The sequence below is a fragment of the Anabrus simplex genome, chromosome 1 (genome assembly GCF_040414725.1).
Source record: "Anabrus simplex isolate iqAnaSimp1 chromosome 1, ASM4041472v1, whole genome shotgun sequence".
Lineage (NCBI taxonomy): Eukaryota > Metazoa > Arthropoda > Insecta > Orthoptera > Tettigoniidae > Anabrus > Anabrus simplex.
In genome coordinates, this window is record NC_090265.1 from 365261932 (window position 1) to 365402827 (window position 140896).

The 140896-nt window shown below is 39.0% G+C and overlaps 2 protein-coding genes across 2 annotated transcripts; one reads left to right on the forward strand and one right to left on the reverse strand.

Moving 5' to 3' along the window:
• The first annotated feature begins 8392 nt into the window (after positions 1-8392).
• Positions 8393-19058, forward strand: LOC136866166 (guided entry of tail-anchored proteins factor 1). Its single transcript, XM_067142896.2, has 4 exons — positions 8393-8602; positions 12838-13003; positions 18291-18358; positions 18440-19058. Exons 1-4 carry the CDS (start codon positions 8534-8536, stop codon positions 18629-18631), a joined length of 495 nt encoding a protein of 164 aa, XP_066998997.2. The 5' UTR covers positions 8393-8533; the 3' UTR covers positions 18632-19058.
• A 14217-nt stretch (positions 19059-33275) lies between these two features.
• On the reverse strand, positions 33276-116835 carry GatA (glutamyl-tRNA(Gln) amidotransferase subunit A, mitochondrial). Its single transcript, XM_067142908.2, has 9 exons — positions 116678-116835; positions 116421-116580; positions 113873-114068; positions 100485-100706; positions 86962-87137; positions 73985-74190; positions 71937-72154; positions 51618-51823; positions 33276-33477 (listed from the first exon to the last, which is right to left on the reverse strand). The coding sequence occupies exons 1-9, from the start codon at positions 116699-116701 to the stop codon at positions 33320-33322; spliced, it is 1566 nt and encodes a 521-aa protein (XP_066999009.2). The 5' UTR covers positions 116702-116835; the 3' UTR covers positions 33276-33319.
• Positions 116836-140896: the final 24061 nt, after the last annotated feature.

Below are 140896 nucleotides of genomic sequence, written 5' to 3' on the forward strand. Positions count from 1 at the left end.
GTTCGACTCGAAGACCAACTAACAGCGGTCTACACTTCATACGTAGGGCACATGAAACAGCATATCGTAATCCTAGCAGCAACGTGTGAGCACGTACTGTACGGTTAGCACGAAAGCAAACATTATGTATTCACGGGATGATTATGTGAATATGGTACTACTTTATGGAGAAGCAAGGCAAAATGCACGGGAAGCCAGACGCTTGTATCAAGAACGATTTCCTGGACGAAGGCTGCCAACTGCAGATACATTTCGACGTGTTGAAAGACGGTTGCGTGCAACGGGGTCATTTCATACATTACCCTCCGTTCGGGATGCTCCAGTGACGTCTGGAAATAACGACGAAGCTGTTCAAAATGCAATTGCATACAACCCGCACACAAGCTCACGGGCCATAGGAAATGAACTGAACATCAGTCATGTATCTGTACTGCGAATATTGCACCGCCATAAATTCCACCCTTTCCATCAACAGCTGCACCAGGAACTTCACGGAGATGACTTTCCAAAACGGATAGAATTTTCGCAATGGATATTACAAAGAGTTGAAGCTGATGCGAATTTCTTAATGGACATTCTCTTTAGTGATGAATCCAGATTTCACAACAACGGAACTGTTAATCGTCACAACTTCCATTACTGGAGCGTTGAAAATCCTCACTGGATCAGGGGAGCTCGATTTCAGGTACAATGGGGCGTCAACGTGTGGTGCGGGATACTAGGTGACAAGATAATTGGACCATATTTCTTCGAAGGAAACCTCACGGGACGACGCTATCTAGAGTTTCTTCGTGAGTACCTCCCACTCTTATTGGAGGATGTGCCCCTTATGACACGGTTACGGATGTGGTTCCAGCAGGATGGAGCTCCCCCACATTGGTCGTAGGCAGTACGGAACCACTTGCATAGGACATATCCTGGACGATGGATTGGACGAGGGGGTCCGGTCACATGGCCGGCTAGATCACCTGACCTTACTCCACTCGACTTTTTCCTCTGGGGTTATTTAAAGGAAAGAGTCTATGAGCAGGAGCATGAGAGCCCGAATCATTTACGGCGGCTCATCACGGAAGCCTGCAGGCAGATTCCACCACATATGTTGCAGCAAGCAAGAATGTCTCTCCTCCACCGTGCTCAGGTGTGCATTAACGAAGCAGGTGGTCATTTTGAACATTTGCTTCATTAATCGAATGGCCATGCATAAGCCCATCGCACCGCTGTCGATACAATCTCACTTTATTGCAAATAGCTCTTTTATGAGCTCCTTAAAAAACAAACATAGCTGAGTACCTGCAATATGAGAACTGATCATGATTTAGATTTGTCGTCAACAACACGACTCTCACGAACATCAACAACGCAATAAAAATATTCGTCGTATACAGGACTCGAACCGCCTACTGACGAACACCGGTACTCTCCTCTAACTTTTAGCAAGCTCAGCTATCACGGCTTGCTGTTTAGCGCTGTTGTGTTGCTGCTACTTCTAGTCATTCACCAATAATATTCTCTGTACAGGACGTTTCTGCGACACATAATTTGCACGATTCTTTACCATCAATCGGTATTTTATCATTAATGCTGATTTGCTTGACACGAATAAACGAATTATGGAAAGCGTTGTAAGAGCAGACATTGTAGTGAGTAGTCAAGGTCAATATTTTTACGTTCGACTATAATCTGCGGGTTGCATAAAACTGCGTGAATAGGGGCAGCTGTACCACCCGGTATATATATATGTGTGTGTGTGTGTGTGTGTGTGTGTGTGTGTGTGTGTGAGAGAGAGAGAGAGAGAGAGAGAGAGAGACAGAGAGACAGAGAGAGAGAGAGAGAGAGAGAGAGAATTGTGACTTTCAGAGAACTGTGGAAAACCATTAGGTTGTGTATAAAATTTGAGTTACGGTATGTCAGTAATAATAATTATTATTATAATTATAATTATAATTATTATTATTATTATTATTATTATCAACTATGTTAGTTTTGTGCTGTAAAATAATAAGCAAGTAAAGTACTGAATCTGAAAGTTAGATGACGCATAGGAAAGCAGTTCATAGAATGATGACCAGATGGCAGCAACAAGCATTGAATGTTGTTGCTGCTGTCTTATCAGTACATACTACACAGATGCAATAGGATCGATGACTCTAATGAGCCGTGAATCGATTCACTGTATCGATTCAGTAATATGAACGGAATCAAATGAATCGAGTCATTAAAATGAATTGAATATACCATCACTCGTTCGATAAGCTCAAATTTATGCGCACGTGTTCTAATGATGGATTACATGACTTCACAGATTTAAAATAAAATTCTAGTGAGTCAGCAGTCTGCAATCATCTCTCAAGTAATCGATTTATACTGTATATTGAGATATGGATCCCGGGTCTAGTACACAAGAACCTCGTTTATCCGGCCCTCATTAATCCGGATCTCCGGTTTATCCGGATCGAAAAAATATATTTTTATTTACACAGTATTTCTTTTACGGGATCGACTCTTCTTGAATGCCTTTACCGCCAGGGATAGTTAAGGACAGGAACTGAAAGTAATTCGACCACGGTCTATCAAAGGTACCGTCTCGGCATTTGCCTGGAATTCAGAATGAGAAACCGTGGAAAACCATTCCCAGGACGGCCGAGGTGGGATTCGAACCCACGCTCTTCTGAATGCAACGCACTACTAATTCACTGATAGTGAATTCGAAAATGAAACCGGCGCTTCATCAGAAGAAACATGACTCATGGAGAAGCAGCAATGCAGCTGCACAAACTGATGTCCTATTTAGAATCTTAGACTGAAACCACACCGGCAGAACTATTGTTAGTAAAACGTCTTCGTGATCGTGCTGCGCGCAAACGCTATACAAAGGTAAAAAAGAAAAATAACACATTATTTTAGTGCATAAAACAGAGTCGTAAATGTAAGAAAAGTGTTCTTATACGTTTTTGTACAATTGAAGAAAGGGTACCGTATTACTCTACAACTTATGTTAACAGATTATACACCATGTACTGTATTAGTTTTTCCGGATTATCCGGATTTTCTATAATCCGGTTCCACCTAATCCGGATAAACGAGGTTCTTGTGTTCATGTGAAGGAAATCCTACGCGTACATACAGCCCAGGGATAAGTGAACAGATTATTACGGAACATGTAAACGATTGGGATTCTGATCTTTATGAAAGTGATTGTGAAGAAGAAAATGAAAATCTACAAGCCCCTCAGGAGATTCATCACCAGAAGAACCAGTCGCAAAAAGGCGAAGGGAGGTGAGAAGCACGAGAACACAACGGAAACAAGATATTGCTACTGTGAACAGGCCCGTTTTTTCTTCCCCTATCGAAATTTTGTGAACGTTTGGCAGATGATTTGGTGAGTAGTGTTGCTGCTGAAAATACTGAAGAATCACGAGCATCACATGCGGGAAGGCTAGTAGGTAGAGATTATTTTCCACACAATGACTGCAGTGGGCGTGAAGAAGGAAGGACACTCGCAGCATACGTGCAAGGTTTGCTACGATAAGTCCAAACACAACACTGATCGTGCTGTGAAGAAAATTACGACCGCATATTGCCGTAAATATGACGTAGGTCTTTGAATAGGAGGATGTTTTGAGTGTTACCACACCAAAGCTAGGTATTGGGAATAACAATGTGTAATTCTGTTGTTCATTGACTGAAAACTATCGAAATTTCTTGAGTGAATTAGAAATTCAAGTGCGTGAACAATGATTACAGAATGTACCTGATTTTATTTCCAATGCTGAAGGTACGCATTTTTGAATTGATTTCATGTGATAGTCCACTTTTTCTAGTATATGTTGAGCCCTACGTGCTCATTATGTTGTACATAAGCATTAATTGGGGCCAGTTCGCAGAGTCACGAAATCTAACTGTGAGTTTTATGATTAGGTTAGTGGCGAGCCAAGAAGGGAAGAGACAGCTGCGTGAAAAAGGACGGACAGACCAAAAACACGACTATTCCGCTCATAAACCTGTCCCTACCCGTCATAAACCATGGCTAAGAAAGTGTAAAGACGAAAGAGAGTATTGCTTGTCCGGTGAAATAATACATCGCAGGAGACTAAGCCTGGACCTATTGGATATGCTTGATAAAAGGATAAGCAAAAATATAAAATTTGTAAAGAACTCAAGAAGAGTGTCATAAAAAGAAAACAAACCTTGAGAGAAGGCCTAGGGTTCGAACACATCTTTCAAGCCGAAAAGGATGGAAACGAGAACAAAAAGGCAGATTGAGACCAGACCCCGGTCAACTGATGCCAGGGGGGAATCGAACTTGGGGACCAAACCACCCGACACAAAAGTGAAACCAGGACTAATGAGGTATAGCGCCGGAAGAATTGAAATGTGATTGGGAAGGAACCCGGGAGGTGAATCTGAAAATCTAGCGTAGGAGGGAGCAACAGAAGTGATATAATGTGCTAACTCGGAGCGCGGAAGAGGATTACCGTTCGTTTTATCTGCCTATCAATAACATTTTACCGGTTTGTTAGTAGTCGAGTACTACATTCGATCTCCAGAAGAGACTTTAACTATACATAATTGTCATCGCACAGTTGAACTTTGGGAGAGCATTTCTCCAGAATTAGGGCGCGCGTTAACTGTATGCCTCATTTTCACGACCGAGTCGCGCGATCTAATATGTATACGGCAGTGCCACAGTGTTAGAGTGTACTCGGGCACTCAAGCACTCAATAAAAACGTTGACAGGAAGCTGTCTGGATTAGCACCTACTAGATGAAATTTTTCAACACGACTAGTACATGCAGTCACAGGGAATATATAGAATTTAATCTAATTTTTAAAGATCTATTGTTGATAATACCCAAAAATGGGACTCAGAAATTGTATGACACTGGTTGTGCAGTTTTGCTGAAAGGTTCCCTGTGTCGTTTTCTGTTGGCAGTATTTTCACCATTGTTTTATCATACAGATGCATTTTACGATGTGCTGCAAACTAAAAGTATGGATGTCGTGTTCTGCTGTGAAAGAATTGAAGATGTTAAGCGAATGTTCAGAAATAAACCCTTCAATGAGTTTGATAAATTTTGGAATGAAGCTAGGAAAATGCAGATGAAATACCGAAAAAACGTAGGAACTTGTACACTGAAACAGTATACAACGCACTTTTATGTAAATTTATGGACAATCTAACTCTTCAGTTAGAAGACAGATACAAGAAGTTACATTTTACAACTCTGCTAGATTCACGCAAACTTTACCAAAAGAAAAAAACTCTTTCTCATGAATTAGCTTTTGCAACACTGTTAGCTACTGTACATACCTAGGTGTACATTTTGATGCTACCGGTACGAGGTTACAGAATGAACTTACGGTGTTATAGGGCCTACTAATCCTCGGACCAAGAAATGCGCAGCAAACCAGTGCCTCTTTTAGTGAAATACTGTACATGTGCAAGATACACTTAATGTTAGCTATACCAGAAATATACAATCTAGCAGCACTCGTCCTCACCATTCAAGCAGCAACAGCAACACTAGAACGTTCGTTTTCTGTGCTAAAAAAAATAAAACAGGATCAAAACAAGGAGAGGAAAGGCTGAGTTAACTTAATTTCCATTGAAAGGAATTACAGCACTGCTGGAATTAAGAAAAAAACAAATAATATGACTTCATGTTTGTCGAGTGCTCATCACGGAGGCTGGTTTGATCCTCAACAGCTCAGCCATTAGCTGTCATAGATGACCTAGGCTTCACTGAAGAGGCATACTACGGAAGTAACGAGTGAGGTAGTATCCCGTTGTTTTCCTCACCGAGCCAGAGCACGGCCAATTGTGGAGTTAGAAGACTACGTGAGTATATAAGCATTCAAGCAGATCCCATACCCAGGGAATTACTAAAATATTAGTTAAGAAGGGGAGAAGGGAGGGAAATACCGAATTTAGCATACAAACTGATGGAACACTTAAAGGATGATTACTGGCTACCGGGCAAGTTGGCCGTGCGATTAGGGACGCGCAGCTGTGAGTTTGAATCCGGGAGATAGTGGGTTCGAATCCCACTGTCGGCAGGACTGAAGATAGTTTTCCGTGGTTTCCCATTTTCACATCAGGCAAATGCTGGCGCTGTAACACCTTAATTAAGGCCACGACAGCTTCCTTCCTACTCCTAGGCCTTTCCTATCCCATCGTCGCCGTAAGACCTATATGTGTCGGTGCGACGTGAAACAAATTCTACACACAAAAAAACAAAAGAATACTGGCTAACGAAAGTGAAGAGGATGCTCGACAGAATGGGAATGGGAAGCTACTGGGGTAAAGAGATTCAGTATAAAGGAATTCAGTAAGAAAGTAATGGATAGAGTGAAGGATATTGAGAAATAGACGATTATGGCAGAATGTGGAACTAAAAGAACACTGCTGTAATTTTGTAAAATTATATACAATATGTCTTAACAGAGAAGTGAGAGGAATGGTGTAGTGGCGAATGGGAATATATAACAATAAGGGTCAAAGAGAGAGAAATAACGAAAATCAATGTCTATTCTGTGGAGAACAAATGGAAGAAACGTATCTATTAAGAGTTTGTAGGGCAACCGAAGCACTGAAAGTAAAATATCTAGGAAGATAATATAAAATCAAAATAGAAAGAGAGCAAGATATAGCAGATATCTTGGATTCAGGAGGTCAAATGGACTGTATCGCGACTGACCTGTCTAAGGCATTTGATAGGGTGGATCATGGGAAAACTGGCAAAATGAATGCAGTTGGACTATGACTGAATGAGTTGCTATATTTCTAGAAAATAGATCTCAGAGAATTACAGTAGGTGAAGCTTTATCTGACCCTGAATTAATTAAGGGAGAAATTCCTCAAGGCAGTATTATTGGACCTTTATGTTTTCTTATACTGTATAAGTTATATATAAATGATATGAGTAAAGAAGTGGAATCGGAAGTACGGCTTTGAGCGGATGATGTTATTCTGTATAGAGCAGGGCCTCTCAGTGCATGCATTGTGCATGGTGCAAAAGATGGCTTCGCTTCCAGACCCTCAGTCCTCGATTTGGAACAATAGCGCTGTCTCTCTCTTTCCCCACGCCTGTCTCGCTCGCTCCCCTTGTCTCCCTCTTCCTCACTTGCTCCGCAGCGCTCCAAATCCGAGCCGAGTTGAGCCGAGTAGCCCAGAGACGAAGCGTTGGTCCGAGCCAAGCCGAGTGGGACCGATGCACTGTGCACAGAAACTCTGCGCCGCAGTTTGCACGCGTGAGATTTTGGTCGTTTGAGAGGCCCTGGTGTAGAGTAATAAATAAGTTACAAGGTTGTGAGCAACTGCGAAAATGACCTCGATAATGTTGTGAGATGGACAGCAGGCAATGATATGGTTAAAAGTCAGGTTGTGAGTTTCACAAACAGGAACAGTCCTCTCAATTTTAATGACTGCGTTGATGGGGTGAAAGTTGCTAATGGGGATCACTGTAAGTATCTAAGCTTGGTGTTAATATAAGGAAAGATGCTAATCGGGTTAATCGGGATTGTAAATAAAGGGTACAGATCTCTGCGCATGGTTATGAGGGTGTTTAGGGGTTGTAGTAAGGATGTAAAGCAGTAAAGGAGAGGGCATACAAGTCTCTGGGTAAGACCCCAAATAGAGTATGGTTCCAGTGTATGGGACCCTCACCAGGATTACCGGTATTTGATTCAAGAACTGGAAAATATCCAAAGAAAAGCAGCTCAATTTGTTCTGGGTGATTTCCGACAAAAGAGTAGCGTTACAAAAATGTTGCAAAGTTTGGGCTGGGAAGACTGGGAGAAAGAAAGAAGACGAGCTGCTCGACTAGGGTATGTTCCGAGTTGTCAGTGGAGAAATGGCGTGGAATGACATTAGTAGACGAATACGTTTGAGTGCTGTCTTTGAAAGTAGGAAAGATCACAATATGAAGATAAAGTTCGAATTCACGAGGACAAATTGTGGCAAATATTGGCTTATAGGAAAAGAATAACTTACCAAGGGAGATGTACAATAAATTTCCAATTTCTTTGAGATCATTCAAGGAAAACTGAAACTAAATATTCTTGTACCAGAAGTTGACTGTAGTTAGTAGTTTCCGTACAAAATGGGAATATATTTCTTTCGCAGAGACCAATGATCGGTGTGGTCGTGGTCGATGTGATTATGGAAGTAGCTTAGCATGAATTCATTTTGGCTCTTTACGCCATCTGTTGTTCAGCTAGGCAACCAATCGGCACAAGCATGCCCTAGTGGATAAACGCGTAACTTACAAGTGGGAAAATGTTTCACGTGACTGTGACTGCAGCATTCTGGCAGCATCGGATGAACTATGTTTCATGTGTTGGCTAAACTGTTGACGAAACGAAAATTTTAAGTACTCTAGCTCTTCAGTGTTGGCTATAGTGTTCGGGAAACGATAGCGAAAAATTCAAGTTTTTAATCAGAAGTAAATAACAACATAGAATCCCGGAAACAGTGTTTTTCTTTTCCTTTTGGTTAGGCTAGGAAGGCATTACTCTAATTACTCCCGGCACTATGTTTCTTTTAGCAGTAACTATCGTCCTGAGTGTACTAAGTGCATCGATTCCGCTTCTCATTAAATCGGTAAGTAGACTTTGTATTGGTCCAGTGTTGCATCCTAACCTGTTATTTTCTCGTTGCCTATATACGACTAATTTAGCCATAGGATAATATTAAAACATATTCTTAAGTTGGTCAGTTTGACTTCTTATTTGAAGATGAACAGTAAAAGTCCCAGTAAATCATATTTTGTGGCACATGTTAATTGTATATTAAAATCTTACATTTCATTAGAATGTATGAATAAGAATGTGAGCTCGAGGATGTTAATGAAGTTGATAAGTTGCGATTTTAAAGGAGGAAAAGTATATATTAAATTATTCAAGCTCTTTAGGGTTTTTCAGTCATTAAATTGCTAGCGTGTTGCCCCAGTGCGCAGTGGGCTCGTCATTTGATTGTCCATACTGTACCTTTCGAAGACTCTGGCAGGTAGTATGCCAGTAAGGCACCACTGCAAGCCTCCTTTGTAGGACAATGAAATGACACAGCATTAGGGGAGATACGCATTTCCACTTGTAAGCCTATAAAAACTTGGAAATGTCACGATTGAAAAAGCCTTTGAGAACAGTTTTGTTTTAATTTTCTGGGTTGAAGCATGGTTGGTCAGAATGATCTTCCATATTTTGTAAAATCAATTTTTAGAATGTAACTTTCAATCAACTTGAGGTTTTTCAGGCTGTTTGGTTTATCATGTATGAAATCTAATTCATTTAATTGCAGCCATGTGGTAGATGAAAGGATAAAGCACCAGTTCATATTATGTATAAACCTATCATCTAAAAACTTCAGTAAAAGTTAAAAGTCCAGGGATCCTTATAAACTGAGTCATCAGATTAATTGTCAGCTCATGCTAAAATTCAATAAATTTTTGAACAAATAATAAGTAAACCCATAAAAATACATATCATAAGTAATGTATAATACTCCCACATTGAAGCCTCTAAGTTGCTGTTCTCTGCTGCAGAACTTGATGGCTTAAGAGTTGACCCATGATGCTGGTGACCAAATTCTTCCCAGTTGAGAGCATAGTAAGGGCATTCAATCATTACTATGAAGTTGAGTCAATAAATAAGTCTCAAACATGTGTGTGCCTTACACCATTTGAAATTACGCCCGCAAGTTTTGCCAGCAGATGGCAGCATATATATGCTTGTCGTATGACATCTTGCAGGCACTCAGTCAGTCAGAGGCTGTTAGTACATGATGGCACATGTGTCGCATGACGAGAAGAACAGCGTGCGATTGTGCATTTTTTGTGGCCCAAAGGACTGTCCACAGAAGAAGTGCATCGCAAAATGCATCCCATCTATGATGAAAACTGTTTCTCACGGAAAGCTGTGTTCAATTGGATCCAGAAGTTTAACCATTGAAGGAAAAGCATCAGAGATGGGGAGCGTCCTGGTCATCCTGCGGAGGTGTCAACTGCAACCACATTTCGTTGGGAATGCTTGGAACATCCATCGTACAGTCCTGACTTAGCCCCCAGTGATTTTCATCTGTATGGGCCCCTAAAAAATCATTTGGGTGGCTGTCTTCTGAGAAAAGTTTGTTTTTAAAATGGAATTACGCTGTTTTCTATACCTACCATTAAACGTACATATACATTACAACTTCAGCACCATGATTATTTTGAAAATCAGACAAATACTTCTCAAGAAAATGTAATGCATTCAAATATGTATCGTTTGCCTGTGGGGCGGCTGCCCTGCTACATATGAAACATGAGTTAGCTGCTAACATGCAGAATTTCTTCACCTTCTTCTGACAACTAGGTATTTGCCCTACTGTTCCCATAAATGCACAATGATAAATTCATATTGTCATACGTTAACAGGTGAAGGAACAATGAATAATCAACGGCTTCTAAGTGAAAAATGTCATCATCCTGACATGACATTGAACCACACAAGACTGAACGAGGTAGCTGCACGATATGGGCCACGTAGCTGTTACCTTGTATTTGGGAGATGATAGGTTTAAACCCCACCATCGGCAGCCCTGAAGATGGTTTTCCGTGGTTTGCCATTTTCACTCCAAGTAAATGATGGGGTTGTACTTTAATTAAGGCCATGGCCACAGTCTTCCCACTCGTAGTTCTTTCCTATCCCATTGTCACCGAAAAACCAACTGAGTTAGCGTGACCACTCGAAAAAAAAAAAAAGAAAAGAAAACCATACATGAATGGCATCAGGAAGGATATCTGGCTGTAAAACTGGGCCAAATCCATATGCAAGAGACGGGTTGCAGCCGCTTCATCACCGTATGATATAGATATTGATTCCCATAGGGAACCTGAAATATCTGTCTTGAATGAGTAAATTCATAATTCCAATACAAATGGTCCGTTATTGGAAATTGTAGATTTTCCAGCTACCTTATTCTTGGTTGCCAGCATTTTGCTCCAGTGTGGCATCATGTTGTGGAGAAAGTGGCAGAAAGGAGAAACATAAAGGAAGAAGGATAGTAGTTAACATTATATTGAACGTTTGAAAGTAATGGTGGAAGTGGGTATTATTTTAAGAAGTACAGCTAGTACAACTGGGCAACCACCCCATGTTAGCACTAATCAGAAGGGAAAAGGGAAGTGGTTTGATCCTTCAAAGAATGAGCAAACAAAAGAGAACAGCCATGAAGGCCATGAATATGAAAGACTCCCAAGATTTCACAAACCTAATACCGTCGGGATAAAAGAAGAACAAGATTTGACCAAGGGAAGTCAGATAGGAAAGGAAACCCATCGCATATCTGCTTTTCCTTTACCTGTTACTGATGGCGATATTAAAGATTTTAAATCATACAATTTATCATAGTGTATTTAAGAGCATAGTAGAGCAAATACCTTGTTGTCAAAAGAAGGTGAAGGAATTCTGTTTGTCTACAGCTAGCTCATGTTTCATACATACCGCAAATCTAATAGGGCAGGCCCTTGCAGGCAAATGAAGTACGTTTGAATACATGAAATTTTCTCGAGAAGTACTTGCCAATTCTCAAAATAATCACGGTTCTGAATTCATAATATTTGTAAGTTCAAGACCAGTAGTAGAAAATAGTGTAGTTCTATTTTTACAATACAAAGTTAGTATCATTATCTCAGCAGAATTGATACCCTGGAAAAGTATTGAAAATCCAATTCTGAGCCGCTTGGTACCATTACTGAAATTGAAAACAGAACGTCATTATCTTTAACAGTTCCCAAGTTATTTGAGGTGGAAGTCTTAGCTGAATAACTCTGTATATAAACCCATAATTAGTGGTCTTAAGCATTTTTCAGTTCTACTTTTTATCAAAATCACCAATAGTTTACTTTCTTTTATTAAACATGACCGTTCATTGAAAGAAGCACCATTTCCGCAACACTGCAGATAACAAGATTGGTCTCTTTGTTTGGAACAAACCACAACATTCAACAAAATAGCACTGGGAATGAGCACATTCTTATTACTCTTATGAACTGCAGACTCGTAAAGATAGCACTTTTTGAGACAGATTTCTTTAAAGAGCAAAAGAGCAGTAGTGGCAAATATTTCTGTTTTATATGACTGATGATAACGTGATCATAACAAAAAAAAAAATCTTATATCTTATGCTTATTGTTTAAAGGGGCCTTACATCTAGGTCATCGGCCTTTCTTATCAGCACTGATGCAAACAGTAAGAATGTTTCATAAAATAAATTGCATCTTAATAATATTGTCAAGGTAGTGCAATAATAATTTTCTTTTGGATCTCTTAGGTAAAATTTGCATATGTAACTTGCACTGTGGATCAGTAGATGACCGCAAAATTTTTGCCCTCCCATGTTTACCATTGGTTATATCCACTTAAATGAGGTGCATATGGCCCTGAGGTTCACTCAGCCTGCACCAAAAATGAGTACCAGGTTAATTCCTGGGGGCAAAGGCGGCCGGGCGTAGAGCTAACCACTCTACCCCATCACGTGCCGAGGTTAACAATGGTGGAAGCCTTTACCTTCCACTCCTCCAAGGGCCTTCATGGCCTGTACGGAGGTGACTTTACTTTGCTTTGCTATATCCACTTAAATATATCAGATTCATACTAATATTCAGAAAAATAAATAAGTTAACAGTATTCATCATACACAGAAACAAACTTAAGATCTTTGTTTGATAACAGTATGAGCCACATTTCTCTACCCAATACCATTGTAATACTGTATATAGAAATTGTGTATTTATGGTACATTCACATTTTCACCTGTGAGAATGCTTTTCTTTACAATATTTCTTCTTCAATTTACAGATATTGGCGTGCATATGTGTAGTAACATCTCAAGAGAAGTCCCTCCAGAATGATGAAATGAAAATTAGGAATGAAATGGCAAACATCTCAATGGTAGACGAATTTGCTAAGCATGCCCGACTTCAGCGTAAACTGATACGAGTTCAAGAAGACCTAAGAACAGCAGGTACATTAACTTTAGCCTGCTGTTAGAAAATTTCACTTAAGTTTATATGAGTGACTTGATTTTCAATATAAAAACAAATGCTCACATTTACTTTATCTACAGTTTGTCTGGGAATGTCTCTGGCTTTGATTTTCACAAACTGTCTCCCTCTTGTTGTTGCAGTTGATGCATTCACTGCCCGTACTTATAGACATTATATAGGCTTTAAGAAAATAAGGTGAAATTCTTTACGTTTCGCAGAGAAATTCACTCTGGCTCTTCAGAAGAAAATCATTACTGTTCAAGACAAAGGCTTCTCAAACAGTGAGGTTTGAATTTAGACATTATAATAGAAGTGGAAGTGGTACGTTCATTCGTCACCAGATGGCTCACTGGATGCAGTATAGCGCTAGTGTTCGAAGCAGAAGCTGACAGAACCATCATAATCAGTCTCAGGTCACATAACATAACAGGTGTACGCTCATACAGAAGTATGACATTGACACAAGCCTGGATGCAGAGCAAAGTTCTCTGCGAAACGTAAAGAATTTCATGCAGTTTTCTTGACACGACATAAACCCAAAAGACTATATCATGTCTATCTCCCTCTTGTTTAACTGCAGCACTTTCATCATACATTTCATGAATGTAATACACAAATGTGTGCAGCATTTTTCCCTCTTATCATGCTTTCAAAGACTAAATTGATGTCAGTAGGTAAGAAATTCAACAGAATTGAACATCAGATTGATGATACAAAGCTAGAACAAGTCGATAATTTCAAGTAATTAGGTTATGTGTTCTCCCAGGATGGTAATACAGTAAGTGAGGTTGAATCAAGGTGTAGTAAAGCTAATGCAGTGAGCTCACAGTTGCGATCAACAGTATTCTGTAAGAAGGAAGTCAGCTCCCAGACGAAACTATCTTTACATTGGTCTGTTTTCAGACCAACTTTGCTTTACAGGAGCAAAGCTGGGTGGACTCGGGATATCTTACTCATAAGTTAGAAGTGACAGACATGAAAGTAGTGAGAATGATTGCTGGTACAAACAGGTGGGAACAGTGGCAGGAGGGTACTCGGAATGAGGAGATAAAGGCTAGTTTAGAAATAAACTTGATGGATGAAGCTGTATGCATAAACCGGCTTCGGTGGTGGGGTCATGAGGCGAATGGAGGAGGATGGGTTACCTAGGAGAATAATGGACTCTGTTATCGAGGGTAAGAGAAGTAGAGGGAGACCAAGACGACAATGGACCGAGCTTGACAGCTGCAGTCGCTTAAGTGCAGCCAGTATCCAGTAATCAGGAGATAGTGGGTTCGAATCCCACTGTCGGCAGCCCTGAAGATGGTTTTCCATGGTTTCCCATTTTCACACCAGGCAAATGCTGGGGCTATATCTTAATTAATGCCACTACCGTTTCCTTCCCATTCCTAGGCCTTCCCTATCCCATCGTCGCCATAAGACCTATCCGTGTCAGTGCGACGTAAAGCAAATAGCGAAAAAAGAAAAAAGAAAGACGACGATGGTTAGACTCAGTTTCTAACGATGTAAAGGTAAAAGGTATAGCACTAAATGAGGCCACAGCTCTAGTTGCAAATAGAGGATTGTTGCGACATTTGGTAAATTCACAGAGGCTTGCAGACTGAATGCTGAGAGGCATAACAGTCTATAATGATAATGTATGTATGTATGTTCATGCTGAAAATGCTACTTTTACTTGTCCACAATTGAAACTCAGTAAGAATATATCTACTACTGATTATGATTAAATTCTACTTAAAACGCACTTCAATGTCACTTTCAAAGTTTGTAAAACGTAGAATGTGTTTCCAGTTATATTTAGAACCTTCAGACATACACAAATATAGTCGATATCTCTGCACATCCATCTGTTTGTTTCATCATTTCTACATACATACATACATACATACATACATACATACATTCATCGTCATCATTATAAACCATTATGCTTTTCAGCGTTCAGTCGGCAAGCCTCTGTGAATTTAGTAAAACCATCGTCGTCTTGGTCTCCCTCTATTTCTTTTACCCTCCATAACAAAATCCATTATTCTCCTAGGTAACCTATCCTCCTCCATTCGCCTCACGACCCCACCACTGAAGCCGGTTTATGCGTACAGCTTCATCCATAGAGTTCATTCCTATGTTAGCCTTTATCTCCTCATTCCGAGTACCCTCCTGCCATTGTTCCCACCTGTTTGTATCAGCAATCATTCTCACTACTCTCATGTCTGTTACTTCTAACTTATGAATAAGATATCCTGAGTCCACTCAGTTTTCGCTCCCGTAAAGCAAAGTTGGTCTGAAAAGAAACTGATGTAAAGAGAGTTTCCTCCAGGAGTTGATTTCCTTCTTATACAGTAAGTTAGAATACTGTTGATCACAACTGCGAGCTCACTGCATTAGCTTTACTGCACCTTGCTTCAATTTCTCTTACTATGTTACCACCCTGAGAGAACACACATTCTAAATACTTGAAATTATCTACATGTTCCAGCTTTGTATCACCAATCTGACATTCAGTTCACTTGGATTTCTTACCTACTGACATCAATTTAGTCTTCGAAAGGCTAACATTCCTACCATACACAAGTTCCAAGATACTAGACTGCAGGCTTTCGGCATAATCTGCCACTAAAACCAAGTCGTCAGCATAGGCAAGACTGCTTACTACATTTCCACCTAACTGCATCTCTCCCAGCCACTTTATACCTTTCAGCAGATGATCCATGTAAACTACGAACAACAAAGGTGAAAGATTACAGCCTTGTCTAACCCCTATAAGTACCCTGAACCAACAACTCATTAAACCATCAATTCTCACTGCAGCCCAATTGTCAACATAAATGCCTTTGATTGATTTTAACTATCTACCCTTACTCCCATAGTCTCCCTGTATGGTGAACATCTTTTCCCTCGGTACCCTGTCATATGCTTTCTCTAGATCTACGAAAAATAAACATAACTGTGTATTTCTCTCGCAGCATTTTTCAATTACCTGGCGCCTACTGAAAATCTGATCCTGACAGCCCCTCTGTGGTCAGAAACCACACTGGTTTTCATCCAACTTCCTCTCAACCACTGATCACACCCTCGCTTCCAAGATGCCAGTGAATACTTTGCCTGGTATATTGATCAGTGAGATACCTCGATAGTTGTTGCAGTCCTTCCTGTTCCCTTGCTTATAGACAGGTGCAATTACTGCTTTTGTCCAATCTGACGGTATCTTACCAACATTCCGTGCTAATCTTATTACTCTCTATTACTATACTTCACCATTTCAGGTCTAATTTCATCTATTCCTGCTGCTTTATGACAATGGAATTTATTTACCACCTTTTCCACTTCCTCAAGCGTAATTTCACCATCATCATTTTCCTCCTCCCTATGAGCTCCATTGTTTGCGACACCACCAGGAAGATTTCTTTATAGGTTGAGATGATTTTCAGAATATTCCCCCTACCTGTCTAGTGATTCCCAGGGATATATTATGAGTCCACCTGAATTACCCAAAACACTGTTCATTTCTTTTCCCTCCCTTTCTAAGATTCTTTATTACTGTCGAGAAAGGTTTCCCTACTGCTTGACCTAGCCTTTCCAGGTTATTACCAAAATCTCCCCACGATTTCTTTTTTGATTCAACAACTATTTGTTTTGCTCTGTTTCTTTCATCTACGTACAATTCCTGGTCTGCATCTGCCCTTGTTTGGAGCCATTTCTAATAAAACTTCTTTTTACGTTTACAAACTGCTCTCACTTCATCATTCCACCAATATGTTGCTTTTTCCAATCCTTACACACAGTCGTTCCTAGGCATTCCCTTGCTGTTTCTACTGCAGCATCCCTGTATGCAATCCATTCTTTTTCTATATCCTGAACCTGCTTGCTGTCCACTGTTTGGAACTTCTCAGTAATCTTATCCCTGTACTTCTAATTTCCTCATCCTGGAGATTTTCTACCCTTATTTGTTTGCAGGCCTAGAGATGCTTAGTTTACTACACATCAAATAGTGGTCTGTATCATCAAAAAATCCCCGGGAAAACCCGTGCATTCCTAGTATATTTCCTGAATTAGAACAGTAATAAAGAATCTTAGGACTGGAGGGAAAAGAAATGAACAGTGTTTTGGGTAATTCAAGTGAACTCATAATAGATCCCATGGAATTACTGGACAGGAAGAGGGAATATTTTCTATTATTGATCTGGTACCCCTACCCTCTCATGTGTAGTGGTGAATAGCCTTATGCTTGAAGAATGTATTCGTAACTGCTAAACCCATACTAGCACAGAAGTCCAGCAAACGCTTCCCATTTCTATTAGCTTCCATATCTTCCCTATATTTACCAGTCACCTTTTTGTATCCTTCAATTCTATTTCCAACTCTCGCATTGATATCGCCCATTAGCACTATCCTATCCTTGCTGTTGACCCTGACTATGATGTCACTCAAAGCTTCATAAAACTTGTCAACTTCATCCTCATCTGCACCCTCACATGTTGAATACACTGAGACAATTCTCGTCCTAATTCCTCTAACTGCCAAATCTACCCACATAATTCGCTCATTTACATACCTAACCAAAACTTTGTTTCGTACAATAGTATTCCTGATGAACAGCCCTACTCCACACTCTGCCCTTCCCTTTCTAACAACTGTCAAATAGACTTTATAATCTCCTATCTCTTCCTCGTTATCTCCCCTTACCTGAATATAATTTTCTCCTAGCACATCCAGATGCATCATCTTTGCTGACTCAGCCAGTTCTACTTTCCTTCTTCCATAAGCCCCATTAATATTGATAGCCCCCATTGAATTCCATTTCATTGCCAAGTTGTTTCCAAGGAGTCCCCCACCTATTAAATGGGTGTGGGACTCCGTTACTCCCATAGGTCCAAAGCTTGCTTAAGATGTTCTGAGTTCCGTAAATTTGTAAAACAGGATGCTACCCTACTTACACATAGTCCAAGTGAGGATCTCACCTCTGACGGGTTAGGGACTATCGATGGATTGTATAGTCCTAGCCGCCTGAACACAAGGAGGGCTATGACTCAGAATATGTCCGAGATGCCCACTCCCATTCTGTAGCAACTGGTATCTTGACTCTCGGGACCACTTATTAGGCCACTCAGCCATTGCCTATGGTTCACGAACTAGGGCGTGACTACAATAACCCACACCATGAACCATCATCATCTCTACTAGTGATGTAATTTTCAGTATACAATTAGTAAACTTATAGTGTTATTCTTCAATTGCTCTACTTCAATCATAACTTTTTTTTTGCAGCAAATTCACGGATGTCATCCTACAGGAAAACTAGACTTTTTCTCTCCTACTCAGCTCAGCTAGTCATTGTAAGTTCATGAAAATGAGTTATCATAATAACATCCTCTCAAAATTGATTTTAGACCTTAGTTTTTATTTTCTAATTGCAGACTTTAACCTTCATGGCTTTTGTGTGGATGAACTACTACACACTTGTTGCTGTGCTGCCATCTAAATGGTTATGGCCATTTGGCTTCATTCTCAGTTGGCCTACAGGAGTAGAAGGTGGTATCAGCATTATGTGGTGGATTCTTCTGTTAGGAACAGGAGTACGGACTATTATGGCACAAGTTGTGGCTTAAATGAATGTGTTTGACTTGTAGCCATACAACTGTGACTTTGAGGTACCATTTGTAACTAAGAAACTATTGATGAACACATTGTACTTCAGTAATGCTACTAGCTATACATGTGAGGAAAGGAAAATACTTATGTCATTTTGAAATTTGAATTATGACTTTTCTTTCAGTTAAGGACTTCAGTTGTGTGGTCTAAAGTGGCAATAGTCTGGTCATGGGTGATATAAAAGCCAGAAAATTCAGAACATGTGTGTAAATAATCTCTTGCAGAGTTCAAGCTACATATCGTCTCAGTAGTATAGTACTGAACTCATTTCTAATTTGTACTTCTTAAACTGTTTTAATAGACTGGTGATTTTCTGTATTGTGAATACTGTATATACTGATGTAAATTATGTTAAGAAGGACTGGAGTTAATAAAATTATAAACGAAAATGTTATTGGTTTTAAAAATTATTTTTAACATTTTTATACTGTGGCTGCTGTGATCTTGTCCTTACAGCTATCTCCATATTAAAAAAAAAGCATTACCTAATACATACCCTTTAGGGTCACATGCAATCATTTGGGGTTGATAATCTTGCTGTTTGTCCCTTCAGACAACCACCACCAACCAGGTATCTTCAGTAGTACCTTAACCACATTAAAACTCCTTGGTATGTGTAATGTTAATTTTGCCGCTTTATGCCTCTTCAATGATCGATTCTTTTATTCATTACCATTTCTACACTGTTTTAAGCTTCTCCTACATTAATACACTCACAACTATAAACGTTTTTGCAACAATGCAATTTTTGTTGTTACGGAAGCCATATTTTCCAGTGTCAACTTAGTTAACATAACTTAAAAGCTTTTCAGTCTGTTGAAACACTAGCTCAAAACATAATACAATATATAGCTAACATACGTGTAAAAGAAAACACTATATTAAACAAAGAATTACATGTTTCTATGAACTTGCATCGGGAGATATTGGGTTCAAACCATGTTGTCGGTAACCCTGAAGATGGTTTTCTGGTTTCCCATTTTCACACCAAGCAAATGCTGGGCCTGTATTTTAATTACGGCCACGACCGCTTCCTTCCCACTCCTAGACCTCTCCTATCCAATTGTCACCATAATACTTATCAGTGTCCTAAAGCAACATGTAAATAAAAAATAAAGCCCTGTTTTACAAGAACATCCTCAGATTATATCAAATCACTATAAATAATGCGCATATATGTACAATATTGTTCATGTTGCATAAACTAGTCAATTATTATGAATTAGTGATGTTATGTTATGAACAAATAACAAATGTATTAGTCCACTACTGTCACTTTAGTAAATTATGGAAATGTTGCTGTACTTAGCTGCTGTTGTCCATTACCTTCGGCAACTCTGTTTGGACTGGCGCCAGTCTTGGTCTTCATAGCTAAGTAAGCGGGTGAGGAGAAATTTTGTGGACAATAACTCTGTTTCATGGAGTGGGTAGCGGAAATAGGTGGGGCGATGGGAATGAGTGTGCATTGCTTCTGTACAATGGAGAGGGGAGATGTGTACTTCTTCTTCATCTTACAATGTCTTTTTATGTATAGGAGAGTACATGTAAGTTAATGATTTAGAAGAAATAAAAGTAAGGAATTTAATTAAAGTGTATTTTGTAAGACATGGTCATTATTTCTAAGTTAGAAATAGTTCTCTGAAAGGTGGTTCATTTATCCCTGATAAAGATGTTGATTCCCACAGGGAACCTGAAAATTTTGTAATGTCTGGTATATGAACGTTAATTTGGTAGATGGGGTTCCAATGGTCGTTCAGCATACCTTGAGACCTTACCTACTCAGGGTATGTCAAATCAAAGTTATACTCCATCTGTAGGCGTAGCCATGCATTAAACTGTCAGGTGACCCCTCAAAACAAAGTGCGTAGCGGTGCATCCGTGTGTCGTCATGAGGTACACAGACTACTGCGGTCATTTGAGCATGTTGTACGTAAACCAGCACATCCCATGAGACATCTTAACGAGGTTCAAGTCGCAAGGGCCGTCACTTTGATCCAGGAAGGATGGATTTTTCGTCGTGTTGCTGTGGATCTCTATGTCTCTCCGTTAGTTATTCAACGCTTGTGGAGTCGCTACAATGACGCAGGCCAGTTCACAAGGAGGGTTGGACAAGGTCGGGGACGCATGACAATCCCATAGGATGGCCAATATCTGACTATCTGTACGTTGCAGCATCGTTCAGCAACTGCCAGAGAACTGCAACAAAACCTCAGGAGGGTCACTGGAGCCATGGTGTCTGACCAGACAACTAAGGTTAAGTTATAAGGAAATTCCCACCTTCCAATACTTGTCAATTTCTTATAACAGTTTTATTGTTTACATGACATAATCTAGCTTAATCTCTAGGTGTATACTAAATAGATAGAACATGTTTCGTTCCGATTGTGGAACATCTTCAGCTAAAAGAATAAACAAAAATGGCAAGACAATTACAACACATGTAATGATTATGGTGATGAAATAAAATGTTCATTCATGTTGGGTTAAAATTTCCAACAAGTCAATGTCCACATAACGAAGTAAAATCAGCGTAAGGGGTCTTCTTTATGCTAGAGACATGCATACATTAGTATTATAAAAGATTTTCTTAGAATATGGTTGTCGGGGGAAACTCTTGTAAACAACCGTGGTTGAAGTTGAGTTTTGGAGTTACTAGACTGTTAAAATGAGTCTGAAACAAGAAGAAATTAAGTAAGGAGGGAGATATTTTAAATGAGAAAACCTTGTTGGCAATGTATGTTAGGTATAAAAGGATATATGAAATTGTTTTACCTCACAGTCGATCGTATTGTATTTAGCGTCCACCCTTACGCCGTGTCGTCAACTGACTGAGTTCTATGTCTGTGTGAGGAACTTGCGGTAGGCGAGGAGAAGCGGAAGGAGAGATAGGGGAAGTGGGGGAAGCAGGGGGAATGTTACGTCAGACCAGACAGTAAGGAACAGCTTAAGAGAAGTGTCCTTACGACCCAGACGTCCTGTTCAAGTGCCCCGTTTAACGCGGCAACATCACGCAGCTCGTCTTCTGTTTGCCCGTACCCACGTCAACTGGCAACTTCGCCAATGGAAACCTGTGTTGTTCACAGACGAGTCCAGATTTCCCCTGACACAGCGTGATGGGCGTCGACGTGTATGGAGACGCAGTGGTGAGCAGTACATGCCAAATGTTGTACAGGAAGGCAACCAATTCGAACAAGGTTCTGTGATGATGTGAGGTGGCATCAGTATTGATGGCCGTACGGATCTTGTCGTTGTCCATGGTAGTCTTACCGCTGCGGGGTACATCGAGCAGATACTGTTACAGCATGTGTTGGTTTGTGCATACGGTGTTGGCCTTGGATTCTTACTCTTGCATGACAATGCCAGGGCTCATGTAGCGCGCATCACCAGAGCTGTCTTGCGAGAATTGGACATTCAAGAGACGTGATGGCCAGCAGTGAGTCCTGAACTTAATCCCATTGAGCATGTGTGGGATAGGCTTGGCAGAAGGGTTCGTGGGCGTCCTGTTCCACCACACATACCGCAACGTGACCTCCGTTGACTTATACAGAGCATGCCACGTATGTGTCAAGCTGTGATAAATGCTCATGGAGGACATACACCATACTGAGCTCTCGAACTATGATAAAAATTCACCCTGGAGGACTGTTATCACTTTGTTTTCTCCCCCTATTTGAACATTTCCATTTGTGTTCTGAAAATGAACGTGAATCCATCGATTTTCTTCTGTATACTTCAACGTAAAGAATAAAGGTTTAGTTGGTAATATACCTGGGTGTGAGGTATTGTTTTGTGGAGCATGGCGTACATTCAAAAACATCTTCCCCTAATTTTTTTGAACTGTGTAGTATTTTGTTATTGGACACTATAAATTTTCCTGGTTGCCAGCGTTTCGCCCCAGTGTGCTAAGTTGGGCTCATCAGTTGATAAATAGCACACCTACCAAGACGTATGGCAAATGCATACTGTAGAGGCCACTGTGTAGACTACTTGGAGCCACCGGCAGTGCCAATGCACTAGGAGAGACTTTGTCTCATTTTCAAAAATTGATGCCTGGCCATCAGATGATACAGATGTTGATTCCCATAGGGAATCTGAAATATTTGTCTCAAATGAGTAAATTTATAATACCAATATAGTTGGTCCGTTATTGGACATTATAAAGTTTCCAGCTAACTTATTCCTGGTTGGCAGCGTTTTACCCCAGTGTGCTAAGTTGTGATTAGATTAATGTTTTTGTTTTCAAGTGTGTAGTCATTCTGCTCAAAATTTATCAGATTAATTAATCTAGAATAGGATTTTAAAAATATATGGCTTGTGATGTTTGGCATGTTGTAGCATAAGTGAAAGCTCTCTTGAAGGTCACTTTCCAAGTGTTTACATAAAATAATACAAGTATTTTATGGCATATACAAAAAATGTTACTTAACAGTTGAATTTTATGCTTGAAATGTCTGAAGAAGAAATAAAATATGAAATTTCATGCAGTATTGCAATGCTGTTTGGTGAAAATAAGAGTAACATGAAAATCTAAGTAAATTTGAGAAATGAATGCATCAGATGGTCCAAATGCTTTATTTTGCTTTCCACGCATTCTTTTTGAAAATAACATGTCAGAAGCAAAACTGCATTAAGAAACAGCCTTATGAAAACAGAAGCTTGGATTAATGTGCTAATACATAAATGCTCTAGGAAATATGACGATTGCTGTTTAAAGAGGCCTAACATCTAGGTCATCAGCCCTCTAGGAAATATAACAGGAACTCTAGGGATACCTGGATAGAATTATTTAATAAATGCCCAAATCCCCAAATCTTGGAGAAAAAAAAAGGAAAAGGGGACACAATAAACTCTGACTCCTTCAGACATATTGCCCTGGAGAACAACACCTTCAAATTGTTCACATGATTGATTACAGACAGGCTAGTGCAAGAAACTGACCATCTCATACCTGAAGAACGATATGGCTTCAGGAAACAGTGAAGCACACTACAGGCAATAATCGGCAGACAGAGAGTGGGTCTCAGCCCATAAGTGGCCACGGCTCTACGCCTCTGCATTCGGGAGATGGAACAGGCTGGTCCCAAACTTCGGCTGTCCTGAGGACGGTTTTCCATGGTTTTCCATTCTGCTGCACTATGGCGAATGCCAGGACAGTTTCTAGTATAGGCCATGGCCGCCAACCCGCCTCACCTTTTCCGAGCATCTCCTTCACTGTAACAAATCTCCTAACCTGAGAGACGGCTTCACCATATAAGAGGCCTGCGTCCCCCTTCAGGGAATAAAAACATTTTAGTGGTACAGGCAATAAGGAATCATCTGGACAATATAGACCATGCACTACAACATCTAAAACCTCTTTGCCGACTACACTAAATCGTTCAACATCCTGACCTGAGAAACTAACAAGTATGATTGGAGGAAATCATAGATTTATAGTCCTGTTTAACAATATCCTCTCTTACAAAACTGTGACTATAGGTAATGGAATGGCATTTTCAAAAGACATATTCCAGACCAACAGGATAATGCATGGAGATTCCATAAGCTCATTACTTTTCAGCATAGCAATGGCAGACGTAACAAAAGTGGCCGAGTATAGAGAAAATACTTCACAGCATGTGTTTGGGTCATTAGTCCATAGATTGGTTTGATGCAGCTATCCATACCACCCTTTCCTGTGCTAAACATTTCATTTTACGTAACTACTACATCATACATCTACTCTAATCTGTTTATCATATCCATACCTTGGTCTACCCCTGCTATTTTTACCACCTACACTTCCCTCAAAAACTAACTGAATAAGTCCTGGGTGTCTTAAGATCTGTCCTATCATTCTATTTCTTCTGCTCAAATTTTTCCAAATCATTCTCCTTTCACCAACTCTATTCAGTATCTCTTCATTCGTGATTTGATATACCCATCTCATCTTCAGCATTCCTCTGTAGCACCACATTTCAAAAGCTTCCATTCTCTTTCTTTCTGAGCTACTTATCATCCAAGTTTCATTTCCATACAGTGCCACGCTCCAGATGAAAGTCTTCAGAAATGTCCTCCTAATTCCTAATCAGTGTTCAAAGTGAGCTTTTTTCTTTTTTTTTAATTTTTTTTTTTTTTTAAGAAAGACCTTTTTTGCTTATGCTATGCATTTTATGTCCCCCTTACTTCTGCCATCATTAGTTAGTTTACCACCCAAGTAACAGTATTCATCTACTTCCTTTAAGACTTAATTTCCTAATCTAATATTTCCTGTATCACCCGACTTCATCTGACTGCACTCCATTACTTTTGTTATGGACTTATTTATTTTCATTTTGTACTCCTTCTCCAAGACTCTTTCCATACCATTCAGCAATTTCTCCAGATCATCTGCAGACTCAGATAAAATAACATTATCATCGGAAAATCTCAGAGTTTTGATTTCCTCTCCTTGGATTATGATGCCTTTCCAAATTCCTCTTTATTACCTTTACCACCTGTTCAATGTAAACATTGAAAAAGAGCAGGGACAAACTGCAGCCTTGCCTCACTCTTTTCTGGATTGCTGTTTCATTTTCATAGCCTTCGAATCTTATCACTGCAGACTGATTTTTGTACAGATTGTAGATAATTCTTCTCTCTCGGTATCTGATCCCGATCACCTTCAGAATCCAAATACAGTAGCTTGGTCCAATCAACATTATCAAATGCCTTTTCTAGATCTACGAATGCCATGTACATAGGCTGATCAGAGGTAAAGTCAGGATTGCTTCACATGTTCCTACATTTCTTCTGAATCCAAACAGATCTTCTCCCACCCAACTCAGCTTCAACTTATCTTTCTATCCTGCAAATAATACGTGTTAACATTTTGCAAGCACGAGATACCAAACTCAGAGTGTGGTAGTTTTCACACTTGTCAGCACCTGATTTCTTGGGAATACGTATAACAATATTCTGTCTAAAGTTGGATGGCACTTCTCCTGTATCATACATCTTACACACTACATGAACTAACCTCCGCATGCTGATTTCTCCTAAGACAGTCAGCAGTTCTGAGGGTATGTCATAAATTCCACGTGTCTTGTTTCTATTTAGGTCTCTCAATGCTCTGTTGAATTCTGACCTCAAAATTGGGTCTCCCATTTCATCAGCATCAACAGATTCTTCTGGTTCCAGAACCTTATTGTCTACTCTTTACCTTGATACAATTGTTTAATATATTCCTGCTATTGTTCTGCCTTGTCTTCTTTCGCTAAAAGTGGTTTTCCATCTGAGCTCTTAATTTTCATACACACAGTCTTCCTTTCTTCAAAGGGTTCCTTGATTTTCCTCTATGCAGTATCTACCTTTCCCATAACTATACAACCTTCAGCATCTTTCAACCCTTCTTCCTTGGCTGACCTGCACTTTCTATCTGTTTCATTCTTTAATCGCCTGTATTCTTTTCTGTCCTCTTCATTTTTTGCATTCTTATATTTTCGTCATTCATGAATCAGATCTAATATATCCCAAGTTGTCCAGTGATTCTGACTTGATCTTACCTTTCTTCCTAACTTTTTTTCAGCAACCCTACTGATCTCATTCTTCACGCCTATTCAGTCTTCATCTATTGTGATTCCTTCAGCCTTTTTATTTAGTCCTTGTGCGACATGTTCCTTGAAACAATTCCTCACACTCTTTTGTTTCAACTTGTCTAGATCCCATCTTCTTGCATTCCTTCCTTTCATTCTTTAATTTCTTCAACTTCATATGACATTTCATAACTGCCAAGTCATGGTCCAATCCACATCCGATTTTTAAAAAAATGTCTTGCAATCCAACACCTAGTTTCTGAATCTCTGCCTAATCATATTGAAGTCTATTTGAAACCTTCCTGTGTCTCGAGGTTTTGTCCACGTATACAGCCATCGTTTGTGTTTGAACCAAGTATTAGCAAGGACTAAATTATGATCAGTGCAGAATTAAACTAGCCAACTTCCTCTTTCATTATTTCGTCCCATTCCTAAGTCTCCTACGGCATTACCTTCTCTTCCTTGGCCTACTACTTCATTCCAGTTTCCCAACACAATTAGATTCTCATATCCTTTTACATATTGTATGAAATCTTCTATCTCTTCATATATTCTTTTGATTTCTTCATCATCTGCTGAATAGTACGCACATAAACCCGCCATCACAATTAGATTCTCATCTCCTTTTACATATTGTATTAAATTTTCTCTCTCTTCATATATTCTTTCGATTACTTTATCAACTGCTGAACAGCAGGCATATAAACCCGCACTATTGTGGTGGGCATTGGCTGGATGTATCTTGGTGACAATAATTCACACACTATGGTGGTCATAGTAGCTTATCCGCTACCCTATTTTCTTATTTATTATTAAACCAACTCCTGCATTTCCCATGTTTGATTTTGTGTTGATAATTCTACATTTGCCTGACAAAAAACCCTGCCCTTCCTGTCAATGTATTTCACTTATACCAACTAAATTTAATTTTAGTCTATTCATTTCCCTCTTCAGATTCTCTAACCTACCACATGATTCAAACTTCTAACATTCCACGCTCCGACTCGCAGAATGCCGGTATCATCTTCCCGATGACTGCCCTCTCCTGTGTAGTCCCCACCTGGAGTACCAAAAGGGGGGAATATTTTACCTCCGAAATATTTTACCAGGGAGGAAGCCATCATCAGTACATCATTTATTCATACAGATAGTCCTCGGGAGTTAGTTACGGCTGAAAGGCTCAGATGGTTGAGGCACTGGCCATCTGAATCCAACTTGCCAGGTTCGATCCTGGCTCTGTCCGGTGGTATTTGAAGGTGCTCAAATGCATCAGCCTTGTGTCTATAGATTTACTGGCACGTAAAAGAACTCTTGCGGGACTGAATTCCGGTTCCTCAGTCTCCGAAAACCATAAAAATAGTTGGTGGAACGTAAAGCAAGTAACATTATTATGTAATTTCCCATTGCTTTTAGCTGCATAGCAGTATCAACACAGCCAAACCATGTTAAATATTATTACAAGGACATATCAGTCAATCATCCAGACTGCCATCCTTGCAATTTCCGAAAGGCTACTACCCCTCATTCAATGAACCATTTGTTAGTCTAGTCTCTTGACAGATGCCCCTCTGATATAGTTGCACCTAAGGCTCGGCTATCTGCCTCAGTGGGACATGCAAGCCTCCCCACCGTGGCAAGGTCACATGGCTCAGAGGAGTGGATTGCAGCATATATATTCCAATGTCATGATACTTGGAAAACTAACCTGATGTACCTACAGGAAGCAGTGCAAAGCTGGAAATGTGGGCTGAGGAAAACAATACATACATATATACATACATAATCATTATAGACTGTTATGCGTTTCAGCATTCCGTCTGCAATCCTCTGTGAATTTACTAAATGTTGCCACAATCCTCGATTTGCAACTAGTGTTGTGGCCTCATTTAGTTCTAAACCTCTTATCTTTAAATCATTTGAAACCGAGTCTAACCATCGTTGTCTTGGTCTCCCTATACTTCTCTTACCCTCTATAACAGAGTCCCTTATTCTCCTAGGTAACCTATCCTCCATTCGCCCCACGTGACCCCACCACCGAAGCCGGTTTATGCGTACAGCTTCATCCATCGAGTTCATTCCTAATTTAGCCTTTATCTCCTAATTCCAAGTACCCTCCTGTCATTGTTCCCATCTGTTTGTTTATGCGTACAGCTTCATCCATTGAGTACATTCCTAACTTAGCCTTTATCTCCTCATTCCGAGTACCCTCTTGCCATTGTTCCCACCTGTTTGTACCAGCAATCATTCTCAATACTTTCATGTCTGTTACTTCTAACTTATGAATAAGATATCCTGAGTCCACTCAGCTTTTGCTCCTATAAAGCAAAGTTTTGTCTGAAAACAGACCGATGTAAAGAGTTTTGTCCGGGAGCTGACTTCTTTCTTACAGAATACTGTTGATCGCAACTGTGAGCTCACTGCATTAGCTTTACTGCACCTTGATTCAATCTCACTTATTATATTACCATCCTGGGAGAACACACATTCTAAACACTTAAAATTATCTACCTGTTCCAGCTTTGTATCACCAATCTAACATTCAGTTTTCTTGGATTTCTTACCTACTGACATCAATTTAGTGTTCAAAAGGCTAACATTCCTACCATACTCATTGCACCTATTTTCAAGTTCCAAGATACTAGACTGCAGGCTTTCAGCACAATCTGCCACTAAAACCAAGTCGTCAGCATAGGCAAGACTGCTTACTACATTTCCACCTAACTGAATCTCTCCCTGCCATTTTATACCTTTCAGCAGATGATCCATGTAAACTACGAACAACAAAGGTGAAAGATTACAGCCTTGTCTAACCCCTATAAGTACCCTGAACCAACAACTCATTCAACCATCAATTCTCACTGCAGCCCAATTGTCAACATAAATGCCTTTGATTGATTTTAACTATCTACCCTTACTCCCATAGTCCCCATGTATGGTGAACAACTTTTCCCTCGGTACCCTGTCATATGCTTTCTTTAGAACTGCGAAACATAAACACAACTGTCTATTTCTCTCGTAGCATTTTTCAATTACCTGGCGCATACTGAAAATCTGATCCTGACAGCCCCTCTGTGGTCTGAAAACATACTGGTTTTCATCCAACTTCATCTCAACCACTCATCGCACCCTCCCTTCCAAGATGCCAGCGAATACTCTGCCTGGTATACTAATCAATGAGATACCTCGATAGTTGTTGCAATCCTTCTTGTTCCCTTGCTTATAAACAGGTGCAATTACTGCTTTTGTCCAATCTGAAGGTACCTTACCAACACTCCATGCCATTCTTATTATTCTATGAAGCCATTTCATCCCTGCCTTCCCACTATACTGCACCATTTCAGGTCTAATTTCATCTATTCGTGCTGCTTTATGACAATGGAGTTTATTTACCATCCTTTCCACTTCCTTAAGCTTAATTTCACCAACATCATTTTCCTCCTCCCCATGAGCTCTGTTGTTCGCGACACCATCATGAAGATTTCCTTTCATGTTGAGAAGATTTTCAAAATTTCCCTCCACCTGTCCAGTGATTCCCTGGGATCTATTATGAGTTCACCTGAATTACCCAAAACCAGGAAATTACCAGGAAAACAAGATGAAAATAAATAAAGCCAAAACTATAAAGATGATCATCAGGAAAGGGGAAGAGCTGCAAGATGCATCATACATAAATTCAAGCACAAAGATTTTGAAATAGTCCTCTCCTCTCCTACAAATATCTCATAATCACACTACAAATATCAGGCAACTCTTATAGATCTCGCATAAGAGACAGGGCAGCGATTGTCATCAGCACGGTGTGTGGAATAAATGACCTTCATAAAATCTCCTTAGAATCTGCGCTGAATGAAAGAAGAAACATGCGACAATCAGTCCCATTATTACCTATGATACTGAAATTATTTGAGAGAAGTTATCTCTGGCCGACCTAAGATCCATCACAAAAATCAAGGCAATATTTCTAAAAAGAGCCTTATGCTTAGCCATTAACACAATAGTCAATCCTTGTCTACAAACCCTCTCATGAATTGTTCTACATAAAGGATAAAAGACTTCATTTATCACTACAATCTACCCTGCAGTGAACAATTATTAGAAGAAAGAAAAGGAATCAAATACGGCTAGACTTCTATGCCACAGACGCCATGGTAGAACAAAAATGGACTGGAGCAAACCAAGAATTGGCCCATAATCATGAGGTTGGCAGTGTGTGGATTCCACCACAAACTGTGCTTTCATAAGGTGAATGAAAACTGTATGTGCCACCTGTGTGAAGAAAAGTGTAATTGCTACCTTGTCCAGAAGTAAAAGGAAAAAAAGGGACAAAATCAATCTCTGAGTACAATACTCATAAAGATTCAATTCAATCCTATTTATTTAACTATATAGACAGAAATATGGCAAATATTGGTCTAGTAACGGAAGGTAACCTCCATCAGCCATTTTGAAAATTTATTGAAAAGAAAACTGAGCATGCAGTAGAAAGGGAGAGAAATATGTTTTTTAAGGTACTGAAAGCATAGTATATAAATAGATTGCAGATCTTTCACATGTTATTGTCTTTCAAATTCTATGTATAAATATCCTCATCCAGGAAATCGCTTTCCGCTGATATCGGAGGCTGAATCCATGCTAACTGTAATAGGTTCTATGGAAAGAATATCATCATTAAGAAATTCAACTTCATCTAAATTATGATTTTCAATATTCTGGGAATGCTTAACACAGTTTTCGATACTTTAGTTATCAGATAGCAAACCCTCGCTGTACATATCACAGATACTGTGATGCAATGAATGAAAGTTGGATACCTCTTATAATTTGCTTTTTGACCTAAGCTTAAAAAATCAGATCATATCACAATGAAAATTATCACGATCTGTCTTTTCGAAAACACTGATTGCTATGGCATCTTGACACTGAGGTAAAACAGAAGTCACTGTGAGGCTGACACGGTTTCACCCACTTACACTTACGTGTTGGTTCAAGCCTTGGAGGAGTACCAGGAGTAAGTCGCAACAGTGCTGAAGTCACACCTCATGATGCAGTGAACATTTCTTCTTTTAATAAAAATTAATGTAAAATCAATGGAAAAAGTGTACGTTTTCTGTAAATGTTGATTATGAAAACCGTAATTACAGAGCTCATAATGATGTTAAGCACAACTTCATCTGACTTTGCAGTGCTGAGAAACCTGTTGCACATTAAATTTACAACATTATAAGTAATGATGATAAAAATCTGGAAACTCATTCATTTGTAATTTTCTTCCACAGTTTATTTTGATTAGGTAGAGGATTTTACGGAGCTTTAAATTCAGGGTTTGTCTGTAGAAGGCCATAAAATGGGTTCTTTTTTTCTTTTGATTCTTCGTCTTCCACCGCTTTTCCCACATCTTTGGGGTTGCGGGTGTGAACTACGTCGCATATGTGGATTTAGCCCTGTTTTATGGCCGAATACCCTTCCTGACGTGAACCCTATATGGAGGGATGTTTTTCTTCTGATTAAAATAGCTAAAAAAGAAAGAAAAATACACCACCCTTCAACGTAGAAAGAATGCAGCTATAATCTGGTGTGATTCGGTTTCAGACTGGTCCACCCATTCATTCCTTTGTTGTTTAAACTCGAATAGCCACCCTTTGAATCTGACAGCAGTTGTGCCCTGAATGTCATTACTCATCACTCAGCAGTTTCCATTCCATCATAGCCGTAAATGAGATTGAGACTTCCATGAAAACTACACTTTACTCTGGCTTGTGCCAAGAGACAGATTCAAAAATACGGCAACCAACAAGAAAGAGCTGCAGGCTATATGAAGATCTGGGTTAAAGCAAGGTACACGATTTTAATTTCTGAAACATGGCTATGATACACATCTATTCGCAAGTGACATGGACATAGCCCATTATGTATCATCTACTAGTAATCAGCTGCCATTTGACATTGATCAAATATGGAATTTAGTTTCTCAAACTCCTTTGCCCTCATAGCGTTGCCATGAAATGTACAGATAAAGGAAATACTGTTTCATTTCATGAACATAACACCCCTGATTTCATCATAGATTTGTTTCTGCTCTTTTCAGTCTTTTGTTTTTCATCAATTTTGGGACATGTTTTCTATCCATTCTCCATATTCCTGCCACATTGATAGATGATTTGCATAGTTTGTAAGTCTTGAATTCAAACTTCAAGCTTTTGGGGGGATGTACTGCTACAGACCTAAACAACCTTTTCACCGAGTCAAAGATATTTTCTAATGGGTTTTAAACAGACTGGAAAATATTGTCCATTATTTGAAGAAAATTGTGACTTTTTAATCAACTTGGAGGAGCTGTGTAACTGTCAGCTGGTTTACTTTCATCATAATGCAGCAAAATCATGATAGTTTTGAACTCATCTTGCTTCATTGCAAAGAACTGGAGTCCGCATGAATTCATTTCAACAAAACTTATCAAAAGTAGATTTCTGCACTTTTCTCATCAACATATTGAAACAAAGCATCGCCTACGTTTTGTCACAAGCTGTTAGTCCCTAATGTGCAACTTAAATTCAAACCTCTCTTACAGGCATAGTTTAGCATAACTGTTGGTTTTCCTGATATTACTGTTAATAACTTTCCTACTGAAAAACATAAAAAATGAATCTACAATACAACTGAATCCTTCTATAGCCCTGGTTGCTCAGTAAAGGGAATATTATGCCCACCTAACTCAGTATACAACGTGTACCATACTCATTGAAGCTCAATGTCAGCTGATGTTTGATTGTCACATTCCACAATCTCATCTTCAACTGGAGGTGGAAATTCATCTTGTTCATTCAATATCTCTTTCAATTACAGAATCATCTTAACAACGATTCACTTCCATCTAGCCATAAAAGCATATTTCTGTTTCATAACTAATTAGAAAACAGAGAAGACCCAGCCATTTTTAATATAAATGTCTTTCTACCCATGAAAGTATTCTGATCATCGACATTTTCACTGGGAAGAATTCGTATTATTCTATCACAAATAATTAAAGAAGGGGCACAATTAGTACATATACAAGAAAATTTATTTATTCTACAATAAATTTACAAATACAGGTCATAAATTCAGTTCTAGCTGAGGGAATTTCACTGCACTTTCAATCCATTTGGCTACAGTAAATAATATATCTTCTCTGTAATTCTTTGAAATCAGTTGTAAACTTACTGGAAGACCATGCTTGGATTGTGAAACTGGGATGGATATAGCTGGACAACCTGCATATACAGATACAAATACATATTAGTAAATAATAATGTTGAAAATGAGCACTGTACATAGTGAGTAAATATGCACAGTTTCTAAATTCTCAACTATAATATGACAAATTTTTTAAAATGTATTCAGAGTATTGTCCCAATGAGCTATTAGTTCAAAAGAGGGAATGCCCTTTACAATTATGGCTTTACAATTCATGGTAAAAATGTTTAATATTCTTAATATATGTTGATCACATCATTGGCAGTATACTGGAGATTATTAGCAATTATATTTAACTGTGGCATTAATAATTAACACATTTCTATATATTTTCTTTCTTATATGTTTTTCAGGTATATTCTGCTATTAATCTCTTTTATTTTTCAGGTATTTTCTAGTTTTATTGATCTTTGGATTAGTTTTGACAGACTGAAAAACTTTCTTTTGTTAAGAAGGAAGGCGTTCTTTTTCAGTGTCTATTCGGTTAATATAACAGTGTTTTGAGACTAAAACACTATAAGTTATATTGGACTGAAAACTTCAAAGATATATAATAACAATCAATGTTTTCTTACCAACAACCTATTTTCAAATTTCCACATGTATTCCTGGGCAACTCAAATGTAAAAGCACGAAGTCTTTTTCAGTCCTATGCACCTTTACTAAAAGAGACTCGTGACTAGAAGCATCAGAGGAGAATTCCACAATGTAAAAAACAAAAATCTAGACAACCATATTTACTCATGTATTAGACCCCGCCTGGCTTTTCGTGACAAAGAAAATGAAAAAAACTCTTGCATACAAGACACACCCCCCCCCCCTACAATCACAATGTAATTCGTCAGAGAAGAACGATTCTGCTTCGAAATGGGTAGAAGCCTTATTGTAGCTCTGATGACATCACATAAATTTGTGAATAATTTCGTCCATACAACCCACGCCATGAAAACACGCGCCGAAGTCTTGCAATACATCTCTGTTTCGTAGATAAGAAATGTCCGCTTCCATAGCGTACGCCTACTGCAGCTCAGACGACGTCGCACAAATAGGTGAATAGTTTCGTGTCCGACCCGCGCAATGCAAGCACACATCAGTCATTGTATATGTCTGTGTTTCACAGTTAAATTGAAATAATAAATATGGTAGTTCAACCTATTCAATACAAGTAAATAAGAGATGTAGAGATTACATTCTTATTTAATTAAAAGTGGAAATGGTACCGGTTTCGACCCCAGTCTGGGTCATCATCAGCCGATTATAACTCGAAAAACAATGCATCAGTAAGAAAGAAGTTAACGGTCAAGTCCACACAATATCAGTTGAAGAGGTGATATAAAAATGACAGGGGTAGGCACTGTAAAATTCAGACGAAGTGGAATGTAAGTCACTTAAAAGAAGTAATGTGTAATCTTCCGAGCATTAGCACGGCACACGCAATGTTTGGCATTGTCTCACAATGTTCACGAAAAGCAGAGAACAGTTAAATGAGCCAGACTGCATACACCGTCAGGCACAAAGTCACAACACAATCCAAATATGAAGATCTAAAGTCATGAAGAAGCCGAAGACGAGCAGCTCAACCGAAGTAACTTGCAAGCTCCAGAAGATTGGCACGGTGTTAACAACGTCAAGTGCTGTAGTTTCATACGCTGACGGAGATTGAAGGGTAGATTAATGATCAAGTATTTGCTTAGTTCACAAAAATGTACCTATATACATATACTTATAATACGATTCAATATAACTGAATACGTAATTATGATCTTGAAGATTTTTAGAACAGTTGACGTGAAAAAACAATAGTGAATAGAAAAAAATGGTAAAAAGCGCAATACCAGAAACAAATGAAAACGTGTATGCACAGTACGCTATTTCTTGAATATAAAAAATTCAGGTCGTGATTGAAGTAGTCAAAGTTGGCGGACGCAAGGCATGAGTTTAAATTTGAAAGTGGGGGCCCAAAATGAAGGTGGCAATGTAGCTTTTTTTTTATTTTTTTAGGGGTGAAAAGAAAAATAGGATAAGTTAGTAAAGAAAGAATATTAGTGGATAAGAAAAGATTAAAAGGGTTTAAAGTTAAAAGGTGGTGAGAAAGGTTAAGACGGGATGAAGGAGGGGTAGTTTAGGGTGGGTTAGGAGGGTGGGTTACTGGAGGTAGAAAATGTGGGTAGGAACTTTGTAAGGCATGGAAAATTGAATTCAGGTTTTGAAATTTAGAATTTTTGAGAAGAAGAATTAGGAAGTCAAATAGGATGTTGGGTTTTTCAGAAATGTCGTTTAAGTTGAAACTGGGGTTGAAGTATTGGTCAAGGTGAATAAAACAATTTTCAGTAGTGTTTAAGAGGGGGCCTTTTATTGGAAAGGAATGGCATCATAGGACACATAGAATGTGAAGAACTTCATACACTAGGAGACAGAAAAGCTTTTAAGGTCGGTTTCCCATATATCTACCTGGAAGATGCACAGAGCGCGGATTTCTGGCCACAGGGAATAAAAGTCAGAAGATTTTGCTTTCAGAGATATGATAGGAGACCAGAGGAAGAACGAGGGGTGGAACTTCAGTAAACATCTCACCCAATTGCCAAAGAAGAAGGGACCTTGGTCGAGCACGGAAATAAGTATTATTATGGAATATAGAGGGAATAAACACAATACCCCACATATCACAGAAGACAATAGACGACACAGATGTTATGATACTGACAGAGACATTCCTCACGGAACCAATGGACTTGCAGGGTTACTATGGTATACACACACTAGCGACCCCGACGGAAGGAAGACCAGCAGGGGGAGTCACAATCTTCATAAAAGGGAAACTGGGAGATATCAAGCGAATCATCAAGGAGGAAAACATGGTCACAATAATCACATCAGAAATTACGATAATAGGAATTTATATTCAGCCAAATACACCTATAGAAAACATAATGGATAAAATATCTATAGCCATAGAACATGCAAAAGCAGAAAGGAACGTTATAATTGCCGGAGATTTTAACTGCAGGATAGACAAAGAAAATACCAAAACTCGCATCCTTCTTGAGACACTGGAAGAAGAAGGCTTCAAAATAGCGAACAAAAAAGAAACACCAACCTACTTTGCACAGAACGGTCATAGCGCCATCGACCTACTATTTTTTAGAGGAGTACAACTACAATTGTGTAAACAAGAAGGCCTATGGAACTCATCGGCAGCACCAATAAGGAAACACATACCTGTAATGACGAGCCTACGCATGGAAATCCAACAAAAGAGGAAGGAAGCAAAAAGACCAAGTATATATACTAGAAAAATCCAGCGGCAAACAGTAGAAGAAAGCGAGGAAAACATCGGGAAAGCTAGAAACCTAATAGAAGAAGAAAGACTAGAAGAAGCCCTAGCAACAGCCACCAAAGTAATAACGAAAGCCATAATAGTAAAGGAAAGAAGACACGCACAAGCTTGGTTTGACCAAGAGTGTTACAAGGAAAGGAAAGCAACTCTAAAGGCCCTGAATGCAGCAAAATTATACAGACGCCCAGAAGACTTAACAGCATATGCAGAGAAAAGGAAAAAATATAAAGAACTAATAAAAAAAAGAAAAAAGAAGAATATACAGAGAAACAAGGAAGGAAACAAGTCGAGGAAGCAAAATCAGACCCATACATAGCGCTGAAAAAGAAGATATCAATCGCAACAGGAGAAATTCATATGGAGAACTGGGAACATCATTTCTCGAACATACTGAATAAGAAAGGGCTGAAGCAAGCATATGGCATAGAAATAGCAGAACCCGCACATGCTGTGGAGCCAATAACAACGTATGAAATTAGGAAAGCAATACAAGGAGGGAGAAACAAGAAATCCGCAGGACCAGACAAAATTTACATGGAACACTTAAAAGATTCGCTTGGCGAGATGGAAGAACTGTGGAAAGACCTAATGAACAAATGTATACAGACTGGGAAAATACCAGAGGGATGGAACACAGCGACTCTAAAGATCAAATGTATACAGACTGGGAAAATACCAGAGGGAAGGAACACAGCGACTCTAAAGATATTGTTCAAAGGAAAAGGGAGCAGAACATCACTAGACTCATTTAGAGGAGTAGCACTAGAAAATGCATCCTTTAAAGTTTTCACGAAGATACTAAATGAAAGATTACTGGAAGCCTTCAGTGGGTACATTCCAGAAAATCAATTCGGTTTTATGAAAGGCAGGAGCACGGTCCAGACAGTGAAATACCTAATAAATCAGGTAGAAGAAGCCTTAAGACACAAAGGAGGGAAATATCACGCAGTCTTTGTTGATTTCAAGAAGGCATTCGACTCAATCGACAGGCGAAAGCTAATCGAGAAAATGAAATTGACAATCGGCGAGAGAGACCCACTAGTGAGAATAGTTGAAGCATGTCTACAGAGGAACATAATCCGAATAAACAACAACGTAGAAATTTCTGAAGACATAATACAGACGAACGGAGTTATGCAAGGGGATCCCATGAGTCCCACACTTTTCAACATTTATACAGCAGATGTGAACCGCATAGTAGAGGAAGGATCAAAAGCAGAGCTGATCCTATACGCAGATGACATGCTGATCGGAGCGAAAGAAAAGGAGGATGTGCAAAGGGCAGTCCGCAGACTAGAGACCTGGGCGGAGGAAAACAGCCTACAGATAAATGAAGAAAAGACAGTACAAATGACCTTCAGAAAAGGTGGGAAATCAACGCCCAAAGACAACATAACATTACACCAAAAGCCATTACAAAAGGTACGAAATTACAAATATTTGGGAATAACACTACAGACAACGGCAGCGTCCTTTGGTATACATATTCAAGAAAGAATGGCAGCAGCAATCAGAGCCTCATACAGCATCCAAAACATTTCAAACCTATCAATCAGCACGGCGATGAGACTTTTCAAGACGACAGTAGTGCCAGTGATAACATATGGAATTGAGATCGAGTGGGAAAAGCTGAAGATCGGAGACCTGATGAGAATAGAAAGAATAAAAGCAATGTTCATGAAGAGGATTACCCGAGTCGGAAAGACAGCGCCATCCCGGATGGTATACGAAATGATGCGGGAGACGTATTTCATAGAAGACATACGATCACAATTCTACCTACAATCAACGGAAGCAAGCAGGGCACTAGTAAACATGAGGGAAAGGAAGAAAAGTGAAATCGACCTCGACTTCTACGCCTCACCAGCGATGACGGACGATAGATGGACTAGAGAGTGCAACACACAACGCCACGTGATAACACGATTCTCCATACATGGGTTTCACCACAAAATATGCGTAAACCAGAAGTTCCATGAGCCAGACGAAGATTGTAAGTGCATTTTGTGTGGACAGAAGTGTAGTAGATATCACGTCATAACATGCACGAAAAGAACCAGGACAATTACAGACTATAGCAAAGACTGAAATGTGAAATTTATTTAATGCTCAAACTTGAGTGTACATTTCTCTATTAATTAATTTGTTAATGATTTTAAGTATTTTCATGTCTTTTTCAATATTGGTGAAATTGTGCTTGGAGTCATGTATGGCGGAGAATTTGTTGTATTTAATGGCGTTGATATGTTCGGAATATCTGATGTTGAAGTTGCGGCCAGTTTGACCGATGTACGAGGAGCTGCAGTTGTTACATTTGAATCTGTATACTCCAGATTTTGAAACAGCATTAGATTTATTTAGTGATTTAGAGTTGTGTAATATATCAAAATTTCTGTTATTGGTTCTAAAGGAAATTTTCAAGTTATTTTTTTTAAGAACATTAGTTATTTTATAAGCTTCTTGAGTGAAAGTGAAAGTGGAAAATGCAGTGGGTTTGGTTTTGTCTTTAGATAAAGTAGTTTTAGGACGGTGTTTGAATTTGTTGATGATACGGTTTATGAAGGAATTGTTATAGCCATTGAATTTAGCGATGTTACGGATGGTGTTTAATTCATTATTTAAATCTTTTTTAGACATAGGGGTGTTGAAGGCATGGAAAATTAGGCTGTTATAAGTAGCACGTTTATGTGCTTGAGGGTGCGAAGAATCTTGTCGTATTGTGGTTGCAGTTTGGGTTGGTTTTCTGAAAATTTTGTAAGATAAAGAAGAAGGATGTCTAGTAATGGTTAAGTCTAGAAAATTAAGAGTTTTGTTGTGTTCTGATTCGAGGGTGAATTTAATGTTAGAGTCAATGTTGTTGAGGAGAAGAAGTGTAGAGGCTGCGCTGGTTGATTCTTCTTTTAAAATTACTAATGTGTCATCAACATATCTGGCCCAAAAGAGGATGTTAGAGAAATTATTATTATTATTATTATTAATTTTTGTGTTTTCTAAGAAGTCGAGGTAAATTTCAGCTAGAATGCCTGAAGCTGGTGAGCCCATAGCTAAACCATCTTGTTGATAAATGGTGTTGTCAAAGGTAAAATAATTATTGTTGAGAACCAATTTTAAGATTGACATGAAGTCTTGAATTTCTAGTTTACTCAGATTACTGAATTTGTTTAAGTTGTTGTTTATTATGGGGAATAATTTGGAAATTGGAATACTAGGGTACATGTTTACGATGTCAAAAGAATGGAGAGAAAAGTTTGGTTGGATGTCAAAGTTCTTTAATTTGTTGATTAATTCAGAAGTGTATTGTTGGATAAAAATCAAAAGTTTTTTAGTAAAAATGTGTGGATGAATTTAGAAGTATTGTATAAGGGACTGGGTCTGTAATTGATTATTGGACGGATGGGAATGTTAGTTTTATGAATTTTTGGGAGGGCTTTGGCAGTGGGTAGGCCTGGGTTCATGTTAATTAATTTAGTTTTTTCTTGATCAGTGAGGAGAAAGGAAGTGTTTTTTAAGGTTTGTTTGAGTAGGCATTAGATTTTATTGGTTGGGTCTTTTTTTACTATAGAAAAAAGAGGAGTATGTAAGAAATTTTTAGTTTTAGCTATGTAGTCAGTTTTTTCCATTATGACGGTGGTGTTGCCTTTATCAGATTTGGTGATAATGAGGTTATTGTCATTGATTTTCTTTTTAAGATCTAAAATGAGTTTATTGTCATTAATTAATTTATTAAAATTATTATTATTATTATTATTATTATTAATATTATAATTTTTAGGAGAAGTGTTTTTGTTATTATTGATGAAGATTTTTTCAGGTTTTCTTTTTACTCCATATCTGATTTAATCTTGTTCTTCTGTTGGCATTTTGTTAATGGCTATTTCAGATTCAATGATTAAATTGGTGGCTATATTGAAAGTGTTGAGGTTGGGCCAATTGCGTTTGAGGCCCTTCGAAAGAATTAAGTTTTCATCATCACTCAGAGTTGTTTTAGATAAATTGACTATGGAAGTGGACATTTCTTATCTACGAAACAGAGATGTATTGCAAGACTTCGATGCGCGTTTTCATGGCGTGGGTTGTACGGACGAAACTATTCACAAATTTGTGTGATGTCATCAGAGCTGCAATAAGGCTTCTACCCATTTCAAAGCGGAATCGTTCTTCTATTTTTCTTTTCACCTCTAAAAAAATTTTTTTAAAAAAAGCTACATTGCCACGTTCATTTTGGGCCCTCACTTTCAAATTTAAACTCATACCTTGCATCCGCCAACTTTGACTACTTCAATCACGACCTGAATTTTTTATATTCAAGAAATAGCATACTGTGCATACACGTTTTCATTTGTTTCTGGTATTGCGCTTTTTACCATTTTTTCTATTCACTATTGTTTTTTCACGTCAACTGTTCTAAAAATCTTCAAGATCATAATTACGTATTCAATTATATTGAATCGTATTATAAGTATATGTATGCAGGTACATTTTCGTGAACTAAGCAAATACTTGATCATTAATCTACCCTTCAATCTCCGTCAGCATATGAAACTACAGCACTTGACGTTGTAAACACCGCACCGATCTTCTGGAGCTTGCAGGTTACTTCGGTTGAGCTGCTCGTCTTCGGCTTCTTCATGACTTTAGATCTTCATATTTGGATTGTGTTGTGACTTTGTGCCTGACGGTGTATGCAGTCTGGCTCATTTAACTGTTCTCTGCTTTTCGTGAACATTATGAGACAGTGCCAAACATTGCGTGTGCCGTGCTAATGCTCGGAAGATTACACATTACTTCTTTTAAGTGACTTACATTCCACTTCGTCTGAATTTTACAGTGCCTACCCCTGTCATTTTTATATCACCTCTTCAACTGATATTGTGTGGACTTGACCGTTAACTTCTTTCTTACTGATGCATTGTTTTTCGAGTTATAATCGGCTGATGATGACCCAGACTGGGGTCGAAACCGGTACCATTTCCACTTTTAATTAAATAAGAATGTAATCTCTACATCTCTTATTTACTTGTATTGAATAGGTTGAACTACCATATTTATTATTTCAATTTAACTGTGATACTTTTCAATACGGAACAATGAAATTTTTATCTTGAAACGTCTGTTTTGTAGTTAAGAACGTAATGGTTAGCACAATTAGCTGCTGTTCTCGGGATCCTGAGTTCGATTGCTGGTACTGTACTGCCAGAGATTTACGGAGGTTGATATGCCATAAAAATAGTACATGCAACACCCCTCCACTGGCGGCGTATCTAAAAAGAGCTGCACCACCTCGAGATGAAGATATGAGTTTACTTTAGTCACGGCCGACTGGATCCCTCGCTGCACTCCTTATATCAGCCTTGACAATCGCTTGTGAAGCCCAGCATAAAGCTGTAATTGAAAAGTTTCACCATAATGCTGCTGGAGCGCTGGCCACGTAAGTCACTGACAGGAAGCTGTATGCCGCAAAGTACCACATTTCCAGTTTCATTTAAATTTTTTTTGCTGTAGTAAGCGTTGGTAATGTGTTCGTAATGAAGTGTTTGTTGGCCTGTTATTGAGAGTTGGTAGTTGTGCACTAATTAGTTTTTTAAATCTGTAGTGTGGTAATTTGATTTTTTAAATTGTTTACAAATCTTGGAATATGTGATATTGTTGTGCACCTTTTTGTACAACAGAAATTTTCTGCAAACCAGTTACCTGGCTCAAAGTGATTTCTTGGTGTAACTTCATCCTAAACAAGAATTCTAATTTATCCTCTAATTTGTTTTTTTAAATTGTGTGTTGTAGTGATTTGTTTTTCTTTAACTGTGTTTGGAAATATTCAAACATGTACTGCTGTGTGCCTTTTTGTACTTTGAACAGGAAAAAGAGCAAAGGGACACTATCAGTTCACAAATTCCCTGTAGACCAGGACAAAACTAAGGAGTGGCTCAAAGCAATTTCTCGCGATAACATTGCCCCTAACACTAATTCTGCTTCTTCTGTTGTCTGTAGCCTTCATTTCAAAGAACATGATTATTAATTTGTAGACAAAAGTATAAGAGTATTAAAGAAAGGTTCTGTACCATCAATGTTCCCTAACTATCCTAGTTATATGGTGACTAGTACCAAGAGTCCTCGGAGAAAAATTACTAGAACCGCACCACCCTCATCCACTAAATGCAGAAGAGTTGAAGCTGCTTATCATTTTCAAAATCCTGATGCAAGCTGTTCAATAGCCTAACGAAGGTACAGGCAATTCTTCAAATGTCAGTTTCACTGTAGAACAACTAGCATAAAGTGAAGATATGCCTGAATCAGAAATGACATTACAAGCACAAGGAAACACCTAAGTTTGTATATAGCTCCCTACAACTACCCCTGAATTAGCACTTTCATCTTAGTTTTCAGTTTCTATTTTCAGATATTTATTACCCCTAAATTTTCTTTCATTGAATAATCCTTTAGGCAGAGTCATATTTGCCACATGACAGCAACACAACACAATTTTATCCACGATAATCTGAACTTAAACATTTAAAAAATGACAAGTAGGAATCATTACTGTTATGGGAATAAGGCCAACGTATGAAGCTAAGTGTTACCTGTGCAATTAACAGTTTACCAAGTATTTACTCAAAATACTTTTCTCTTACTGAATGTTTATTTAAAATTCTAGTGCAAGGTATGAATGAAATGTAATTTGAATCTATATATATTGAAATTAAAATTTAAACATGTTTGAGTCATCCATACATGTTATCCATACACTGAATATTTAAGTAGGAAAAATAAGACTTTTATGTTTTAACCAAGCCCCTTTCCTGACAGCAGCACTTGAAGAATTTTAAAACTGTAATTGAACAATAACTCTTAATCTCAAAATTAACATCAGAAGATAAAAGTATTGTGGTAAGTTCTGCTATGTATCCAAACGCTCTGGATAATAAAAGTAATTACTATTATTCCTCACAGAAAAGGAGGGGTCTTAATTATGCTGTCACTCCCTCTAAAATTACCACTGAGGAGTTAATTACTTCCGTTGAGGCAGCCGTCCACAAACTACCGACGGATGAGGCTGAGGAGTTAAGACAGAAATGTACGAGTCTCATAAGGTCTGCTGTTGCACCCGCGCCGAATTTAACAAGAGGTGAGAGGAGAGCTCTGAAGGAACTTAAGAGATAATTCTGAACTGACCTTTCTCTCAGCTGATAAGGGTAATGCGACAGTGGTTATGGACACTGACGACTATAAGAATAAGATCTCGGCTATATTGTCAAAGCCTGTTTACAGGCTGAGCTCACATGACCCTACCACTCGTGTGTCCAACGCCACCGCGAAGCTCTTAAGGCAATCTTCAATTCCAAAAGAGGAGGCTAAACATCTGTCTCCGGGGGACGCAGTGCCACCTAGATTATGTGGACTTCCTAAGATCCATGAAGATGATGTTCGCCTCAGACCTATTGTTAGAGCAATAGGTTCTTCTACGTATGCTCTGGCTAAAAATCCTAAGCAAATTGCTTCAGCCACACATAGGATGCACTGAATAATAAGTTGGGGACTCTCAGTATTTTGTCAACAAGTTGTCAACCATAACCCTTCAACCCAATGCACTTTTGGTGAGTTTCGATGTGGAGTCCTTGTTCACTAAAGTGCTGATAGACTTGGTCATGTCCCTCATTGAACATCTGTTCCCTGAGGACATTACTAAGCTATTTTACCAGTGCATGACTTCCAGCTATTTCTTGTGGGGAAGGAATTTTTACGAACAAAGGGACGAAGTGGCTATGGGAAGTCCACTTTCGCCCATAGTGGCTAATTCCTTTACGGAGCATTTTGAGGAGGAAGCTATTGCTTCGGTGCCCATAAAACCTATGATCTGGTGGAGGTATGTCGATGATATATTTGTGGTCTGGATAGAAGGTCCTGAGAAACTTCATCTAAACCACCTAAATCAGCAACATCCTTCAATTAAATTCACTAAGGAGATGGAGTGGATAGATGCCTTCCTTTCTTGGATGTACTAGTAAGAAAGAAATTAGATAGCTTCTTACGACATACTGTCTATCATAAGCCTAATCACTTCATGCAGATTCTCACCACCATCCAGAACAAAAACAAGGCATTCTCACGACACTCGTCAAGAGGGTGAGACAAATTTGTGAGCCATCAAATATCCAGGTGGAGATGGACATACTCAAAGTCACATTCAAGGGTAATGGTTATAGCGACTTGCAGATTAATAGAGCCCTGCGTCCCAGAGAAACGACCAAGCAAAGCTCACAGAAGGGACAAGTGAAGGGAACTGCCTACCTGCCTTACATTCACAACACCACAGATCGAATTGCCAAGGTCCTCCGCAAATACAATATCAAAACCGTGTTTGGCACCGTCACTAAAATTGCTCACAGTCTGGGTAAAACCAAGGACAAATTGTCCCCACTTTTACATCCTGGGGTATACAAAATTCCCTGTACTTGCGGTAAGGTATACATTGGCCAAACATGCTAGTCCATTGGTACTCGTATCAAGGAACATGAACGAAATATTCATCTCAACCATCCAGACAAATCAGCAATAGCTGAGCATGCTCTATCGTCGGGTCATGATATCGTGTTCCAAGATGCTCGAGCTCTTATCCACACTAGACACTACAGGTCCAGGATTATGCATGAAGCTGTGGAAATACATAGAAATTATAACAATTTCAACAGGGACACTGGCTATCAATTAAGTAATACGTGGTTGCCAGCCATTAAGGATTTACGTAGCTAGTTCCTTTCCCTGCCCCTTCACTACTGTTATTTTGTTTCAGTGTTTTCCAAATTTGTATGTTCCTCATCACCAGATGTTTCATTTGCAATAACAAAGTTTTTATTCTAATCCACCTTTTCAATACATTATAATGTTGTCACATTTAAAATATCTTCATTAATTGACAAGTTATTTGTGGGACATGTTTCGCTCCCTTACTATGCGACAGTGCACTTCCTTGCTTGAGACCTATTTTTGTATAAAATGTTTCAGAGTCCCCACTTCCCACTTGTACACTGCTTTTACTCTCATGATACAACATTTTTATCTTGTTAATTAATGATTTTGATACACTCCTTTTCAGTACGTATTCCCATACATGTTTTCTCTTAATAGTATCATAAGCTTTTTCCAAATCCAAAAATACGAATTTGATTTCCTTGTTCCTTTCCGGATGTTTTCCCATTATCGTTCGCACTGTAAATATCAACTCTATTGTTGATCTATTTGGTCTAAGGCCATATTGTTCTTCCTCTAACTGTGTTTCTATTATATCCCTCAGTCTTTTGTCTATGATTTTCTCCATTATTTTTAGTCCATGTGATAATAGGGTTATACCTCTATAATTTTCACATTTCTTCCTATTTCCTTTTATGAACAGTGGTACTATGCTTCCTTGTTGCCAATCTTCAGGTATCCTTTCATCCTTCCATATGGCATTGAGGGCTCGGTATAGCCACTGTAGTTGTTTTTTTTTTTTTTGCTAGGGGCTTTACGTCGCAGATAGTTCTTATGGCGACGATGGGATAGGAAAGGCCTAGGAGTGGGAAGGAAGCGTCTGTGGCCTTAATTAAGGTACAGCCCCAGCATTTGCTTGGTGTGAAAATGGGAAACCACGGAAAACCATCTTCAGGGCTGCCGACAGTGGGGTTTGAACCCACTATCTCCCAAATACTGGATACTGGCCGCACTTAAGCGACTGCAGCTATCAAGCTCAATGCGACGCTATTTACAGGCAACGCAAACCTACGGCATTCCTCACATAAGTGGACTAACCACAGGGACTCGCACTATCCCGTGGTGTTCCTCACATAGTGGGTACTAAGCATAGACAAGGCAGAACCATGATGTCACTCACAGAGGGGTACGAATCACAGGTACTGTAAAATGCATCCTGAGCCACACACAGTTGCTACTAATCACAAACCTATTTTGTACCTAACATAAGTGTACAGTGAAACCTCGATTATCCGTTCCCCGAAACTACGTTTTCCCGTAATATCCGTTCAAATTACGTGGTCCCGCGAGCATCCCATTTAAAACCTGTATTAAAAATCACGCGTTATCCGTTCCTCGAAGAAACGATTTCCCGTGTCAACCGTCCAGGAATTTCAGTCCCATCACCGCTAAATCCTCGATCAAGCGTTTTTCAAGATTTCGAGAATGGACGGCAGGAATCGAATTTGCGAGTCTAGCGTAATTTAATTTCGTCGGATATCTTGCGCGATCATACTTACGGAACATTCTGTACCAGGCTAACAATGAAGGCCTCCGCCAAGTTGCGCTTTGTTAAGAGCTTTCTGTTGAATGTTTCGTTCAGTTGGCTGTGTTACTAGCTGGTGAAAACCAACAATTTACGCAGTAGAGTTTCGGTTTGCTTACACAGTACAGTATTGAAATGGCGCGACCTGTAAAGCATGTGAAAACCCTGCAAGAAAAACTTCAGATTATAGAGGAAGTTGAAAGAAATCCAACAGAAAAAAAAAGTTGACATCGCGAAATGTTTAGGCTTGCCTGCTTCGACACTGAATACAATAATAGCTAGAAAAACAAGATATACGTGAACAAGTAAAAAAATGTGGATCCTCCGCAAAGAATAGAAAAACGGGGAAGGAATCGAGATATTCCAAAATAGAAGCAGTTCTCTTTTCTTGGTATCAGCAAGCTCGGGCGTCGAGAATTCCTGTGGATGGTAACATTTTGCGCGTAAAAGCTCGAAGCATCGCTGCAAGAATGGGTGTCAAAAAATTTTCCGCTACGAATGGATGGATTTCCCGGTTTAAGGAGCGTCACGGGCTGGTGTATAAAAAGCTCGCCGGCGAGAGTGCTGCAGTTGACAGTTCGGCTGTGGAAGATTGGGGGTAAAATCTCCCAGAGCTGCTTGAAGGATACGAACCGAAGAACATATATAACGCGGATGAAACCGGCCTATTTTTCAACTGTTTAACGGATCGCACGCTGGCTTTTAAAGGAGAATCTTATCATGGAGGCAAAAATGCAAAGGACCGCATAACTGTTTTGTTGTGCTGTAACAGTGACGGTTCAGACAAACGTATCCCTATCGTTATAGGCAAAGCAGCGAAACCGAGATGCTTTAAGAACGTGAAGAAGTTACCAGTGAGATACTACGCGAACAGTAAAGCTTGGATGACCACAGACATTTTTTTGGATTTTCTTCATGGACTGGATGCTTCTATGGGTGCTCAAGCGAGAAAAATAGTTTTGTTTGTAGATAACGGTGCCGCCCATCCGCAGGAACTTTCTTTCTTACGAAATGTGAAAGTTATTTTCTATCCCCCGAACTGTACCAGTGTCCTTCAGCCTCTGGATGCGGGAGTGATAAAGTGCATTAAAGGGTACTACCGCAAGCAGCTGGTGCAAAGGGCTGTGTGTATGTTGGACGCCGGGAAAGAAGTGAAGACGAAGTTCAGTATTCTACAGGCAATCCACTTTGTTGTGTCAGCATGGTTCCACGTTTCGCCCTCCACTATTCAAAATTGTTTTCATAAATGTGGCTTTGGCGAAAGCAGAGACACGAACGACACGAATACCAGCAGCGAAGAACAACTTATCAGTGAGGACTGGGAGAAGCTCGCGCCGAGAGATGTTAACTTCGAGACGTACGCTACATGACGCAGATGTTGATTCCCATAGGGAACCTAAAATATTTGTCCTGAATGAGTAAATTTATAATACCAATATAATGGTCCGTTATTGTCCAATAACGGACAATTATATTGGTATTACATACGCTACAGTCGACAGTGAGCTCGCCACTTGTGGTGTAAAGAACATAGAACAGCTGTGTGATGATGCTACTGGCACGGCCAGTGCAAGCGCCGTGCATGAGATCGCGAGCGAGGGGAAGACGATGAAATTGAACCCCTGCCAACGTTTGCAGAAGCATTAGCTGCCTTTGACAAAATTCGCGACTATATTACTGCGTATGACAGACAGCAGCGAACTACAGAATGTTTTAAATATTGAGGGAGCACTGTACTGTGTTAAGGCACGACAAAATAAAAAAACAACTGACGATTAAAGACTTTTTCACTACAAAGTGACTACTGTATTCTGTAACTGAAGAAATGATAATTTAAGTGTTTTGTATGTGTGTGTTGTGTGTACAGTACGTAACCTATATGTGTGCGATGTGACACTATTTTTGTGAGTGCGAGTCTGTTTCATTACATCTTCTGGGAATTAATGTATTTTGGTATCATTTTTTGTATTTGTGCGTTGTGATTAACTTACTTGATTATGTGACTGGACCTGTTACAACCTATGCTTATTTACGTGCTTTCAGCGATCTTTCCTAACTATAATACCACAGGTAGGTTCATGTGAACTGCACCAGTAATTATGCCTATCACGCAAGTCACATTTCTCACCTGTTTATCGGTCAAAAACATCATTAATGGAAAGTACCGAGGCCTAAAACATGGGCAAACTCGAAGTTAAATTTCGCGCCGTTCATAATACAGTACAGCACGAAAACATTTACTGATAAACAAGTTACATTGTTCTCTTTTTTAGGTTATTAAAAAAAATCTTCTAATTTACATGTGACTGTCGTCAGATAACGATTACTGTAAATAACTGTACCTGTTCCAGTTAGATTTATTCCAGGTAAAAAACAGAGGTAGCTACCGTAGACGTTTATAAGTCGTCAATTAAGTGACTGGATTATATGTTGTTTTCCCGATCGGCATAATTACTCTGATACACTCTCCTTAAAGCAGTAGTGAAACTGGAGTCTCAGATGTGGTTTTAAATGTCTTAGATATCAATATAATTCTGATAACTTATTTAGTAGAATATTTTTCGATGAGCTTGGCTGATGAAAGTTGCTGGCCTGAAAGACGTTTTCACGGGAGAGTGACAAAGTTTCTCGGTAAAACTGAATTTAAAATATAAAGATTTTTAACTAATGTATTTAATGCAGGTGTTTTTGTACAAATAAAATGATATATATTTAATTACTGTGAAGTACAGTCAAACTGTTGGCGGTTTTAATTCGTTCCCGGATGTTCCGTTTTCCCGTATCGTATGGTTTTTTTTTCGAGGTCCCTCCAAAAACGGAGAATCGAGGTTTCACTGTACTACGCACAAGTGAAACCGATCCATGGTGTTCCCTGCGTGATGGTACTAATTACAAGTAGTCTCAAGGTTCTAATTTGAATGGATAAAAACCATAACAGTGTAAGTGACATTTCTAAAAAATGAGTTAAGTGCAGGATGTAACTCCGGGAGGATGTATCCTTTCACCAGCAAAGAGATACAAGTGATAGCGGTAATATTCTGCGCTCTAGTGATGGGTGGTATAACTACAAATAGCATGCTTTATATGAGTGTTAAGATGTTTAAATGCCTTTTTCTCTGAATGACCAAAATGCTACTTATACCGTTATGGTTTTCATCCATTCATTTGATCATCCCTTGGTCGCCCCTTTTAGTCAACTCTTACGACAGGCAGGTGATACCGTGGGTGTATTCTTCGTCTGCGTCCCCCACCCACCGAGGGTTGTGTGTTTGGTCCGCGAGAGGTATTTTATTTTCCTCAAGTCTGCTGGCAAGCCGGTTAGGACCCCCCTATCCGCCACCTGGGACGCGCCATGTGGGAGTATCACCTCTCCCCCTGCTATGCCAGCGTAGTAGGTTCGTGGAGTTTCCCCAGCAAAACTGAATGTATAGAGATTTTTAACTCATATAATTCATGTTTGAAGCCGGCTGCGCGGTCTAGCTTGCCTGCCTCTCACCCGGAGGCCCAGCCCCAGGTTTGAATCCTGCCATCGTCAGTCATTTTTACCTGGATATGAGGGTTGGTTCTAGACCCGCTCAGCTTATGTGATTACCATTAATTGAGGAGCTATCTAACAGCGAGTTGTAATCAGGAATAACGGCCGAGAGGATTCGTCACATTGACCATGCATTATCTCGTAATCTCCAGACCTTTGGGCTGAGCACTGGTCGCTTAGTAGGCCAAATCCCTTTAGGGATGTAATTAGGTTTGATTTAGGAATGTTTGTAAGATTATAATTATACATATTTAATTATTGTAATATTTAGCCAAATTGTTAATGGTTTTAATTTGTTCCTGGATCTTCCATTTTCCTGCGTTGTATGCTTTTTCCCATGCCCCCCCTCCCCCGGAAATCTGAGGTTCCACTTTATTACCTTTCAGAGAATACAGCTGTTCAGTGTAATCACACCATCTATTCTTATTAAACTTTGTTGTGCAGACGGGATCTTCTCGTCCTTACATTTAATTGCTCCTTTATGAACACTAAAAGGAGTTTGAATTTTCTTTACGTACATGAAAAGGTTTTTGGTGTGACCCTTCTTGAAGTCCTCCTCTAACTCTTGGCACTGTTGACTGCAGTTCATTTCCTTATCTTTCCTTGCAGCCATTGAAAATCTGTATTGAGCTATCTAACAAGAGCTCTGTTGCCAGCAGCTTTGGCTGATCTGCAGTCTGTATGGTATGTGTTGAGAGCCATTTGTGATGTTTCCCAGTACATCTGTCAACATGAGGCTGATATATACGAATACTTTCTAATACCACCAGACTGAGCCCGGACTGAACCCATCAAAGGAGTTCAGAACACCAGAGCTCTACCATCTGAGTAGCCTGGCCACTGTTAAATCTAATTATCACTAATTCCTAATTAAAAATGAGAACACAACAGTTAGCAAAAATAACAATTTCTTTAAATAAAGAACTTTATCCTACTTACATGTATAATTCTCATTAGCTCTTTCACTTTGTTTATAAAGCTGACTTTCAGTTTGTCAGACAGTTTATTTACTCACCTGCAAGATTGGCAGGTTGGGTGCAAAAATCCTGAGTAGAGCATTGTTGACGGTTGTCAAGGTCAATGAACTGAGAGAATCTAGGAGCATCAGTCAAGGTGGTAGGGGTGAGCAGAACATCGACTCCTGATCTCCAGACTTTATCAAAGTCTTGAGCAATTAGACGCCGCACCTTAAGAGCCTGAACGAAGTAGGCTGAGTAATTCCTGAAATACAAATTTCACAGCTACATATAGTCCATGATCAACTACTGTATATGAAATGTACAGAACAATGCAAGGCAGTGTTCATAATGTACCAGGAAAAGTTATTGGGCACAAGAGCATGGGAAGGATCTCAGGAGTGCACGGTCTTTCTGGAGCAGGTACAGAGAAGGAAGCTTCGCAGGGCGAATAATAGATGGTATTAAAATTTTTCTGATAAATTTATTAATGATTTGAAGAAAAATCACCGTGCTACTATTATTCATTCAAATACTAAAGATTGCCTTGAAAGTAAATCTTCCATTAACATGTTCAGATTGAAATCAAATTGCAGAATTTTAAATGTTTTTAAGATTGAACAAAATATAATCTTCGTTGCATATATCCACTTGATGTTTGTAAAATGTCCAGAATGAATTATTGTTCTCAATAACTTCAGTTAAAAAAAACCCTAAAGTCCAATTAAATTCTCACTCATGGATTCAAATTAAATAAAATTCAAAATAAACACTTTGTTCATAAACCTTAAGTTTAAATTACTTCGTCAACTGACTAAGATCTCAAAGTTCAAATTAAATATTAAATCTTTCCAATCACTTCTGTGCAATCCTAAAGTCTGTCTAAGTCGTTATAGATTAAATATGATTTCAAATTAAACTTGCTTCCGAAAAATCCTAAAGTCCAATTAAGTTGTAATAGAATGATTTCAAATTACACTTTGCTTCAAAAATCCTAAAGTCTTTTTAGTTGCAATAGAAAGACCTACAGTTCTGTCAATTTACCACCTATGGTTTCTCTAGGTAGTAGAATTGAAATTCACATGACAAAAACATTTTTATGGATTACGCACTTGACTAACGTAGCACTAGAGTATTTTGGTTGATAGTGCCTTGGCAATAAGTCAGTTAATGTTTTAGTGCAATATGATGAGATTATTCACCCAAGAAAGATTGTAAAATGCACTTATATCACCTGAATTCAGCAACAGGAATGGTTGAAATGCGGCTCTGCAGCTCGGCGGCTAGAACTCCCACGACGATCAGTCTGAGATCGAACTCAGCACCAACAGCGGCGAACCACGTTTCATCCCTTGATGTTACCATGTATTATCCCTCGATGTTACCACATATTATCCCTCGATGTTACCACGTATCATCCCTCGATGTCACCATATATCTCCAACGATGTAGCCTGTCCCACGCTGGATTCAATGTTTAAAGTAATACGAGGTATCGACACTTTACGAAGATTTTCGGTGTTTGTCAGAGAGAAAATGGACACACGGGAAAGTTCAACTGGCAAGATAATACAAGACATAGCATTGTCAATTAAGAGTAATTAGTTGCACTTTACACTTAGATGAGTTTGAAAGCATAGTTCATACTTGCACTTTATAACGCAGCAGTTAACATGTGACTTAAAATAACACAGTCTTTAAGCACAGTCTGAAACACAAGTCAGGTCTCTGTGGAAAATATTTATGATAAAAATTAAATCACTTCTTAAGTTACGAATTTTAAATGCACAGTTTGTATAGCATGGAACTGAACACTGGGCACAGTTCAGAATATTCAAAAATCACATAGTAAGTTCAGCATGAGTATTAGGGTCACAGCCAATGGAAATTCATGCATAAATTCAGTTCACACGATGTATGCGACAGTCTCTAAAATTTTAGAATTCACTTCTAAAGTAGATTTTCTGTGTGAATTAGCCTAACAAGAGTCCATATTTCCTATTACCGACATAAAATGTCCTTAAGGTTCAGTCTCTTTTCTAATGATACTGTTCAAACATTCACAAAATACGTGAAAATTGACCACATTTAATCTTACTAATCACTGAGTATTCGACTACCATAACACCTCGAACAGTTCAAAATCATATTTACAGATGAAACACACATCGAATCATCTCAAAATTCATGAGTCTGTCAACAGTCATAAGTTTAAATTATCGCGCACAGTCCTTCCAATGTTCTTATCACAGTACGTGATAGTGACAGGGTTCAAATACACATTGAACATAGTTAAGTCTACAATGCGCTGTAAATTGACAAGTCTAGCACTTGTATTAAATTCAACCTGAATACACCTTCAAAATCACAAGCTCGCTACTTGGTAGAAAAATTCTTAGTTTTGTAATATGCAACTCAATTTTGAAGTGCTTTAAAATATTTCACACGTTCACCGCACGGTTAAAATTTCTAAATATCACGGTCTCGCACGACGAAATTCTAAGCATTACAGCATGATTCACTTTAACTTTGAGTAACGCGATGCAGCAGCATAATCTTCTCCCATGGTTGAGTTGCGGATTTCTAATGAGTATACCTGTCTAGTCGTTGACCTTATATACCCCGCTGTGGGCGGGCTCACTGCGCCAAGTGACAGAAAAGTGGTTTCGTACGACAAACTTCTATCTTTAATATCTTCAAAGTTACTGGATGGATTAACCCCAAATTTCGGCTATTATCCTTTCAAAATGTGGGCTTCATGTTTGTGTAGCTCTCATTTCTGTATCTTAAGCCATTCAAAAGTTACAGAAATATTTTCAAAGTATTCCATAGGGGAAGTCGAGAACATGTGGCGATTACGTCACTCGGCCTGTTCCCCTCTCGCGCTGTCTCTCTAACTCCTGCAACAAGCAGCGGAGTCCAGAACTTTCGTTCGTACATCTGTTCTGAGCAGTTCTCTAATAAATAATGACTTAGAAAAATGATATGCCTTCCTGGTACAATAATGATTCTGAATTTTACACCACATAAAAATTCCATTTAATTTTCTGTGTTCAATCTCTGGTTAACAGCAAATTTTAAACACTGATGAGCAATTGAATTAAAGATACCTAGCTAGTAGTGTGTAGTAACCCCTTTCATCATGACAATGGTGGTGGTGGACGAGACTTGGACTACATAAGACACCAGAAATGGTGGGGAACCTTACTGCTCCATGTCTGCTCCACAGCCTCCCGTTATGTAAGGAGATATGTTGGAACAAGGTCCAGAGCACACACAACCCCCTCCACAGCAATCCAGATGTGATCAATAGGATTGAGATTGGGTGACTTTGGGGGTCAGGCGAACAACCTCAAGTCTGAAGTGTTCATCAAACCAATTGGACACAATTTCAGAGTAAAGGGCTGGTGTCTTGTTGTAGGTTCACATCTCTTGCATGGTGTTGGAGGCCAACAAATGGGTCAACTTTATCTGTCGGCAGGTCTCTGTATTGTTTGTCAGTGAGGAACGTAAGCAATATACCAGAGGTCCCATCTTATCCCTCATGGACAATCTCCACACGAGGATACTAGCACCACCAGCCTGAACTGTTCCCTACTGGCAAGAGGAATCCATTGCCTCATGCATTTTGTGATGCAGTTATACTCTGCCATCAATGTGTACCAACTGATTCTATACCTTATCTGTCCAGATGACCTTTTTCCATGCTTTGAGAGCATAATGACGGTGTTCTTTTATCTTTGTCAGTCTTTGTGTCTTGGATGTGTGGTGAGCAAATGTATTCTTAGTGAGATTGTGGAATCTGTGTCCCTTTAGGAGAACAATGTTCTGGATGGTATGGCTGTTCACACTTCATTATTGTCCAGAATATATTCGCGAGTGATCTGCTGCACTGTGGCCTATCTAACCGCTCTTGGTATCCGAAACAGCTGATGGCAATCCCTGTTATGAACGCCTTGTACACGGCGGCAGTTGACTCTGGTGGCGATGGTTTCACCCTAATTCACATACTCACGGTACACTCTTCGCACGTTGATCTGTGGAAAACCCAGTGCCTTTAGAAATAGAATGGTCGATATGTAAGGCACCGACAATCTCGTCACTATTAAATGCACTGAGCGCTCATGTCCTAGGTAATCTTTATTCAACTGTTACTCAGGAGGCAAGAACAAGGTCTGATGACTTCACAGTCATGTGTCATGCCATACCGTTACATTTGTCGAGATGACCACAGTGGCATTTCTTCAGACTGGCAGCTTTCTCTACTTTAATGCTCCTCAGCATAACGAGCCATTTCACAGTAAGCAAACGTTCACTGACATGGCCAATGTGTGATAGCCATAAGCAGGGCGATAAATTACATCCCAAATGCAAGGAATAGATTGAAATTAATGTACAGCGGAACCTCGATTCTCCATTTTTGGAGGGACCACGAAAAAACATACAACATGGGAAAACAGAAAATCCGGGAATGAATGAAAACCATCAACAATTTGGCTAGACATCATAAATATGTATAATTATAATATTACAAACACTCCTAAGCCGAACCAAACTACCGTCCCGATGGGCCTTTGCCTGCCAAATGACCACTGCTCAGTCCGTAGGCCTGCAGATTACGAGGTGACACACGGTCAGTGTGACAAATCCTCTCAGCCGTTATTCTTGGCTCTCGAGACTGGGGTTGCCATCACACCATTAGATAGCTCCTCGATTAAAGGTAATCGTAGGCTGAGTGGACCTGGAACCAGCCCTCATATTCAGGTAAAAATTCCTGACCTGGCCGGGAATCGAACCTGGGTCCTCCGGGTGAGAGGCAGGCAAATTACCGGTACACAAATTAAAAATCTTGATACTTTATATTGAGTTTTATCGGGGAAACTTTGTCAGTTTTCCATGAAAACACTTCAAAAAATCTAATGACACCAAGCCAAACCAACAATCAACCGCAAGTAGTTTTTAATTCTCTAATCTAATAAAATAAAGCACATTAGACACAAAAGCGCCCAACATGATGGCGAAATCTCTTCTTTTCTTAATCTTCCATTTTAATATGGTCACCGATACACCGTTTGTAGTAGTTTCTGGAAAATCTTGTACCGCGTAAATTAGGCCTATATCGGCATTTTACAGGTTATATTGAATGTAGGATGCTAAAAGGTTTGTTTTTTCCACCTATTCAATACATATAAATTTTATAAATTAGGAATTTATTATTGATTCCACTTGAGACATGTTTCGCCCTTCATTGAGGGCATCATCAGTCAAAATATCACCTCAAGGTAAAAAATCAGGTAACTGGTTAGTAGTTGACATGTACAAATTAATACATATTATTAATACAATTACAAAAATTAAGTATGGGAAATAGTTGTACAAAAGTGATGGTTGAACATATAGGTTTATAGATGAAAAGTCAGCACCAATGCCTAAAATTAACATAGTAGAGTTCGGCAGTGGTGCTCTGGAGAAACAGTTGACGCAATCATAGGAAAATTGAACTCGAGAATATGGTTTCGAATGTAAGTATTGATTCTCAAATGTTCGCAAATGCATTATATTCAATTCAGCCCACCACTAATCACAATCAAATTGGAAAGAGAAAAAATATCATCAAAACTTCAAAAATTATGGTTATTTGTGACGTTGAGCTCAGCTGGAAAGCACACTCACTGCACAATTCAGTACGAGTGGGAAATGATACAAACGTATTCAATGTAACGTGCTCAAATAAAACGACTGCAGTTTTTATGACAGTTTAACACAAAAACATAAAATCCCCAGTCTTATATTACGACCAAAACAGTAATAGGCAATCCAAAGACCTCCCATGGCTTTATGTATGTAAGGTGCAACATCTGTTCTGGTCTTGATAACATAATCGCATACAATAATATTAAAATACTAGATTTGTGTTAAGAAGGAGCAGTTTCGATTCCTGCCGGAAAGCCCAGTGACTATACAGTACCCTGAGGGAAGTGCCGAAAACCTGTTTGGCGATACAATCGAAAAAAGTAAAAATATAAACATCTAACCCTGGACATAATGTGGGCGTTTTACAAGTATAAATATTTGACGAAACTCGTTCCGTCTTCAAGTAGAGCTGTCGAAATACGCTACGTCTCCTCCCAATTGTTGTGGCCACCCACTGCTTTATGATTTCTGAGTATTCTCTAAATATTACCACCCGAATGCGATGCTAAGGTGGTCCCTTATGCAAGTTCATCGCCGATAATTTTTCCAGTACAGTACTTGCTCTAATTATTGCAATGACGGGACATTAATGCCAAGATCTATAAATATGCCGTAGAAGTCCTTGCATGAGATACAGTTTCTTGAAAAATGCTTGATGGAGGATTTAGCGTTGATGGAACTTAAATTTCTGGAAGGTTGAGCCGCGAAATTGTTTCTTCGAGGAACGAATAATGCGGGATTTTTATGTGACTGAATTAGAATGATCGCGAGACCACGTAATTTGAACAAGAAATCTGGGAAAACATAGTTTCCGGGAACGGATAATCGAGGTTCCACTGTATTCTATGACCAACCGCATATCCAACCAGCGAACAAATTAATAGTAGGCTTGATATGAAATTCTATTATTTAAAGAAGTGGATTATATAGTTCAGAGTGAATAAATGGGAATTAAATTATAGTGTACTTAAAAAATTTTTACGTAGGGGCGTAGAGAAGGAAAGACTGAGTGCCAATTGACAAGTGTAGCACAACTCTGGAGGAGTGATGACACAATAGAACTGCCAGCTGATCCTGCTGCAGTAACAAGAGACTAAATACAGTACAAGTTCGTTAAAACGAGAATTCATAACGGTGAAAAATTTACTCGCTATAGTGGACTGTTGTTATATCTGATTTTTCGTAAGTCAGGGAAGAAGCCATACACAATAAAAGTGGTATGAAACGGCAATAAGTTTCTGCGGATGATATCCACATTGCGGCTTACTCGTTTGTTATTTTTCAAAATCTGATACTACGTGAAAGTATGTTTAATTTCATTCTGAAAAAATCATAGTATCACTCCAGAGGCCCCTGTCGCAAATGTTTCAGTTTTCTTCTTCAGAGTCACGTAACCTAACTGTATAGGTATCCAGAAAACATATTTCAAGCGCACGTCGAAAAATTATAATCACCTTGCTACGAATTTACATGGGAATATTCCAAAATTCAACTAGACACGAGAAAATATAGACTATCCTATGAAATCAGTGATGTACTCTGCCATATCTTGAAGTGAATCACATTCTTGCTTAACTTCAGTATATAACATAAAATTAAGCGATAGTTTGCTTCAACCTTTATTTCTAACGAGTTAACTGCTAACGGTCACATCATTTAAGTATTTATTACAAAAACGTGTTATCCTCTTTCATTCTGAATTTCCCTTTAGAAAGCAGCAGTCGAAGGATATTACTAATCAACTCCGACATCGCTTTCGAATGTCGGCGAGAGAGCTCGCAAGTGTACAATCCAAGAAAACGATACTGTTCGATGATCGATCTCATTTTGTGGCTAAGGTTTGTTTTTATTGAAACAGTGTCACCTAACTAACTTGATCATACTATATGTACCATGAAAACATGAGAGTGACTGACTGACTGACTCATTATCGCCGAGCCAAAACTACTGGACATAAATTAAATTTTGGGGATAAATTTATATTAGAGTGTAGGTGCTCACTGAGGGAGGATTTTTTAATATTCCGTTGCTAAGGGGGGTGAAAAGAGGGGTGAATTGTTTAAATGAGCATATCTTATCTCAAAAACTTAAAAGTAAAAACAAAGAAACACTTTTTTTTTTTTTTTAAGAATCCCCTTTACGGGAGGTGAAAAAAGGTGAAGAGTTGATTACCTTTTATGAGGATACTTGTATCTCAAAAACTGAAGATGTTACAGTCATGAAAATTGGTATTTGGAATTTCCTTTAATAATAAAGAAATACAAATTTTTTTTGTTTTTGGATAATCCACTTAATGGGGGGTGAACAGGAGTGACAAAAGGGGTAAATTTTAATGATACAGTATATCTCAGAAGCGTAAATTGTTACAGACGTGATAACTGGTATTTGGAATATCTTGTAAAAGTAAAGAAACATAGATAATTTATTTTTGGAAAATCTACTTAATGGGAACTGAAAAAAGGGGTGAATTTTTAAAATGAGAATATCTACAGAACATCTCATAAACTTAACATGTTACAGATGTAAAAATTGGCATTTTAAATCTCTTTTACAAATAAAGAAACATGTTTTTTATTTCTGGAAAAACTTATTGGGCGGGGGTGTGCAGATTGGAAAGAAATACGAGTTAGAAATGGCTGTGGAAGTAAGGAGAAATTGAAGGAACTTACTAGAAAATTGAATCTAGCAAAGAAGGCAGCTAAGGATAACATGATGGCAAGCATAATTGGCAGTCATACAAATTTTAGTGAAAAATGGAAGGGTATGTATAGTTATTTTAAGGCAGAAACAGGTTCCAAGAAGGACATTCCAGGAATAATTAATGAACAAGGGGAGTGTGTATGTGAGGATCTTCAAAAGGCACAAGTATTCAGTCAGCAGTATGTAAAGATTGTTGGTTACAAGGATAATGTCGAGATAGAAGAGGAGACTAAGGCCAAAGAAGTATTAAAATTTACATATGATAACAATGACATTTACAATAAGATACAAAAGTTGAAAACTAGAAAAGCGGCTGGAATTGATCAGATTTCTGGGTATATACTAAAGACATTGGGTTGGGATATAGTACCATATCTGAAGTACTTATTTGATTATTGTTTGGACGGAGGAGCTATACCAGATGAATGGTAATAATAATAATAATAATAATAATAATAATAATAATAATAATAATGTTATTTGTTTTACGTCCCACTAACTACTCTTTTACGGTTTTCGGATACGCCGAGGTGCCGGAATTTAGTCGCGCAGGGGTTCTTTTACGTGCTAGTAAATCTACCGACACGAGGCTGACGTATTTGACCACCTTCAAATACCACCGGACTGAGCCAGGATCGAACCTGCCAAGTTGGGGCCAGAAGGCCAGCGCCTTAACCGTCTGAGCCACTCAGCCCGGCCCAGATGAATGGAGAGTTGCTATAGTAATCCCTGTGTATAAAGGAAAGGGTGATAGACATAAAGCTGAAAATTACAGGCTAGTAAGTTTGACGTGCATTGTATGCGAGCTTTGGAAAGGCATTCTTTCTGATTATATTAGACATTATTATAATCTATTAGTTATAGCTTACAGAACCTCACGTAACAATGCTTCTATCTTACACAACACTAAATCAGTCAATGAAAAAAAACAAATACAGCCACTCAGGAGTATACCGCATAAAATGCAATGACTGCGAAGCTAGCTACATTGGGCGCACAGGCAGATGTTTTTCTATCCGATACAATGAACACATCAACGCTACTAAATATAATCACTTTTCATCCATAGGGCAACATGTTGAGGAACACAAGCATAAATTCACCAACATCGAGAATGACATGGAAATTTTAAATATAAACCCCTCAGGCCCACTGCTCAATATAATGGAAGATTTATACATAAACATGGACCAATACGCTAATCCCAACTACAACTTAAATGAAGTCGTAGATAAAACAAACATCCTTTTCAACACAGCCATACCCTTTCTAAAAGACACATATTTAAAAAGAATCAGCAAACATGGGCCCATACACGCCCCATAATACACGCCTCACTCCACACCACCCCCTCCACATGCCGCCCCTCCCTCCCCACCACCTCTCTTTCTCAACGCTATGATAGCCACACGACGTACACGCAACAATGTGCAGCACGCTCCTAACCATGCTCAAGGACATATCCAGCTCACACGTAAGTAATACACACATACCGTATATACAACCTATTTAACAGGCACTCTCTATTAGTTATTCTAATACCTACCTTCCTTTTCTTCTTTTTCAGTTTTTCTAAAATGACATGAGGGAACGCAAGTATGAAGAGAGGAGCACCCACAACCAGCTTTCACTGATTTCAATATGTCACGCACAGCAACGTAAACCTCAATAAGGAAGTCTAATATAAACTAGCTTGTTTTTTATCATTGATATAGACTGAGTAAGAGCTATGTACCTGTAAACAGGTTATTAAACCTCTCATTCTAATGTATACGACGTCCCCGCATATTTGCAGCCCAACAATGCACCTTGAATAACCATTGGACATGGTACTGGCATTTAACATTGGATATCTGAGCCTGACACCAGTATGTCAATGATTCTCCATAAACCCTAAGAATTGTATCCAATTTCAACCTCAGCAAACGGAACTTTTGTAATATGTGGTAATCATGGGGCCAGTGTGAAACCCTTCAACCCCATAACTGTACCATATGTACAGTAAAACCTCGTTAATTCGAAGTCGTTGGGACTAAAAAATCGGACTTCGAATTACGTGATTTCGAATTAACCGCCAATTCGCAATTCAGAAGTACCCACCCTTGCCGCGTTACAAAATATTCTAAGGCCCATTACTGCATGCAGTTAACCTTGCTTCACAGTTTATACCTTTCAAATGTCATGAAAAAAGAACTATTTCCAAAATGTATCCAAGAAGGTGCATTTACAGTATTCAAATAATGCACTCGGATATCTCACTGTTAAACATAACCTCACGCAACGAAAGAAAAAGAAAAAACACGATTCAAAGACGAGGAGAAATCTATGCTGGCTCCCATGTGCAAGGCATTTTAGATGCCTTGTATTTACACAGAAAGTACCCGATGCCCTTAAAATCGAATTTTCCTATGACTCTATCCTTGTACGATTTCCCGCCATGGCACTTCTCTAGTACTTCAGAAATGTAAACACTTGCCGCGTCACAAAGTATTCTAAGACACATTAATACATGCAATCACCTCGATTCACAGTTCAAACCTTTCAAATGCCATGGAAAAAGCTATTTCCGAAATATATCCAACAAGGTGCATTTACAATGTTCAAACAATGCACTTGGATAAATCATGGACAAAGACAACCTCACGCAATGAAAGAAAAAAAATCGCACAATTCAAAGATGAGGATAAATTATGCCGGTTCCCCTGTGCAAATGCATTATTTTTTGGATTTCTGTACTGTTTGCATTTTTAGATGCTTTGTACTGGCATGGAAAGTGACCGACGCCCTTAAAACATTGTAGCTTATCGAACTTTCATATGACGAAGGGATAAAGTATCTCGCTTCCATGTGCATTGCAACGCACTACTATGACCCCCATCCCTCACCCTTGTACGATTTCCCGGCTGGCAATTTCTCCTTTAAAACCATAAGATCGTTTGGGCTCGCTTGAAAATAAAGCAATGCAGTTTCACCGGCAATGACAATATTATTCGGTGCCTACAAATTTATTATATGAGCCACGTTTTTTCGTCAACTGTCGGCATCACCAGTGTTCGCGGATTCTGTTTTCCCGCACACTGCCTGTTGTGTGATATTACGGCGTTCCTTAAAAGGTTGAATACAAAAGAATTCCGATTTCATTCAACTTGCAATCATGAAGCGCACTGTAGACCCACCAAAGTGAGTGTAAGTGCGGAAAGCTACCCCTCCACGTTCCGGAATGCGCGTTCTATTATGACGCGGAATGGATAAATTTCAAGTTGAAATTACTCTGTAACATACTTTTGTTTTTAAATGTAAAGGCAGTTTTGAATTAAAAGTCTGAATTTCAGTAATGGGGCCGACATTGTACTTCGAATTACGAATTATCCGTATTTCGAATTAAACAACTGAAATAACATGGAAAACTATATCTCATGTTTCCGGGAACGAGAGCTTCTTCGAATTAGGCGGGATTTTGAATTAACCGATTTCGAATTGTCAAGGTTCTACTGTATATATTTTAAGTATTTTTTAGAATAGTGGCACTCACTAATATATTTTTCAGCAGTGATATAGACTGGGTCTAAGCTATGTGTCCGTGAACTGGTCCCTGAACCTCTTATTCTAAGGAACACGACACCCCCGAATATTTTCGGCACAACAATGCACTTCAAAGATCTCATAAACCGTTGGACATAATAGTAGCTTTAACGCAGATAACCTGACATCTGAATACGAGTGATTCTTGATCAACTCCAAGAACTGTATCCGATTCCAGCCTCAATATATGTAATATTTGAAAATAACTCCCTTAACCCCAAAACTGTACCATATGTATATATGTTAATATTAAGTAATTTTAGAATAGTGGTATCATGTTTATTTAATGGCATTCTTGTTTAGTTTTAATTTTAGTACTGTTTATTCTGTACAGTCGCTATTAAGTAAGTTCTCTAACAGCTGAAGATGACCTATTTACGCGTCGAAACCGGTACTATTTTTATGTAAATCATTCACACTATGTAAAATAAAGTATTGATTAGGTGGAGAACTCATCCTTCATACTTGTACTATATTAGACATGTTAGTGAAATCAATAACTGGTTCGACAGAAGGCAGTTCGGTTTTAGGAAAGGTTATTCCACTGAAGCTCAACTTGTAGGATTCCAGCAAGATATAGCAGATATCTTGGATTTTGGACGTCAAATGGACTATATCACGATTAACCTGTCTAAAGCATTTGATAGGGTGGATCATGGGAGACTACTGGCAAAAATGAGTGCAATTGGACTAGACAAAAGAGTGACTGAATGGGTTACTATATTTCTAGAAAATAGATCTCAAATTAGAGTAGGTGAAGCTTTATCTGACCCTGTAATAATTAAGAGGGGAATTCCTCAAGGCAGTATTATCGGACCTTTATGTTTTCTTATATGTATAAATGATATAAATGGTATTTGGAATCTCCTTTAGATATAAAGAAACACACATTTTTGGGGGAAAGTCAAGTTGGAGGTGGGGGTGAAAAAATACTTTAATTCTTTTTATGAGGATACATATATCTCAAAAGTAAATTTCCAAGGAGTGGAATCAGAGGTAAGGCTTTTTGTGGATGATGTTATTCTCTATAGAGTGATAAATAAGTTACAAGATTGTGAGCAACTGCAGCGTGACCTCGAAAATATTGTGAGATGGACAGCAGGCAATGGTATGTTGATAAACGGGGTTAAAGGTCAGGCTGTGAGTTTCACAAATAGGAAAAGTCCTCTCAGTTTTAATTACTGCGTTGATGGGGTGAAAGTTCCTTTTGAGGATCATTGTAAGTATCTAGGTGTTAATATAAGGAAAGATCTTCATTGGGGTGATCACATAAATGGGATTGTAAATAAAGGGTACAGATCTCTGCACATGGTTATGAGGGTGTTTAGGGGTGTAGTAAGAATGTAAAGGAGAGGGCATATAAGTCTCTGGTAAGACCCCAATTAGAGTATGGTTCCAGTGTATGGGACCCTCACCAGGATTACCTGATTCAAGAACTGGAAAAAATCCAAAGAAAAGCAGCTCGATTTGTTCTGGGTGATTTCCGACAAAAAAGTAGCATTACAAAAATGCTGCAAAGTTTGGGTTGGGAAGAATTGAGAGAAAGAAGACGAGCTGCTCGACTAAGTGGTATGTGGAAATTCTAAGTTCCCATGGAGGGAATTAGATTCTTTTCCACCAATAGAGCAGCCATCCATCTAATTTTTGATCTGATTTTTGATATGCTCTATTGGTGGAAAAGAATCTAATTCCCTCCATGGGAACTTAGAATTTCCATTTGGAATTGCTAGGCGGGCATTAATTCCATTGTGGAGTTTTATCTCCCGTATGCAGTTATCAGACTGTGCTTCATAAATAAGCTTCTGATAAGTTCACCTGCATACACCCCAGCGTCAGTGGGTAGGGTCAGACACATCCCACTCTGAAGAGTCTAGTGTCAGACCTAAGACGAAACGCTGGTTAATAGAGCAAACGCCGGAAAAGCCATCCATCTAATTTTTGATCTGATTTTTGATATGCTCTATTGGTGGAAAAGAATCTAATTCCCTCCATGGGAACTTAGAATTTCCATTTGGAATTGCTAGGCGGGCATTAATTCCATTGTGGAGTTTTATCTCCCGTATGCAGTTATCAGACTGTGCTTCATAAATAAGCTTCTGATAAGTTCACCTGCATACACCCCAGCGTCAGTGGGTAGGGTCAGACACATCCCACTCTGAAGAGTCTAGTGTCAGACCTAAGACGAAACGCTGGTTAATAGAGCAAACGCCGGAAAAGCCATCCATCTAATTTTTGATCTAAGTGGTATGTTCCGGGCTGTCAGCGGAGAGATGGCGCGGAATGACATTAGTAGACGAATAAGTTTGAGTGGCGTTTATAAAAGTAGGAAAGATCACAATATGAAGATAAAGTTGGAATTCAAGAGGACAAACTGGGGCCAAATATTCATTTATAGGAAGGGGAGTTAGGGTTTGGAATAACTTACCAAGGGTGACGTTCAATAAATTTCCAATTTCTTTAAAATCATTTAGGAAAAGGCTAGGAAAACAACAGATAGGGCATCTGCCACCTGGGCGACTGCCCTAAATGCAGATCAGTATTGACTGATTGATTGAATGTGGAGTAATAGGGACTGAAAAAGGGGGTTGAAATCTTTCTATTACGATAGTAATATCTGAAAAACTGAAGATGTTACAGAGGTGAAAATTGATATTTGGAGTTTCCTTTAAAAATAAAGAAATACGTATCTTTGTTTTTGGGAAATCCACTTAAGGGGGGAGCGTGAAAGAATTGAATTTTTTTTTAAATATATGTAATCTTTTGTTTTCCGAAAATCCACTTAAGGGGATTGAAAGAATTGAAAAATTAATTGATTATTTGATGATACTTTTATCTAAAAATCTGTAGATGTTACAGATGTGAAAACTGGTATTTGGAATCTCCTTTACATATACAGAAACACACATTTTTGGGGGAAAGTCAAGTTGGAGGTGGGGGTGAAAAAAATACTTTAATTCTTTTTATGAGGATACATATATCTCAACAAATGAAAATGTTACAGTCACAATAATTGGTATTTGGAAGTTCCTATATAAAATAAAGAAACATGCATTTTGAGGGGGGTATCAACTTAACGGGGGAATGGCGGGTAAAAAAGGAGTTGAATTCTTTTTATGAGGATACTTATATCTCAAAAGATGAATGTTACAGACATAAAAAATTGTATCTGGAATCTTCTTTCAAAGTAAAGAAACACATATTCTTTTGTTTTTGTAAAACCCACTTAAGGGGGTGATGAACTAAAAAATTAGTTGAATTCTTTGTATGTGGATACTTATATCTAAAAAACTAAAGATATTACAGCCATGAAAAATTATATTTGGAATCTCCTGTAATGTAAAGGAACAGGTATTTTTTTTGTTTTCGGAAAATCGACTTAAAGTGGGGGGGGGGGAAGAAATAAAGAAAGAGTTCAATTCTGTTTATGAGGATACTTATATCTCAGAAACTGAAGATGTTACAGATGTGAAAGTTGGTGTTTTGAATCCCCTTTAAATACTGTATAAAGAAAAATGTATTTATTCTTTTTGGAAAGTCCACTTAAGGGGGTGGAAAGAATTGAAAACGGGTGAATTTTTAAAATGAGTACCATTAAATGTACAGTATATGCCAAAAACTTTATTTTTAAAGTCCTTTAAAAATACAGGAACGTTTTATTTTTGTTTTTCGGAAAAGGCACTTGACGGGAGTGAAGAGAAATTTAAAAAAAAGAGTTGAATTTTTTTTTGTGAGGGTACTTATATCTCAAGAACTGAAGATGTTACAGATGTGAAAATCAGTATTTGGAATCTCCTTTAAAAATAAACATGTATTTTTGGAAAAATCCACTTAGGCAGGGGTGGGGATGGGAGAAGGACTGATAATTGGGTTGAATTCTTTTTATGGGGATACTTATATCTCAAAAACTGAAGATGTTACAGACATGGAAATAGATATTTGGAATTTCTTCAAAAAATGAAGAAACATAGATAATATGATTTCAGAAAATCCACCTAAGGGAAATTAAAAAAGGGGGCGAATTTAAAAATGAGCATATCTACAATATATCTCAAAAACTTTAATGTTACAGATGTGAAAACTGGTATTTTTAATCTCTTTTAAAAGTAAGGAACTGTGTACTTTTTGTATCCGGAAGAAAACACTTGAGGTAAGGGGTTTAAAAGGACTGAAAAGGGGGTTGAGTTCTTTTTATAAGGATAATGATATCTAAAAACCGAAGATGTTACACACGCAAAAATTGGTACTCGGAGTCTCCTTTAAAAATAAAGAAATACATATTTTTGGTTTTAGGAAAGTCTACTTAAGGGGGGATGAAAGAACTGAAAAATTAGTTGAATTCTTTATATGAGGAGACATATCTCTAAAACTAAAGATGATGGAAATGTAAAAATTGGTATTTGGAATCTCTTTTAAAAATAAAGAAACACGTATTCTTTTGTTTCTGGATAATCCACGCAAGGGGGGTGAAAGAATTGAAAAATTAGTTGAATTATTTGTATGAGCATACTTATATAAAAAACTAAAGATGTTGCAGACAAGAAACTTGGTATTTGGAAAGTCCTTTAAAAATACAGGAACATGTTTTTTAACAGAAAAGGCACTTAACAGGAGTGAAAAGAAGAGTAAAATAAGTTGAATTATTTTTTTTATGAGGATACTTATATCTCAAAAACTGAAGATGTTACAGACATGAAAATTGGTATTTGGAATCGCCTTAAAAAATAAAGAAACATGTATTTTTGTTTTCGGAAAATCCACTTAATTGGGGGTGGGAGGACTGATCAAGGGGTTGAATTCTTTTTATTCTTTCTACTTATACCTCAAAACTGAAGATGTTACGGACATGGAAATAGGTCATTGGAATCTCCTTTAAAAATAAAGAAACATGATTTTTTTTCGACTTTAGAGAAGACTGTTTCTCACATGTACAATTCTATGTCGCATGGTCATCTTTTCTCTAAAAGGCAATACAACAAACGTGGTTTACAAAGAGTTGCTGGGGTAAATGAAACTCACTTTTTCGGTGAGTTTTTATACTTTAGGGATTTTCAGGTAATATCTTAGTACAGTAACGAGGAACGATTACTTTTCTCAAATTACGAAATCCACACAAGCGAAGCCGCGGGTAACTGCTAGTCTCGCTATAAATTTACACGGGAATGGCCTCTCCAAACTGTAACCAGACGTGAAAAAATACAATCCAACCTCTGAAATCAGTGATGAGCTCTGCTATATCTTGAGGTGTATCACATTCTTACATAATTTCAGTGTGGAGTATTAAAATTAAGCAATCATTTACTTAGCCTTTATTTCTAACGAGTTAAAAACTGCTATCGACCACGTTATTTACGTATTTATTACAAAAACAAGTTGTCCTCTTTCATTTCTGTTTTCCTTTACAGAACGGAAGTTGACGGGTATTACTAACAGACTCCAACATTGCCTTCGAATGTTGACGAGAGATCTCGCAACTACACATAGCGAGAAAACAATACTGAAGATCACGTTTTGTGGCAAACGTTTCAGTTTTCTTACTCAAACAGTGTCACCTAACTTAACCATACTATATGTATCATGAAAACATATCGAGCACCAGTAGAGAAACGATAATCTTCTTGATATAAGTTTACACTATCATACGGTAGCCTTTAACCAGGCGCAAGAGAATATAAACTAAGCGCTGAAATCAATGATGCACTCTGCCATATCTTGAGGTGTATCACATTCTTACAATCACAGTATTTAGCATTAAAATTAAGCAATCGTTTACTTCAGCCTTTATTTTCAACGAGTTAAAAACTGCTATCGGATGATAAAGATGTTGATTCCCATAGGGAACCTGAAATATTTGTTCCAAATGAGTAAATTTAGAATACCAGTATAGTTGGTCCATTATTGGACATTATAAATTTTCCAGCTAACTCATTCCTGGTTGCCAGCATTTCACCCCAGTGTGCTAAGTTGGGCTCATCAGTTGGTAAATAGCACACCTACCAAGACGCATGGCTAGTGCATACCGCGGAGGTCACTGCGTAGGCTGCATTTATTAAGAAACCTGTTCTCTTATATTTCGATTTTGCTTTGTGAAACAGCAGTCAACAGGTATTACAAATCGACTCCAACATCGCCTTTGAATGTCGACAAGAGAGTACACTAGTGGATATAGCGAGGAAACGATACCAAAGATGATCGATCGCATGCAATATAATGGCTAGGTGCATCAATATCGGTACCGGAAAAATTGTGCACGCGTAATCACTCGTAATAACAAATGCAACAGTGATAGGGCTCTCGCTGTAACTGAAGGATGATACACAGTTTAATATAGGAATTTTGAAGGGACAGAAAATATTGGACGTTAAAACGGGGTTCTCGTTATATGCCGTACTCGTTATAGCGGACTTCTACTGTATTTTGTAGTGCAATCAGGACATGTTCTTGTAGGCAATATTTTAAAATTATGATAAAATCGCTGTCTAATATTAAGTACTGTGTATATCTTGTGGGAAAGTGGTACATGCTGATCAAATAGTTTGTAACTTCGTGTTAGGTCGAAACTCAACCACGTAACCTGTTGAAGGAAGTTATACACATTTCGTCTGCTCATTGGAAGATGCCGAGCTGGTAACGGATTCTTGTTGAGAACCGTTGAGCTGACAGTAAACAATTTTTACGGAAGACATTGCGGTAATAGTTACCCACGTGCTGGAAGATGCCCGAATAGAAATAAGCTACTTCTCGAGTGTTATATATATTTTTTTTTTTTTTGCTAGTTGCTTTACGTCGCACCGACACAGATAGGTCTTATGGCGACGATGGGACAGGGAAGGCCTAGGAACGGGAAGGAAGCGGCCGTGGCCTTAATTAAGGTACAGCCCCAGCATTTGCCTGGTGTGAAAATAGGAAACCATAGAAAACCATCTTCAGGGCTGCCGACAGTGGGGTTCGAACCCACTATCTCCAGGATGCGAGCTCTCAGCTGCGCGCTCCTAACCGCACGGCCAACTCACCCGGTCGAGTGTTATAGAAATCACGTTTGTTAAGACTGCGCCTAGGAGCCGGGATTTTTGTGATACCGTCTTCTGAACTGTAGAGTGCTATGATGTTCATGAATTGAAAGCTATGGATATTCGAGCAACATAGTGTATGTACTCCACCTATTTTATTGTCTTCTCACTGATGTTCATATTAGAGTAAGCTGTCATAGAGCTTTTCCTAGAGGGATGTAGGAGCTGTGAGGCGACTGGATGCCATGAGCAGATCACCTAAAATACCCGCCAGTGGGATGGAGTGAAATTAGTACTACTGCGTAACTATTAGGAAGTGATTATCCCATAGCAGCTGATCCTGTATATTGTGTTTGCATGTCTTCCTATTGTTTCCTTAAGCACATGTTTATTTAGCCTTCATTCCAGATTGTTTGCATGTACAGTGAAACCTAGTTCGTGTGTTCCTCATTAACATGTTTTCCCGCTTAACACATTGTAAATTCGAAGTCCTGATTCTCATTGATTAAATCTGTATAAAAATATCTCATTTATCGCTCCACGAATTTTTGCTATTACCGCTTAGTATGATCACATTTTTCCTAGCCCTGAAAATGTTATTTGTCATCCCTTGTGAAAGAAACGTGATTTCTCAGTAAGAGCCGCTGCGACAGTTGCATGATTATGGAAAAAGGCCTTACATTCCTGAACTTCACACGATACGTTCCACTTTTGGGAAGCAAGCCATTAGCCTCGGGAGTGCTCAGTTTACTTGCCGCTTAACAGCGAGATTGCTGAATAACACAGTGAGCCTACAGCTTCTATTTCGCATTCCATTCAGAAGTTAGAAATTTATTTTGTGTTGACTGGTACAGTGAAGTGTAACAAATATTTGTCACGTGATAGAGTAGCTTATATCTGGATTAGGAAAAACAAACCTACTTCATCACAAATTTTCGCTATTACCGCTTAGTACAGTACGATAACATTTTTCCTAGCCTTGAAAATGTTATTTGTCATCCCTTGTGGAAGAAATGTGATTTCCAACTTGGGTAAGAGCCATTACCACAGTTGTGTGGTTACGGGCAAAAGCCTTGGCCTACCTAGTAACCACTGCTCAGCCAGAAGGCCTGCAGATTATGAGGTGATGCATAGTTTAAAGATAACAATTTCATTGTTCCGTATTGAAAAGTATCAAAGTTAAAATGAAATAATAAATATGGTAGTTCAACCTATTCAATACAGGTTGAACTACCATATTTATTATTTCAATTTAACTGTGATGCATAGTTAGCGTGACGAATCCTCTCAGCTGTAATTCTTGGTTTCATTTTGGAAAAAGTCTCAATAACATTACCCAAACTTCAGTTAAAACTCTGCATTTTGAGTACACTTTTAATCAGTGAATGTAATTTACCTACTGAGAAGAAAGTAGTTTCCAGCCAGAATTCGACTCCGTACCACTTGGCCAAATCCCTGGCTACGGGATGCTGCATACAACTCCTCAGTTGATTTATTTTCTGGTGGTCGCAAACCAAATTCTATGCCATCATAGCGGGCCATGTTGCTGGCTACTTCACACTGGTTGAGTACAGAGTAACAAGCAATTGATGCTTGTGTATGAGGCATGGATACCTTCAACAAATTCACAAAGTTTCACTCAGATATTTTGAACTAAATACATTTTTAATGACATCCAATTGTGCCAACTTTATAGATAACAATAAAAATGATCCAGAAGTGATTATACAAAATGTAAAGCTAAACACACAAACAAACCATTTAATGTAGATGTGAATGTTAACTTAAAAATCACCTCCGATTTGTGTGATTATACCATCATACATGATGTCCAGCTCCATGGCTAAATGGTTAGCATGCTGACCTTTGGTCCAAGGTTGAATTCCCAGTCGGGTCAGAGATTTTAACCTCCAGTGGTTAATTCCTCTGGCTCAGGGCCTGGGTGTTGTGTCGTCTTCAACATTAGAATTCATCTTAGGTAGGACCCCATCCTCACAAATGAGCAGGTCGCCTATAGAGTGTCAACTTGGAAGACCTGAACCACATGGTTATTTTTTGATCATATTGTTTTCTCCTTGCACATTTGTATGCATCTCGCTGAGTTTGGTTCTTTAATGAACTTACCATAGTCCTATTACAGATGCCAGTCAACAGACAATGAGAAATGATCAGAGAATGTTTGCTAATAATTTTATTTGCTTTGTGTCCCTCTAACTACTTTTACGGTTTTTCGAGACGCTGAGGTGCTGGAATTTTGTCCCGCAGGAGTTCTTTAATGAGGCAGTAAATCTACCGACACAAGGCTGACATATATGAGCCCCTTCAAATACCATCGGACTGAGCCAAGATCGAACCTGCCAAGTTAGGGTCAGAAGGCCAGCACCTCAACCATCTGAGCCACTCAGCCCAGCAGAGAATGTTTGAAAACTGTTTTCAACTCAGTGTTGCATACAGATCCAAGCGCAGTGTTCTGAACACCCTTTTTAAAACACTGTCATTTCTAATCACTACACTGAGTGCCAAAAGTATGGATTCAATTCCAAATCTCTCTGCAGTGTTCATATGGAGTGAACGCATATGATGCTGATGATTCATCTGTTGGATGGGGATGTTAAAAATGTATTCAAGATTTTTAAAAACATGGCTAGTCAGAATTCCAGATAATTCAAAATCATCATTGCCGAGCATCAAAAGGCTTATTGGGAGTGTCTAAAAGTTCAGGCAACTGAGCCTTGTGAGGCAAGTTCTGCGCTACTGAAGCCCCAGCTAAGCATATCTTATTTTCAAGTGATCAAAAATGGAACTAATGGATGTGGATATCAACCAACCCTGGTGAACAGGCTCTGATGTGTCCATCAAAGTTCCTAAGACTCACTGTGTGTACAAATATCGATTTAACTTTCACCTGTAATACTGAGTTGATTTCTTTCCACTTCTTTCCACATGAACTGTATGTTGCTTCTTGTGTTACTGACCGACTGTAGATTGACTTTGTCTAGAAGGTGAGTTTCCATCCTTACATTCTTCTTCATGGCCTTTTCCCAATTATCTCCAGTCAGCACTTTGTACGAATTTAGCCCAGTTTTACAGCTGAATGCCCTTCTTGATACTAATCCTATGTGAAGGGATGTCTTCAATAACGCATGTTTCTGTGGTGGTTTGTAGTGCAATATATTTTAAGTAAATGAGATGAGTATTAAGACAAACAAAAATAGCCAGCCCCAAACTTGAGGAATTAACTAGAAACAGTTGAAATTTCCATCCCGGGCAGGAATGGAACCCGGGTTCATTTGAACCGAAGACCACTATGCTGACCATTCAGCCAAAGAGCTGGACAGTTTCCATCCTTGCATTATTTTAGCATAACTTCTGAATCATCCAATACAGTGGGAGGGCAAAAATTGCATTAAAAAGTAAATAGTATCAGTTAGTTGAACAGTTTACCTGGACTACTGTGGCTCCACCTTCTTCCAACATATCTGCTACCTTTGACCATGCAACTAATACTTCTTCAGATAGACCTGGACAGTGATACTCCACAGGAATACCAACACGTAGTCCATCAACACTTGGTATGTCTTCCAAACAGATAGGAGAGAGCTCATTATCAACAGTAGTAGAATCCAGAGGGTCACGACCAACCAAAAGATCTACAAGAGAGAGTTTTAAGTCATTTTAACCTATGCCTTTTCTTTTTTTTTGGCTAGTGGTTTAACACTGCATGAAAATATGCATGTTTTCAGCGCTACTGGGATGGAAAGTGCTAGGACCAGAAAAGAAGCAACTAAGGTCTTACTTAAGGTACATAGATCTGGTGTGAAAACAGGAAACCACAGGAACCCATTTTAAGGCAGCCAACAGTGAAATTCAAACCACCATCTCTGGAATTCACACTTACAGCTACACAACCCTTACTGTGTAGTCTATTTGCTCCATGATTTTTAAAAGTACCAAGTTCGATAGCTGCAGTCGCTTAAGTCCGGCCAGTATCCAGTATTTGGGAGATAGTAGGTTCGAACCCACTGTCAGCAGCCCTGAAAATGGTTTTCCGTGGTTTCCCATTTTCACACCAGGCAAATGCTGGGGCTGTACCTTAATTAAGGCCATGGCCGCTTCCTTCCCACTCCTAGCCCTTCCCTATCCCATCATCGTCATAAGACCTATCTGTGTCGGTGCGACGTAAAGAAACTAGCAAAAAAAAAATTTTTTTAAGAAGTTCCCTTTTAAAAATACCTGTATCCACCAAACAACAGGGCTGATGATTTTATCTATGAACAAAGGAGTGTGTTATGATATTGTAGCACTGGCAAAGCTATGCCATGAACATAACTTGCAAAGGAGCCGTCTTTGTTTAATAACTCAACCAGTTTTGAAAAACCAGTATGTAGATTGTCGTCATGTATCAATGCCTATACACATATAATACTGCATCTAGTTTATTCACTGCAATAATTACCAGCTAAAACATTGTTTCATAGTTATAATACAAAAACTACTGGACATTTTAATCAATAAACCCTGGTGAACAGCAGAAAACTTTCTGAAAAAAGTATTGAAAGAAACTCAACCCATCTCACACAATCTACTCGAGTTCCATTGAGCTCAATTCCCTCACTAGAAATACACATCTTAAAAACAAATTGGATCAACACAATTAATGTGATTAGGTTTATTTTCTTCAATAAATGAACACTGATCTGGGTTTTGGGTGTTTTCCAGGTGGCTGATTCTCTTATCAATAATTGTTAATCAATTCTTTACCTGGTCTTTTCTTAAATTATTTCAAAGAACTTCAAAATTTATTGAAATTTATTGAAAAACTCCCTTGGTAAATTATGACAATCCCTAATTCCTCATCCTATGTATAAATATTGGCCCCAATTTGTCATCTTCAATTCCAGCATTTAAAAAAACTCCAGTCATGCTTATTTGTCTGCCAGTGTCTTTCCATGCCATCTCTCCACTGGCAGCTCAGAACATACTGTTTAGGCGAGCTGCTTTCTCCTTACACCCAAGTCTTCCCAGCCCAAGAGGATGGTTACCTAGTTGTACTTCCTCTTCAAACAAAAAATCACCACCAACACACCACCACTCTCCCCAGCCCAAAGTTTGCCAAATTTTCATAACACTATTCTTTTGTCAGAAATCATCCGGAACAAATTGTGCTGTTTTTCTTTGGATCTTTTCCATTTCTCAGAAAAAAGTAATCCTGATGAGGGTCCCATAGACTGGAACCATACCCTAATTGGGGTCTTACCAGTGACTTATATGTCCTTTACATCCTTACTACAAACACTTAAATAATCTCATAATCATACAAAGGGATTTGTAACATTTATTTACAATCTCATTAACCCAATCACTGCCAAACCCGTATATATATATTTTTGAATGTCGTCCCACGTCCGCCAAACCCGTATATATACGTTTTGGTGCCGTGTGTACTTCACTGATCTCACAAATGAACGTGATATAATGTCATGCTTTGAAATTCCATGGAAATGCTCAGAGAAGTTCTGTACTGCAGATATACCACTGCATTTCGCGTGTTTTGAAAGCAGTCTGGTGTTATTTCAGCTTCGTTGGAGTGGAACACCTTTCCCGCTTATGTGTAGCCAGCGTGTAGCCATCATGGCATCTTGAAGTGTACATTCATCTCTTGTTGACAAAAAAATTGAATGTTTCCTCATAAATAGTGATTCTGGAGAGCTATATTTTGATAATGAAGGTGGAGGATATCTAAGAGGCGACATTGAACTACAAGAAAGTGCAAGACAAAGTAGTAATGATGAGTCTTATGCAGAATGGTCACCCCTTCCTCAGATAAATTATTTTTTCCCAAATGTAAATGATTTTGATATTACCAGTTCTTGGATAAGAATTTTATACTATATTTCAGTAATAGTATCACCGAGCGGAGTAGCCACGCGTATTAACATGCTACGGCTATGGAGCCAAGCTCTGCACTCGGCAGGTGAAAGGGTTCGAACGTCATCGACAGCTGTCTTGAGAATTTCTTTTCTTTGTGGTTTCCCTTTTGCACTCCCAAGTAATTTCCGAGACAGTTCCTATTCATAAGCCACAGCCGATTCCTTCCACTTCTGTACCCAGTTTCATTCACCATCATCATTCATTTCATATTCATTATCTTCTCAACTGGGGTTTGCGTCGGGAAGGGCATCGGGTTGTAAAATATGGTGTAAAAATATCATCTCACTTCATCTCCCACATCGTATTGGGCTGCAGGACTAAGGGGACGATAAGCATTCCATTAATATTATCAGTAAATATGTATCTGTCAAAGTGCTTCTTCCTTAAAAAAACCCGGCCCATAGGGCTCAGCTGGTCATCAAAACTCAGCAGTGAGAAGGTTAATGTGATTACCCCAATCAAGATCTTTCATTATACAGGTATTAACACCTACATACTTCCTCTCCATTAACACAGTAATTAAAAATGAGAGGACTTTTCCTCCTGGTGAAACTTACAACCTGGCTTTTCACCTCATTTATTGCCCGTTTTATAACTTTACTGAGGTCTTTTTGCAGTTGCTCACAGCCCCGTAACTTATTTATTACTCTATACAGTGTCATATCATCATGAAGGTGGGCATAATCAACCTTATGACTCTGACAGGAAAGGCAGAAGAATTGGTGCATTTTAAGGTATAGAAGGGTATAGAAATGATGGGGTTGAGCAAAGTTAAATGGAAGGGAAAAGGAAAGAAGAGAATAAGGAAAGGATATACACTATAATGGTGTGGTAGCCGAGAGGCAAAATATGGAGTGGACCTGATAATTTCAAAACAGCTAGAGGAGTATGTGGATATGATCGAGTACATCAGCGATAGGATGATTAAAACTAAAGTCAGAATGAGGAACAAAGTGAAGGACTTCATACAAGTGTAGGTACCACAGACAGGGCACAAAGGGGACAATATTGAGGAATTCCTGGAGAAACTAGAAAAAGAAATAACTGATGTGGAAGTGAATATAAAGGGAGACTTAAATGCACAGGTGAGAAATGAAAGACAAGGAAAGGAAGAAGTAATCGTACTATATGGATATGGGAAAAGGAATGAATGAGAGAAACTAGGTGAGTTTATGAGACGAATGGCATGATTAAGGGCAAGACACGGTTTTGGAATAAAAACAGCAAAATTAGATATGGCTGGGGTGACAGAAGAATAAAATCAGTAATTGATTACTAACTGATAGAAAGGACAAATCACACAGTTGATGGATGTGTAACAGCTTTACCAGGAGAAGCATTTTATGGAGCTCACAGAGTTATAACAGAAAAGTTAAGAGTGGGGAAAATGGAAAAATTGAAGGAGATAAGGTATAGTAAAATAAAAGTGTGAAAATTAAGAGATAAGAATGTACAGGAAGATTTTCTGGAAAGATTGAAACAACAAATTCCAGTTACTGAAGTAGGAAATGTGGAAGATGAATGGTCCAACTTCAAAAGGGCATCTGTAAGTGGTGCAGAGTGCCTGTGATAAAACATTGATAAGAGTGAAAGTAAAGGAGACATCATGGTGGAATGAGAAGGTGAGAAAAGCACTGAAAGAAAAGAAGAAAGCATGGCAAGAATGGAATAGAGATTTTAAAAAAGAAAGCAAAAGGAAGTGCCTCGATAATAAACAGAAATGTAAATTGATAACAGAAGTTGGGAAAAATTTACACAAAAGATGGAAACAGATGGAGCTGCCATTAAAAGAATCCTGTATGGAATTACACAAAGTAATAGGACAGAAAGCATTTATACAAAGCCAATGAAAGCAGAAGGTGGAAAGTTGATAAAGCATCCCAAAGAAATAAAGAGAAGATAGGAGTATTTTTATAAACTGCTGAATGTGAGAAATGGTGCAGAGGAAACTGTAGTAATACAGTGTGATGACTCAACAGTAGATGATATAACCATTTTAGAGGTGGAATTAACAGTCCGTTAAATCAAAAAAGGGGAGGTACTAGGGATGGATGAAAATAGTGTGGAAATGATAAAGGCTGCTGGACCTGTTGGACTGCAACAGGTGTACAGATTGTTAAAGTGCATATGGAAACAGAAACGTATGCCAGAACACCAGGGAAAGGGAATGAAGGCATATGATAGTGTTCCTAGGGAGAAGGTGTGGGAAACCATGGTCAGAAAGAGACTGGATACACAAACTGTAAGAATGGTGCAAGCAAAGTATAAAAACTGTGTCAGCAGCATACACACTCAGTTTGGGCAGACAGAATGGTTTAGAAATTAAACTGGACTAAGACAGAGACATGTGCTGTCACCTCTCTTTCTTCTAATGGTAATTTTTAAGGAAACAAAGGAAGCATATGGGAAAAGGGAGATGAAGTTATTACTATTTGCAGATGATATGGTGGTCTGGGGAACAAACAGCAAAGAAGTACAAGAACTTGATGCACTGAGCAAGAAAATTAAAAAGTATTGTATTAGTCACCCGTTCAATCACTCTTTTGTCTAATTCATGCAACCTCCACTCAAGAGAACATGGGCAGAGAGTGTAGTTGGCATATTCTGTGCCAGCGGGTGGGCATCGTGACAGTTGTTTATCAAATTGCAGCAGCAGACAGGTGTAATTAGAGTGCCGTGTCAGGTTGTGTATTGTAATATGAAGGAATGAGATGGGATTCTAAAATGTATTAATTCACTATATTCAGTCATCTTTTCCATTTAATATTAAGGGAAAAATACCTGTTGCTAGTAGAATTGTAAGAATAAGATTTTGGTAATTTTTGGTAATTATAAAGTTAATCAATTCTTTACCTAGTCTTTTCTTATACTATTTCAAAGGACTTGAACATTTATCAAAGTAACCGTTTTTGATTAAATTTTATGTACCACCACTAAATTGATGTAATTTTCCTCAATAAGGACACACAAAAAAAAAAGTAAGAAACATTACATTTATTTATCACAGTGGGAAGTTTTGAAACGATTGCATGGTATATTTATGTCAATATTAGTGTAAGGTTAATTTGCTCAAGGATAAACAACAATTATCATAAATGCTGTGGGTCGGCACTGCTAATGTTATCGTCAGCAAAGTACCTGCTCTGGAATACTGGGCAGTGGGGCACTCTGTTATGATGTCATAGGACATTGAGTTGAAGGTGTGTTGTCGAGTCCAATAGCCCTCATTTTCATCAGTAGTATCCCATTTTCTACCCTACCAAAAGCCTTGGATAGGTCAATAGCAATGCAGTCCATCTGACCTCCTGAATCTTAAATATCTGGTATATCTTGCTGGAATCTACAAGTTGAATCTTCTATCAAACTAGTTAGTAATTTTACAAACATGTCTAATATAATCAGAAAGAGTGCTTTTCAGAGCTTATATGCAAAACATTTCAAAATGACTGACCTAAGCTTTATGTTCATCACCCTTTCCTTCGTACACAGCAAAATTTGGTATAACTGCTTCAAGGAAACATGACATTATATCCGAACCCATAAAATTCAGTAAACCCCAGAAATCTTATCAATTCCAGCTGCTTTTCTAGCCTTCAAATTTGAATCTTTTTGTAAATCTCCTCATTATGATAAGTAAATTTCAATACTATTCTAGCATTAGTTATCACCTCTACCTGGACATTATCCTTATGTCCAACTATCCTTATATACTGCTGACTAAATACTTCTGCAAGTCCTCCAAGTCCTTTTTTTTTTTTTTTCTCTACTGACTTATACTTCATAGCATTTCTCATTAACTGAAAATTTAATCATTCCTGGGCATTATTATTTTGTTTAAAACAGCTACCAATCCTCCTTTAATAGACATAATATTTTGCAATGCAGCTAACTGCTTTTTCTTCTTAATCACTCTTTCCCTCTTCTGGTGCCATCTCCTCACAGAAGGTTGGTGACCATCATGGAGTAATTTTTCCTATTTTGTGCTTCCTGCATACGGGTTGCTATATTGTGGATGACTAATAACTCGTCTTGCATTCACGGTCGTCTTGGATTTTCAGTGTCAAATCAGTTAACACAACTTATAGTTTTTCAGTCTGTTGAAAACATGAAATGTATCACTATAACCATACCTGTGTTTTTGACAGACTGAGAAAACTATAACTTGTATGTAAGAATGACAGCTAGTGTGGGAAGAGGAAGCAATGGAAAGAGGAGACAAAGACAAACATAAGAACACAAAGGAACAAGGACCGTCTTTGAATTCATGGGTTCTCTCCTCACCAATAAAAGTTCTTCTACATCCATTTCTTCTCACTCCCCCAATGAGCTCATTTCTGCTCCCCAGTTTCATCAGGAGGGCAGGCTTTAACAATCACTAAGGGCCATCTTGACTGATTTTCAATCGTGATGTTGAAAGTGTAGTTTAAGAAGAAAGCTGGATAAGAATAAGTACAGGAAAGAGACATTAAGATAAAGATGAATACAGGTGATAAAAGATTAGGAACGGCAGTATAGAAAGATGTGGAAATTGTCATCGTCCATTTGTGTTTTGGAGTTTGACCCAGCCTCCTCTTCCAATGCTGACTTATCATTGTGTTTATCCTATTATGAGCACCTATCCATGCTCCTATCTTACTGTATAAATGACATGATTTGTATGGACAAAAGCAAAATTCAAGGGAAATTTCAATAAAATGGAATATAACGAACAGCCATTAATTTCACCTATTTTATCAAATGCTGTCAATTTCAATATCTAAGGGCAACAGTCTTAATGCTATAATCACAGCAATAGAACCAGCTTTTGGGTGGTTAGGCCGTGTGCACTCCTTTAGCAGGTTAGCAAACTTGATTTGCTAACTCGGCGGGGCCACACAGTTTGGTCTGCCTCTGCTATGCAGAGTCCTGGAGGGGCGTGCCATTCCAGCTGATGAGTCCAAATGGCACGTCTGGACGAAACTCTGCATTATGCACATGGCCTAACCACCCAAAAGCTGGTTCTATTGCTGTGATTATAAGATCTGCGGCCGTGAAAGCCTTTTTTGATGTTGTATCTCCAATGGGGGAGCATTTTTTTGAACGGAGAAATCTTTTCTCCTTTAGCAGGTTAGCAAACTTGATTTGCTAACTCGGCGGGGCCACACAGTTTGGTCTGCCTCTGCTATGCAGAGTCCTGGAGGGGCGTGCCATTCCAGCTGATGAGTCCAAATGGCACGTCTGGACGAAACTCTGCATTATGCACACGGCCTAACCACCCAAAAGCTGGTTCTATTGCTGTGATTATAAGATCTGCGGCCGTGAAAGCCTTTTTTGATGTTGTATCTCCAATGGGGGAGCATTTTTTTGAACGGAGAAATCTTTTCTCCTTTAGCAGGTTAGCAAACTTGATTTGCTAACTCGGCGGGGCCACACAGTTTGGTCTGCCTCTGCTATGCAGAGTCCTGGAGGGGCGTGCCATTCCAGCTGATGAGTCCAAATGGCACGTCTGGACGAAACTCTGCATTATGCACACGGCCTAACCACCCAAAAGCTGGTTCTATTGCTGTGATTATAAGATCTGCGGCCGTGAAAGCCTTTTTTGAAGTCTTAATGCTGTTCAAGGTAACGATAAGAATATGTTATAAGAAGGAAGCCTGAGTATCATTATTTATGAAGTGTTCAGTAAGAAGGCATGTTCAGAGAGTTTATCATAGCCTAAATACCAATAATTACAAATTTATGATTTTTAAAGCTTCCATAAGACCAGCCCCTTGTCCACATGATGGAACATGAACAATGGCATGAAGCAGAGGATGACCTGAAGGGGTGAAGTGCACTGGGAACATTGTGGGCCCCGGGACCACTACAATAACTGTGAAGGCCCTACAGGAACCCTGAAGTCCTCAACAGCAGTTTTGATGGAGAAAGAGACCTTTGGTATGCTGAAATTGGCAGATGAGGCAACCCTCCTTTTGCAGTTAATAAAAAGGAAACAGCAAAATTTAGGAAGGTCATTGTTGAATGTGAGGAACAAGAAGAGTGATGACATTAGCAGTGACAATCAGCTAGTTGTCGCAGAATTTTGATTGAAGATCATGACCACCAACAGCCAATTGAACAACAGAATGAACAATTTGGCTGGAGGAAACCAACTCAAGCAAAGCAAGAAGAATTTTGTATACAACTTAGGAATTGCTTTGAGGCACTCCAAGAAATACAGGATGATGGTATAGAAGCTAAATGGAACCAGATTAAGAACATCTACTGTGAAACTAGTCAATTTGTACTTATTTTTAAAAACTAGGAAAGATGGGATGACTGAAAATACATGGAACTTAATAAACTGCAGAAAGGACATATAAGCCTAACTAAACATGAACACAACAAGGATTATAAAGTCCTTGCACAAACAGAATACACTGCCATTGACTGCTCAGTACAGAGAATAATAATAATAATAATAATAATAATAATAATAATAATAATAATAATAATAATAATAATAATAATAATAATAATAATAATAATAATATTGGCTTTATGTCCCACTAACTACTTTTATGGTTTTCAGAGATCCTGAGGTGCCAGAATGTAGTCCCACAGAAGTTCTCTTATGTGCCAGTAAATCTGCTGCCAACGATGGACGGACAGACGGATGGAGGGAGGGACAGATCGACGAATGGGCCCAGTGGGCACAGCTTGCTAATGAAAGGGGGATACCAAAGAACTGTATAGCACCACTAAAGTGTTATAGAAGAGAGCAGTACGAACAAGCCAGTGAGATGCAAGGACAGAAGTCTGCTGGCAACACTGCGAAACCAACTCGGGAGGGCGAGAGACCATTTCTCAAAAATCCTTAACAGAAAGTGACCAGTGTTATCAGTATAAGCTACACAGTTGTGCTCAAATCAAAATAGCTTTCAAGCAAAAGAATAATGGGCAAGTGACAGGGACCGATAATTTTGCACTCATAGCGGAAAGACTGGAAAAAAAGAGTTTGTCCAAAATGGGGTTCATACGGTAGCAGCTGTAACAAATAGCAGAGCATCACTCTCTTGTCCGTAACAAGCAGAATGTTCTCAAGGATAATATGGACTCTGTGAAAACATGTCTGAGGGAGAAGAAAGCAGAGTTTCTTAAACAATGAAGCTGCATCGACCTTATCAACACATTCCGCATAATAATTGAACAGAGTGGCGAAGGGCAGAATACACTGTACTTGACCTTTATTGACTCTGAGAAGGCCTTTGACCCAGTTCACAGAAAAGTTATGTGGCATGTCTTGGAAGAATATAGGATTCCTCTGAAAATTATTAATACAACCTGTAACAATAAAGTTCGGTGAATAGTCCTGTACTATCAACATAGATGAACACTGCACGACAGTGACCTTACTGTCCTTCGAAATAGTCCCCTCCCATAACTATGCATTGCTGAGATCGGTGATACATGTCCTGGAAACTTTGCAAGAAGGCTTCTTTTGGTATGGTGTTCAAAAGCCTAGTCACGTTTCGTTGGATGTCAGGAATATCATCAAATCTCTTTTCTTTCAAAGCGAGTTTGAGTTGTGGGAATAGAAAGAAGTCTGGAGGATTGAGATCTGGCGAGTATGGGGGATGTTCAAGTTGCACCACCCCCTTTTTTTGCCATGAACAGTTTGATGATATTGGCTGTGTGGGCAAGCGTTGTCATGGACAAAAAAAAATGAACCTTGTTGTGCGTACTGGGGTCGTACACTGCACAGACGTTTCATGAGACGGGTCAAAATTTCAATGTACCGTGCAGCATTCAACGTCGTTCCCTCAGGTGAAAATTCCTTGTGGATGATGCCTTGACTATCAAAAAAGTTGATGAGCATCGTTTCAATGCGTGACTTTTCGGCTCAGACCTTTTTCTGACGAGGGGATCCTGGAGAACAACATTCCATGCTTTGCCATTTTGTTTCAGGGTTGTACCTGAGACACCAGGTTTCATCCTCAGTGACTAAACAGAAATTTGGTGTCGCATCCGCCGTTTCAACAAAGTCCTGTGAAGCCTGAAAACGTGCCTGCTTCTGATCGTCAGTCAAGTGATGTGGCACAAGACAAGAACACGTTTTCCTCTTCCCTAACTTCTGGGTAACGATTTGTCGCACAGATTCACAGTTAATCTGCAGTTCATCTGCTATCATGCGCACAGTAAATCGCTGATTGTTCATGATTAATGTCCTCACCTTCTCAATGTTTTCACCACTGATGGTGGTCGCCGGTCTTCCACTACGGGGGTTGTCAGAAACACTTTCCCGGCCTCCTCAAAAACGGGCGATCCACTTGCACACACACTTCAAGGGCAGTGCTTGATCTTCATAAACACGTACCAGTATCGCATGCGTTTCTTTTGGTGTCTTGCCAAGTTTAAAACAAAACTGTACATTGATTTTTTGATCGTTCATGTTCCTGTTCGCAGTTCAGAACCAATGCACTAAACACACACTGAGTCAAACAGGTCTTACACAGCACACACACACGATGCTCAACTGAACAACGTTGCGAGCAGGTGGTTAAAACCTGCTGCTACACGTGCAGTGTTGCATGCCGCCAGTGTTGCCAGATCAACCGTTCTGACTTCATTCACTGAACTTCATTGTCACAGGTTGTATCATCAAGGAAATATACGAAGAATACGAATGCCAAGTTTTGCACAGTGGAAAAAACAGAATGTATTCAGACTAATTTTGGAGTGTGACAAGGCTGTACACTTTTACAGAACTATTTAAAATAGTTATATTTGAATCAGCTTTGTCAATACACTTATTAATGACAGAAAATTATTTATTCAACCAAACATGTTTCGGGAAGTCAACCATTCCCTTCATCAGTGGTCAGATCAAAGAATAAAACAACATAACACAATCTTTTGTGTTTACAATTCAAAGAAGTATTGTGTCCTAATACACCATATCAATGAGTAAAGAAAACTTATGAAATAATGTTATTTATCAACAAGGGTGTACACTCTCACCCACCCTGTTCCTGTTAGTGTTGTATAGAGTGATGAAGGAGGTCATAGTAGACAGGAGGAGATGTAATAGAGGAAAAATACTAGAAAGGCTTGAGAACACTGATTATGCAGATGATGTGGGTATGTCTACTCGCAGAGGGATTTCGTGGCATGGACGCAAAGTTGGTGAAATTACAACATGAAGCAAAGGAAGAAGGAATAAAGATCACTGCCAGAAAAACTAAGGAAATGAGAATTAACTCCAGAACTGAGACGAAGTTGGTAGTAAATGAGGAAGTAAACCAAACTGATTTGTTTTATGTACTTTGGTAGGATTGTTCAGAAGGCTGAAGAATCAGAAGATGATGTCAAGAGCCAAATGAAGCCTTTGTGCAACTGTACCCTGTTTGGCAAAACAAAATCTCAAGAACAAAACTTTGACTGTTCAACACAAACGTAGGCTTCTTTTGTATGGCAGTGAAATTTGGACAGCCACAAAGATAGAAAACTGATCGCAGGTCTTTATTAACTGGTGCCTGTACAAAACTATAAATGTAAGACGGCTGATGTGATACCACATGACGACTTGTGGAGGGCAACAAGGCAATATGCCAACAGCCAAATAAATCATCAGATTAAGGAGAGAAAGTGGCAGTGGATCAGCCACACATTAAGGAAACCACATGGAGCCATTGAAAAGTATCCACAAATTGCATGAAGATATGATCACCTGTGAAATACTTGAAGGAGAAGATGACAACATGAAAGCTCGAAAAACCTGGAGTGAAGTAAAGCAGATGGCTGCCAATAGGACCAGATGAACGGTTTTCACTGCTACCCTATGCACCACCAGAAGTTAAAGTACTCAAATTTTGTGGTGTCTTCCGACTCTAATTGTGGCTATCGTATCTGTGTCTATATTAATATACGAAAATAACTTTTTAAAAAAAAGGTAAATTAAAGGAGAAAAACATATACAGTACATATACAGTTCTTAATCAAGTGAAGAAAGAGGGGTCAAGCATATTTTTCCTTATTTCCTCTGTGGTACAGGGTGGTAGAATATCACCCCCAGTATCTCTGCCCATTGTAAGAGGTGACTAAAAGGGGAACCAGGAACTTTCAACTTGGGAGCATGGGTTAGTGACCATAGTCCCCCTAGCTGAGTCTGGCATAACTTGTGTCAGGCTCCCTACCTTCATCTTTCCTATACGACCTCCCATGATCAACTTTTGAAAGTATTAGGTTTTTGAGACCCAGGGAGTCTTTCATTTTCATCCCTTTTGAGGCCCTACCCTTTCTTTTTCCGACACTTTCATTTTTCAAAGAGTCGGATCTCTTCCATTTTTTTCCTTCTGATTAGTGTTAATGGAGGTTGCCGCCCAGTTGCACTTCCTCTTAAAATAATAACCACCACAACCACCACCACCACTATCCCAACAATGGAGGAAATTATATATAACTAGATTACAATTTTAAGCTTTCATGTTTCATTACATTGTCTTCCATGCAAGTGAATGAAATATACTAACTGAACAGAGTAGCATTGTCATCCACAGTCCGGGTGAGAATGCCAGGAACATCCATGGAATTGACTAATGGAATGAGTCCATGGCGAGATAGGAGACCATAGCTGGGCTTAAGACCTACTACACCACAGTAGGCAGCAGGATTACGAGTCGAACCACCTGTGTCAGAACCCAATGCTCTGTAAAAAAACCAGTGAATTTTTGTAATTTGATGTGTTTTCCTAACAAACTTTACAGCTGTTTCAGTGAGGCAACACTACCTCTTTAACGTCATACTAACACATATAGGTTATCAGTAATACTGATTTGGGAAAGAGTTGAGGACGGGGAAGGTAGTGGCCACGCTTTATTAAGGTACAACCAACATTTGCCTGGTGTGAAAATGGAAAACACCACAGAAAATCATATTCACGACTGCCGAACTATCTCCTGAACACAAGCTTACAGCTACATGACCTACACAACACAGCCAATTCGTTCAGTAGTCAGACAATGGACTTGTAGTGATAGATTTATAAGGTACTGGACAACTGGGACTGCTGGTGCACTAAAGTCACAAGAGGGAATGTATAGCATAGCTGCCAACTTTTATAAATCAAAAATAGGAAAAATTTTTAATTCTTGGATTTCATCACATTTATTGAGCCACGGTCTAAGTGAAAGAAGGACAGGATAAAAGGCATACATATTTACAGTTACAATGCGAATTGACCATTACATTTAAAATCTTAAACTAAAAAACATAAAAATGGTTACAAAAAAAGTTCCTAATCACTCATTTATGACACATACATACGAATAATAATACAGTCGAACCTCAATATCTCGAACCTCCATTACTCAAATTTTCAGTATCTCGAAGTAACTTAAATTTTCTGGCCGTTTGTCCTATTCTTCATGTGTATTTATTTCTCTATTACTCGAAATTCGGTTACACGAATTTCTCAAAGCAAACATTTCCTCCCTTGAAGCAAAAAATACTCTGTAACTCGAATGTTGTGCAACATTAACTGTGCGATACGGCATTGTGGTTTGTGAGGAACAGTTAACAGGTGAAGAAATGGTTGCAGTGAAGCTGGGAACTAATATGACGGGAACCGAAAAACTCAAACTTCTAGTGATCGGAAAAGGCCTAGCTATTTCTCGAGTGTCACATCCGAAAGCAAGCCCAGAAGTCGCAGATGACAAGCTCCATTTACGAAACTTGGCTGCGTGGTACTGACGAGAAGTTTCAACGTGAAGGGAGGAAAGGTTAACTGAAACAAACAGAAGAGACTGATTTGTTTTCCAAAGGTGTTAACGGAGCTATGTTTCTTGCTTCACTACTGTATGTACCATCTCCTGTCTTCTAAAAAGTTACTACAATAAGTATTATAATTAAAGTGATGCCATATGAAATAGAGTTTATTTTTATATTTTTAAGTACTCTTAAGTACTATAAAAAAATATAGAGTTTATTTATATATTTTAAAGTACTATTAAAAATAATGTATTCAGTAAAAGCCCGTAGATACATACAATTCATTTATGTGCTACACATGCTCAAAAACGGTATTCTCTATATCTCAAAAATTTCAATACTTCGAAGTAAAATTTATCTCCCAAGCTGATTCGAGATATCGAGGTTCCACTGTATTTATATCAACACCAACACACGCAACAAAACACATAATAGTTTCCTTTATTAGACTGTAAAATGAATGGAAATTTAATTTTATAGGTATCTCTGAACACTTGTTTATGTTTTTTGGCCATAACATGAAAAGGAAATACCAGAAACTGTCACCGACACACCTCCCTGAAATACATTCAACTCACTAAAATTATGAAGTAGGAATGAACAAAAGGCACTGAAATACGAGAAGCTACCACATACAAAACAGATAGGTATGTCTCATGCATTATTGGCATACGACTTTGACATGGGGAAAAGCACAGAACCGCTAGAAAACACACGTGGCCTACAGTGGCGTGTGTTGGGATCAAGACGTGGGCTACTACTAGACTTAGGTTACCCCTTTTCAATAGTTGGTTTAGTGAACGTGAAGCCTTCAGCATTTTGAGCTGTAGCCAATAGCCAACGGAGAAGCCTGTTGTGTTGTGAAGGCAGCTTCACGAGCTACTGCCCTGGCCACTGCTACTGTCAATACTCAACACCTGATCAGTGGTGATGGAAGCCTAAGGTTTAGCAAATTAAAGTCCATTTTTGTGGCTAAATGGACAGAATGCTTGCCTTTGGTCCAATGGCCCTGGTTCAATTTTCAGAATCAACCCCCTCACACTATTAATTCCCCTGGCTTGGGGACTGGGTGTTTATGATGTATTCGCAATTCATTTTATCCTAAGCCTAAACAAATGCCATGCACCATTATTATTATTAGTATTATTATTATTATTATTATTATTATTATTATTATTATTATTATTATTATTATTATTATTATTATTATTATTATTATTATTATTATTTAAACATGTTGAATTTTACAGCGGTCGTACCCATCGGTCACTGGTTAATTAGCTTCCTTGGGAGATCAGTGGTGGTGTCCGACCCATGATCACGGGTTCAACTGCAACCAACAAAAGAGAACGCTAAACCTGAAAGAATGCATTTCATTTTAGCAGATCTACCAATAAAAAGAAAACTATATTACTCCTATAACAGGAGCCCTGCAGTTTCTTCCTACAAGGATGTAGAAGTAAATGGGAGTGAAATACCAGCACTCTGTTATCTATCTAATTACCAGTCATATGGAGGTGAGGAAGTATATGCGATGAGTAATGCATGATTGACAGTTAGCAGTGGCGATCTGGTGGAACGAAGCCTAGCACAGCTATCACCTCGGTCCCAGCACCTATTGGACATACATCAGCAAGCCGCTTGAAGTGGGTCGAGGGGAGAGGGACGAGAGTCTGGGCTGTGATATCAGTCTCCAATGCTTAGCTCTCAGAAATATGTGTGACATATTTTGTCATTGTTTTTAAGTTTTGTAAATGGAAGAATGTGTCAGATGCTTACATTATAAGTGCTTTAGACTCCCATCATTCTCAATTGAGGTTTGGGCTTCACTGATAGCCTTGGTAGCCCTCAGTATATGCCACTGGTGGCCTACAACTCCAACGGAATTACGCACAGAAACTATGTTAATAGCGCGCGAACCACACATTAAGAAACTCATTCTTTCGTCCCGATTAACTGAGTCGCTAGCGTGCGCTAGGATTTCCTAGCCTCTCTTGCTTGTAGGAAGATTGCCATCCCAAATCCCCGGCTGTATAGCACACATGCTGCTGTAGCGAGCAGGAAACATTATACCCGAAGGCGACGGACGATACACTGGCGAAATAAAGCATCAAAACGCTTGAAAATGAGGTTGGGTAAATTACACAAGCATATAAGAATTTATCCTTTATCCTAGGGGAAGTGTATTTATCATACTGGAGCTTATATTGGTCAAAAATAGGAAGAATTAAAAATAAATTGGAAAATCGGAAGACGAGTTAAAAAACGGAAAGTTTTCAGGTAAATCGGAAGGGATGGCAGGTATGGTATAGATACTGTCTAAAAATAGCTGGCAGGTACAAGATAGGTTAAAGAGAATTTAGCATACAATATTACATCTCATGATCATATAACACAAAACCTATAGTATTTCATGCAACCCAACCACAGGGGCACAATAATTCATTTTGAAAATCCTACATCTACTGACTTTTTCTTAAACCTTACAGACCTGAAAATAAACTGAAGAAGAGTATGTTTTGATTAATATGTTTATATCCTATTTCCCTACAAACATAAAATTGAAAAAAAATGAGTAGAAATACAGTACATAACTGTGTTTTGTACATGGTGAATCTTCACTACCCTCTAGATTTCTAGGGACCTCATGATTATGTGAGATGGTCCAAGTATCTCATCAATCAAGTTCCTATATAAAATGTAGTAAATCAAGCTCTCACAAATGTGAGTAAGGTCTGGTGATGTGAGCTCTTGTTCAAAGGGCAAAACTGCAATATCATTAGCCCTTTGAAATTTATAAATGGAAAAATCATATGAAAACAAATGGAACATGAAATAACTCAATAAATTCTGGTGAAAGGACAAAAATCTCAGAAAAGAGGAGAAAATATCACTAAATATAAAAGATACTCAACAAAAGGGACACCTGTTTCCTGAGTCTGAGTAACGGTCACTTGAAAATTCTGAAGTTCATGAACAGTTCACTCTCTCAAAGAATTAATGGCAAGAACAGCAGTAGTCTTGTCATTGGTCATTATCAGATCAAGCATTTCTGACAGATCAAAGTTACATCCAAGGTCAGAGAGATCCAAACACACTGTCAAAAAGAAGTCCACAGTGAACTCTGCTTTCTCTCCTTAGCATATACAACTGTGCAGACCTTCCAAAACCTAACTTAAATATCAACTTGCATAATACTAAGCTCTCCGCATGAAGACCAGAGAACCCGCCACACTATGGTCATCCTATTAATGTATCTCACCCTAATATAGGTTTGTTTACCTAGCTACTCCAATACCAGGCCACCAGGATTGCTCAGTGTTTCTGATAGTTAATGTGCCTAACAAGTACTTTCACTGTCTTAGGAGGTAGTGATACCACCTCTTTCACAACCTGATATATTTATTCATTTCCTGTTATTCTTGAGGCTTAGAAGTCAAACACACAAAGATGTTACCTAAACCATTTGTGCGCTTGCACAAACCATAAAGCTAGTAAGATGGCTCTGCAGTATACTGTACATACTTTACACAGAAGGAAGTAAAATCTTAATCCTAATATGATATAAGAATGAGCAGCTAATGTTCTCTCAAACCCTAGATCCCTCCGTGAATATTAATCCTGTGTCCAAAAGTTATCCATGCTCACCTCATGTAAATGATACAGATTATGCATGAATGATGAACAAGCAACATATTTACAATATACCTGCTTACTGGAGATGAAAGAGGTATCTTAACTCTTATAGACTGATTAACTGGTAAAGTAATAATTTCAACACACTAGCAATTTGTTCTAAAAATCTCAACAACTATTGCACGACAGCCAATAGCTGACTGAAGCGAGTTAAGATTCTACAACATTTTGAATTAAGACAGCATGAATCAAGAGAAAGTAAAAACTCCACAACTAGACTATGTTCTTTAACAGTAGGGGCTGATGACCTTAATGTGAGGCACCTTAAAACAATATTCATCATCATCTTTTAACCTTGTGGCCATTTGAGCAGTACTTGGTTATAGGATCAACTTCTGGCGAACCCAGTTGGATTTACCAGTAAATTAAATGAAATGGCGTATGGCATTTAGTGCTGGGAGTGTCCGAGGACATGTTCAGCTCGCCGGGTGCAAATCTTTTGACTTGACTCCCGTAGGCGACCTGCGCGTCGTGATGAGAATGAAATGATGATGAAGACGACACATACACCCAACCCCCGTGCCAGCAAAATTAACTAATGATGGTTAAAATTTCTGACCCTGCCGGGAATTGAACCTGGGACTCCTATAACCAAACGCCAGCACAGTAACTATTTAGCCATGGAGCTGGACGGATTTACCAGTAATGGAAAGGAACAAACAAATGCAAATCAAATCATATATAGACCAGTTGGATTTATGGGTGAGCCTTACTGGAACCTTACTGGCACAGAGTTCAATGTCACCTGGTCTAGAAGCTATATGGAACCTTTGCGATGAGGTGGTAAATGCCCCACTAGCCGTGCGAGGTTTGAACACATGCATCTCCACTCCACAATCTAATCTTCCATCATCTCGGGTCGTGCAGAGTTTGGGTCTAATAAACTAAATCTAACGTACAGCCTTAGAAGAGCAGAGGAAATTTAGGGATGCTCAATTTATTCTATTTCAAATGAAACTCTACAAAAAATTCTAAAATGAAACCTTGATAGATACAGGAAATGAAATGAACAATCACAAAAAATATATTAATGAAACTGTACACTAGGTCACTGGATCTTAGTTCAGTGGCTAATCTCCAACCAAAGTTATTCATGGTTTTATCAAAATGATTATCCTTGAGGTAAGATGAGTACACCTCATATTAACAAGAATTAAAATGGAATATAGCAATCATGAAGCCAATGGGTAATTATCAAGCCCCTTTCCAACATTATACAAGAAAAATGAAGTTATCTTTGAGTGGTTATGCCTAATTTAACACTGACATGACAAAGACAATAGGAATTAAATTCAACCAAGTACAAATCAAGAAAAACATCATTGGGTCGGGAATCAAATCTATGACATACCAGGACAAATAGCAGGGTGGAACCTGTACTGGAACATAACAAAAGGAATGCAAAACAATACACAGAAACATATAACCTTGGCTGGAAAAAGAAAAAACTGTTCCTGCAGGAAAAACTGAGTATGACGATGTCCTGGATTGCCTTGAACTCAAACTGACAGACTTCTACTATCACCAATAGGGACACCTGAAACCCCTAGATAATTTAGTTGACAGAAAAAAAAATGAAGGACTCCTACCAGTCGGTTGTCATTAATTTATTAAATCACATTACAATGAACCACGGATAAACATTTGAAATATTTCATATTTTCATTTTGTCTCCAGAGAAATACCATAACACTTAGTGGCGGACGAGCTAGCTTAGTCCCTCTCCTGACCTTATAACAATGAAGGGCAACATTTCCCCACATCTCAATCAGCTATGGCCTGACAGTAAACATATTGCAGACACGCCCTTTATGGCTCAGTCTGCAATTTCTCACACTTTTTAGTTAAAAGCCTCTTTTAATATAACTAATGTATTTCAATATCACTTCCAGTATGGTCATTTCTCGTACCCCTCTATAACTCAAGGAATTTACCAAAGACCACAGTAAATTTGTATTCCTAATTCCTCTAGCACAATCATACATTATCATATTCTTATCAAGGCATTTCCCTTTAAGCTAAATCATACCTATTAAGTCTTCCTATCTCCAGTCCTCACTTCACATCTGAAGAACACTTAAGAATAGTAAATTCCCTCTAACCTCCAGAACGGATTTTCATTATTATTATTATTATTATTATTATTATTATTATTACAGTGAAACCTCATTAGAGCGTTCCTCATTAACACGTTTTCCCGCTTAGCATGTCGTAAATTCGAAGTCTTGATTCTCATCAATTTCAAATCTATATAAAAATATCTTGCTTATCACATCATGAATTTTCGCTATTACCGCTTAGATTCACAACCAAGTATTTATTTATTTTCCACCTAGTCGATACAATGATTGCCTAAGGCAATTTAATGGTTAAAAGTGGTACATGTTTCATATATTATCAACATCTTCAGCCACATAACACTGTTTAGATGAAAAATATATAAATTGACAAAGTAATGTTTTAGAGGAAGTGTCCTTAAAATTAACAGAAGATTGACAACATTAAAACAAACAAAAATCTCAAGAGAAAATATATAAATTATTTCTACAATTGAAAGCAGTCGTCAAGGAAACACTTGTACAATATTCCATAGAGAATATGTCCTAATGAATATTCTTTTCTTAATAATTCATGTAAAAAGATCAATTTATAAATTAAAAATTATACAATTTATAAGTATAGTACGATCACATTTTTCCTAGCTCTGAAAATGTTACTTGTCATCCCTTGTGAAACAAACGCGATTTCCAATTCCGGCCACAGTTGTGTGATTAAGGAAAAAGGCCTTAAATTCCTGAACTTAACAGGATAAGCTGCACGTTTGGGGAGCAAGCTTAGCCTCAGGAATGTTCAGTTTTGCTTGCCGGTTAGCAGCAAGAGTGCTGAATAACACAGTGAGTCTATTTGTGCTTGTATTTCACATTCCATTCAGAAGTTAGAAAAATGTCATGTTGAGTGGTACAGTGAAGTGTAGCGAACATTTGTCGCATAATTCGGTAGCCTATAGCTGGATTGGGAACATACTTATTGCATTAAAAATTTTTGCTATTACCGCTTACTACGAGTACAATATCAGTTTCCCTAGCCCTGAATATGTTCTTTGTCATCCCTTGTGAAAGAAATGTGACTTACAACTTGGGTAAGAGCCTTAGATTATGGAAAAAGTGAGCCTTCTTGTGCTTGTATTTCGCATTCCATTCAGAAGTTAGAAAGTTATTTTTGTTGAGTGGTATAGTTAAGTTTTGTTGCGTGATATGGTAGCCTATATCTGAATTAGGAGCATAATCATGTGAAAATGACTAGCGTGGTGCATATCTGTCTTGTGATAGCCTAGTTATGGATAAGGAAAAAGTCGTGAAATTCCTTAGTAATGAAGACAAAATAACATCTTTGTAAAAGTGGACTGGCATCCGCATCTTTAAGCGTGCAGAGGTTGCGAATGTTAAACTCACACTTTCGAGTTTCAACTCGGATCATTCGATTTGGTCAAATTTTTCAAAATGGCAGCCAAAGTCACTCCTGATTCCTCCTGGTCACACCATGGTCAAGTTTAACCTCCAATTCATTGTCTAAGAGTGTGACCAGAAAATAATCTTAATAACCCACTGCTCCGAAATAAAAGGCTACTACTAACATTTGTTTTAGAAAGAGTGTGATCTGCAATAATACCGTACTTGGATATTTTTATTGGCCTCCGTACATATGTTTTCATATTTGTTGTTTGGTGTTTTTCACACCTTTCAATGCACTTGTATTTTATAAACCCCAGCAGAGAAGGTTTTCATATTTGTTCTCTCGTGTTTTTCACACCTTTTAATAGTTTCCTCTCATCTTTGGAAATGGTTAGATATAGTTTTCACTGTACCCACGAATACACAACGTAAAATGCATTCAGGCCAGAATAAAAACGTATCTAGTATTTCCATATCCCTGTTGGATAGTTTTTATTCGTATATTCAGTAGTACGTTTCCTCGCTTAATGTGTTCATTTTTTTTTGTCCCCTGCAGAAATGTCTTACCGAGGTTTTACTGTATTTGTTTTTACCAAAGACCCTGCTTTAACAGGATCACAAATATTGTTCCGTTATGGGAACACTAGCTAACTGATGGGACGGTATTCGAGTCCAGGCGGGTCACACATCCTGCTGTGTTCATATAACCAAGAACAACTAACTACAAACATGCAAATTACTTTCACAATGAGTGCTTTCTTATTCCCTCAATTCTACAAGTATTATTTCATGCATTTAGCGAAGACACTATTCATCATGCAACGGTAACTTACCGAACAGTATTTACAAAGCTAACTCATTTCTCCCCATCTGAAGCACTCTCAAATTTTAATACATCTCCAACTATACCAGTACCATCCCTTCTTTAGAGATATATTATTCAATTCCGAAATGAAAATAGAGGATTAATCAAATTAAACATAGTAAAAATCCCAAGAAACTATTTCTACTCAAATGAATGAAATATAACACACTCAAAATTGCTCCTTTCCTAATGACCCTTGATCTGGTCAATACTAAATCTCAGTTGCAGTATTTACATAGGTACAAATCCCCGCATTCTCTAGCTACATGATGATTAAGGTGTACTCATCCTATTCCTGTGCTGTACTTCATTCACACCTCGGGAGGTTCATTTGAGGATTTAAGCCTCCATATCGGTTGCGCTGGTCAATGGGATGTCCATGCTCTTGGGTTCTGTCATCATCTGCTGATCTATGCTGCTAGGCTGCTTCCCAAAGGTAATAGTTGTTGCAAAGGAACACTTCGTTACACACAACATCTCCTCCGGTCAATCACACCACTAGCACATTCAACTACATGGGAGTTACGTTTCTGACACTGAATGGCGGCACACCTCTTTGATCTAGCCTTACTAGCTTATTGGGACTAATATCCTGACTCCCCTTTGTTCTTAAGCCCACAACGTAAATTTTCCCGTAATGGTTTTAAAAGCACATGTTCTATTCACGACTGGGCCACTAGTATTCTTACTACCATTAACATGGTACGTTTCCAGTTCTGTTCATACTCCACGTTCACATGACCGAGTTTCCTAGTGATAATAATAACCCGTACGAATGTCTTGAAAAATTCTCGAAGTTCATTCGCGAGAAATGCATTTCAATATGGGAATGTTGTGAGTCCTCAGATTAAATCAAAACACAGTTCTCTTGATTTATTTTGAGGCTGTTGCGTTTTACAGTTCCTTTCACTACTGCACAAAGACAAATATACTCAAAAGACGCGCAACACGACCCGTTTGTCTGAACAACTGGAGCAAAAGTTGGTGAATCTCTCTCGGTGTGGAGGTGCCTTGCTTAAGTAGCCTCGACAAAAACATGAGGGTAGCTCTGTTTGTCCCCAACCAACCTGGTGTAACCCTTCATCTCAGGATCTTATGACCCAGGTGATACAATCAGCATGTAACCCACAGTCCTCAATGACAATAAGCACCTGGCGGAATGTAATTCGATCGTTGATTAATGAAACAGAGCCATCGCGCCTTTGCCCTTTGAGCGATTCTCCACCTTGGGATGCCTGCTTACAAGGTTAGCGCCTAGCTTCTTAAAAAGTTTCACTTGAATTTATACATAATTTCATAGTGGCTAATTTATTAGTACTGTGCCATGAAAAACTTTTACTCTCCCCTCCCATCGTTTGGTTGTTCTTATGTGCCTTATAATGCTTGCAAGCTGCCTTGTGTATTGTGTACTTGTTGTATGTATTTTAAATGTATTTGTTATTCAGCTATGCGGTTACCTTTTAAATAATAAATTTTGCCCTTGTTCCCCCCCCGCATGGCTTCAGAGTAATCAAGAAAGTTCTCGCTCTGAAGCGCCGCCCTTGGATCGAGGTCCCCCTCTCTGTGCCTTACGGCTCTTCCCCTCTCCCCTCACCCCTTGAGGAGTTGGGTCAGACTTGACCTTGGCGGCGACTTGTAGTGTTGCCTCTGCTTCGGGCTATTGCTTGCTGGCACTTGAGCTGTGAGCTCCCTTGACGGGCTCTTTTCTCTGGCCTTTCGTCCCCGGTCACGTAGCATGAAGGTAAGAGAGTGGGACTTCGTTTCCTTCCTTGTAATGTTTACGTATTGGATAGGCCTGAGGTATTAGAAAACGCCTTTATTAACATGTATCTATTGTAAACTGGTAACGTTTTACCTACTCTTTCAGTGCTCTAAGGGGGTAAACTCATTGGTGTTTAGAAACAACTGGTATTTTTAAGGTTTTCCCATTCAGGGAAGTGATTGTGCTATGGGCAATCTGTAACCTCCGTGTGTAGAGGAGTAACCCTCTGCTAGGTCGTGTAACTTTGAAGGTTCCTTTTAGTGTAGAATGTTATTTACTGTAAATTTATACCTTGGATAATTGAAGTTCAAAAAAACGGAGGCTATTAACTAGTTCAGTGGAAACCCTGGCTCCACTTTGGTATGCAATTTGTTTAGTGTTCTCCGTTTAGTTTGGAGTGCCTTGTAAGTTCTGTTGTAATGTGGTCAGATAGCCAGAGTATGCCCTAACTGTTCGCAGAAAGAAACCTTTTCCTCGTTTATTGGTACCTGTTCATGAGGGCTGGTTCCCTCGTTTTAAGGTGGTTTTATGTATAATCGTGTTTTAGCATTACTTAAATGTGAGTGGTTTAAAGATGTTAAATTAGACAATTGAACAAAGAACTAAATGGGAATTCAGTGCAGTGTAGAAAATCTGTATGATGCAATTCTGTGAAAACGGAGGAAGGCAATTTATTCATTTGTAAAATAAAACTTTGAGCATATTTTATTCATGGCTCCTTAATATCCAGCCCCTAGGCCTACTGCTTCTTATACGCTGCTATTGGAAGAATATTTACGGAACAAGTACCAAACATGATGTTAAATTTCATGCAAAATTCAGATGTTGCGTTAAGGATTTTTAGTCATAAGAAATGTCAGAGTTTTGAAATAAGATTAATATTTGAATATACTTTGAAGTTGGCTTCACCGAGCTCGATAGCTGCAGTCGCTGAAGTGCGGCCAATATCCAGTAATCGGGAGATAGTGGGTTCGAGCCCCACTGTCGGCAGCCCTGAAGATGGTTTTCCATGGTTTTCCATTTTCACACCAGGCAAATGCCGAGGCTGTACCTTAATTAAGGCCACGGCCGCTTCCTTCCAATTCCTAGGCCGCTCCTATCCCATCGTCGCCGTAAGACATATCTGTTTCGGTGCAACATAAAGCAAAATAGCTTTTAAAAAAAATTTTTTTTTAAGTTGGCTTCTCTGAATTGGCATTCGTTGGAGGCATGGTTAAGAAGATTGTTATGCTCTCACCTCTGAAACTTGTGATATCAGTTTTAAATTCTGCTTTAAGGGGAATTCCCTTCTGACAACATCCCTTAGCTTCAGATGCTCTCCCTTGTTCCGCTTCTTGTCTTGGCACCTCACTGTCATTGTCGTAAACCCCTGTGAATTATATCTCCTGCACCCTCCGCACAATGTCATGAAATACATCTTGAAGTAGTAATGCAATACACGTAATGGTTTCACTACAGAACTTATATGCAAGAGACTCATTCCAGTACATTAGCAGAGCTAGAGGTACGTTAAAGAACCCCTTCCAAGCACAGAATCCTGGCAATCCATACAAACTATTAAAAAACTGTAGCTGATGTAGAAATCATAATCTTATAGTCTACAAATAAAACTTTATTTTACTTTTAAAAATATTGAGTTTTAATATAATTTCAGTATCTCTAAATTAATTTACTTGATGCTTGTTATTTTCAATTGTAATAATAATATTGCTTTACATCCCACTAACTACTTTTACGGTCTTCGGAGATGCCAAGCTGCCGGGATTTTGTCCCGCAGGAGTTCTATTATGTGCCAGTAAATCTACCGACATGAGGCTGATGTATTTGAGCACCTTCAAATACCACAGGACTGAGCCAGGATCGAACATGCCAAGTTGGGGACAGAAAGCTAGCACCTCAACCATCTGAGCCACTCAGCCCAGCATTTTCAATTGTAACTGCTGCAATAATCTTTATGAGAGATTTAAAATATAATTTCATAAAACTTTCTTCAGCTTATCCCAGTTATTTCTGGGGTTGCTGGAGCCTCCCAGGCTCATTTTGGTTTTGGCCAGGAGTTTAAGACCGAATGCCCTTCCTGACGCCACGTGATTCTTGAGATGAAAATATCAACCCAGGATCGACCGTGATTCGAACCTCAGCCTTCCGGATGGGAAGCCAGCAGCTAAGCCACTGAGCTAGTCATGCCCCCCATTTAAAACATAATTTCATATCTAATTTTATTGTAAGATTTCTCAACCAATGCAACCTCTAGTTATAGAGAAAGCATCGGCAAGTTTATTAGAATTAAATTCACCTGCTACTTTAAATCTCACCCAAAATTCATTATAGACTGAATGACCTTTGCTTTCTGTATCCTCTCCCTCGTATCCATAAGTCTCCAGGAAGATCTTTGGTCATTTGCTTACAATAAATATAAAATATTAAACCCATTTGTGGACCAAGATACTCATTCACAATTTATAATATCATAAAAGCTACAGAAAGTGATGGTACTAGCATATTACTCACGCAAACACAGCTCCACTTGCTACTGCAACAGCACTTCCTCCAGAACTTCCTCCAGCAATGAACCAATCTTCCTCCTCTTCAGCAGCATCATGATGAAACTCTCTACACCCACTTTTTATCTTAGCACCAAGCTCAGCATTGGCAGTACTAACAAAGAGGCGATCAAATTTTGACTGCCAGATATTTTTAGTTGGTCCATAAAGGGAATCTACCGTACCACATCTGAAATTTAAAAGTAATAATTTACTACACAACCTCTACAATCTGATAGCTGGTCAAAATATGACACAGTTAAATCAGTTATAGATGAATAATGGTCAAATTATTATAAAGGGAATCAAAGCAAAGCCATCTCCATATAGGCCATGAAGGCTCTTCAAGGAGTGGAACATAAAGGCTTCCATTATCAGTAACCTCAGCAGTTGGCAGGGTAGAGTGGTTTGCTCTAAGTCCGTTCACCTTTATCCCCAGGAATTAACCTGGTCCTCATTTTTGGTGCAGGTTGATTGACCCTCGGGGCTATGCACTGTACACCTCCACAGAAGTGGAGATTTCATTTCCTAAATTTTTTGTTTTCCTGAAGGAGAATCGAACCCATGTCGTTCCGGATGAACCGAGCATGCCTTTACGCCTCAGATTGGCAGATCCTTATAAGAGATCCAAGTTCATATTATTCTTCAGTGCTCTTCATACCAAATGACAGTGGAAGCCATCCACAACTTGCAAGAATATAAAGACACTTGGTAGTGTTTAGGAAGAGTATACTTTCTGAAGAAATGTCGTAGGTGCTTAATATATTTATTTAGTAAATTTGCAGACACATATCTTAGGAAATAACCTTAATACAGTAAACACCCACTTAACTGGCCAACATGGTGATAATGTCACTTCTGGTTTTCCACATGGTCACTGACCAATGAAGAAAATCATCAACTACAGATGTTACATTTATGAGGAAATGGCATAACTTTGTCTTCAAAAAATCATTGGACACACAAAAGCAAAAAACTATTACAGATTACAGTACTTTAAGTAAATTCAGTTCCATGTGTTAAGTTCATTTTATTGATATTATACATTTTAACAGTCTAGTGAACAATGGAATAGAATAGACTTTTTTCACAAGTTTATGTTAGTGAATAAGTTATTGTGTTGTGAAGTAAAATATACAGTTCTTGGACCATGAACTGGAACTAATATTTTGTATCATGACAAACAATCACATTCGTACATAAATACTCTACTGTACTCTTTCTATTATTTCATGTTCAAATAATATCTAATACTGTAGTTACTGTAACTAAACTAACTTTATAACTCTAATGTTTTGAAATATTGTTTCAAACATGGTGAAATACCTCAAAGTATATAGTACTATAAACTGATGGATAGGCCCTTCATTTTAATATTGTTGTTTTAACCGGCCATTTTCTTATCCAATCAGGTTCTGGTCCCGAGCAGGTGTCCACTGTAAAACAATATACATAAGGCAGTCATGGCAGTCCAGGTCTTGCCTGGTAACCATAATCCAATTGCAAATTCGGCATCACAGATGTAGTGTAGGTTGCTGCTTCCCACCAATGTCCAATGAGCAAGAATTCTGGTTCATTTTACAGTAACTGAATGTCAAGGTTCTAAATCCATTGCACAGCTTCTGGAGTTGCCATAAGAAATTCCTCCCGACTACCTTCAACACATTTGTTGACAATGTGATGAATGATCTGACACTTAGCTCCACAGTCACATGTGTGAGTTGGTATCCTGTTCCATTAATGTAGAAAGTCCCTGCACCTACCATGGCCTGTTCTAATTATTCAGGGCAGTCCAGGTCTTGCCTGGTAACTGTAATCTAATTGCAACTTCAGCATTAGAGATGTGCAGGCTGTTGCTTCCCACTAATCCTTTCATTCTCTGAGGTGGTTAAAGCCTCTCATAACCACATCAACAGCATCACATAAAGACTTTCGCCTGTTTGGATTAAGAATGGGCAGATTTCTATTCACAAGTTACTCAGGATTCTCACAGATTTTATGAAATTCTCTGATAAGGGAAGTAGATCTGTGCAAACCAAGAAGCATTATTTGTGTGAGCAGTGGAAGCTAATGCACGGTTGTAGACTCACTCAACAGATATTAAACAGTAGTAGATTAGCTCGCATCCGTAGCATCCTCTAAGCTGCACGTACAACGTGAGTAGTGCTAAATGAGCAGAAGCTACACAGGCTGCCAGTCAAACCTAGGATCTCCTTGCAATTACAAAGCCTACAAATACATGTTGTTGTTTGAGTCATCAGACCATAGACTGGTTTGATGCAGCTCTCCATGCCATCCTATCCTGTGCTAACCTTTACATTTCTACGTAACTACTGCATCCTACATCTGCTCTAATCTGCTTGTCATATTCACACCTTGGTCTACCTCTACCGTTCTTACCACCTACACTTCCTTCAAAAACCAACTGAATAAGTCCTGGGTGTCTTAAGATGTGTCCTATCATTCTATCTCTTCTTCTTGTCAAATTTAGCCAAATCGATCTCCTCTCGCCAATTCGATTCAGTATCTCTTCATTTGTGATTCGATCTATCCATCTCACCTTCAGCATTCTTCTGTAACACCACATTTCAAAAGCTTCTATTCTCTTTCTTTCTGAGCTAGTTATCGTCCATGTTTTACTTCCATACAATGCCACGCTCCACACGAAAGTCTTCACAAACATCTTTCTAATTCCGATATCAATGTTTGAAGTGAGCAAATTTCTTTTCTTAAGAAAGCTCTTCCTTGCTTGTGCTAATCTGCATTTTATGTCCTCCTTACTTCTGCCATCGTTAGTTATTTTACTACCCAAGTAACAATATTCATCTACTTCCTTTAAGACTTCATTTCCTAATTTAATATTTCCTGCAGCACCTGCCTTCGTTCGACTGCACTCCATTACTTTTGTTTTGGAATTATTTATTTTCATCTTGTACTCCTTACCAAAGACTTCGTCGATACCATTCAGCAACTTCTCGAGATCTTCTGCAGTCTCAGATAAAATAACATAGGCAAATCTCAAGGTTTTGATTTCCTCTCTTTGTATTGCGATTCCCTTTCCAAATTCCTCTTTGATTTCCTTCATTCACTGCCTGTTCTATGTAAACATTGAAAAGGAGGGGGCACAAACTGCAGCCTTGCCTCACTCCATTCTGGATTGCTGCTTCTTTTTCAAAGCCCTCGATTCTTATCACTGCAGAATGATTTTTATACAGATTGTAGATAATTCTTCGTTCTCGGTATCTGATCCCAATCACCTTCAGAGTCTTAAATAGCTTGGTCCAATCAACATAATCGAATGCCTTTTCTAGATCTACAAATGCCATGTACGTGGGCTTGCCCTTCTTGATTCGATCCTCTAAGATCAGATGTAAAGTCACGATTGCTTCACGTGTTCCTACATTTCTTCCGAAGCCAAATTGATCTTCTCCAAACTCAGCTTCAACATGTTTTTCCATTCTTCTGTAAACAATACATGTTAAAATTTTGCAGGCATGAGATACTAAACTAATGGTGTGATAGTCTTCACACCTGTCAGCACAGGCTTTCTTGGGAATAGGTATAACAACATTCTGCCGAAAATGGATGGAACTTCTCCTGTCTCATATACCTTACACACTAAATGGACTAACCTTGCCATGCTGGTTTCTCCTATGGCAGTCAGTAATTCAGAGGGAATGTCATCAATTCCAGGTGCCTTATTCCTATTTAGGTCACTCACAGCTCTGTCAAACTCTGACCTCAAAATTGGGTCTCCCATTTCATCAGCATCAACAGCCTCTTCTTGTTCCAGAACCTAATGATCTACATCTTCAACTTGATACAACTGTTGGATACGTTCCTGCCATCTTTCTGCTTTGTCTTCTTTCCCTAGAAGTGGCTCTCCATCTGAGCTCTTAATATTCATACACCTAGATTTCCTTTCTCCAAAGGTTTCCTTGATTTTCCTGTATGCAGCATCTACCTTTCCTAGGACCATACATCCTTCGACATCCTTGCACTTCTCCTTCAGCCAGTCTTCCTTAGCTACCTTGCACTTTCTATCCACTTCATTCTTTAATCATCTGTATTCTTTTCTGCCTACTTCATTTCTAGCATTCTTGTCGTTCATCAATCAGATCTAGTATCTCCTGGGTTATCCACTGATTCTTAGTTGACCTTTTCTTCCTTCCTAACATTTCTTCAGCAGCCCTGCTGACTTCATTTTTCATGACTATCCACTCCTCCTCTATTGTGTTTCCTTCAGTCTTTTCATTTAGTCCTTTTACAACATGTTGCTTGAAACAATCTCTCACACTCTTTTCTTTCAACTTGTCTAGATCCCATCTTTTTGCATTCTTTCCTTTCTTCAATTTCTTCAGCTTCAGATGGCATTTCATACCAACAAGTTATGGTCAGAGTCCACGTCTGCTCCTGGGAAAGTTTTGCAATCCAACACCTGGTTTCTGAATCTCTGCCTAATCATAATGAAGTTTATTTGATACCTTCTAGTGTCTCCAGGTCTTGTCCACGTATAAAGGCGTCGTTTGTGGTGTTTGAACCAAGTATTGGCAAGCACTAAATTATGATCAGTGCAGAATTCAACCAGCCGACTTCCTCTTTCATTCCTTTGCCCCAATCCGAATTCTCCTACTGTATTACCTTCTCTTCCTTGGCCTACCACTGCATTCCAGTCTCCCATCACAATTAGATTAGATTTTTTACATATTGTATTAAATCTTCTATTTTTTCATATTTTCTTTCAATTTCCTCATCATCCGCTGAGCTAGTAGGCATATAGACCTGTACTATTGTGGTGGGCATTGGTTTGGTGTCTATCTTGACGACAATAATTCTTTCACTATGCTGGTCGTAGTAGCTTACCCACTGCCCTATTTTCTTATTCATTATTAAACCAACTCCTGCATTTCCTCTGTTTGATTTTGTATTGATAATTCGGTAGTCGCCTGACTAAAAATCCTGTTCTTCCTGCCAACGTACTTCACTTATACCAACTACATCTAACTTTAGTCTATCCATCTCCCTTTTCAGATTCGCTAATCTACCACAACGATTCAAACTTCTAACATTCCACGCTCCGACTCGCAGAATGTCAGTATCCATCTTCCTGATGATCGCCCCCTCTCATGTAGTCCCCACCCGGAGATCCGAATGGGGGACTAGTTTACCTCCGGAATATTTTACCCGGGAGGAAGCCTCATCAGTACATCATTCATACAGAGAGAGCTGCATGTCCTCGGGAATTAGTTACAGCTGTAGTTTCCCGTTGCTTTCAGCCTGTAGCAGTATCAACACAGCCAAGCCATGTTGAGTATTATTACAAGGCCATATCAATCAATCATCCAGACTGCCGCCCTTGCAACTTCCGAAAGGCTGCTACCCCCCTTTCGATGAACCATTCCTTAGTCTGGTCTCTCAACAGATATCCATCCGATATGGTTGCACCTGCGGCTCAGCTATCTGCTTCATTGGGACACGCAAGCCTCCGCACCACGGCAAGGTCACATGGTTCGCAGGGGGGGCTACAAATACACACAAATCATATAAAAACTACTCTCTTCATGTCTTCCTGATAAGAAATAAGGCAGTACAATGCATTAACCTAAAGCAAGGGATATATCCTACATAACATTGTTTGCAATATGCTGTTTCCTGTAAGAGCTAGGAACATGTTGAACAACAGTTCTAGTTATTTTTATATCTATAGAGTGTGTATAAGTGGACATATTTATTATATGGAGCCACTGGTATGTTTCAGCCCTGGCAACGCTAGGACACTTCTTTTGCATAACAACTGAAAATATAATTTATGCTCAGGCACACTCACTCAAGTGACATAATCTTATGTTATTTATCTTGAACTGAAGAGGAATGTAGATATTGCAGGTCAAGCGGTTTCCCTGTGTAGGCAGGGTATCTACTGTTTGTAGCAATACACGCCCGACTGACTACCTGTTGGGCAATCATTGTTAGGTTGTAGCCCTTACCAAGGCACATTAATGTCTAGACCAGTCAGTATTGACTCTTAGTTTCAATTCTTAAGAATTTTAATTTCCAACGTTGACTTTTCAATACTTGATAGATTAACACTCACAATTTAAGAGATAAAGAGATCATAAAAGTAGGACTGTTAGGCAGTACCATATGGCTGATAAGAGAGGCATGAGGGAGTATTTAAAATAATTACTGGTGGAAAACAGTAAATAAAAATGTAAACAGACTTTGGGATGGGTTTAAAGCAATTGTTGAGGAATGTGAAAACAGGTATGTACCTTTAGTACTAATAATCTTTATATTACTATTACAATGATTTATTATTAAACAGTATCCTCCTTATACAATACACATTATGGTATAGGCCTAATGTGAATTTAAAAAACTTAAATTTCACATTTGACACATCTATACATGTTTCGATTCTAACTGGATCATCTTCAGTAGATTTATACCATAATGTATTGAATAAGGGGGATATTATTTAATAATAAATCATTGTTGTATGTTCAGTCATCAGCCCCAAGGCTGGTTGGATCCTCTCAACAGCTCCGCCATCAGCTATCATAGATGGCCTAGGCATCACTGAAGAGGGATACTAGAGAAATGAGGAGTGAGGTAGTTTCCCGTTGCTTTCCTCATTGAGCCAGAAGTTGCTATTGCATATCAGTCTGCCAAGCCCACTGAAATGCATACACCAACCGACACTATGAGCAACATTTTCACACCATTCATAACAGGGACTGGCTGCATAAGGAATGGCATTACTAATATCGCTCATACCTCAGCCTCTTTCATATTGTCAAAGTCAAGGATAAGACAGAGACAGATCAATGTAAGTAACAAAATTGCTCTAGCCTATACCAAAAGACTTAGTGCACCGTAAACACTAGGTCCCGCCAGCAACTGTTATAGTGATTTAAAGATTATTAGTTTAGCTGTCAATTCAGAACTTGAAATGTATATTTTGTGGTTGTGGAGAAAGGTTTTGGAAATAAGGAGAAATTGAAGGAACTTGCTACAATATGAAATCTAGTGAAGAAGTTAGCTAACTTGATGGCAATCATACAAATTTTAGTGAAAAATGGAAGAGCATGTATAGGTAAAGCAGAAACAGGTTCCAAGAACAACATTCCAGGAACCATTAATGAACAAGGGGAGTGTGTATGCGGGGATCTTCAGAGGGCAGAAGTATTCAGTCAGCAGTATCTAATGATTCTTTCTTGTTTTTTTATGTTGCAATGACACAGATAGGTCTTATGGCGACAATGGAATAACAAAGGGCTAGGAGTGGGAAGGAAGCAGCGATCACCTTAATTAAGGTGCGTAAATGGGAAACCATGAAAAACTATCTTCAGGACTGTTGACAGTGGAGTTTGAACTTACTATCTCCTGGGTGCAAGCTCACAGCTGCGTGCCCCTAACCACACAGCCAACTTGCTCAGTGTAAAGATTGTTGGATACAAGCAAAATGTCCAGATAGAGGAAGTGCAGGTAACAGATAGGGACCCTCTTTGGAGGCAACCCTGCCCAGGGAGTGGAACCCCTGCCTATGCGAGTCCCAGAGCACACTCACCCAGTGTGTAGCATCTAGTAAGAGTCCCAGCTCAGGGTTACGAGCAAAGACCTCAACAGAATCTACAGCAGAGAAGATGGACTTTGGAACGGTGGAGATCGCGGAAGAGGCAGCCCAGTACTCGTCGGGGAATAGTATGAGTATGCTATTCATCAGCAGCACTTATTTTTCATGTTAGGGGTAGCTGCAAGGGCATCTGTTCCTCATGCAAGGCGCGGCTAGAATAATTGCTGGCAGTAGCTCTAAAATGCCTCTGGGAGTGGCAAACCCATTGTAACAATAGCCTAAAATGAGTAGTGGTAATTATCAGCCTCAGAAAAGGTTAGGGCGTACGCTGTTAAAAGTGATGTGTAGTTCTTGTGCTGGGCGGAGCTGTGATAAGTGGGCAACCAGCAATTAATATTATCAAGGTGGGAATAATAAATGTTATGACCCTGACAGGAAAATAATAAGATTGGACTAATTTTATGAAGAAGGAGAATGTTGTAATCAGCCACTGTGATGGAAACTCACCCTCTATCCAGATTCGGTTGAACACGCAAAGGAGATACAAGAGACTAAGATGTTTCAACATCTGGTTATGGACATTATCTGGTCCAGGAGTCATGTCCTTGCAAAGCGCCATGGCACTGCAGAATTTCCACTTCGTAAAGAGCATGTTATAGTCCTCTGAAGCTTGAGTGGCAAGACTGAAATGATGACCTTCTGCCTCCCGCTTTGGAGCTAGGAAATCACGATGGTAGTTCCCGAAACCAGACACACCTACGAAATGACTGGCTAGATGATTAGCTATAGAGGGTGAATCAGTGATGATAGTCCCTGTAATGGAAATTTCTGGTACTGAAATTGATGCTTGTATACCCAAAAAACGTCGAAGTTTAGTCCACACTTGAGATGACGATGTATGTGACGTCATGGACAACACATATCTCTCCCATGAAGATTTCTTACTCTGTCGAATAAGAATGCACGCCTTAGCGTGGAGTTTTTTAAATGTTACCAAGTTGGTGACAGTAGGCTGCCTACAATAGTGTTTATGAGCATGACGTCGTTCTTTTATAGCTGCTGCAATTTCTTCAGTCCACCAAGGAACGTGTTTTCATCGAGAAGTCTCTGAAAAGCATGGAATGGACTCCTCAGCAGCAGCAAGAATAACTTGTGTCATGTAAGTTACATCACCCTCTACACTCCAGCTGGTCATGTTGTTAAAGATAGCTAGCGATGTCACTTTGGCCAATTAGCACATTTAGGAACCCATCACGGAGGAGCCTCAATGGATTTCTGTTCCAACAAAGTAAGAACAATAAGAAAATGGTCACTGTCACAGAGATCATCATGTACATTCCACTGAAGCACAGGAACCAGCGCTCGGCTGCATAGACTAACATCTATGCGAGAGTATGTGCCATAATTCATGCTGAAATGCATTGGTTCACCTGTGTTCAAAATATATAAATCCAGCTCTCTTACTAACTGTTCCAACTCCCTTCCCCTGGGGTAAGTCATTTCAGAGCCCCATATAGGGTGATGGATGTGAAATCACCCAATAAGAGGAATGGAGGTGGAAGGTGATCTATAAGATCAGTTACATCATTCATATTAACCGCTCAAGCCGGTTCGACGTGTAGGCCTACGTGTACGGACTTACAAAATATAAGCCAGGAGCGGTTTGACGTATACCTGTATGGACTAGGCTAGCGATGTTTTAGATGTACACTTGCGTGCCATCTGTTGCTTGTCAACATAAACTTTTAGCACGGCTCGCAGCACAGGATATCATTCTATGCAGTGGAGTATCTTCTACCGTAATGCGGCATTGTATTGGCATAAAAAGAATTTGTTTCATCAACGTCGATCATTGTAAACAACATGGTAGCATCCTCGCATGATCTGTATTTATCTAATGCAGCTCTCGGATGCATACTAGGTGAAAGTAGTGATGAGAATAATCAGAAAAGAAAAAAAAAGGGAAAAAAAATCAGAGTGATAACGAAAGTGTTAATGGTGATGATTATGCACATCAGGAAATTACATGTTATGCACATAATGATAGTGATATAAGTGAATGCTCACCCGAATGGTTATGGGCACCTGTTGATTTGAATTTTATTCCAGCAAGAAGGTAATTAGGCATTTTTTTTCTTTTGCATGTCACTTTTTTTGTATGTAGATACAACATCTGCATGATATGAACTGCGTATCCACTTATTTTGAACAAAATCAGACAAGTCATTTAGAATTTATAGCAATGTTTGTGATACCATGTAAAATTGTGATATATTTCTAAAATGTATTACCGCTGTAGGGTAAAACTTGACCAATTTTTAATACCGGATTGAAGGGTTAAGAGGCTGGCCTGGTGGAAAATAAACATTATACACTGTTGCTATGACAAGCAGCGGAACGCGAACAGCCTACAGCCTCCAGCAAGATTCTTGGTGGAACGTCTTCTCTTTAGGCATCAGAATTAATTAAAAAAAACAGCGCCAACGCCAGCCCAGTTAGAATAATGTAGCTCTGTTGAGTATGGTCAAAATTTCTCAAGATCGTATGATGACCTGGTCTGAGACTATTCTTGAATACAGACAATACTTACTGCAAACTCACTAATTACCTGGTGCATCTCAGCAAGATGCCTGTCATAACCGTTACAATTCCACTGTAACAGTGCCAGCGGTGAGATGCTTTTAAACTTGAACCCTAACATCAACATCCGTAGATGTCGATGGAAGCTCGACGTCCATCCTGTCATCAACGGATGAGGAGACTGACATCCAGAACTTCCGACGCATTTTGGAGACAGTATTTCTTCCTACGAGGGGAGTGCTCAGGTTTTGGAACAGGCGTACCTGCTGGCACTGATTCATACTCTCCAGATGGAGTGCACGATTTCCCCTTCGCAGGAAGTACGAGAGTGCCTCGTAAGGGTGCTCCTCTTCTCCACCATCTTTTCTTTTGTTTAGATGGACTGGAAGATATTTTCCCAGCCTTGGTCGAGAATACCACCTCCGCTGGCTTGGACACAGCTTTCGCTGACCTCTTGGGGGGAGGAGACCGTTCCACCTTAGGATTCCCAGTCAGCGCAGAATTCTTAGTGGTTGAAGGTTGGGTGGTCCCTCCCTTCGAGCTTTTACTCTTTGCGGCTTTACTCGCAGGAGCAGCAGCCGCCTTGGGCGAAGCAATCTTCACTGGTCTAACAGACGTGAATGACAAACCTGGTAGACTTTAAGCTATCGTGCTACAGTCCAATGTATTCGCGGGTATATTCATGGAATTAAACTTACGGCGCATTTCTTGGTAGGAAAGACCATCCAGGGTCTTGATCTCCTGGATTTTCTTCTCACTCAGATATACCGGACAGTTCCGATCTTGAATAGAATGAAAACCAGGGCAGTTAGTGCACCTGTAAGGAGTTGTGCACTCTTCCGTGCTATGAGCTCCTCTTCCTCATATACCCCATACAAACTGATTAGAGCAATGAGATAATAATAACAATGTCATGTGGCTATTTCTAGCCGAGTGCAGCCCTTGTAAGGCAAACCCTCCGTTGAGGGTGGGCGGCATCTGCCATGTGTAGGTAACTGCGTGTTATTGTGGTGGAGGATAGTGTTATGTGTGTTGTGTGAGTTGCAGGGACGTTGGGGACAGCACAAACACCCGGCCCCTGGGCCCATTGGAATTAACCAATGAAGGTTAAAATATCCGACCTTGCCGGGAATCGAACCCGGAACCCTTTGAATCAAAGGCCAGTACGCTGACCATTCAGCCAACGAGTCGGACAGAACAATGAGATACTATATGCCCAAACCATTGATAGCAGCGCATGGGAGGCAGGATGTACGGCCTCACATCACAGTGATAGGTTGTTACCTTGACTTTATCTGGGTAAACTGACAATTTGAAGGAGACAATGAATGAGTGAACTAGTGGCAACATTGTTGCTGTTGACTTTGCATGTAATGGGCCAGACGTGTGTCACGCCACAGTACTTCATGACTTCCATCAACTCATCATCAGTGTCCAAGATGAGATCGCAGTAGAAGATAACTTCACAAACCCAGATTCAAAGTTTTGTGCTCCTCCACTTTGATAGAAATATCGCCAAAGTGATCACACTTAAGCAACCGATCACCTTGCACAGCAGTGCATGTCCTTAGCAACAAACTACCATTGTACATTTTTTTTCAGGTCTTCTAGTTCACCGTAGACACCTTCTATGTGTATACTAAACAAAATAGACTTGACCAGCTTGAAGTTCCACCTTAGGCAGGCCGAAGACGTTTCGAAGCCATACCCGAAATCATCTTTCCTGAATGCCACCCACTCCAATCAAGGGCCCCTGTAGCCAAACAAAGCAGCCAAGGGAATACCAACCTGGTTGTAGGTCTTATGGCGATGATGGGATAGGAAAGGCCTAGGAATGGGAAGCAGCCGTGGCCTTAATTAAGGTGGTAATACGTTTCATAAACATCCTGTCTGCTCCAAACATTTCCGATACCGATGCAGTCTTTCAGTGTATTTCATACTGTGGAGAAGTGTGCGATGAATGCATTAGTACGAAACCAGCCAATGACGACAACTACTAAGAGAAAAATTTATGACAGGAAAGAAACTTACACAATTTATCACTTCATTTTTTTTTTTTTTTTTTTTTTTTGCTAGTTGCTTTATGTTGCACCGACACAGATAGGTTTTATGGCGACAATGGGACAGGGAAGGGCTAGGAGTGCGAAGGAAGCGGCCGTGGCCTTAATTAAGGTACAGCCCCAGCATTTGCCTGGTGTGAAAATGGAAAAGCACGGAAAGCCATTTTCAGGGCTGCCGACAGTGGGGTTCGAACCTACTATCCCCCGAATACTGGATACTGGCCGCACTTAAGTGACTGCAGCTATCAAGCTCGGTATTTATCACTTCAAAAGGCAGGAGGTGTGTCAGTCATTCTTTAAATTTGTATTCGCTTGTGGGTCTAAAATGGTAAAAATTTAAAGGAACAATTCAAGCAAGAAGGGGTGCAGCCTAAAAATCCACCAAAACGTATTAAAAACTTCTCAGATAAAATCTATTCCTTTTGATGATCGTAAACGTGCAGTCGACTTTATGAATAATTTCATTGAACAAAATGGGAATGGGAAGGAAGCGGCTGTGGCCTTAATTATGGTACCTACCCAGCATTTTCCTGGTGTGAAAATGGGAAACCTCAGAAAACCATCTTCAGGCCTGCCGACAGTGGGATTCGAACCCACTATCTCACAGCTGCGCACCCCTAACAGCATGGCCAACTCGCCTGGTACCAAATTTTTAAACAGCTGTAGTGAAAAGTTATGAAATCTTATGTTGTAACATTACATGCTAATTTAAGGCCTTAATTTCTTTCAGAGGCATTCAATTCAATTACATGATATTAGTTACATATTATGGAACACGACACTACCTTTATCTCAATACCCGACATGTGGTCCCTTTTCATATGCACGCATACTAATAATGTTTTCCACAACATGGAAGTAGCAGGTTGCTATATAGAGAGTTTAAGCCAACAACGACGTACCGGTAACTCTTTAATAGAGCACAAAAGTCATTTTCCACCTACTGGTCTTTCTAAGAGAACATCACATAACTTTAGGCTAATTGTACCATCTTGTAGGTTGTGGTTCTTCATAATCCTTTAAATCCAAATCACCAAAACGCAAATCCAACTTGCTTATAAGGTTATTCACTTCTAAGGTGATGTTAGTGCTTTCTATAGAACAATATATTACAATATCAAAATTACATTACTAACTTACCCCATTGCAAATTCATCCATATTACATTTACCCAACAAGACTGCACCAGCATCTTGCAATTTTTGAACCACTGTAGCATTATACTTCGGTTTGAAGTGCTCTAACATCCTAGAGCCACATGTTGTCTCTACGTCTCGAGTGCAAAAGTTATCTTTAACTGCAATAGGTATTCCATCAAACACACTTTGGGGATTCCCTTTAAAATGAGAAAGGTACGATGTTACTATCTGAGAAAATATTACAAAGAAGCTATTATTTATCTGCAACATAAGACTTAGGCTATTTTAACTATAATTGTTACTTCAAATCAAATCAAAATCTCTTTATTTGCAAATGAGGTGTCTACCTCGGTGGCAAATGGTACACTAAAATACATTATTGTCAAGCACTAAATATTAAATTAACAAGAGAAGAAACTTTCCCTATAATACAATATTATACAATTTACGCTAACAATTTTTTCTATTAAACACACAGCTCAACCTTAATAAATTGATATTGTTTACAAAATTCTACTTATAATATCTCCTGTACTACTTACAAATATAGTCAATTGATATACAGTATGTAGAATTACTTCAAATGATACTATACAACTGGTATAAGATTAAACTTTACATTGCATTTATTTACTTTTTTTTTTTTCTTTTTTTTTTTTTTTACCCATTCTGTAACCTAAGTAGATTAACGACCTGCTGCATCTTAACCAGAGCCCCTTTTGCCACCATTTTCAGAGTTCCTGAAGGGCCTTCATAGCTACCGTAACGGTCCCAGGGCCCTCGAAGTCCCCACTGTACTTCACCCCTACAGGCAATCCCCTACTTCGGCTGTCCAAACTCCTTAGACCAGGGGATGGAATTAATTTATTCACACACATTGCCCTCTAACACTTAATTTATTTTCTCTACTGCTGTTTATTCTCTTCTTGAATATTGGTACAGATTTTTGAAAAGGATCAAAAACTACCCCTGGTAAACTGTTCCACTCCTTAACACCCTTCCCAATGAATGAAAATTTACCCCAATCGCTTCTGCTAAAATTCCTTCTAATTTTATATTTGTGGTCTGTCCTGCCGATATAGCTAATTATTTTCCAACTGAAGCCTCTCACAGATATCTCCCCATGCTTCTTCTCTTGTATAGGCTCTATATAATCCTATAAGTCTAGTTTTCTCCCTTCTCTTACTTAAAGTTTCCCACCCAAGTTCCTTTAACATTTCTGATACACTACTCTTTCTCCTGAAATCCCCTGTTACAAATCTTGCTGCTTTCCTCTGCACACTATCTATTTCTTTTATTAGGTATTCTTGGTGAGGATCCCAAATACTGTTTGCATAGGCCTATTCCAATAATGGATGAACCATACTCAAGTAACTTTTTTCTTTTAATTCTTTATTGCATCCTTTAAGTAGCCTCATTATGACATGTAACGATCTGTATGCTTTCCCAACAATGTTATCAACATGACCCTTCCAGTGAAAATTACTTTCAAATCTCACACCTAAGTATTTGCACTTGCCATCTTTTGGGATAACTACCTCGTTCAAAGTATATTCAAATTCAGATTTAAAGGTCCTGTTTGTAAAAGCTGTAACAGTTGATTTGCCTCCATTAACCTTCATATTATTTTCTTCAACCCATTGTTGGATACTTTCAAGGTCCCTTTATAATTCTGAACAATCCTCAGTGTTATTTATTTCCCTATAAACAATTACAGTATGTCATCTGCATACAATCTTATTTTTGATGTTATATTGTTCCCTAAATCATTTGCGTATATTCAGAAAAATAACGGACCGATTATACTACCCTGTGCAATTCCCTTCGAAACTTTCTCTTCCTGCGATACATTATTTCCTACTTTGACTTTCTGAACCCTTGAATTTAGAAATGTTTTATCCAACGTGTAACCCTTACATCCAATCCTATTCCCTCCAATTACTTTAATAATATTCCATGTTCCACTCTATCAAAGGCTTTGGAAAGATCTATGGCTATACAATCTAACTGACCTCCTGAATCCAATTGATCTGATATGTCCTGCTGAAATCCCACCAGTTGTGCCTCACAAGAAAATTTCTTTCTAAATCCATACCAGCTCCTCATGAACCAATTTTTATCATCACATATCCCTCTGATGTACTTTGATATTAAACTCTCCAGTATTTTACAAACTATGCTGGTCAGGCTGATTGGTCTGTAGTTCTCTGGTTTCCTTTTATCACCCTTTCCTTTATAAATTGGTATTATTATAGATTCTTTCCATTCCTTTGGTATTACACTATTATTTATGACATACCGGTAGTCAAAGAAAATTTTAAATAAGGCACTATGTACCACCCCATTGTCTTTAATACCTCCCCAGTAATTTATCACTTCCTGCTGCTTTTCCTTGCTGAAGCAGTTAGATTTCACTGAAAATATCTTCATTTGTGAATGAGAAGATGGGATGGGTTTATCTATAAAAGTAAATTACCATGATGTAGGCCATATTTGATGAACATACAACAGAGGCAGGTTTTTTGGCAAGTAGAAATTTTTAAATCTACCTTGTTTAAATCTGAGATCAGCCTCTTCTGCTTGTCTTCGAGCAATATCTTCTGTTATCCTAATGAATGCATTTAATTCCTTAATGGATTTTGCTCGACTTATAGAAGCTTCACAGAGATTTGAAGGCGCAAGTGCACCATCACAGAGCTTCTGGCTAACCTACAAGAAAAAAAATCAAAATGAATCTGTACATGTTCTGAACTATGATTTTTTTTTACAATTATTCAAGAGGTTAAGTTCCACCTACAGTACTAACCTGACGCAATGACAAGGCCAACATGACACTAACTCACAGATCTATTAACAAAGTACCGTAAATAATTCATTAATTTATTAATTAAAGCATTACAGCAATCACTTATAATTAGTAGTTTCCAAAGCAATGAACCATGATAGCATGAACATGTTTACAAACAAAATGAATTGTATGTTGGCTAAACTGATTGAAACCAAGGTAACCAACATACGCGAAGATGGTTTCGCAACGTATAACATGGCTCCTGGACCAGATAATGTTCATATAACCCGTCAGTACATCCAGTGCAAATTTTAAAATTAATTTTTGGTTATTATTTATTATGGTACATCCTCCGTTATCTCTGAAATTTAAATGTTATCGAACGTTTTTGTTATTGAAACCGGGAAGATTCATTTATTCTAATGTTGGCGATCTTATTTAGAAAATAGGAAACAAACATAGCATTTCAATTATAAATATTCTTAACTAGCTGATGTATACACCCGTCTTCGCTACAGAATTCTACATTGTATACAGAATTGTAGGTTAGGTAGTATCAAATACAGTAGAGACAGTACACGACACTTACGGATTTCGCCTTGCTAAAATGGGAGACACCGGGCGAGTTGGCCGTGCGCGTAGAGGCGCGCGGCTGTGAGCTTGCATCCGGGAGATAGTAGGTTCGAGCCCCACTATCGGCAGCCCTGAAGATGGTTTTCCGTGGTTTCCCATTTTCACACCAGGCAAATGCTGGGGCTGTACCTTAATTAAGGCCACGGCCGCTTCCTTCCAACTCCTAGGCCTTTCCTATCTCATCGTCGCCATAAGATCTATCTGTCATCGTCGCCATAAGATCTATCTGTGTCGGTGCGACGTAAAGCCCCTAGCAAAAAAAAAAAGATCTATCTGTGTCGGTGCGACGTAAAGCCCCTAGCAAAAAAAATGGGAGACAATTCGACGGTGGCGCTCCTAGTGACTTGACCTGAACAAATCGCGCTAAATTCAAATATCAATGGAAATGTATATACGGAAATGGATAAATAAGTTACGTCTAGAAAGAAAGTAGTATTGAGATATTAACTTCGAAGTTGTTAAAGCAATTCTGGATAAATGAATGAAGAATTATTTAAAAGGTTATTATTCAAAGACTGAAATTAGACATATAAACAAGGTGTGAAATGGACTGCTGTGAAATGGCTTGATTTTTCATTTATGCATTACTTTTTTAGCTTTAGCATACCTGCCTGACATCTTACGGTTGGATTTGTCTTTTTTCCTCATTTAAAAACATTGTATCATCACATTAAGACATTTGTCAATAAAAATATCGGCACATTCCTTACACATATGATGCAATGAATTAACATTTAATAGCTGGATGATTTTCCTCTTAACATGAAGCCTACTAACAGAGAGAAAATCTATAAAATCCCGGCTTTAATCTGAGAAGAAAGATAAAAGAAAGAAAAGTTTGAAAATGTTGTTTATAGTGATGCTTTGAGGAATATTTACGTACAATTAGAGTAAAAATGTAACATACCCTTGGCTGTATAGTCGAGGATTTTTGAAGTCGCTGGCCTGGAAATGATCTGAACAGATCTTATAATTCTTATACAAGCGTAACGTCCCTTCTTTCTTGTACACTTTATCCCAATCGCTTCTGTGACATTTCAAAACCCACAGATCACACCTACAACAACACATCGGTATTGAAGGTTAACTGCTGCACTATACAATAAAATATGCGTATTATATTTTAAGCCCGTTAAAACATGGGTCGAGCAGGTCAGAAGCTTATGAAGTACTATAAAAATCTTTGTGTCTGGAAGAATATATATGCAAACACAATATTACTTACATGTTCTTGTCACGAGGGAACCTGAAGAACGACCGCGCATTTTTCTCTACTTCGTAATTACTGCAGCCAAACACAGCACATACCTTTCCCCTCATGTTGAAAGGAGATATCAAGGAATGACACACGCTACTATTTAATTATGTCAACTCAATGAAAACGCACAAATAACACCAAAAACTTCACACAAAAATACACGTGCTCTTATGACAGAATGGACAGAATCAGTACCGTTCAGGTCTATCCGCTAGAGTGAGCTCCAATAGCTGTCCCTCGATATCTCTCTCAGTGTCGCGTATTGTCTCTACTCTATTTGGTAGTATACACGTTGTAAGCAAGACTGTGTGAAGTTGCATAGCTCTTAACGTTAGGCTACCCTAGAAACGCGAGGAGAAATCACCAAACGTCTTTTCTCATATTATGAAGACTGCATTAGGGAATTTTCATTGTAATGGTAGGCTCACTTGCCCACCATCAGTCACAATCAGTTTGGGGAATTTCATTATAATGGTAGGCACTCACTCTCCACCTGCCTTTTTACACCCTCAGAAAGACTTGCCTTAGTGGCCCAACTGAAATGAACTTAGGTCATTACAATGACGTCAGTAGGAATGGCGGGAGTAAAACCTATTATTTCACATGAAATACTCGATCAAATGAAAAACCACATATTATATATCTGGTAAACAGTAGGTACTACGCTGCCGTTCTAGGAGTCCAAAGTTCCAGAGCTAGAATGACCAGGCCGCAGAGAGCCGTTATCCGTGCAACACTCCCTGTCTTTTTCCGGAGGGGGGGATTGAAAAGTGGCGAGTCCCAGGGCAAAAACTATGCCCTTTTACTTTGTTTCTTAGGAGTACCCGATGAGTCGCAAAATCTCATTTCACTACACTGGCGGCGGAAAAATCTATCTGACTTGGAGGCCTCCAAGCCAGAGGAGAAATCCCCTCTTCGCTGCTTATTTTGAATAGAATGAATGTAGAATTTAATAAAAGTGACGAGGAAGAAGCTCTTTTTAAGAAACGGCTCTCTTCAGGGTTGAATTTTGAGTTATTTAGTGAAATGTGGTGTTATGATTTGGAATATACCTAAACTGTAATTCTAGACCAGGTCATACTACTACTACTACTACTACTACTACTACTACTAAGTGAGCTTCTGCCTTAAGTTGCACACTCTCATGCAAAACAGCGCGTCAGAGTAGGGATCGAATAGCTGGAATACTATAACGAACCAGTGTGTTACGTACCAGCAGTACGGTATTAGAAAATATATGAACTAGAGGATTGACATGCTAAAGAAGAAAGTTTTCTAACTCCCCAGCTATTTCCCGCCAATATTCAGTCAGGCTGTTATACTCGGTACGCAGCAGTAATCCCATCTATCGGAGTTGAGTGGCAGCGTAAGAGACAAAGAACATCACAACAATGACCAATGTAATTTTATTGTTGATCAATGTTATGCGCTTTCAATATTGTAGGCCTTCACATTTAGTTTTCTTCCGACTCTGAAATACCACTCTTATCATAGTCGGTACGGTAAAACTGAATAAAACAAATTGTCGGAAATTGTATTCTCCATGACTTCTCTTATGTAGTACTTTTCGATAGGATCAATAACATAGGTAGCTAAAAATTATTTTTTATGCGCCGTCCCCTAAACTACAATTTCATCCAGGGTGAATAAAATTGTTTATAACTTAGACTGTAGTTTCTTATTTTCCCGACTCTATATACTGACTTTCATTAAATTCTACTAACCCATTTACTCGTGGCTCGGCGATGATATGGACTTGGCAACAAAAATACAAATTCATGAATATCTGTGTTATCAAAGCCGGTATGGTAACAATGTATGGCATAAATGATCGGAAATTTAATTCTATATAACTTTAGTTATGTAGTATTTATCGATAGGACCACTGATAATATGAATAGTTAAGAATTAAATTTTAGACCTTCTCCTAAACTACCATTTCACTTAGCGTGAGTAAATGATTTAAAGCCTATATTGTAGCGGCTCATCGCCGGAATTCACATACCGATTTTCATTAAATTCGCTTCAGCCGTTTTCTCGTGATGCATGTACACACATACATACATAACATATATACATACATACATACATATAGACAGACAGACAGACAGACAGACAGACAGACAGACAGACAGACAGACAGACAGACAGACAGACAGACAGACAGACAGACAGACAAAAAAAGGAAAAGTGAAAAGTGCATTTCCTTGTTATTATGGACATGACCGATACAGAAATACCATTCTTTTCAAATTCTGAGCAACATACAGACATAACTCTTATTTTATATATCTGGTAAACAGATTTAAAATTATGTTGATAGACGGTATCTCACTGGTTAAATAACCTACTTATATTATTATTGCGGGCTGAGTGGTTCAGACGGTTAAGGCGCTGGCCTTCTAACCCCAACTTGGCAGGTTCGATCCTGGCTCAGTCCGGTGGTATTTGAAGGTGCTCAAATACGACAGCCTCGTGTCGGTAGATTTACTGGCACGTAAAAGAACTCCTGCGGGCCTAAATTCCGGCACCTCGGCGTATCCGAAGACCGTAAAAGTAGTTAGTGGTACGTAAAGCAAATAACATTATTATTATTATTATTATTATTATTATTATTATTATTATTATTATTATTATTATTATTATTATTATTATTATTATTAACATATGCTGTTCTGGTGTTTATTTACAAAGTGAATGAAAATCCACAGCCTGTTTCCAGTCATTCGACCGGGTCAAGAATGGAATCAAATGCAGTATTTAATGGATGAATGAAGCTTCTATTTTGCCCCTATCTAGCGGCGAGGATAGAGATTGTGCCGGCTGCCGCAGCCTGTCGCACTGCCCTGGGGCAATGACAATGATTAATGACTGACAGATGAAATGAAATAATACTGAAGAGTGTTGCTGGAATTAAAGATGGCAGGGAAAACCGGAGTAGCCGGACAAAAAGCTGTCCCGCCTCCGCTTTGTCCAGCACACATATCATATGGAGTGATAGCGATTTGAACTACGGAACCCAGCGGTGAAGCAGTGAGAGTCCGGCGCGCTGCTGCCTGAACCACGGAGGCTCTTCCTTACGAAGTGCTTATCTATACCTATATAAACCTAGTAAATGTACCCGTGCTTCGCTACGGTATTCTACAGTGTATACGGATATCAAAGTAAATTACTGTACATGCAGTGAATAAGTTTTTTTAATTACATGTATCTTAGCGTTATCCACATAGAGTAGGGGGAGGTTCCCAGTAGCGGCGATTGGGAATTAGAAGTGGGGGCGGGGGGGGGGCGGAGAATGTAGCGGTGGTCTGGGGAATATAGTGCGGGGTAGACATCAAATTGAAAGAAAATAGCTACAAAACGACAAGTTTTGGTGCGTCAGAGACGGAAAGGCTGACAGATTAGCATCTTAACTGTAGTGATCATGCTTCTACACGCTGCTGTGCGAGTCTCCATTAGTTGCTGTGGCGCTGAAAAATCCGTTAGCTGCGTCGAATGGCATTTTTAATTCATTCTTTTTTAATCCACTTACCCTCCAGGGTCGGTTTGTTCCTCGGACCTCAGCGAGGGATCCTACCTCTACCGCCTCAAGGGCAGTGTCCTGGAGCTTCAGACTCTGGGTCGAGGAATACCTTGCCCAGGCGGCCTCACCTGCTATGCTGAACAGGGGCCTTGCGGAGAGGATGGGAAGAGTGGAAGGGATAGACAAGGAAGAGGGAAGGAAGCGGCCGTGGCCTTAAGTTAGGTACCATCCCGGCATTTTCCTGGAGGAGAAGTGGGAAACCACGGAAAACCACTTCCAGGATGGCTGAGGTGGGAATCGAACCCACCTCTACTCATTTGACCTCCCGAGGCTGAGTGAACCCCGTTCCAGCCCTCGTACCACTTTTCAAACTTCGTGGCAGAGCAGGGAATCGAACCCGGGCCTCCACAGAGGCGGACATTTTTAATGAATGTATTTATTTATTCATAGATACGAACTATGAACAATAGATATTAATCTAAAATGAAAGATATAAATAGACCTATTAACAAAGTAAACGAATACCGGTATACCACACACAATAAAAGCTGTACAATCCTATATAACACATATTTACATAAAGGACATAAACAAAGGAAAATACATTTAAATACAAGAGCAGAAACAGGGAAGAACAAGTAGGAAAATTAAGTTATAGAGGAATATTATGACAGAAGCAAGGAAACGATACGAAGAGTCTGCGTATTCCTACAAATTTTTAAAATTGGGTTTGATTCCGACTTCAGCCATCCTCGAAGTGTTTTTCCGTGGTTTGCCACTTCTTCCCCAGGCAAACGCCGGGAAGATAATTTAAGACCACGGCCGCTTTCTTCCCTCTTCCCCTACTATCCGTTCCAAACTTCTCATTCCCTCACAAGGTCCCTGTTCAGCATAGCAGGTGAGGCCGCCCACTCGTATACCCCCAACTCAAAGTCTCACGCTCCAGGACACTGCCTTTGAGGCGGTAGAGGTGGGATCCCTCGCTGACTCCGAGGGGGAAAACCAGTCCTGGAGGTTAAACGGATTAAGAAAGAAAGAAAGAAAGAAAGAAAGAAAGAAAGAAAGAAAGAAAGAAAGATTCTTTTAATATTTAAAGAAATTTAAAAAGAATCATGTAACAGACAACAGGGTTTACATACCATTGCTTTTTTATAATTCCCTGCTTTAGGTGGCTAAAATGGAATGAAAATTAATTTTTCTCCACAAAGTGGGGGGGGGGCATATACGCCAACTTTATCGCCGCTATGGAGGTTCCCATACGTTGTTTCCAACGAAAAGTGCGAATTGCGGAATTGTGATGATAACGGTGGGCTCACTCGCCCACTGCCATTTACAATCGAGTAGGTAAGTTTTCATTATAATGGAAGGCCCTATTACTTACTGCGCGGTCAAATTCGATTTGAGGGGTTTTCTTTACAATGGCACGCGCCCTTTCCTACTTCCAGACAGGTTACAGTTGAGGAGTTTTTATTATAATAGCTGGCACCTTCCCTACTGCCAGTCAAAACAGAGTCGTGCTGTTATCGTTATCATGTCAGGCCCCTTTTCTTAATGACAGTCACACCGAGTTGGTGAGTTTCCGTTACAATAGCAAGGCTACAATGCCAATTGCCAGTCATATTTTAGATGGGTGAATTTGTTTATACTGGGAGGCACACTTGCCTACTCCTAAACACAATCGGTTAGGGGAGTTTTGAACGAAATTGCATGCCCTTTTGACTTCTGGCAGTCAAATCGAGAATGGAATTGTTAATTACAATGGCAGTCCCTCCTTACTAATTCTAGTTACAAAGGAGTTGGAGAAAAATCCCTTTCCTAGTGCCATTCAAAGTCGATGTGGAGAGTAATGATAAAAATAGCAGACGACCTCCAGCTGAGAGTCTCTATCGTTGTAAAATATTAATTACAATGGCAAACACATCCTTACATCGCTACAAATCGACATCATTGAATATATATATATAGATCGACATACGAAGTATAGGCATGTTTACACTATTGCAAACCTTCCTTTACAGATTGACTACTGCTAAAAGTTACATCATATCGACAAATGGATTGTACCATAATAGGCCTCATTTAGCGGTCTAAATGCCTGGTCTTAAGATACTTTCTCCTGTCTCATCTATTTCTGGGTAAAATTGAGTTAGAAACGTTTAATGGGTGAAATTTGGGTAAGATTTTCTCACAGTGCATTACTTTTGGGTACTAATATGACAGCTACAAACATAGAATTCGGCTCACGTATGGATACTGGATGGGTCAATGTTCGTGTAGAATTAGATAATTCTACCTCTCGTAAAAGTGATTCGAAGTACGCATTATACGAGTACAAAGAGCAAAATGTAGGTAAAATCGAGAAATAGAGACAAATCTAATATATAAGGAACAGAGGAATGACGAAAGGTCATACGGCCAGATCCGTAGATCACTCCAAATTGAACTCAGATTGTTCCATCCGTTTTGTGATACGACTTACCGTTTAGCCGCGAAATACCTCGAAACGAAGGTCTGCACGGACATTAAAATTGCCTCAATATTCCGAAATTTTTCGGCGGTAAAAATGAAATATTTAATTTCTTCGAAGCTTTCCGTCGATTACAGGCTATGACATATAATTTTGCCAAAATTCAATTTTCTAGCTCAGACTCTGCTTCTATCTTGCTTTGGTGGAGGGGTTAAAAATGAGGACCTTCAGGAAACTGAAGCTAACAAATATGCAGATGGTCATTATTGCACGTGAAACGGGTATCTGTACGGAAATTTTGCCACAGTAGTTAATGTACAGACAAACAGTCGTTACGATTTTATTTATATAGATGACAGATGAGCATAAGCACGTTTAAAATTGCAGACCTCCACTTCGAGATTCACTGCTCCTAAACGGTACTTCATATCAACAAACGGTTTGCGCCACCAGGCGCCACTTTTTTCTTTGTACATGTTTGGTTTTGAAACATTTTCTCGTATCTCTAATATTTGTGGGTTGAATTGATTTCGAAATTTGAACAGGGTGAAATTTGAGTACATTTTTAACGCTTTACATTATTTTTTGCATACTTATGTACAACCTAGAATCATGAAATTAGGTCCACACATGGCCTTCGATCGTGTCAAAGTGAGCACCAAACTTGATGACTCTATCTTTCCTATAAGAATAGAATAGCACATCTCTTTATTGTCCACCCTAGTTTACACCATCGGCTTACAGGCAATCTTTTTTTTTTGCTAGGGGCTTTACGTCGCACCGACACAGATAGGTCTTATGGCGGCGATGGGATAGGAAAGGCCTAGGAGTTAGAAGGAAGCGGCCGTGGCCTTAATTAAGGTACAGCCCCAGCATTTGCCTGGTGTGAAAATGGGAAACCACGGAAAACCATCTTCAGGGCTGCCGATAGTGGGATTCGAACCTACTATCTCCCGGATGCAAGCTCACAGCCACGCGCCTCTACGCGCACGGCCAACTCGCCCGGTTTGCAGGGAATCAAGACAGAGCGAAACAAAAAACACAAAACAGAAAACAAACAATACTAGCCTATATCTCTCTTAAAAAAAACTACTTAACTACACTAAATCTACTGAGCTGCCTCCAAAGGCCGGTCTCCGCTGATTAACATTTAACAACAACAACATGTTAATAGTTAAAGTGTTAAATGTTAACGGGTGACACCATCAGCATGTTAAATGTTAAATATGAAATGTTGAATACTGTTTCATTTAACATTGTGTCCACACTTAATAAATGTTACACTTGACTTCCTTTGTCTATACACAGGTAGTTCATTATATCAATTTGTGGTAATATATTTAGGTGGTGTCTACTATTTTCAAACAAGGACAATAGACTCGGATGAAGGGAGTTACTGGGCGAGTTGGCCGTGCGGTTAGGGGTGCGTGGCTGTGAGCTTGCATCCGGGAGATAGTGAGTTCGAATCCCACTGCCGGCAGCCCTGAAAATGGTTTTCCGTGCTTTCCCATGTTCACACCAGGCAAATACATACTATACTATACTATATCTATACTATTAATTAATTAATTAACTAAGGCCACGGTCGCTTCCTTCCAAATCCTAGGCCTTTCCTATCTCATCGACGCCATAAGACCTACCTGTGTCGGTGCGACGTAAAGCCACTAGCAAAAAAAATGGAGAGAATTTGGCCTTTGTTATTGTCACTGTTGCTTCTTGTTACGATTTAAAAATGCAGTTTTATTAGGCATATTTCCTCCCCTATTTTTGTTCATTGCTTCAAAAGCAAACCACTTTGAAGCATAAACTTCGTCCACGCCAACCCCCAACTTCCAACTTTTCTGAAATTTTTGCAATTCCCGAATGTGCTGGGAGCGGAGGGACGCTAGTTTTCTTCGATGCACTCGCGGGGACAATTATAGATAATTTCGAGTTCCTGGAAACTGTCGGCTTTCTTTGCTTTATCTCTCTATTCCTTTGATGAGACATCCCACAAACACGGCCTTTCTATTATATCATTAATTACGTTTAGAGTAATCTCCTTGCTCCACTCCATTTCTGAATATAAATTTTAATACCGGTATAGTGCAGAGAGAATGGCATTCGTGCTCTACTGTATTTGTAGCTTATAACAAAGAGAATGAATGTTGCGGAGTGTTGTAACTATAATCCTACTTCACGAGAAGCACGTCGTTTGCGCCGTTTAGGCTACCTGTTGGCATGGAAACAGCATGGAAGTTGTCGAAGCTGTGCCAACATCTCATGAACAACGAATTGACTTGACGTGTTTTCCACTTCGAGCGCAAAACACGTCAACATTTTAAAAGTGGTAACCTCAACATTCTGAGTTTACATGCAAAGTCAATTGGAAGACACAATCACAATATACATATTAATTGTAACATGTTAAATTTAACATGTTGGTGTTAAATGTTAATCAGTGGAGACCGGCCTTAACAGGGGCGGATATCCTAACCACATGTTAGGGCACCCCCTACATAGCGAAACAAAAGCACAAAAAAGCAAACAAACAATATCTACTATATCTCTCTTAAAAAACTACTTAACTACTTCACTAAATCTACTGAGCTGCATCTAACATAGGCGGATATCCTGACCACATGTTAGGGCACCCCCTACATCAACTCTAACATGCTAACTATTTATTTGACTACCTACAAATAATTAACAGAAAAACTGGCTGGTCGCAGTATTGCCCTGGTAAGGAAGCAGTCCGTCCAACCCGCGATACTACTCCAGCCGCACCCGGTGGGTCAGATGTCTGCCCCCACCTACACCTAGTTGGCAATGTGCTTCCCTTCCCTCCTTTGTGTGGCGAATCACATGAGGCGGAAACCAATCCATCATGTGACCTGTCACGCTCTTATCTACTGTCCCGCCTACTGCATTCGAGTCGTCTTTCCTATACATTGCCTGCAGCCATCTTTGACTCTGTTGTTCAACCACGTGCGGACATGCGTATTCTTTTCACTCTGGGATTGGTCAGTCCCACCCCCCTTCCACCTCTTAAACCTCCCACTCCCTACCCCATATCTTTCGATCACTCTTTCTCACTTACAGCCTCCTTCTTCTATCTTATTTTTAACTTATCCTCTGCAGTTACACACTGCTTGCTCATTTTCTTCCACTATGTCCTAGAGTTAATATTAACATACTTTTAACAACTCCGAACTTGCCAACAATTCAACAGTTTCCTCATTTCTCACAGTTCTTCCATCTTATTTGATCTCTAAGTCTAAAAACCACTCACTAATTGCACATTTCTTACATTATCAACTCACTTATTATACCATATCTTAATAGGTCCTCTCTCTCTCTACTTACTTTCACCTATCTAATTTCTTTATAACAAAGTTTTCCTACCTCACACTTATCTAGCAATTATCTGTTCATTTCTTGATAGAGCCTTTTACTAATATTTACAGGCTTCTTCTTATTGTATCTAGGTTATCTCTAATATAACACATTCATCAACTCATCCTTATCTAGCTATTACCAGCTCATTACTTAATACAATATCTACCATTTTCTTCTTTTGTCTAAGTCATCGTCATCCTTCTCTAGCTATTACCAAATCGTCTCTTAACGCAAATATCTACAATCTCTTGTTATTGTCACTACATTCACTGTACCTAACACATTCGACAACATCTTATTCACCCCTATCTAAATATTACCTATTCTTCTCTTAATACAACCTTCTACCAATATCTACAATTTTCCTTTTATAATATCTTTTCCAGTATATACAGATCTCTTCTTATTATATTTACCTTATATATAATCTAACAATTTCGTCCATCTTACTTCCCCTTTCTCTGAAACGCCATTTTACCTGTTATTCCCTTAATTTCTTTAAAAATCTAGCTATAACCACATTTAAATATTTTGATATATTTGTTCCTCTTACCCACTCTCTACACAGTCATGATGTCATATTATAACCCTTTTCTACTTCTTCTACCTCTTTCTTAGTCAACACTTTCTTTTTAATCTCTTCTAGCGCACTACACTGGTTAAATATATATGCAGGTCCGACCATCCCTCCCCACATAAAATACATCTATCCTTATTTCTCGAACTACCCATCCTCTTTTTCCGGAATTCCCATTACACACCAGTATAAACCTATTTTACCCCTTCTGCTCTCAAATTCGCTTCACGGGTTCGCTGTTTCCACCAGTTTGTTTCATACTGATAGCGAGCCTCTTTCACTACATTCGATTATTAAACTCTGTCTTTCTATATCTGCCACTCTCTCTGTTACCCTTTTCCATACCCCTTCTTTCCTCTCTCCCCATCCCGCATACCCTAGATCTCCTAATCCTAATTTTTGTAATTTATTTTTACACTTATTCACCCAGTACCCTTCGTTCCCCATACTTTTCTGGAACCTATACACCTCTTGTATTAAATCCCCTCCCTTCTCTTCTTCCAATCTCATCCAATACTTCATCACCCTCTTAGCTATTTTAACTTCTATCGATTCTTTACATACTAATCTAGCCCCCACGTTTGCAGTCCAGTCTGGCACCCCCATCATAATCTTACTAAATTTCGCCACCGCTTGGTTTAGTTCCTTCCTACCTTCCTCCAATCCCCAAAATTCTACCCCATATAACATTTTTCCTTTAACCAATGATTGGAACATTCTCTGAATTTTATACTTTATATCCGGGAATTTATTTTCTAATACCCCCGCTGTTGCAAGTGCTCCCTTTCCCTTAAATTTGGCCCTTCTGCCCTGATCCTTCCAAGATCCGTTACTACTAATTATTACATCTAAATACTCTCTCCCTTCTTAAACTCTGCTAGAGCTGTCATTACAACCTCTCGTTTCCTCTTACAGTCTTCATCGAACCACCCCATGCCTCTTTTTTTGTCACTCTCTTCTCTTATCTTCACTTTCTTTCCCATCTTCCATACTGGGTGTTCTATTAATTTTAAAACTTTATCCATACAATCTCCTTCCAGCACCCTTTCAATTTCTAACCTTACACTATCTTCCCTCTCTTTTAACTCTAGTCTCAATTTCTCACTCGTAGTATCATCCCAGATATACTTTCATCCCTCCTTATACCTCACCCTTCTTCCTATCCCTCTCTTCACTTCACCGTCATCATCTCTTAGTTTTGTCTTAATGGGCATGTGTTCTGTTGTCCCATATTCGGCCACCTCAATACTTACTATTTTACTTAAGGCTGTTTCCGTGCTTACTCCTATTTCTATTACACTCCCTCCCTTCGATGTGATGAATGTCAATTCCCCCTTAGTGTCTCCCTTCATCCATCCGTTGAAAATATAGAATTTCTCTATGGCACATAACTCTAATAACCTTACTCCATAGCTATTTATACCTTTGTCTTTACTACTTCTTCTATACCCTCTCAATTCGGTATCCTCCCTCCCATAATCTGGAACCCTATTACTCACTCTTGCATTCCAACCCCTCATTAATATAATTCCATCTTCTACATACAGGCCTTTAACTTCGTTTATTTCTTCAATCAGTTCTTCAAAAAAATTTATTCGCATAAACTGAATATTTGGGATGATTATATAATAGAGCCAGACAAATTGCCTCCTTTGCGACACTTCCCATTTTCGTTCTACAGCACACCACCTCTTCTACCTCATTCTGTATCCTCTCTACCCACCCCGCTATCTCACTTTTTATTAAAACTGTTATCCCACCAGGGTTTCTTCCCACCTTCCCTATTGTTTTCCTTATCACGTTGACTATTCTATACCCATCCCATTCAATTTCTACCACTTTTCCTAACCAAGTCTCCACTAGGGAAATTATCTCAAACTCCTTTACTATTTTTTAAATTTCTTTGTTCCCTAGCGTCCCCATCAACCCCTCAATAATCCACAACCCTATCGTCATATCTAATTATTTATTCCCTCCTGCTCTTTGCTTCTGTGCTTCTCCACTTCCACCCCTACTCCATGTCACTCTTCCTTTCCTCTCCTGTTCCTTTTCTTCCTTCCTCTCCTCCTCTTTCGCTTTCTCCATACTTACGCCTTTTTCCTTCCCCATAAATCTTTCAAACTTAGTGATCTTTCCTTATTTAGCACCTGCCTCATCTCCATTTTACTTTCTGCGTTCCTTTTACTGGGTGAGGATGAATCATTACCCTGTCTCGTATTACCTTCCTTCACCCCTTTCACTTCACTCAGCACTACTCGTGACACATTACTTGCTTCATCCACCTCTGCGTTGTGCTGGCTCTTCAAGGTCTCTGCATTCCCGACCGTCTGGTTGCTGACACTGCTGTTCAGCATTTCTCTACTTCCTGCACCTGATATTATGTGGACTTCGCTCACTTCCGTAATATCACCCTCCACTACGTCACTGCCACTTCTCCTTGTGCCCTTCGTCGCTACTCCCTCTGCCGTCAATGTCTCCTTCTGCTGCTGTTGGTGTTCCTCATCAAGTTTCTTTAGTCGGCCCACCCCTATATACGTGATCATCTGCTGTCTCCAACCACCAATTGCTGCCCTCTAATATATGCTTTAAGGCCTTGTTTTTTGCCTCCCTTAAATGTCTGTTCAGGATTCTGTTCTCCTCGATGGCTTCCCTGCTCACCTCTCTTCAATTCCACACTTTCTCTCCTTTTAAATTGCCAGAATTCCTTATCACAATGCCCGCCATCAATGTGCATAATAATTTCACTCTGATGGGCCTCCTTCCCTTAACTTTCCCCACACGGTGCACATAGTCTATATCAACTTCACTAAAGTTGATCTTCATTCTATTCTTGACCACTTCCACCACTTGATACACTAGTGCCACTTTAGTATCTTTTCCCTCTTCTTGCACACCATATATGAAAAAATTCTTTCTCACACTTTCCTGCCCAACCCCTTTCTACTAATCTCTTCGTTTCTCTCAGGTCACGCTCCAAACTTCTTACCTTCTGATTCAACAGATTCAACTCATCTTTATTGCACCCTTCTTCTTCTAATATCTTCTTCGCGTCTTCCTTAATATTCAAATTTAGGTTCATAAACTCCTTGGATAACTCTCGAAACATGTCTCTTATTTGCTCCGTCTGAGAAACCTCTCTTATCATCACTCTTATCGCTTCGAACTCTTCCCATCCAATGGAACCCACTGGACCTGGACCAGGATTGACTTCCACTCCTCCTATTATCAACAGCACCATCACCACCGCCGCCACTAGTAGAGTAGCCACCATCCCCCTTTTTTCACCCTTCAGCTCCATTTTTGTCTCCTTTCTACTTCCCTTTACACAGTTCCACCTACCAATCGCTATTCTGTATTGTGTCAATGTGTTACCCATTGCTCCGCGCTCCACACAGCACATCTGCACTCTTTGCTGATTCCAAGACGACTGTATCTTTCCTATAAGTGTGTCAAACTGTTGGAATGTTGTGGTTTTCTCATAAAAATAAAATGCCATGTATCATATCTTGTATATATCTTAAGGAAAACAACATTGAGGTTATGTGTCGGTAACTCAGATAATTGAGTGGAGTGGTTTATCTTAGTTTGCTTTTGTTCTTTGAACATTTGAATTGTTTGGTTTGTGTGAAAGTCAGTCATATTAAAGTATTTGGTTGTAGTCAACAGCTCGTAATAAAAGGATGTGTGTGAAGAAGCTGGTGTTTCTATGGTTTACGTTGATGTCCTATACCGGTGTAAGCTAGCAGAAATGAAGATATATCAACAGGTTATGGCCCCAGAGCTCCAGAGCACCAAAACGCCGCGGTAAATTTCGGACAATATAAGTTGAAATGGAGTAACGAGAATTAACGGACGAAGCAATTTGTGACATTATTGACGGGGAAAATGGCTACCTCGTGGACCGGTGAAGAAAACTGAATAGGAATGTGACCAAGCTTACAGTGGAGAACTATTTTTCGTGGGCATTAAAGGTGAAACAAGAGCTGTTGTTGAAAGATATATGGGAATCAGTGACAGGGTATGAGGATACGCCAGGTTGTCAGCTGTCTCAAATAGAAACGAGACGACGAGCGCGAAACAATGTGATCGCGTTAGTGGTTTTTTCAAATATGTGGGAGAAGATTTTGAAAGTGACATTGCAGATATTGAATCAGTGAAAAAGACATGGGAAAAACTGGACGAGTTGTGCAATGACGGAGGGCTAGTGAATGATGCTATGACCCTGAAACAGTTAAATCGTTTTGTGAAGCCCAAGGACATGAGTGTTCAAGAATACTTCGCAAAAATAAATCAACTGTGGAGGAGAACGAGTAAAGCTGGATACGAGCTCACAGATCAACAAGTTGCAGGAATGATCATCGGAAATCTTACAGAGGAATATGCAGTTTGTATACCTTCCATGGAAGCTGATTTGGCGAAACTGACCATCTCGAAGGTGAAGGCGAGGTTACTCACGGAGGAAAGCAGAAGGAAACTTCAGCAAAATGGAGGAAAGGCTTACGACACTGGAAAACGTGAGGAGAATGAAGCTCAAGCCATGGTTGTTCATCAGAAGCGAGATATCAAGAATGAAGACGTGGGCCAAGGAAAACAGTATAGTTGCTACAATTGCGGTAAACAGAGGCATGTATCTAAATATTGTGGCAGTACCCAAAAGTGCTTTAATTTATTGTGGTAAGTCAGGGCATTATTCAAAAGTATGCCCAACAATGATGAGTGACGAATCATCACAGGACAGTAAATCAGTGAATGCGAGTAGAAAAATGGCAAGCTCAGAAATTATACGTGTAGTAGATAAAGCAATGAGCATGGTAGTTTCTGTAGGAACTGAGAAAATTAAAGATTGGCTGTTCGATTCAGGTGCATCCCATCACATGTGTCCAACAAAAGAGATGTTTATAGACATGTTAACAAATGTAACCGGGAATGTAGAAATAGGAGATAACAGTAAGCTGGATATTAGAAGTATAGGTAAGGTGAAAATAAAAATGTCAACAGGATGTACAATTACATTTACAGGCGTGTTGTATGTACCAAACTTAGGCGCAAATTTAATATCAGTTGGTAAGTTAACCAGCAAAGGTTTCAAAGTAGGATTTGCAGGTGAGAAAGCAGTGGTTGTAGATAAGAATGGAGATGAAACATTGTTTATTGCGAACAGGAGGAATGATGAATACGAAGTACAGACATAGGGGAGAAATTATATTGTAGCTGTGAGTGATTGTGACCAAATAATAGATCAAGAATGTAATAAGAATGTAATAAAATTGTAGCATTTAAATGTGTTGGGCAGGTTAGGTTGTGGCATTAGAGATATGGACGGTACGGTATGTTAGATTGTTAGATTTGAAAAGGAGTAATGATATTAATTCTTCTTCTGTATGCATTCAGGGGAAACTATGTAACAAGGGTGTACCTATGTCTTGTGAGCGTAAGGCAGAAAAACTAGTTGATGTTGTGCACACTTGCTCGTCTGGCAGACTGTGCCTCAATCTTACTTTGAGGGAGCGGTTAAAACTAAGGTCTGAGGAAACTGAAGCTAACAAACATGCAGAGGTCATCATTACACTTGAAACGGGTAACTGTACGAAAATTTCGCCAAAATAGTCAATTTACAGACACTCGGTCGTTACGATTTTATTTATTTAGATATTAAAATTTTGCTCTACGTACAACTACAGTTCTGCTGGGCTATATCCACTGTACATAGTCTGCAAAACCAACCTTTCATGATATCTCCATTATTAAACCTCCTATTAAAAAATTTCACATGAGAAAAAAGTTTTCGAGATGTATATCCGTCAAGGTTGGTCGATTTCCAGTCAGGTTAGTCTTATATATATTGTGGGAGAGTAAAATCACTATTTCAGTTCCCAATAAACCCCCAGTCCATTCCAGGAATTTGAAATGATATGGACCTCCAAACCTACCTACCTTTGGACCTTTGCTAAATATGAAATTTGGTTGACATATGAACTGACACTAGGAACACGACGAAGACCCCGTGCAGTGGATTTGGTCAAAACTAGCAAAAAAACTGCCAGGAACTGGACCCGGGCCTCTTACAGACAACAAACATATAAGAGACGCAAAAAATAAAAATATATCAGTAATAAAGGCAAGAACTTAAATTTATTATGGAGAGGAAATCAAAACAAAATGTTGCATAGGTAAAACAAGGGGGCCAAGAATCAAATAGCTAATATTAATAATATGTGGCCCACAATCAAAATACATCAGACTCATGGATTACAGCACCTTCACACACGCTTACCTTCATAAAAGACGTGACGAAAAGTTTGGAATAAGGACTTGGCTTCTATATTAATAAATTGAAGAATATGAATTCAGGTGGGTACAAAACATTTCTTTGTAGCACATCTGGTCTAAACAGTCATAAGTTTAGGGAGTAACAGCACCTAAACATAACATTCTCCCTTTCAATTCCCCAGATAAGACAAAACTCTCAACAATAAAAAAATCACGTCCCCCGAGAATACATTATCATTAAGTAAAAGAGCTTAAAACGGGAGAAGAGGGAAGAGTGTACCGAGCTCATTTATACTCATAAAATAAATGCAACTAAAATAACACAGAAGGCGCCCAGCAAAGAATATAACATATTAAACAAGAAAATAGGTAAAGAAAGCCAATGACGGCAATGTGAAACGAAAAATAAATAAATTAAACATAAAATGTTTCACGGGGGACATATAAGAACGTCAACGCACAGCACATAAGAAAATAAACAACCGCTCTCGAGCTCAGACAGTATGAACCAGAAAGTGGTCCATCTTAAAGAGACGGAGTGTCTCCAACACCAAAATACACAGAAGCAGGCAAATCGCGTTGTTAGCTTGAATTCATACCAGGTCTATGAATTGGACATGAATTATACAGAACACGCGATAAAATAATACAACATGAGCTCAAGCGGAATGTTAATGAAGCGACATGAGTAAAGGTCTCGGCCACACACAGCAAACAATCGCATACACACACATGAATCCGTGTCACCTTCTGTTCTCAAAATAAACATAGTGGATCGGTAAATGAAAATACCGAAAGAAGTGTGTAAAAGTAAAGTTAGCACACAAATAAATTAGAAACTCATGTAATGAGGGAAGCCTTTCTAACCAAACCATGGTGAGCACAGAACGAAGCAATAATAAAACCAAGAGAAGATTAAGGAAAAATAAATACCTCGATTACATAAGCAATTAACATTCTCGAAAGGCCAAGATATGTACAGACATCTTGAATCGGTTAAAATATATTTTATATGCCACAAAGATGACTTGGAAATCCAGTCCTTCCATCTTCTCAAGTCAAAAATCTCCACACTCCCCCAACCAGAAAGATAACCCAACAAAACGGAGCAGAAAAGAAATGCTTTGACCTATGCTAACGTATGAGATGCTATCTATCGGAATAAGGGAAGATTACATAGTGGTAACAACACATGATGGGAAAGAGTAATAGTTCATAGATAAAAGAGTTCGCTAGGAACGAGAAGACTTCAGAAAAGGCAAACGTACCATAAAATGATATGGTGCGATTGACATATCTCCGGTAGTTTTCAATTGATAAGAAATAGACTTTACCCGCACCCGCTCTTGAGTCAATTCCGGTGGGACTTGTACCGAGAAACGGTCCGTTAATGATATCTCCCTTATTAATCCTCGTATTGAAATGACGTATACCGGTATGAGAAAAAAGTTTAGAAATTGATTGCCATTAAGGCAGGTAGATTTCCATTAAGTTTGTTTGTGTATATTTTATGGGAGTGCAAAATCACGGTTTCGGTTTCGTATAAACCACAAGTGAATTCAGGTGGAATTCTAAATATGAAGGTTGGTAGAAATATATCCAGTACTTTTCAAGTTATATACAAACAAACAAACAAACAAACAAACAAACAAACAAACAAACAAACAAACAAACAAACAAACAAACAAACAAACGGACAAACAGACAAACAAACAGACACCAAAGCTAAAAAATATGCAAAGGGTCATTATTACACCTGAAACGGATAACTGTACGAAAATCTCCCCAAAATAGTCAATGTACAGACACACGGTCGTTACGATTTTATTCATATAGGTAACTTGTCGTGACTGACAGTCAGTCAGTCAGTCAGTCAGTCAGTCAGTCATTCAGACTGATTCATCATCACCGACCGGGCGAGTTCGCCGTGCGCGTAGAGGCGCGCGGCTGTGAGCTCGCATCCGGGAGATAGTAGGTTCGAATCCCACTATCGGCAGCCCTGAAAATGGTTTTCCGTGGTTTCCCATTTTCACACCAGGCAAATGCTGGGGCTGTACCTTAATTAAGGCCACGGACGCTTCCTTCCAACTCCTAGGCCTTTCCTATTCCATCGTAAAGCCCCTAGCAAAGAAACATCATCACCGAGCCAAAACTACTGGACATAAAAAATTAACATTTTGGGGCAACATTCATATTACAATGTACGTGCTCACTAAGAGAGGATTTTTGGATATCCCATCGTTAAGGGGGTGAGAAGGGGGGCGAATATTTAAAATGAGTATCTATATCTCGAAAACTGAACAGTTTAAAGACGTAAAGCTGATACGGGAAATTGGGATCTCCTTTAAATACAATGAAACATGTATTTTTTTCTTTTCGGAAAATCCTGATTGATCTAATGGAGAGACGAAAACTCGCCACCCTGGGATGAAGTGAAATAAAATGGAAAGGGAAAGGAATGAAGAAACTAAGAAAGAGGTACACCTTTTACTCGATGGGTAACAGAAAAGAGAAAAGAAATGGAGAGGGATTTGTAGTGAATCAGAATGTTAAACCAATAGCCGAAGTTGAGTATGTAAACGAAAGAATTATAAAAATGCACATACATGTAAACAAGGAACTACTGAAAATGGTACAGGTGTTTGCTCCACAGACAGGATCTAGCGTAGAAGAAGAAGAAGAAGAAGAAGAAGAAGAAGAAGAAGAAGAAGAAGAAGAAGAAGAAGAAGAAGAGGAGTTCCTCAATAAACTGGAAACACATATTGTTGGAGATGGGATCTTGATAATGGGAGATCTGAATGCTCATGTGGGAACTGATAGAATGGGATATGAGAATGTTCTGGGCCCACATGGGTATGGTAATGTAGATGGAGAGAAACTGTTGGACTTTTGTTTTTGAGATACAAGTATACTCATAAAAAGAATTTAGCCCCTTTTCAGTCCTTTTTAACCCCCCTGAAATGAATTTTACGAAAACAAAAAATACGTGTTTCTTTAATTTTAAAGGAGATTCCTTACAACAATTTTCATTTCTGTAATACCTTGAGAAATTGAGATACCAGTATCCTAATAAAAATAATTCAACCCCTCTATCAGTCCTTTTTACCCCTTTTTCCTAAAACATAAAAGTATGTGATATTTCATTTCTAAAAGATTAAAAATACAAATTTTCACGTCTGTAACATGTTACGTTTTTAGATATACTCATTTTTAAAATTCGCATGGTTGTTCCCAGTTCGCAAGGTTATTTCGAACAGCGCCGTCCACTTTCTATCTCGGCATATTTTTGGAGTTTATGGGCCCCCGAAGGTTATAGTTACTGACAATGCGTCTACATTCAGCTGCCGTAAATTTCGTCACCTGTGCATTGGGTGGGGAGTGAAGCATGTTTTCCTGATCCCCCACCACCACAAACCTTCTCACGTTGAAAGATTCCACCGTAACCTAAAAGCAGGCCTAACTGCATTCTGCAGCACTGATCAGCGGAACTCGGACGATAATTTGGATTTTTTTGTTTTAGCCTTCAACAGCGCTATGCACGAGTCCCATCGCCGCCCCCGGCGGATCTATTTTTAGGCAGAAGCCTTACTGACCCGCTCCAGCTGCAGTGGGACATTGGGTACCTGTCTGAGCCGTCGAGAAACAGAAATATTGAGGAGAAATGGAAGGAAGCCCTTGCGCACTTGGTCAGAGCCCGAGACCGGGTGGCAAAAAGATTCAATCAGGGAAGGAAAAAGATCGACCTGGAAGTTGGAGACCTGGTTGTTGTGAAAATATTCCCTGTAAGCTCGACAGCCAATCAAATCGCCGCCAAACTGTGTCACAAATGGTCTAGCCCTAAGAGAATAGTAAGGTTCCTGGAACCAGTAACAGTCGAACTGGAAGATCTGACGAGTAAGAGATTATCCAAGGCTCATGTCTCCCTACTGAAACGATACCATCCAAGGACCACGTAAACTTTACATATTTTCAATTCCATTACATATGAGTGCTGACACCTGTTTATTGTGCTAGTTGTGAAATTGTCAATGTTCTAAAGTCCTTTTTCTTTCAGGTAGAATAATGTTGAAGGAAAAGAATAAGAAAAAGGGAAAGTGGAGAGGAAATATTGATGACATTAGTTTAAGATGAGAGGAAATGAGCTGCGGATCCATTGGAGACGCGAAGATGTTACGTGTAATTACAAACTTCCCCGGGCTCATCTGATACGACTCGTGGAAGTATTACTTTAACTGCCTAAAATGGACTGATCAACTACGCGTGGTACTGTTTATTAAAATACAGAGCCTCAGGTTGAGGTGGACTGCATTACAATGCATTGTTATACCTAAAGTTTGTAATTATGTATATAATGTGTGTTTCCCTAGTTTTAGTTAGACTATAAGACCCTTAGTATTAAGAGTGCCAGCACTTTAGATTTAAGGATTCAGAATTTCGCTTTAAAATGTGTCTCCTTGTCTGATCAACAAGAGAAGACCCATTTTAAAAAGGGGGCAGTGTGATATTGAACCATGCTAATATAGCATGTTCATTGAGATGATGTTCTCCGTATTACAAATAACTTGTATCGGCCTCGGCTCAATTCACTTAAGTGTTTCCATGTTTGTATCAAAGAGGGCTGCTCCTTCGGTCGTGCGCACGGGAGATCATTCTTTCGGCGAGAGGGTAGTTTTATCTTTTTGCAGCTCTTCCTTGCATTGTTACATATATGAAATGTAAACACGGACCCATACATATTGAAGTGGCGTTTCTGTACCACAAATGGATCTTTAACAGATTTAAACTTGATCCGTACTATTTTTCTTCTTGATGTCTTTAGTATTGATATGGCAGGTACGGTAAATCTTGTATTTATATTGTTACTATGCATAAATTGTGCCCTTCGCCTTTTAATAATGATGGCCGGTTGATATGTATCCTTGTGTTATACTGCGATGTATTAATAACTGGGTCTCTGATTATTTTCGTGCACTTCATGGTATTGTGTCTAGCCGTCAATGAATGCACACCCTGCGTGTCGACGCGAGATCCATTCGTGTTGTACGCAGCGCATGAGATGATGGTTTTATGTGTGACTACTGAATCTGTATTATCCTGCTGGTAATTGTGCGCGCCATGGACGCTGCTCTGTCATAGGAAGACCCTGGTTTTGCGACCGTGTGAGTCATACTACTAGTGATTGAGTTCGACTCATTTGTGAGAGCTAATGCTCAGATCTTTTGCCATTCCGGCGATGTCAATGTTTGGGAGTGTGCTTGTGATTGAATGGAGAGAAGGGATGACATATCGATCTGCTTATTTTATATTTTAACCTTGTTTCTGTGCCTCATGTTTGTTTCCGGCACGATGATATTTGTTTTGCCTTGGTTTTTATCGCGGCCGTTGTTTGCCTATTCAGGCCATGCGCACGCCTGTGATGCTCCTTGAGTTTCAACTTTACTTCCGTTGTCCAGAGATGTTTGTCTATTGTTATGTCGCGAACTCTCGCATTTTTTCTGTGCCTTTGCCCACCATGCTGCGTGGAAGCTTTGATCTGTGTTGTAATTGTTGTGGATGTGGAAGTTAAATAGACGGGTTCATAATGAATTTTATCAATCTCGCGAAAAGAATGACCGAAATAAGCCGTACGTATTGTATTTGCATTACTAGATTATGCTGTGAGATTGAGAATATAACGGCGAGCCCGTGTTATGAATAATTTGAGGTTGGTATTTGATAAGTTTGTGCTCACGCATTTGCGTCATGACTTCAATTGGATGGGTTGTGTACATGTACGTATTTTATTTATTTAATTTAATTTTATTTTATTGCTGGCTTCATTTCTTGTTTCCTCTTGATTTTTTATTATAATAAACCCTCATTTAAATTATCTTGGCATTTTATTGCTAGTAGCTTTGTGTTTTTCCTGTCATGATTGTGAGACGAGCACCGTTTCCATTTCAGGGCTGTGTTTGGCCTTTCCTAGTCTAGGTCCACGCCTCGAATCTCCGACGTGCGCGTTTTATGCGTAGGTGTGTTGTTGGTAAGGGTGGGGGTGTGGCTGAATACTTAGATTTAAGAATGAAGATAGCCAAATTAGGCAAGGATATTGAATTCACTAAACAGTGTATCTATCATCATTTACCACCTAA

What these genes read in the sequence shown, in the direction of transcription:
- LOC136866166 (XM_067142896.2), top strand. Translation starts at nt 8,534, where the DNA reads ATGTTTCTTTTAGCAGTAACTATCGTCCTGAGTGTACTAAGTGCATCG. An exon ending in AGAAGACCTAAGAACAGCAG is followed by an intron (nt 13,004 to 18,290) that starts GTACATTAACTT and finishes TTTTTTTTGCAG; the next exon opens with CAAATTCACGGATGTCATCC. An exon ending in ACTCAGCTCAGCTAGTCATT is followed by an intron (nt 18,359 to 18,439) that starts GTAAGTTCATGA and finishes TTCTAATTGCAG; the next exon opens with ACTTTAACCTTCATGGCTTT.
- GatA (XM_067142908.2), bottom strand. Translation starts at nt 116,701, where the DNA reads ATGTTGGCCTTGTCATTGCGTCAG. An exon ending in TGGCCTTGTCATTGCGTCAG is followed by an intron (nt 116,581 to 116,677) that starts GTTAGTACTGTA and finishes TTTTTCTTGTAG; the next exon opens with GTTAGCCAGAAGCTCTGTGA. An exon ending in TGATCTCAGATTTAAACAAG is followed by an intron (nt 114,069 to 116,420) that starts GTAGATTTAAAA and finishes CTCATTTTAAAG; the next exon opens with GGAATCCCCAAAGTGTGTTT.